Raw genomic sequence first — 142,104 nt, 5'->3', positions numbered from 1 at the left:
TAACCTCTTATAAATACTGAAAACAAAACTCTTTTGACAAATGAGGACTTGAATACAAGGCAGCCAAATATCTTCAAATCACCACAACAATCGGATGCTAGAAACATTTCTACGAGGTGTAATAATTTTTTAAAGTGTGACCACAGCCCATCTTGAATGAAAGGAGAGTTAGATTTTTTGACCTAAACTGCAGCCAGCCACCAGAGGGCGCAGTTTTCGTGGCAACCTCACTTCGAGCTGAGCAAGATGACGACCATCTTTTTTTTTTTTTACAGTCTATAGTCTACGCGGAAATGCAGAGAGACTAAAAACACTGTTGTAAGCATGTCAGGCCTGTAGTTCGCATTATAACTGTGTTGCTCGGAAGACACTTTAGGAATATCTCCACCCAAGTAGAGTTGAGCCGATCATCTGGTGTATTAGGGAATACTAAGTGCAGAGGTGGAGCAAGTCAGAAGATTCAGCAGATTGAGCAGCACAAGCACAACAAGGTAGTCTGCGACGATCGCAACAACGGTACTGGTGTACTGTTGTTCTGTTGTTCTGTTGTATGCACCGGCGAGAAGCAGAGTGTGACGTCAGCCTTTCCACTGAAAACGCCAGCTTACTGTTTAAACGGCAATGGTGTCGGCACCGTTTCAGAAAAATTCCACTCTGGCTAAAACGTTGTTTCCGTGTAAACCCGAGGCCAAAACACAACAAAACTTTTGTGTTTCACCCTAAAACCCAATCGTGTAAACGGTCCCTAAAAGTCTCACCTGAGGGCTTGAGAGAATATGTCCGGTTAATCTCACATAAAAATACCAGTTCTCAGGGTTTATATATGCAACCCACTGTGAGGATTAAGGAAGATTTTACAGAGGTTGATTTTATGAAAAGTTTCAAAATACAGAAATAGTCCCAACCTCTACGTCCACATCCTCTTTATTATGAAACAATGGTTTTTTTTGTTGATGAATATATTTCATAGACGAATCTGCGACAAAGTGTTGCTCAGCAGAAGTCACGATAACATCTAACTCAGCATTACAAATGTCATTGTTTCATCTGTTAGCGGTTTTTTTTTTCCATCAACGGTCTCTCATCTCATACAGCAGCTCAGCCCATCATCCCTCTGCCTGCAGACTAAGCTAGCACGCCTCTCGCCATAAACCAGCGACAAAATAGCAGCTCCTAATTGTTGAGTTTAACACCTGGTGATTACAGGGACTCATAAAACTCTCCTCTGACAGAGAAACCCACACGGCTCCCTCCCACTCCTCCTCCAAGGCCACACAGGGCGCCAATGCCAATCAGCAAGTCCCCTTTTCTAGCACCATTTCTTCCTTTTACAGCCCAAAGAGGGAGGAGAAGTCTACTCTCATTTAGCTAACGGAGACCAATAAACATTGAGAGATTTAGATTAATTGAGCATTTACAACCAGTGGAGAAGGCAGACTGGGTGAAGTGCTCACTGGATCAGCTGGGATGACTTTGAGACATTTGTTGTTGACCTCTAGAAATAACAGGATATACTAAAGGCCAAGAACTGACAAAGAATCGTTTAGGTATGTGAGCTTGATAAACTAAAGAAGTTTGAAGAGTCATAATCTTTGAAGAAAAGAAGAAGTCCTCTCAAAGCACTGCATCGTATGCTCTCCACAAACCTAAAGTCAGTCATGTTTATCTTGGAAATACATACACTTCACTCCAGCGCAGAGCTACAGGGAAAAAAAACAAAAACATTTTGGTTTCATCTTTTTTGTCTCACTTTGTTATTGAATGCTTTAAAAGCCCTTGAGGACTTTTTGAGATAGTCTCACTTTTATATATTAACCTTTTCTCAAGCTTTAAAACAAAAAAAGCACAAAAGAGCAGGAGAAAACTTAAACAGGAGAAAAATAGCACCCGGGCTAAGGGGCTGTTTACGCGACAATGGTTTTAGGGTGAAAAGCAAAAGTTTTGTTGCGTTTTCAGCCGTGCATTTACATGGAAACAGCGTTTCAGCTGACCTAAAACACAATCTTTTGAAAACGGCCTCCAGAGTGGGATTTTTCTGAAACGCTCCTGACACCATTGCTGTGTAAACAGAAAATCTGCGTTTTCAGTGGAAACGCTGACGTCACACTTTGCCTCGCGCGCGCTTACAACAGGATAACACTACAGTTGTTACGATCGTCGGGAACTACCGTTTTGTGCTTGTGCTGCTCAATCTACTGAATCTGCTGACTGTCTTTCAACAAAAAGTGCATCTTTTGCTCCACTTTTTAACTTAGTATTCCCCAATACACCCGATGACCGGCTCAACTCTACTTTGGTGGAGATCTCCCAAAGGCGGCTTCTGGACAAGACAGTTACAGCACCACCTACAGGCCTGGCATGCTTACTACAGCGTTTTCAGTCCATCTGCGTTTCCGTGTAAACGCAGATTTTTTTTCACTGCGTTTTCAGATGAAATGTTGTAAATGGGGCCTAAAACACAGGTTAAGCTGTTTGTGATAATGCTCATTCCAACCAACAGTCAGCAGTTATTCTACAGTGATCCGATCAAACTTGAGAGTCTATCAATAAAATGAAGAGTGAGGTTACGTTGGGCTGTGAATAAACGGCCTGTTTACTATAAACCAGGCCATAAACTGAGTTTACAAAGTTTGCTTTTTGTCACTTTTCAAATAATAGGGCTACATCACAATAAATAAATAAGTTACCTTGTCTCTATATGCATCCTGCAAAAAAGTTGTCTTTACCATAAAAAAGTAGTGTTAAAGGGATCTGCTCTCCATCCCAAAAAAGTACATCTTTAATAACAGTGGGTAACAGTGCGCTTATCTCAATATTTGCTTTGTCTCAACATTAATACCAGATTTTATTGAGCGGCATAGAAGGAGTTTTGCAGGAGTTCAAGAGAAGGCTGGCCACTCACTAGACAAACGTAGACTCAATACAAGGTCTGCTTTGATACCCTGACAATCTGGGGTGAGACCTGAGCACTCTAAAAACAAATAACAAGGAGAATGGGTCAAAAATAAGTGGGAAGAAATGTCGACAAGATGGAAACAAAAGTGAACTGTGTAGCTGAACTGAAACATTCAGAGGGTCCTCTCAAGTTAAAACCTAAAAACTTAAAATTACCCCTTCAGGTCCACCCAAAATACCCACACACCCAAATTTAAACTGAAACTGGCTCTCACGAGCCACACGCACACACATACACACACACATACACACACACACACACACACACACACACACACACACACACACACACACACACACACACACACACACACACACACACACACACACACACACACACACACACACACACACTGGTGTATAATGACAGAGCCATTGTTGTCTGCGTCCAGCAAACTGCTCTCTCAGACAGCGTCAGGGAAACACCAGGAATTTAAACATACAGTACATGTCTGTGTGTTTGTGAGTCTGACTACGTCTCCTGTGTAATTTTATTTAACATTTATACACATAAGGCCTCTCAGCCTCTCGGGGAGGTGACCTTAACAACAGGCTGCACACATGGGAAAGTTTTTTGGTAATTTGACTTCAGGCAAACAGAGAATCACAAGCTACTGTTCAAATGAGAGGATCGATAGTCGCCAGGTTTCCCTCTAATTTTGGCATTCAGTGAATGTCTTCATTTCCTCTTGATTCCATGTTAAGTCTAGTTTTATTTTCCAGTTTACATAGTCTCATTTTCTGGATATGAGAATCTCTACTTTTGATTGGTTCTTTTGCAGCAGTGGTGGCAGGTTTCTGTCTAATAAATCCGGAGGAAAACACTTGTGTTGTGGTTGTATAGCGTCTTTGTCAGTGGGGTCCACCAGCCCGGGCTGAAGATGCCTTCTCATTAATTCGGGGGTGCTGGGCCTTATTGTTGTGCTAATCAGGCACAGATGTGGACACCCCGACTCCAGAAAATCATCCGAGCAGTCTTGACAGCAGACGCCTCTCAGGAGGGAGGAGGGGGAGGCCGTCCTGGAGGGACCGTTATAATTATTTCTGACAGGGATCCAAACCAAATATGTATGTGCGTGAAAATGAATCAAGCTTGAGCTGTCAGACTCTGAACTGAGATATTTATGATGGTGGTGTGGAGAGAAGAGACGGGATTCCTTTGTCAGGGATGGGAAAGATGATTTTTAATTATAGTTTTCCAGGAAAAGCTGGAAGAAGAGATGAAACGATAGAAAAATTTGATCCTTCCTCATCCTTCTTTGGGCGAAACATTTACTTCACACTGAGCTGGTAAACCTTAACTGTTGATTCAGAAGTGTTAGAGTTACACAGGTCACAAATACTTGTTTCTCTCTGTCTGCAATTTGTCATTTAGCAACTTTAAAGTTGTTAGAAATAACGCTTCTGCCTTGTGCCTTACTGTGTTCTGACCAGTCACACTGGCCCTCCGAACCCCTTCACTGTTCCTCGCTGGCCAGTACGGCTTGCTGTCACATTACTCCAGTATGAACCAGACTTACATCATAATGCAACACTCGCATGACACACCTACATTATCATGAAGCTAATTACAAGAAGTGTGGTCTCATTAGAGTCAGCACAATGGAGAACACAGAAAACATTGCTACCACTTCAGTTACTCTTTGGCTTATGTTGAGTTTTTTTGGTCCCACACAACACTCCAACACCCCCCGCCACTGATTGTCAATAGGCATTATATGTCGCTGATTATACGTCATGTCCTCATTAAGAATGTGTGCTTACAATTGTGGATGGAGTGTACCATGCCAAGGCACAACTCTCCGAAGTGCGCCAAACCCAAGGCAAGGTAAACTTACAGTCACACTTCCCAAACAAACTGGACTTTGGAGTTAACGCTGCCTGGCTATGGTACAGATGGTCAGTGTGATTGAGCTCCCAGACACTCAAACTTTCATGGGGTGTTTAAGAAACACAATTCAAATCCTTTAAGCAAGTGAGTTAAATGGAAAGTCTATTAAAAAAAGTTATAACCTGCTTCTTTGAGAAATGAAGATGATGCGAAAGTTCTTGAAATTGCAGTTCCTTCACTGTCCACTTGAGGCTGACTCTGGAAGTATGGAAGTTAACCACACATCAAAAGGGGGGGGGGTATAAAGATCAAGGGTCTGACCAATCAGAGGCAAAGCTCGCCTGACTGACTGGTCTGGCATGCTGTAGTTATTATTGTGGAGGCTCATGGTGTTCCTCGGGAGTCAGAATTTTCGATATTCGAGTGGGAATTCCCAACTGGAGCGCTCCCCGAGGTATTTCCGACTTGGAAGTTGGAGTACCCACACCACCCCAAAGATCCCAGTTGGAAATTCCGAGTTCAGGAGTAAACAGTATTTAAACTTCTGTTATTTTCTGTTTATTTTAGAATTTCTGAATAGTGTTTGTCTCAATAAACCAGCTGTATACATAGTATCATTTGATGTTTATACAGAAAAATACTGCTGTTATAGCAAGTTTTTCTGACTTTGCAACTGGAACGCTGAACTCAGAGATGACTTCATTCCGACTCCTGATTTATCAGTTCTTGGTAAAAAAAAATGGAACGCACCACCAAAGCTTGCCTTTTTTTCCAATATGGCTCCAGCTAATATTGTGGTTCATAACTCTGTATCAGAAACAGACAGGTGACATCACAGATACTGAGTCCATTTACTACATGCTACATCAATACACCACTTGCTTTATTCATTCAATCAATTATATTGCTTAATTCTTCCTCAAACTCTGTAACACTTCCTATTTTTTTATGGGAAGAGGAACAAAAAGAAGCTTTCATGCAGGAAAATGATTGAGGAGGTTGGGTTCATTGGTAAGATGGTCAGATTTAATAAGGACAGCTTTCACAGATTTCAATCTCCTCTCAAATCATTTGAGGGTTTGCATGGAGAAAAAAAAATCACCTACACTCTCCGTCATGTTACAACAGCCTACGTCCATTTTCCAAGTGAAGCACACATTCCTACACATTTCCCTCAACGTCTAGCCAATCAGCTTCTGCGATAAACAAAAACCATCCTGTCTCATTGCAGCCTAAGCAGCTTTAATTAACCCTTTGTGTGTCTGATGATGGTGAAGAGGGCCTGGCTCATGTCAGGGGATGAATGAGCTGATGCCAGAGACACTGTGGGATTAAGAATATCCCCCCAGAGGATGATGGGACATGAAGGGAGGGGAGTCACTCTGTTGAGATTAACACCTCAGTTTGCTTTTCCCACATGGCCTCTCAATCCCTCTGGAATGCTGCATCGCTGTCCCTTCAAACTAACGTCTTTCTTTACATCCAGGGCTAATTAAAATATGAGTCCAGACCTGGATCACGAGTTCCTTCAGCCTCTATGTGAAATAAGATGGCGAATCTGATCAGTAAATGCCTGGTTAATGAACAGTTTTTTAACTGTGTCCAATGGTAAACTGTCAGGTTGTTCAATCTTTTGTTCCTAACATTGTTAAATGAATAAAGAGAATGGTTTCCAAAAAAGGCTGAGTTTATTTCCATTTAAAGATGAGGAGGATCTGTTGGACATTCTGCCTCGGAGTCTCACGCACACTGCCGTAAATGACTTTTAGTGAGGCGTGTGTTTATTTTTGAATTAAAAGGAGATCAGATCAAAACAAACTTTCTTTGTTCAAAGCAACTTTTTACTGGATACAATGTGCCGAGGTAAGGGACTTATCAGAACAGTTACATAGTGATAAGGTTTGAAACATGACATCAAGCAAACGTAGTAGTAGTCGACTATATGTAGTGCTATCTGCAGCCAAGTGCTCTGACGTATCTGATGGCTAACATGACAACAAGTTGTAGATGTCTGTATTTAGCTCAGCTGGCAGCCGAGCAAACAAAACCTCACTCTTTTTTAAATTAATAGACTCTCAAGTTTGAACAGACCACTGCAGAATAACTGCTGGGTTGAAATGGACATTATCACAGTTTAGCCCTTTTAGCCTTTAACTTGGCCTGTATCACTCTCCCATTTAGCTTTCTTCTGCTCTTCTATCCCTTTTCTATCTGACAGTTGGGCTTCAGTGTCCACCATCACTACAAAATTAATCACAGAAATTGTTTTCAGCAGAAAAAAACACAGATATCTCTCCTTACTTCTAAACTTTTTTAGCCTGAGTGGTGTTGTCATAGAGACTTTGATGTGCTGAAAATCACTCTGGTCCTGCTTGACCAGATCGAGAAGCTAAGCGGCCATTTACACAACGACGGTTTAAGTGTGAAATGCAAGAGTATTGTTGCGTTTAAGCCTCGCGTTTAGACGGAAACAGCATTTCAGCCAATCTAAAATGCAAACTTTTGAAAACGCCTCCAGAGTGGGATTTTTCTGAAACCTTGCCGACACTGTTGCCGTGTAAACAGAAAGCTGGCATCTTCAGTGGAAATGATGACCTCACACTCTTCTTCACGCTTCATGCATACAACAGGACAACAGTACCGTTGTTGCGATCGTCGTGAACTACTGTGTTGTGCTTGTGCTGCTCAATCTGCGATATCTGCTGACTGTCATTCAACAGAATGTGCATCTGTTGCTCCACTCTTGAATAAAGTATTCCCTAATTCACCTGATTACCAGCTCAACTCTACTTTGGTGGAGGTCTCCCAAAACGGCTTTTGGACAAGACAGTTATAGCACCACCTACAGGCCTGGCATGCTTACTACAGTGTTTTCAGTCCGCCAGCGTTTCCGTGTAACACAGTTTTTTTTCCACTGTGGTTTCACTGCGTTTTAGCGTTTTCAGATGAAACGTCATGTAAAAGGGACCTGAGAAGTAGCAATTTAAAACAACCTGTAACCTGTAATACTGGCGCTGATAATCTTATTGTAAAGTGTGGATTACAATCAGGCATATCTAGAAGGGAGACTTTTTCAAGATCACTTTCAAACTCCTCACAGCCCGTCAGTGTATGGCTGTCAATAACTTGAAACATTTTATTCAATTGCCATAATTTATTATGTTTGCCTATTTGCTGACATATAAAGATAAAGATATGGACTTTCCAATTCCAACAGAAAGACATGACCCCAACTCTCCTAAGCCTTTATGAACTTTCTTCTCAGGGAATTATTGTGGTTTCACATCTTTGTTTCAATTATAAAAAAAAGTTGATCTTTTGTTTTATGTATGTTTTTGACAAAACACATGAACTTAAAAAAACAAAAAAACAAAATCTAAAACCAAATTAAGCAAATATACTTTGAATTTTCCGAATTATGAGAATATTAACATCAAGTACAAACAACATGTCACAAAAGATCTCCAAGGTCCATCCTCTTGCCTGTGAAGTTGATGCCCCTGTCTAATTGAGCTGTTTTGATTTGATTGATTACCTTTATTGAGATGTTTCCTTCAGGCTGAGGCCACTCACTTTACACCTAAAGATGGACTCTGACATCACCAAACGGACGGCCACAGGGTCTAAAAGTATGAGCTTAAGGTATAAATCCCTCATCGTCTAACATCCCATTGTCCCCCAAATCCAGCCGACCTTTAAAAGAAGCCCTCAGTGAGCCCTGCAACAATGTGGCCCATAAGACCCCCCTGGACAAAAAGAAAGAAAGATCCCCTCTCTTTCTTACCCCCAGCTCCCTCTCCTTCACTCCGTGTAAAAGCCTGATCCTCCAGTGTGAGAAGCTCTTAATCAGGGGCCAAACAATGAGACCCCAGATCCCTGCTCTTTGACAGAGGGCCTGATCTAATAAGCAGAGGAGAGCTGAGATGAAGGGGGGCGGGTGGCCTGATCCAAGGGATTACTGGGAGAGATCTACCCTGGAGTGGGGGAAGCTGGAAGGGGAACATGAGGAGAGGTAAATAATGAGAAAGATAGGTAAACAAGAAGGAAATTAATTAGTGATGTTGGCCCCTAAATCTCTGGAAGTGTTCCAGCTTCGATACCAGAGCAAATGTTTACAGGTGCGTTTTGATTTTAGCATCGACCACTTCCTTTTTCTGCAGTTAAGGTTTAGAATTTAAGGACAATAAGTAAAGTAAGATTTTGCTGTCCTCTTAGAGTTGAACTTAAATACACCTCACTGTTTAGGGCCTCTGTGTTTACATATTTGGCACATCTGCATCATGTAAAGTCTTGCTGTTTTTGCCAGCTGCAGTTTGTTACAGAGCAGACAAACTCTGTGCAGGCCGGCCAGCTGCACTGTTTACACCCCCAATGTGACATACACAACGCTCCATAATCACCTAACACCAACCCTTCCAATTTGGCGGTTTATTCAAGTTGGATGAGATACAGTCTCTGTGTCTGTTCCATCAATAGTTGTACTGTAATTCACACAATGAAAAAATGGCTCTGTTCATGTAAAAACAACTCATACAATGTCCGTATGCCAGAAGCACGTTTGATCCACACAATCCAACATTGAATAGCCCAGTTAAGTGGAAAACCATCCTATCTGGCAACACTAATTCATCTCACTTTTATGCCTCAGTGATAGACACAACATTGTAGGAACATGAAAGTCCTGCCCGTGAACTGATCGTGTTAAAGAAGCGTCTGTTTAATGTCTCATCTGACTGGAGAGAGCTGTAAGGAACTAATGGATGGTGGCTGGTGTTGCTCATGGTGAAGGGGGCAGGAAAAAGCAGAAGAAGTCACAGCTCTCCGTCTCTCCCTACCCCTCTAGGACGGCCTCCAACTCTCCTCTTTTTTCTTCCTGTCAGCCTCTCCATCCCAAAGCCTTCCTTCATCTCCTGCTTAGCCTCCTCTTAACCCAACCATCACCCCGAGGCCCCCTTCTCTTTCTTCCACCCCCCTCTCTACTGGCCCCTCTTCCCCCTGCTGACTTGATCACATGATTACATCTGCTCATATGCAGACCAAACAGGTGGGGAAATGACGATAACAAGGCATCACATGTTCTTTTATTTCATCCTAACAACCTTCGTAAAGTTGCTGTAAACTGTGGATCAAATGGTCACTCTTTAGTCTGATTTGCTTTGCTACTTGAATCCTGTACTATGTTACCATGAGGCATCAGTTTAGGCTCAAAGTCAATGGAGGCTGACCACAGACTGCATGTTGTGTGGGGTTCATTCATTGGAGAGCTTGCAGTGTGTGGCTCTTAATGTAAAGGAGGGGGTGTCTCTCTTCCTGCTCCAATAGAGAGGGCGGATCCATTAGCAAAAGCTACTGTGACACAGGGTGCTCAAGACCTTTGAAGTCCTTGCAGCAGCACTCTGCGGAGGCAGAGGAGCTAAGACCTGAGGGGTTGTCGAAGAGGAGACCTGGAGTCTGCAGATCGCGTCTCCACACGTTTGGAGAGAGAGAAGTTTTTCTTCTTCTGCTCAATAATAGCTTAACAGAAGATCAAAAAGAGAAGAGATGGTAGACTTTTAGCTCCACAAGCAGATCATATAGGGATAGTACATGATTATGGGAAATGGAATCTCTTCAGGCGGACATAAAACCCCGAAAGAAAGGTGTTGTTTCATCCGAGGATAACCACCTGCTCACCATACATTATTCCACATGATGCCCAGCTACCAACTCAAAATATAAACGCATTTTTGACTTGAAATGATTTATGTCCACAACTTTTTAAAAAATTGTCCTATTGATTCCTCTGCAGTTAGCTTACAGGGGCGATGGATTCCTGTCTGCTTGATGCAGTCAGTTGCTGATTAAACTGAAAACCTCATTTCACAGTCAAGTCAGGTTTAAACAGAAGCTTGATTATTTCCTCAATTTGCAATCCTCCTTCTCAGTGCTTTTTGGTTTAGCAATACATGAGGTGCAGTTAGCTTAGCTGTTTCCGTGTGCTCCCCATATAAGGCTGTAGTCCTTGTCACAGCAGTTGCTAGTTCAATGCCTTACCTCAACCGTCATTTGCACATGTTTACCCACCCTACTCCCCACTTTTTCTCTCTCTTCAGCTGTCCTATCCAACACAGGCAAAAATGCCCCAAAATATAACCTATAGAAAAAAAATAAACAAGGTAAAAGTCACAACTTTTACAAAAGCAAAGGATCATTCAATCTCGACACAGACTTTGCATGCACAGCAACATGATGTTGCTCTACAGCTGTGGAAGTGTTTATCTGCTATCAGATATGAGATGACCTTCAGTGTGGAGAAAGATGAAGTGTGTTATAGATAATAGAAAAAAGGAGAGAAGCACAGAAGACAAGGGAAGACAGAGGAGGTTCAGGAGGAAGAGTCAGACCACAGATCCGTTTCCATCCTCTCTGTGTGTTTATTGAACTGTAATCATGAATAATACCCTCCATATGTAGCAGGTTGCCGGATTTCCTCCACAGTGCTTCAGCCGGGAGTCTGCATTCGCTCAAAGCCAAGTGTTGAGGTTAACCAAACATGTCTCTGCGTGTACATCCTGGCTACATCACACAGTGTTTGGACGGCAGCGATCCCTCCATCCCTGGCCAAACTATCTGTAACAAAACACACATGTGAATAAAGTGCCTGAAAATGGGTCTTTAAATAGATAATCCCACTGCAAGTAAACTAATGTCAGGCTTGTGATCTTTATTTAAAGATGCTGTGAGGAGGATCTGTTTTAATTGGATGGCCTTGCCACCTTCTGGCCTGGTGTCTCACGCACAAGACGTGACTTTTAACCAGGCGTGTGACGGTTACAACGCGACAAGGTAAAGTATTTATCAATACAGTTATGAAGCACTGTTGTTTGTACCTTACGTCAGTAGCCGGCTATATGTAGTGCTACTAGCAGCCCAGTGCTACGACATATCCGTTAGCTTACGTGACAACAAGCAAACTGTCAGTTCACACAGTAGTTTAGTAGCCGTCCATATGTAGCTACTGAAAGGATAGTGAATCCTGGTTGTGTCCTGCCAACGCTCATCTATGTCTCTCAATGTGGATGCAGGTGGGTTGGAATGAACATTATCACAAAAAGCTTAGCCTCTGTGTTAGCCTTTAGCTCAGGCTGTATCACTTTCCCGTTTAGCTTTCTTCTGCTCTTCTGTTCGTTTTCTGTCTGACACTTAGGCTCCTATGTTTCCCATCACTACAAAATTAACCACAGAAATCGTTTTCATAAGAGAAAAACACAGATCTATCTTGTCACTTTTGAATTGCGTCAGCCAGTTGTTATAGAGACTTTGATGTGCTATGAATCAATCCGGACCTGCTCATTTCAATTGGGAAGCTACCAAGTATGAGCAACGAAGCATTTCCAAATAACATGCATTGGCGCTGATGTTTTCTGGGATTATAATTGATCATTGGCTATAGTCTACTGCTGTAGCACAAGGAAGAGTCAAGTGCCGAAACTTTTAGTCGGAGGCTCGTCAGTGTAGAAATTAGCACATGACATCAACCCAATGTCTATTTTAAGGTCTTGTTTGGAGATGTGTTATGTTACAGGGACATGTTGAAGGCTATGAAAGTTGAAATCTCCTTTAAATCGAGCACATAAAATAGCCCTAATATTTATGGGTGCATCAGGAGCATCTCATGCCGAACATCTTCAGCTGTTCCAATGCATAAAACAACCACAGGGACCCAACCTAGAAAACATGAGGAAGTTTAAGAATTTGTGAAAATGAGAATGAACCAGCAGAGAAATAAAGCAAAAATGCCACAAAGTGCAGTTCCTAGAGTTTCCACTTGAGGCTGGCTCCAGAAGCATCAGAAAACATACACACCCGTTTAAAAAGGCCATTCTTCACAGCAAAAATAAACATGTTTACAGCCTGGTACATTAAAAAAGATGATTAACTTATTAGCATACAATGTACAGGGGATGATTTTTTTTATTTAACTCAGAGGATTAAAAGATATAACATCATGAGTTTTGTACACTCAGGCTCTTCTGAGCCTCCTGCTAGGTCGAGTTATATTTTCCCAAGTATAAGAGATATGCAAATATTTGTGGACATGTTTTTGATTTTTCTGAGTTTTTCTTTCAATATATTGAGATCAAACTTTTCTTTCATTTGGCCTTTTTTGTACCACAAACAACTAGAACACAAAAACAAAATGCAAAGAAGACCATTTATGAACAAACAGTCAAACATTTGTTGCCTTTCTGTCCATCACACAATGAGGAAATAAGCTATTTATTGTAAAATGCCCTCAGCAGCAAGGAGTAAACTGAACTAAAGCAAATGAATGCAAAACAGATGAGATCTCTCCAGAGTGAGCTCAGAGAAAAAGTGACGTAACAAAGAAGAGAAAAAAAAGAGGGAATCCTCCTTCACTGCCCGGGGTTATCAGTGCCGGGGTTATTTCAGCCGTGGCATACGTCCCAAATACTTCAAAGAGGGACGTGTTCACGCACACACAAACAGGCAGTCCGCCAGCCAAACAAATAATTAACAAAGTCAGTGAGATTAATTAAAGCAACAGGGTTCAGGCAGGGTTCAGCCTTCTGTGTGAGTGAGGGGGGAGAAAGGGACTCCCCTGCTGGATGTGATTAGAGAACCAAAGAAGAAAGGGAGGAGAGGCGAGGGAAAACAGTGGCTGTCATTGATATCCATCTTCATGTAAACAGCTGGCTGTGTGTAGGTGTGCCTGTTTGTGTGTGGGGGGGGAGAAAACTCTGTTTAGTTACTTCATGTCTAACTAAACCTCAGGCAAGTGTGAGATGAAAAACATGAGTGAAATCATCTCTTTGTGAATCATCGGAATAAGTTGGACCACACTGAAACAAGCTAGGATAAACTAAAGTGTAGTTTCTGAAAACCTTTTTTACCACAAAACCACAAGAAAAAGCTCTCTCTATATGTAACCTGGCATTATCATGGTTAACCATTACAAAGGAAAGTGTTAGATTTATCTGTGACAGAAGAAAAGGGTGATGGTAAAATGAGATTAACAATTTAAGATTTAAGTCTTAATGTACAAAGCTGAAGTTGCAGTATAATCTAAATATATGAGGTTATAGCTGTTTCAAGTTAAAGATGAGTGAAGTAGGCTACTTTGTCATTTACTTAAATTATATTTTCCTCATTAAATCAAACCTAGCTTCTTGTTACATTACAACTTAAGCTTTAACTTAAACTATAATCTTATATATTACAATTACATTTGATCTACAGTATGACTATTTTTTTCAAAATCTTAATTAATTTTTTTTTTTTAAACATGGCCTTAAAGAGGCTGTGAGGACTTTTTGATAATTCTTGAAAAATTCACCCTTCTAGATTTATCCCTGAGAGCAATCCACATGTAAAGAGAGATCAACAGCTCCAGTATAGGTTATTTCTTATGCTACTTCATAGCGTCCTGGTCTGTTCAAACTACCATGCAGAAAATACAGCAGCAGCCGGCAGAAATGCAGACATGCACACTGTCAAGTTCTCCAGCGAACTTTACGCACGACACCTACAAGTTTTTTATATTTCTTCTTATACTATTTTATCAATACAACATGCTCTAGTGGACAGGGAGAATGAAGTTTAGGCTATAAGAAATCTAAAATCTGGCTCCCCAGAGACTAGGTAGCTAAACAATACACTGTACTCAAAGCCATCAACGACAGAGCTGTCTACGATTCTGAAAGTTGATGCCGTAAATCAAGACATGCCAATCTACCAGTTATCAGCATCTGCAAGGGTTTGCATGAGCTCTGATCAATCAGTTCTTCTCTTATTGCTCACCGTGGAGCTTTAAGGAGATAAATTACAAGATGTTTACAGCGACACGCTAAAAAAGTAATGACCGCTGCATTTACATGAATGGCACACATTGGTGCTCTGCATTCTTTGTGGGTGCTCGGGCCCCAAAGCACCCACAGAATTGGCACCTATGCTGGCAGGACATAACCAGGTTTCACTAAGATTACACATTACAGACATGTCTTAGAGCACCAGGCTACCAGTAACTAGCTGGCTACTAAACTACGGTACAAATCGACATATTTATCGTACTGGTAAATACCTTACTTAAACGTGTTGTATCTGGTAAAAAGTTGCCTTTAACAAAGAAAATTTGTTTTGATCAGATATCGATTTAATTTCAGTACAAACACACGTCTTGTTAAAAATCAGGCCATCTAGCTGTGGTATAGGTTAAAAACTATGTCTCCCCAGTCATTCCAGATTAGGTGTGGTCAAACTTTAGAAAATAAATAAACCTCGTGGAAATGTTTCTCACATCTGTATGCTGTGGTGATGAAGATATTATTGGGCTGTGTTGCGTTCAAGTCCTTTTTTTCTGAAAATTTTTGTTTCCATTAGTTATTGGACATTAAAGGTAGGGTCGGCAGAATTTCCCTAAAAAATAAATTTCAACTTTTGCAGGAATATTTCTGCTCAATTGTCACCGATAGATCTCTATACATGTGTGTCAGTGTCTGTGTACCTCAACCCCCTCCTCTGCCTGTATGTTGAGGTTCTGTTTGTGGGACGTTACTGGGCAGAGAGGAGATGTGGCTACCTCAGCCAATCACAGCATGCCAAGTGAGCAAACGACTAAGCGTGGTGATGTTGGTGAGTTGACAAAACTATTCAGAGCAGAGTTGATAGTGGACATAGCCTAGAGGAAGAAAAACACAACTAAGGTGAAACAAAAGGCTAAATAGATAAAGCTTTTTCCCAAACAATGGTGAAGCTTGGCTCAATTTTCACTCACTTTCAGGCACTTGGAGAGCAGTACGGGAGAAAGAGCAACGCGAGTTGGCATTTTGCTAACCAGGCAGGTGTCAAATACCTGTGATTAGCTTGTGCTAACATGCCAAGTCAGAGGCACAGCTCTTGAGTCTCTCCCACGTAGAAACGCGATGCTACATGTAATTGCTGGGCAAGTAAGTGTGTTCACGCTGTAAATTATTTTTGCACAATTGCACTTTTATACAGTTTGTTCAAACACCCTGAGAGTTAACACTCAATAAGCGTGTTAATTTAAGAAATGATGTGATCTTGAAAGGTTATCTAATGGATCTGGGCCTGGTTTGGCTGCACAGCTTGCCTCTGTGTTGACAGGAGCACCGGTACATCAGATGACATGTTTTAATAGCAGCTCTCTTGCTGTGGGACCCTCCTCCCTGCTTCTTTCTCTTCTCCCTCCCCCTCCCCATCCCTCTTTCAGCTGTGTTTTGCATCAGCGCTCCTCCTGCATCACAAAGCCCGTACTTTCAGCTTGTCCCATTGTGTTGCGAACATCGCAGGTAATGATTAACACAAACACACAACAATGGAAGCTTCGGCAAACCAGCCAGTGTGGGAGTCAATAGTCTGAAAGTCTGGATGAAGAGACAGCAAACCAGCTGGGTAATTGTAGCGTTTCAGTTTCAAGAAAGATAGAGAAATCTATCATGTGAGCATGATACAGTGAATTTTGTTTCTGAAACCTCCAGCACAGGCTAAAGGCTTAAAAGCATCTCTGATTTGACATCTGGCATCTAACAGTGTTTAAGTCTGAAAGCAGAGAAATAACCAAAAGCAACCATCAAGCACCAAAATTTAAGAAAGTGATAAATGATAAAGATAAAATCAATGAAAACTGAGCTTTAAGTGACAAGTTTTTTTTTTCTGTTTTGTATGCTTTTTCATCCTTAATAACATGTTTCAATGTTGTGTTATCACAGTAATTAACAGTGAGAGTTAGCTTAGCGTAGCAGAAAGAATGGAACAGAGTGAGATAGCTAGTTAAACACAATTGACCAGCCTTGCTCTTCAGTACACACATTTTTTTAAATCCCATAATAGTAAATAAAATATAAATTGATGTTTTCATGTAATTTTATTGTTTTGAATCAAACTAACATGCTAGATAGATGGATAGCCAGGTCACAGTCTCTGTTAGGCTGATGTTCTTAGCGTTAGCTTGTTGCCCTTATTTTGGAATGACAATAAGACTTTATATTTAGCCTTTAGAAGCAACATAAAACCGTAAAATAATCATTTATGAGCCTTTTGACTGTAATATAAACAAGAAGATTGGTTAACTCTTCACCTGGTTAGCTTAGATGAATTATCGTGTTGACCTATAGAACGATAAGAACTGTATTTATGGGTAGATTATTTTAGCATTAGGTTCTTGCTTGAATCCCAATGCTACGAACAATTAACTGTGGTCTTTGGCGTGGCACTGATGTCAACAGATATGGTTTTAAATCAAGACGCTCTGTTGTCGATGTGGTCATTTTGGAGAGAAGGAGTCACCAAACAGTCAGAAATTTACATGTAAATGTGACCTGATGTTTCCATAATGTGCCCCTGCTGTGACGTAGACTAATGAGCGACCAGCCACACCTCACACATTCCTCCTGACCTCTGCCCTACCTTACTTTCCCTCCACACACACACAGAACCTCTCACCTCACCCCTTGATTTATCATTTACCCCAACATCACCCCTCCTCCTCAATCTGTTATCAGCTGTCAGGCACCAACCAGCCCTGGTATTCCCCATTAGCATTAACATCAGTATGCAGCAGGCTATCAATGCTATCTGGACCTGAGGGCGGCGGGAGGGTCGGGAGGGATCCCACATATCTCTGATGTCATCAGATAAAGATGTGGGATGGAGGGTCTGGTCCTGGTCAAGGGGAGGAGTCTCAAATAAAAGTATTTGATTCTATCAGTTTTTAAACTATAGAAGAGGTGAACCAGGTTTCTAACAATGAGCAGTGGTATTTTTTTCTGTTTTGTTTGAGTGAATTGTAAAGCTAAATGGTAAATGATTGGCCTTACATTACAAGTGGATGAACGAGAACTAGGTAGCCTTAAAATTGAAACCAGTCCTTTGCCCATGTAATGATTTAAATGCTCCAATTTCAAGCCTGGTTGGTTCTTCATCAGATACCGGGGGATCAGGGAAAGTCTGATTTTTTTTTTTTTTTTGCTTCATTTCTGCAGCATTCTTTTTCTTCTTCTTCTTCTGATTATTATTATTATTATTATTATTATTATTATTATTATTATTATTATTATTATCATCATTATTATTATTATTATTATTATTATTATTATTATTATTATTATTAGCTTGTTTGTTTATCTGATAAAAAAAATTAATCAGTTTTATAAATAGTTAAAAATTCTTTAAAGTCTCAAAAGTTTTTTATTTTTGTTGGTCTTGGTGACCCTGTGGACAAAAAGGAGATGTTCAGAAGGATAGTGCCCAGTTACTAATTTATTGGCCCTTCTGGCCAGAGTTAGCTAAAGACGAAGTATCTATCTGCAGTTCCTGGTCAGGTTTTTGAAATGGGTTACCAAAGATTCATGAAACAGGCTGAAAAAAATACAGCAGCTTGCTTTGAAACTTTACTTAAAAACTACACAGAAAAAATAACTTGGCGGGATTTTAGTGAACAGGTTAGTGGCCTTAAACACAGAATGCATGAAACACAAGCAGGAAGTCGCATGGAGCGAAAGCAAGCATGTACAGCAAAACAGATGCAGCATTAGGTTGGCCAGATGAGATGTTATGTGCCGGTCTAGTGTAAGTTTTTTTTTTTTTCCTGTAAGTCTTGATGGATTTTTGACACTGCTAAAATCATTAATAATATCCAAGCAGGTACACAAATGGACAGACTGTTATACCAAGAACCAGTGATTGGATAGGTTGTAGTGAAAACTTGCAGGAAGTTCCCAAACAGTTAGATGTACACATTTAACAATGCTTGTGTTGCATAACTGGAAGTCACTTCACTCTGATCTTTACGTTTTTGGAAGTCATGTATCTGATTTCATTAGTATGACATGAAATGATGCTCATCACGTCATTTATCCTTGTTAGCTCCGAGCAGCCGTCTTGTCTCTAATTTGGCACTTAAGTTGATGACAAACAGTTTACATTGGCACCTGAAACAAAGCTGTGTTAGCTTTAAATACTCACCTTAAAGGAGCCTCAATGGGCTTCATAGAAAAGGTGTCTGTGTGAAGCAATTGAGGCGGCTGCAATCCCACATGAGCTCCATTAGCACAACAACACAGTGCAATAACATTAACACTGCCGCCCCCTCCCAAAACACAGGTAATCTTTCAGCAACACACACACACACACACAAATAGAGATATCTGCCCCACATTCTGTGCAAACCTGGTGGTAGCATCATATGAATCATTTACAGAAGCTGGGCTCCTGTGACCTGCTGTCTTAGCAGCGACACTCTCAAACACATGCTCAGGAATTACGCAAAAATGACTGTCGCCCTTGCAGCGCCGGCTGGCATTAGCACAGGCCTTATCTTCTTTATGACTTCCACTCTGCCTGCTTTATTTGTGTACTTTGACTTTCGCTGTAAAGCTCTGTCTGACCCCGAGTTGTGCTGTGCGATGTCAAAGGTCAAATCTGGACTTGATTTCAGCACATAAATTTCAGCTAAATGCACTCGTACTGCAGCCACTCGAGGAGTTTGACCCACAGATAAAAGTAAATCGAGTGTGCAGCTTGTGTTGTGATTTATCTGAAGCCTATTTTACAGTCTAGCATCTCGGTGGCTCACTTGGCTACAGCAGATATTGTGTTTCTGGGTTTGAAAACAGATTCGGACAATTTTGATTAACCTCTTGATACTCAACACTTCCGATCTTTCTCCACAATAAAAAAAATGTCAAGCAGAGGCAGAATGGCAACCCTGAAGAGTCCCCCAGGCACAATAATAAGTTTCCTGTTGAGGTTTTGGCAGTGTTGGGATTTGTAAGGATGTGAGTTAGCTCAGTGCTGGCTTTAACCAAACTGTAAGTCAAACATTAGAGTACAGTGGTTGGCCTGATTTTGAAGTATCAGCCGATCCACAACAATTTAACAAGACATTGATACTTTCCAAATGCTCTTAATTTCTGAAGTTTTCATATGGCTAAAGGAATGCTACTCTTATGGTATGATGTACAGTTTTAAAATCTTCCTTATTTTTGTTTGGTGTGGTTAAAGCTCCCCACACACAGATGCTGAGGTTGTCAGGTGGACAAGTTCAGGACCAGCTGGCAGCCCCCTTTCCTGCTCAGTCCACTGCCTTATCTTCTTCAGCTCCAGCATGCCAGGCCCTCTAAAATAACTTAGTGTTAATACAATCTTCCTTTTTTTGAACAGACCTTTCTTAACCACATTTCTGATCCTGACAGAAAAAAAAAACAACAACATTGTTACAAGATTTGGGAACACATCCTGAGCGTTGGACTTCTCTTCACCACAGGTTCATGGGCAGAGGTGACCTGTTTTGCAGCACAAAAGTCAACGTGTTACTATCCCAAGTTGTCCCACACACATTACAAAAAAAACCCTGTCAATCAGAAGTCAGACAGATCGTTTGTATCTTGAGAAGCTGCTAGCTAAAAATATTTTATACCGGGTAGATATCACAAACTCTTTGGTCTGACATTTTCTATTGAAAAAACATTCAATGAGGGACATGCTGCTGAGATACCGTATCGAAGGAAGGCACAATGATATTTGTTGCAACTTACACACTGCAAAAAAATGGAATCTCACCAAGTGTTTTTGTCTTATTTTAGTAGATGTCTTTTTAGACTTGATAGGAGCCACTTTCAGTTGACCAGTCTAGAAAAGTGTCTTATTTCAAGTAATTTCAAGCAATTCAGACCTCATTTTTGTCTTTAAATAACTTGAAATCAGACACTTTTCTGGACTGGTCAAGTGAATGTGGCTCGTATTTAGTCTAAAAACACTTGTACTGAAAATAAGACAAAACACTTGTTAAGATTTTTTTTTTCAGTTAGAGGTAAGAATCCACAAAGAAAAAAGAGACACTTATTTACCAAATAAGATTTGATTGGTTTTAGCATGTATAATGTTGCTGCAGATGGGTTTATGTAAAAACAGAAATATAGATGCACATAGAGGAGGTCTTCATGTGTCAGTGTGTCAAACTGTGGCTTCAGCACAGATGAGTGTGAGCCTTTCTGAACACTTCTTTTCTTGTTTGAGTCAGAAATGGCAGCTAAAAAAAATTAAAGTTAGAATCTGTGAAAGTGGAAAAAACCATCTAGCATGTATCAATTCAAAGTTCAAAGGTGAATCTATAATTTTTTTATAACCTCCAGCAAACTGGGGAGTGATTCAAGAGATGTTCAAGCAAACTGAAGCAAAGAAGGAAGAAAGTAAATGAGTTTCAGAGTGTTTTTCGTTTCCTCCTGTGTTCACATTTTATCATTTTATCACCATCAGGTGTTTTCTTATCTCTCCTGTATGCTGAGCTCACACCACTGCAGAACACATGGATTCTTACCCTCCAACTAAAACAGTCTCATTCACCATGAAGTTTATTCCTACAGTGAATAAATCTTTTTTTCCTCTCTGAGCTGTAACATCCTTAAGAAATTAATCTTCTGTGAGTGGTAATCTGATGAAAACAGGACTGGTCTTGGTTCTCTTCTGCATGCAGCTAATGGGATTACGGGGTCTTGTTCTTTTACTGATGCAATTAAAACGTGGAGGCAATTCACAGCCTTCACTCACTGAAGCATCTTAATTGAATGCGTCTCCTAAAGAGGCCTTAACGCTCTGTTTGCATAGAGCACAATTATCCTGCAATAAATTATGAGGCGCGAAAATAAAACACAAAAACTGTTTTCATAACGTGATTTACGAGGATATTCTGGCACGCGTAAAGAGATTAGACGGAAAATACTTTAAAAAAGTTAGATTTGTGGTTTTTTTTGTTTTTTTTTTAATCCAAGCAGAGGAGGGGAAGCTGAGTGTCTTGAGTTTTATTTGCCAGCTCTTTGGAGGGATGGGGGTTAGTTTTTTGTGTGAGGGTAACAGAAGCGCACCCCTCCCCTCTCTTCCCTCCTCCTCCTGCTCCCCTGGCCACTCTCAGACCATTGTTGTTGTGATCGCCGGCCGGAGAGGAGCAGTACTGCTGCTAGAGGGCTGCTGAGAGGAGGACGCAGTCAGTCTTTCTCCGTACTGTTGAAGAGGAGCCATCTGAAGAAGCTGAGCTTCACAATTTCGCAGCAGTTTCCGCCGGGATAAACTCACAGAGGAGAGGAGAACTTTCAAAAGCGCTGCGTAAAGACGCACGGAAGAGTTACCCCAGAGTACAGTCAGTGCGAGACAGGACTCAAAACTCCGAGACACGTTTTTCTAACCTGCCTAAATCGCTTTCTCTCACCACTTTGGATCTTTTGCAACAATTTCTCTAACGAGAAGGGACTTACTCTGCTTAAGATAAACTAGTTTGCAAGTCTTTCTCTCTATGGATTTAGCTCTGTGAACGACAGGCTGCGGTGGACTTTGCCCAGCGGGATCACGCAGCCCCTTCCGCCGGTCACCAAGAGAGAGAGGGCCCGGCAGCTGTCGTTCATGCTCCGAGAGGCTGTTTTGATGGATTTATAAGCTTCATTTTCATCCGGATAGAGACGATTTAAGACTGCTTTGCTCCAAATGAGGGTTTCAAAATTTCAATATTGGCGCGTATCGGCTGGAATAAGGAGAGATTTCCCCCTCATCTCTGCGAGGACAGACCGGGAGGAAAGGTGGGTGAAAACAGACTGGGACAGCTGGGGGTTCTTGGAGAGTTGTTCTTTCATTCATTGGCAGCGGGTGTGTGGAGTTTGGGTTGGAGTGCTGCACAAATCCACACAATGCATGCGAAATTCTTAAAATCAGATTAATTTGATTTGACGACTGGCTTTATACCTTCAACATGTTTTACCTACTGCCATGAGAAAAAGGGAGCTCATATTTTGTAGAACAGTTACTTCACGTACCAGGGTCACTCATTGGTAATTTATATTTTAAGGCAAGCATCATCCACGACTTAGCAAAGAGAGGTGTTAATAAGGCACCAAACCATCCGCAAGAACTGTGTGTCAGGAGAGAAGTGTGTTTGTGTTGCTGAGATTGGAGTTTGAACCCTGAGACCAGAGATCACATGCAGTCCCATATTTGACTTCACAGATGTTTCGTTTCTCATTTTCCTGCTCATTATAAATAAACTCACAAAAACACAATAAGACGATTGGCTATGGAAAAAATAAAAGTGGAATTTCTTTAAGTCTGATTTTCAATACTAAGATTCGACAAAGTGTTGTAGTGGTGGGCAGTGCTTCATACGCGTGCAAAAACTGTCATAGTAACACTCGTTTCAGCAGCTCACTTTGACTCTTATTAACTGGCAGATATTGAGATATTGGCGTGGATATCGTGTGACAGAATTGTACAGCTCCTTATAAATTGAGAGTCTGCGCAGTAAATCCGGAGCTGATAGTGAAATTAAGTCAATACTTTCAAAGCACGAGCTGATGGCTGCAGCGTGAAGCAGCAGGAGACGTCCTTTCCAGACCTTAATTGAGAAAGAATACGTTTCATTCAGTGAGTCCTTTAAACCCTCTCTCAGTGTGTGTGTGTGTGTGTGTGTGTGTGTGTGTGTGTGTGTGTGTGTGTGTGTGTGTGTGTGTGTGTGTGTGGGCGCGGCATGCATGCATGGAGGGCACACACCGGGGTCTGGCGCCTGTGCGCAGTTGGCTCGACCCTCAGCAGAAAAATCACAGCGTTTCACTCGAAGTTTTCTTACGATCTGTCAGAGCTCATTGTTTGTCAGCAGGGCTGGTTTATGGAAGCAGGGCTGTATATTCTATTAAAATAAATCTTTATTTAATAACATGAACAGTACAGCTGCAGAGAAACATGAACTGATGGGATCCAGGTGAGGCTGAGGCGTTTGATGTGTCATTTAGGTTGCTTCACTTCCACAGGGGATGGAGTGTGTTTCTTCCCTAACTTTGCTTTTAATTATCATTTTAAAGGCCTGAAAATGTGTTGTAAAGATTGCTTCAATTATGAATTCATTAAAAAAAAATCAGACCTCAGTTTAAAGACATCAAGCTTAAGTTACGTAAAGTTAATTGACAGAAGGCGTTAAAAGTGATACTTTCACCAATTTATGTGTCCAAAAACAGCAAAGCAGCAACTCTAACTGCGGGTCAGATATTCAAATAGGCATCTGAATTTAATTTGAATAAAACTTATTTGATTAATCGTATTGAACTTATTTGAATAAAACTTATGCTGGACTTAAGAGAGATATGTCTTTCAACAATATTACTAATATTGCTCCAAGTTCAGACTATAAAGTTAAACTGTGTTATGCATACTCAAATGTAAGGTCTCATGTGGGTCAAAGTAAAAAGTTGTGACTCAGAGTTTGTAGAACTCCTTCTGTATTCCTCAAACTGAACCCCTTTTACTGCCCGTCGTGTTTTCCATCCCGTCCTGAAATCAACTCAGGCTTCAGCTCCTGCAGATTCTGTAGCTTCCTGGCAAGTTTCAAGTGTTTTTCTAGCAAGGGCCCATTATCCCGGGCCAGACCAAGCGCCATCCATTGACAAACAACAGGCGGTAACAGCCCTGCTCCTTATTCATGACGCAGGAGAGCCTGGACAATGTAAGGCAGACGAGTGGGACAGTTAGCGGGACATCTGCTGACGAATACAGCTGCTCACAGTCAAAACAGGATTTCTGACTGTGTGCCTAAGCTGGATTTGTGCTTTCTGACACCTGGTTGAATTATAACAGTAAACTTCAGCTGAGGGAAATCTGGAAGCATCGGGTTTCTGATCAGAAGATAACCTTTGTGTTTTCTTGTGTCCGCAGGATCCAGATTTAGAGACTTTGTGGGTTTCTGGAGTTTCCAATGCCAGGCCCCAGGGTGTGAGGCCAACCCCGGCTTCAGATATATTTTTATACCTTTTAACCACAACATCACTAAGAAGATGGCGAGGATCTGCACAGTCTGCGTCCTCCTGCTCTGTTTGATGGACAGAGTCTCTGCAAGGGCTCTCGAAGAAGGAAGAAGTAGAGGTAAGATCACCTGAAACCATCAAACAAACAAATCTGCTCTGAAATCACACCACTCTGAGACCGGTTTCCTCCTCAACCTTCAGGGGGATTGTGTTATGTAAAACTTCTGTGTCTGGCTGGAAACTTCACTGGTTCTAAACCACAGACATTCAGTGGAAATCTAATCTGTTAAGGTTACAATCAGTCCACTTTCCCTTGTTAGAAAGTGTCAGTTTCTTGGCAGCCGCAGCCTCAGAGGAAGTCAAGGTGACAGGAAAAATGACAGAGAGGCTGCAGTCAAGGTTTGGATGGAGGGAGGAAAAAGGTGGAAGAAAAAAGGCTCTCAGTGTTTTTGCTGCTGTAAACTGTGCTACCTGATCCGCCCGAGGCCCTGAGGCTCGGAAGTGTAAATCTGCCTGGCTGCGTGCCAGCTGTAGAGGAGGAAGAGGAGGGGAGTGAAGGGGCTTTTTCATTCATGCTTTACAGACAGATGCCGATACAAGAAGTCAGAGATTGTTGGTTTCAAGATGCTTGAAGACATTTCCATTGAGTGAGGAAGAAGTGGTGAACACAATTAGGAGTTCTATATGTTTTCTTTGCTGCTGAGTCAGTTTGTGAATTAAATGAAAGGACTTCAGGTGACATTCTTGTGTAGATTGATGAAAGACACAGTGGATTGTTTCCCCCTTAAAGGCAGAAAGCATGAAGCTGTCTCCTTTCCGTGCTGCAGGGCCTGGCGTGTTTGTGCAGGACGAGAAACCTTAAAGGTTCATGAACAAAGAATCAAACTGGAATTGATGACAGAAAGATTGTTAATTACAGTGTCCGCAGCTCTGAGGAAATAGATGAAAACTTCTTACTTTTGTCCCCGTTAAAATGTTTAAATATAAAACTGTATTTATGAGCCAGAGTCAAATAAAAATCAAGTTTCTCAAGACAAACTTCCTTGTAACCTCTCTGCAGTTCCCTGTGGGGAGCCTAATCACCAAGCTCAGTAAATAATGTTCTTCTGCTTTTACAAAATCTACTTCACTGCATAATTACAGCACTGCTTCAAACTATTTCAATTATTCTCAGTCCTCAGGCGTTTTCTGTCATGTTCCTAATCTGATAAAATCTCAAGGAGAAAATAAATCGCAGCGTTCTCCTGATTTAATTATACTTCTAATGTTACTAACCACATGCTGCTAAATGCAGCCATCTGACTAGTCCAATGTTTTTTTTCTCCTCCTACAGGAAAATTATTTCTGTCCAGTTTTCTGCCACATCATTACAGACTGTACACAAGCCTGAGGACAGCTTTTCTTAAAGACAGACTCGTGTCTAAAGAATGAGACAGGAAATATCACAGATGATGTGCGAGTTAAAAGGATGATTGAGCTGAACTCATTCAGTTAATTGTCACTTCACAGAGAGCTTTTTGTAACATAAAGAAGAACAGAGTGTGCCAGGGAATGCCGTCTTTTCCTTTGGTCTCCGTGCAGGATAAGTGGGTTGGCATATTTTTTGGAGTGCATCTGCTGGTCAGGCTGAACGTTCAGAACAGAGCCGCCTGTGGACAGAGTTTGACCTCTGAGCGGCAAACTTTCTGAGTGCTGTTTGAACAGATAATGAATGGATGCTGACAAAGTTAGCATTCATTCATTCATTAAATGCAATTATTTTCTACTGCAAACATGAGCAAAGTGTTCTACTTTACTTTTAATGCAAATCAGACAGCTGCAAAGCTGTGACGCTGTTCAGGAGCCTGATACAAAAGCATCATGTAACTTGAAGTGAAGGATGTTCTTCTTTTCCTTTTAAGTGCAGGTAAGTCTGTCAGCTTTAAAGAGAGTTGTAAGGAAATATGAAAAACTGAAATGAAATGAGGCGTAGTAGTTTGAAAGGTAAATGATGAATGACATGTACTGTGTTGCTGTACAGGATAAGGTATAGTTTAAAAAAACATGAAGATTAACAGAAGATACAGACTTCATCCTGTCTTGGTAGTACTGTACTTTTCTGGATGGTTGTGCTGCTCCCTCCCCGGGTCAGGGCATGTTACTGTCCAAGGCCTCTTCATTGTCCGTACCGCTATCCACCGAGGGCTCCTCTGCCAGCCCGACCAGCCGGCCGGCTGGCTGACTGGCTGTTTGGCTCGAGCAGCCGAGCGGTTTGTTTGTGTTGTGTTGTGTTTTGTTTGCCCCCTTGCCTCTGGGTGACAATTCACACTCTGCCGCGAGTTCAGCTCCCGGGCACCGTCCCTGTCTCTGCAAGTTCATTAGCATGGCTTTGGGTTAGTGTGTGTGTGTTTGTCTCTGTGATTAGTAGTTTTACTGTCATCAATTTTGCTCCTTTAGAGGAAAATGTGTTCTCTGTGTGGAGTTTTGTATAAAAAGACGAAACAATCTCACCTCACCATCAAGACGTTTTAATCCACTGCTGCATTGACCAATCACTACCTCTGATTTTCCACTTATGGAGCTGTTAGCACTGCCTCTAAAGCGTCACCCCTCTGTGTACTCTGCATGATCAGAAATAAAAGCAGCACTTCACTGGGACAAGAAAACAGATTGCCCTTTCACTAAGCGCCCACAGGAAGCAATCAGAAAATTGCTCAGGAAAATTGCTCGTTCTGAGCGACTGAGCAGAGAGCAAGTCCGGGGCACACATATGCTTCTACAAGTGAGTGGGCGAGGACATGAATGGGAGAGTAACCCACTGAAAGGACGGCACTGTGGCTGAGGGTGACACCATAGTGGCTGGGTTATCAGGGCACTCTATCAGCAGCCCCTGGTGGCATTAAATGACAGCGGTTGTTCAGGAACATTGTGTACTCCTGTAGCGAGACCTTTCAGGGGTAAACTGAGACCTCCCGGTGTTTTGACAATTTTTGTCTTGAGTTCAGACCAAGGTGGTTTGTAGCTGTTCATTTAGATCCCTAAGCCCAAATACTGAGGAGTGACAAGAACAGGAAAAGTAAAAACTGGTCTGGAAGTGAACTGAAAAATACTTAGAAAAACTTTCTACTGAAGGGTGAAGTCAAATGGAAATACTTAGTTCTGCAACATCTAAAATCTTTCTTCTTTTAATTTTTCTTCTTCTCTACCAGATATTCGTGTCTCCAGGCCTCTCATCGCTCCAGGTTACCCTGAAAACACAACAGCTGTGGTGGGTGGTCAAGCCAAACTGGTGTGTAAAATCCACCGACCGGCCTCCACAAAGGTTCAGTGGCTGAAGACCGAGGCCAGCACATCAGGGCAAAGCCAAGAAGGACAGCCTCGCCTCAAAGCTCTCACGGTGAGAACAGAAAGCCTCAAAGGGTTTCATCTCTTCCTCTTTTTTCCGAAAGGATTTTTTTTAACAATCTGTCCTCCATGCAGGCCTTGCAGAGCAACGCCTCAAAGCTGAACACCCTGCACCTGACCAACATCAGTCTGGAGGATGCAGGAGAGTACATCTGTATGGCTCAAGGCATGCACGCAGGCAAGATGGTACAGGCCATGCAGTCTGCGTGGTTGGAGGTCCTGCCAGGTAAGAACTTTGACCACATTTTGAAGCATAAACTGCCCTGAAAGAAAACCACAGCTATTCATTGTCCCACTTTTTTTCTAACTTTAACTTTTATCTCACAGGTACCATCATATCCAGAGCTATGGACATGACTGCTGCTGAAATCCCTCAAGGTACAACCACTTCATGTTTCTGTACCAATAAATGCCATCCCCTGTAGGTTCATGTAGCCTTTTCTCAACATATCAGCTTCATGGTTTCCCCACCAATGACTGTGGGCTGGAGTAAACTTCTCTCCTCCTAACGCTCACTTAGATCTCCAGCGAACCTTCACCGCCCCTCAGATTTACCCTCCGTCCACTGTCACGCTGCAACATGTTCATTAGCTCAACTCTCCTCCTCAGTGTTTCTTTTCTTCTCTCCTCTTTGGATTGAGCAAGTGTAAGGAGGAGCAGAGAGGGGAGGAGGGTGTGTATCAAGGGGGTCTGGGACTGTTGGGCCTTCTGGTCCCCATGGTGATTTCATTGTGTGTGCACATAGGAGGGGGGTGGGGGATGGAGGAGGTGAAAAGCTAAAGGTCAAAGTTTGAGGGATGGCGACTTGCTCCAAAACAGAGATGAAGCTTTAAGTTGCTGACTGAGTGGCATCAACATTGTTACAACAACAATATTATCATTATTGTTGTTAAAAGAAGCACAGAGAAACACCTAGCAACATGCTAACACTGTGTTTACCATTCTGTGCCTCTAACAGATGTTCTTGAGGACTTGAGTGAAGACACCACAGAGCATCTTCTCTTAGAACCAGGAAATGTCCTGAAGCTTCGCTGTGACATGAGCACCCGACCTGGCATGGCAGTGAACTGGTACAAAGAGAGAAGCCGGATTGTGCCAACGCCACGAATCCAGATCCGTGGTGCAATCATGGAGATCACAGATGTGGCGTATGAGGACTCGGGTGTTTATATTTGTGTTCTGCGAGGCTCCAAAGAGCCAGTGAGGAACTTCACCATCACTGTGGCTGGTAAGGACATTTTGCATGTTAACCTGAAGGTTAAGTCCTGCTAGCAACTGAAATAAGTTTCATATTTTACCTAACATATTAAAATTATTGGATGTTGGTATAAAAAGTGGATGAAGATTCTGTGTTGTAAATATGTGTCCGAGTTATCTCACACTGGGACTACTGGCTGCTTTCAGCAGCTTACTCAAAAAGTAACATGTAAATTTACTAAGACTGACAACAGACAACCTCAATTTGTGACATCACAAGTTGGTGAATCCCCTTATAAGGTCAAGAGAAAACTTTCTTTCAAGGCATTGACAAAAAAGCTCTAGAATGCTTGATTCCAAAGTGCTTTGTTGTCTCTTAAAGAGACAGTATCTGAAATTAAGCCTTTAAGAAAGAGGCTGCAATGAAGGAAAGCAAAGCAAAAGCAAAAAAAAACTACATTATGTTATGCTAACTGCAATTTTCCAATTCAGAAAGCTGATTTAAATAATTTTTAACCCTTGAGATTATACTTTGGACAAAAATGCTAAGTAGCTTTTGCTTCTTACATGCAAATACTTGCTATTGGTCCTGGTCTTTTCCCTCAAACTCTCTTTGTCTTATCTTTTGTTTCCAGACTCACTGGGGTCAGGAGATGATGATGAAGATAACGGTTTGGAGGACTCATCAGCTGAGCTTGAAAATGACCAAGTTTACATCACCAGAGGTGGGTTATTTCAAGCCAATTACCTGCATTCTTTAGCCTTCATTAGGACAGCCTGGCTGTAGGCTCATTGTCTTGTTGTTGTTCAAACAGGTCCTTACTGGACGCACACCCAGCGTATGGAAAAGAAGCTGTACGCTGTCCCTGCTGGTAACACAGTAAAGTTTCGCTGCCCCGCCATGGGGAGCCCACAGCCGAGTATTCTCTGGCTAAAAAATGGACGTGAATTCAAAGGGGAGCATCGCATCGGGGGAATCAAGGTGAGGATTTAAAGTTTGATGTAGAGTCAAACCATGCTCATTATGATGAAGGGTTTTCACTAAACTGTTTTTCCTTACTCCAGCTGAGGCACCAGCACTGGAGCCTTGTGATGGAGAGCGTCGTGCCTTCAGACAGAGGGAACTACACATGCGTGGTGAAGAACAAATATGGCTCCATTGACCACAGTTACGTCCTTGATGTCCTAGGTAAGAGTCAAAAGTTCTTAAAATGTTCAAGTCTTTTGGTCGTTAACATAGAAAACTCCAGGAAGAGCTGTGGGGATACCAGAAGGTGCTCGCCTGGTGTTGTTAGCAGGCTGTGGATGGTCAGGCGTCCACGCCACGTTTCTACCTGACCCGTGACAGCAGATTGATGAGGACTGCGGTCTGTTTGTTCATTTGTATGCTTTCTGTCCACCACGGGGTCAGTTTCTGTCCCCATTGTTGGAGGAGAAGACTAACGAGACAGTTAACGAGATCAGAGAGAGTGAGCCCAGATCAAAGAGACCCGGCGACCAGCTGACAAAGAGACATGCTAACAGAACAGTTTTTCATTAGCCAATGATATTTCCTGTCCGAGTTCAAACGCTTTATAACGGAAAGAAACAGGTTCTTTAGATGGTTGTTGATTTCTTGATGGCTTTAGCTGTAGCTTTCTGTGACCCCAGTCTTCATGTATGGACCCCTGATGTGAGAGGTGTTAGTAAGACTCCACACTTGGAAGATCAGTTCTTCATGTCCCTGAATAACCTTTGAACTCCTGAGGGAAAGATGAGGGGCTTATTGAGTTTTTCCCACTTTCCTCATACGTCCTCTGGTTTCTTCTCCTTACAGAGCGCTCCCCACACAGGCCCATCCTGCAGGCCGGTCTACCTGCTAACAAAACAGTCGTGGTGGGCAGTGATGTCCAGTTCCACTGTAAAGTCTACAGCGATGCCCAGCCTCACATCCAGTGGCTCAAACACATCGAGAGGAATGGCAGCCGCTACGGTCACGATGGAACGCCCTACGTTCAAGTCCTGAAGGTTAATATTATAGATGTGCATAAAACATATTCTTGTGGAAGAAAAGCATCTTGAGTTTCTTAAATAGCTAAGTTGCAGTCAGCATTTTCACTTTTCCTGCATCCCTTATTCCATAGACCGGCAGTCTGAACATGTCAGATGTAGAGGTGCTCTATCTGTCCAAAGTGACCATGGAGGACGCTGGAGAGTACACCTGTCTGGCTGGAAATTCGATTGGATTTGCTCACCAGTCTGCCTGGCTCACTGTCATTTCAGGTAACATGCTTTAAACTTTCACATTCCCAATCAACAATCCTTGCATTGTCTGCGTAAAAAATCAGTCGCACAACACATGACTCCAGAAACATTTGTTTCTTGGCATCTTGAAACTTACTGAAGTCTTTCTAACAACTGTTGTTTTCTCATAGAAGAAGAAGCAGCAGACGCCATGGACACTATGGAGACCAAGTATACTGACATCATCATCTACGCCTGTGGTTTCCTGGCTCTGATCATGGCCATCATCATCGTGGTGTTGTGTCGGATGCAGGTCCATCCCAGAAGGGAGCCGTTTGATGCTCTGCCTGTGCAGAAGCTCTCCAAGTTTCCTCTTCGAAGACAGGTAGAATATCGAAATCCCCATGTAATGTTCAATGACTGATGCCAAGAGTATGTGTGAAGTGGTTTAACAGAGGCTGATCTTCAAACTGTATCCGTGTTTGTCTTATTTCAGTACTCTGTGGAGTCTAACTCATCAGGGAAATCTAGTGCGTCCCTCATGAGGGTCGCTCGCCTCTCCTCCAGCTGCTCACCTATGTTGGCTGGAGTCATGGAGATCGAGCTTCCTTATGACCCAGATTGGGAGTTTCCCAGAGAAAAGTAAGTTTGAGTCACTTCTTTTGTGTCTTTTTAAAAAAAAGCTTTGTATAACAGATTATAAATGTCGACCATTTTTAAAAAGAGTGTTTCTTCACTAAGTTTAGTCTGACCTCTTGGATCCAGACCCATTAAAACATTGTAGCTCTCACATCATGCAGGGACCTAAAAAGCAACAATCCCACAGCCCATTTTTAGCCCTGCCCAACCTATGTTTTCAGAAACCAAAGCCCCAAATTATGGATTTCTTCACATTTCATTGACATACTTATTTTCCTCTGTTCCTCTCTCTAGTTTAACGTTAGGCAAACCTCTCGGAGAAGGCTGCTTCGGTCAGGTGGTCAGAGCTGAGGCTTACGGCATCAACAAGGAGTCGACCGAACAGCCAACCACTGTGGCGGTTAAGATGCTCAAAGGTAGAGAAGAAATGATACAGCTCTCTAAACACCTTCAGGGTTCAGTTTGAATATGTTGTATATATGAAAGGAAAGCTCGTCTAAATTGATGTATTTTTTTTTCAAAAGATGATGCCACAGACAAAGATCTGGCAGACCTCATCTCAGAAATGGAGCTGATGAAGGTGATGGACAAACACAAGAACATCATCAACCTGCTTGGAGTCTGCACACAAGATGGTGAGTCTCCACACTTCCATTTCTACTTTAGGCTTGGGTTAAAAAATCAGAAGTCTCAGGTCAAGTCAGGTGTCAGTCTGGTGGTCCTCTTGGTATTGGAGCCAGTGATTAGATCAGATTGTGATAAGATGACTTCTTCCTCCTTGTGTTATTTATGACCCACCCTTATTTTGAAAGGAAAACAATACCTTTCCTCAAACATCCCAACCCTCTTTTATCGTAAACCCAAACAAGCCATCCTAATTTAGAGAATGTTTCAACTTAGGTGGTCCCAAGCCTCGGAGCTATAACAACAACATAAACAACCCCATCATTCATCTTGCTTGTGTTTGCCCTCAGGCCCTCTGTATGTGCTGGTGGAGTACGCCTCTAAAGGCAGTCTGAGGGAGTACCTGCGGGCTCGGAGACCCCCTGGCATGGACTACACCTTTGATGTGACGAAAGTGCCTGAAGAGCAGCTCACCTTCAAAGACCTGCTGTCCTGTGCCTACCAGGTTGCCAGAGGGATGGAGTACCTGGCCTCTAAAAGAGTACGTTCACTTCCATTTAAAGAGGGGAAATTACTTTTGGTAGACAGAGTGGGGCATAAGAAGACCTCACTGATTTTAAGTGGTTGTAAATAGTTTCTAGGAGATGTTGATGTCAATTGGATGGCTTTAGGAGAATGTTAAGAAACTTTCAGACTTAGTTGATTGGATTGGCCCAGAATAGATCCTCTATAACGCTGCTTCTTTCACTGATACTAATTTGTATTCTTAAATAAATAAAACATAAATTTACTCACATACTTGCACAAAGCAGCACAGAAGTACTGGTCTGAATGCATCGCCCAGTCATAAGAGTTGTACTCACTAATGTTTGGTGTTAGCCAATCAGCGGGTTTATGGTTTTGGATGCTCTGAGTAAACTTCATAAAAGAGCCTCAGCCCTGTAGGGATGTTTCCGTGTCAGACCTCATATGTGTTCACATTCTTTGGCAGGAAGTACAGCCACAAAATAAAATCATGGTAGTAAAATGCCAAACGTTTGAGAGCTGCTTGGGCCCAGTGTTTTGTCTTAAAGGCATCAGGATTGGGTTCATGGGTTTGGGCACTTGGCTTTCAGATGGATGAGCTTGGACCATCATGGCAGCACTCTTTCTCTGTCCGTTTTACATCTTTTCTTCCCACCCCCACCCCCCATGTGTCTATTCCTTTCATTTTCCCAGCATGCTCTCTGTCTGTGTGCTTCTTATCAACACGTCTCTTTGTCTGCCAGCCGGTGTCTCACACAGGCATTCCTCAGCAGAGCGCTGCTGCAGCTTCACTCCTGTTTACTCTTCTCCATCCATCCATCTGTCCATCCCCTCCGTCGCAGGGCTTTGTCCTTTTTAACGCTGCCATAAATCTGTTAGCAAACAGGCAGTAGAACTGTCGTCTGGGTGTAGGCATCGGGTTTCTGGCTCTCCGGCCTCCTAAGAATGCAGGAGTCTGAAGCTAACCCTCCATTATGGGGAGACCCACAAACCGAGCCTGGTTCATTTTGCACGTCCCCACAAATCCCACGTCTATTTCGAATGAAAACCAAAATAAACTTAATGACATCCATTCAATGTGGGCAAACAGAGCCTTTCTTTTTTCCTCCCAAAGGGTTGTTTTTTCTTCAAACTCCCGGCTCTCTATATAAAGACATTTTAATTTTGTTGCGTTCACTAAAATGAGGCTCCCTGTGTTGACTCAAGACTCCTGACCCTTCTCATTTTTGGAGAAAATCTGCTATGAATCATTTCTGCCTCCCCTGTCTCTGTGTTATTACATGACCTCTCCAGCTTGGAACACACAAGACTGTGTTGTCTCATAAGTAAAAGAGCCTTTCATGAATGTAAAACCTTTGATTGTAGGGTTATATTGTGACTTTTTTATTTGTGGAGAGCTGTAGATTATAAACTGAACCCAAAGCCATGAAATCAGACCACTTTCAAGAGCACCTCAAATCTTTCTTATAGACAAAGCAGTTGGCGTTAAGCTCAGTCTTTAACCCTCTCTCCTTCATCTCTGCAGTGTATCCACAGAGATCTCGCAGCCAGGAACGTTCTGGTGACGGACGACAATGTGATGAAGATCGCTGACTTTGGCCTGGCCAGAGGAGTCCACCAGATCGACTACTACAAGAAAACCACCAATGTGAGTGACACTTGGCTGTGGCATGTTTTTCAGGAATCTAAGCCACACTGGAAAAAACGGAAATCTTATCAAGTGTTATTGTCTTATTTTAGGTTAAAAATGTCTTGTTATACTTTATATGAGCCACATTCAACTTATCAGCTCAGAAAAAATGTCTTATTTTAAGTAACTTAAAAACAAAAATGAGGTCTGAATTGTTTGTAACAAGTAAAAAGAAATCTGCCAATGGAACAAGAAAAATTTGCTAAAAAATGTGCTCAAAAACAGAGTAATGTCTTAATACAAGTCACTTTTCTCTTGCTCTATTGGCAGATTTTTTTTACTTACACTTACTTTACAAGCAATTCAGATCTCATTTTCATCTTTCAACAACTTGAACCAAGACATTTTTCTGGACTGGTCATGTAAATGTGGCTTATATTGAGTCTAAAAAGACATGTTCTACTGAAAATAAGATGAAATTACTTGATAAGATCTCATTTTTTTCCGGTGCACATTTTTTTCTATACCTTAAATAGAGGCACTTAAAAGTATGAAATGTAGAAGAAGTGGAAGTCCTCAACCTCTGGCCCTCCTTAAACATCAATAAAGCATCATTTTCTCACTATTCAATCAAAGTATTCAAATATCTCCATGTTCAGACGCTCCAGCACAGCTCCTTTCACAGCTTTAACACCACTTGAAACAGATGTCTGATGTTTTCCTCTGAGTGGCAGCAGGATTAATAGGACTTAATTAGGAAAGAGAGAAAAAAGGACAAGAAGGAGGGAGAAGTGTGAGAGCTAAGATCTGAAAAAAAAATCTTGAACTTTAATTTTTTGTGAGACATAGATGTGTTGAGAAGAAAAGTGAGCTGCTCTGGTTTTAATGTGTTCTTGTTGGCTGTGCAGGGACGGCTGCCGGTGAAATGGATGGCACCGGAGGCTTTGTTTGACAGAGTCTACACACACCAGAGCGACGTGTAAGTACAGCTTCACATACTGAACATTACACAAGGACAACATCTTGTTCCCTTCAATGAAGGCTGCTTTAAACTACTTAAATATCTTTCATGTTCTAATTTTTTCCCCTCCACAAAACTCTTAGGTGGTCATTTGGGGTCCTGATGTGGGAGATCTTCACACTGGGTGGCTCACCGTACCCTGGCATCCCTGTGGAGGAGCTCTTTAAGCTGCTAAAGGAAGGACATCGTATGGACAAACCCTCCAACTGCACACATGAACTGTATGTCATATCGACTGATTCGCTTTGAATCTGTGAGCCATTAACTTCAAATTCTCTGACTTTAAATTCTCTTCATCTTTTACCTAATTGTTGAATTTGTTGTGTGTCTTTCAGCTACATGATGATGCGTGAGTGCTGGCATGCTGTGCCCACCCAGAGACCGACCTTCAAACAGCTGGTGGAGGAGCTGGACCGAGTGCTGCTGTCCATCTCTGACGAGGTGAGTTTTGGAACACACACACACACACACACTCACAAACACACACACACACAAACACTCAGGCAACCGCATGCATTCATGAGGATTAACACACACACATGTACTTCCTTGTCTTTCACAATCTGCTGTCCAGATGTCTTCAGTGCACAGGAGTGAATGTGTAAAAAAAAAGTAGAATTCAGGGCGTAAAAGCCCACAACAAACAAAAACAAAGCTGGCTGTGGTGTGAAAATGTCTCACAGCATCTTTTTCAGATACATTTCTAAACATTTCCAATGTGTCGTGATTTTGAGTCTGAACTGACCTTTCAAACCATTGTTCTCTGTATTTGCGGTGGTCTCAAACTAAAGTGGCATGCTATTCCACATCTGGACCTCATTAAAGAGAAACATCCAAAGCAACAGTCTGAAGAGTCACCAAATACAACTTCAACAAGTTTTGTTTTGTAATCTTTCAAATTGCTCTTCTTCTCTGCATCACAGTACCTGGACCTTTCCACGCCCTTTGAACAGTACTCCCCATCCTGCGAGGACACGTCAAGCTCCTGCTCCTCCGACAACGACTCTGTTTTTACCCATGATGCCTTGTCCACCGACCCCTGCCTTCTGGGCTACCAGGACGTACGCTCAAGGCTAGACATGAAGACAGCGCTCCGATAGACTGACGACTGAAGGCACACCTCACATAAACACTCATCAACACAGTACGAACATGAAACGCTTCTTTGGGCTTATTGTGACACATCCAACGGCGGCCATATTGGTTACGTTCTTTGTCTTCATCCCGCCCTGTGGAGGAGGAGGAGGCCGAAGATTTTGGGACAGATGAACAGAGAAACATGCATGAGGAGCACTGAGGCTGTTGGCTTCACACGATGTACTTTGGACTGTCAGCTCTGGCACTGTGCCCATGAACAGCTGTGAACCTGCGGCACTAAACTCAGCAGAAGAAAGCCCGGTACTCAAACGCCTCACAAGCTTTTTCTGATCAACCGATGGACAATGATCTCAACTCAAAACCGGGGCGTGAAACCTCGCTGGTAAAGACATTTTCACAAGAAAAAAAGATTTATTTTGCTATGATAAAAAGAAGAAAGTGATTGTTAAATATAAATCTCTTTATATAAGATTATTTTACTTTTGTGATGCTTATTTAAGAAGAACAGTCTTAAATCTCAGGATCTCTTGTGCTAAGAAGTTGCTGTAAAGGCAACAAAGTGCCTGAATTTATGATTTCCTGTGAATATATTAGAATATCTAAGTATTGTATGTACATATCAACGACATAAAGACAATTTCCTTTTATAAATTATTCTGAATGACACAAAATGAAGGTAATTAGAGGTGGAAGTGGAGAGAAATTCAATCATATGTTTCAAGTGCCAAACCCGTCTTCTTGTTTTAGTGTAATCCACAACCCTTCAGTTCTTAAATATGTTTACATTAGTAACAATCCTGAAAAAGAAAATACAACCTCTTTAAGTTTTGGCTGAGCTGAAGAAGAAAACACAACTTTTGTTTTCCATTGACGAAACAAACCTCAAATTTGTGTGGTCAAATATGGACTGGGAGAAATCTTTTCACTTTAAAAGTTTGGATTCAGTCTCTGTTTGCAATTTTTTAGTCAATTACTCCACCTCTCGCCTGAGAAAACAACTTGTGGTCAAATTCCAGAAAGAGTCAACGAAGTTCTTGCTGCTGTCTTAAAACAAAAACCACAAAACATTTCAGATCCAACAACTGCATTCCTTAAGTTAAACATGAGGAGTGCAGGGTCCTGGAGGTCATCAGAAGGACTTATTTACATGAACTAACAACCAAATAAACTTTGAGATGGTGTTAGTGGCCTCAGCTCAGACAGAGACCGTGTGTCCAGACTGGGACTGGTCCTGAAATGGGGGACTGAGGATTCAGCAGCACAGGGACTCAAGCCCACTGTCACTGCTGACAAGGAGAGGAGCACAGGGAGGAGGAGGGAGGGCACTGAATGTGAAAGCCAGTGTGATTGATTTCAAATAGAGGAGAAGGGGGAGGGTCCCTCCTTTGTCTGGCTCTCACCCCTTCACCCAGCCCAATCTGTTGGCGAGGGGTCCTCAGGTCCGCAGCGCGGCCGGACAATGAGGGCTTTGCAAGCTTAATGGGTGTGACTGTGGACCAGAGGGAGTTTTTTTGGGGGGTGGGTGGTGGTGTGGGGATAGCTTGGGCTTGTGTGCAAATGAAGAGGCTCTTATTATGGTAATGTCTCCTCTTCTTTCCCAAACGCCCCTATCTTTATCCCTACAGACGCCATCTTTTAAATTACAAATCTTAATTCAGATTCGGCCACTGCCACCGGGGCCAGCTGCAGAAAACTCCCCTGTGGGCCGAAATGCCAACTGAGTCCTAGTCCACCCCCTGAATCTTACAAGTAACACAAACATCCACAAAACAAGCGTTTACAATGTGACTCTAATCAGCTATCCTCCTCTAAGAAAGTTTGTGACAGGTCAACAAAGAGAAACTGGGTGTTAAAAAGCTCAACAAACTTCACATGTGACAGGTTTAAGTCTTTGGAACTTGATTGGTGTTGTTATTGATTATAAACTTGCATCAGATGTTTTATTTCACCATTTATTTTGGTCAAGTTTTTGTTTCAAGTGTTCAAAAGTTTAACAAAAAATGTCTTTTTATTCCAGAATCCCTTAAAAGCATCACTCAGTCACCTTCCTGTGTAAAAACCAGCCATACATTTCATCCATGAGGGATTCATGTGTCTTCTCTCCTCTTTTCCTGGTACTTCATGCTGTCAGTCATTGTGCAGACAGCTGGTGTCACTGATGAATATCACATTTTGGAATGAAGCTCTTACATTTACATACAAGCTGTGTCTGGATTCACCCACATCTTTACATTCCAGCTTCTCTCCCAGGTACGAAACTGTAAACTGTCACCACGTTCTTAAACATTTCCTCAAAAGAATTATTTTAGAAATATCTAATTTATTTGTTTATTGTTTTTGTTTTTATATGAAATAAAGTATAATTTAAAAATAAAGCCGCTCCGTGTCCTTGTGTCTTTCTCTGCCCAGAGATTCAGTTTGTCAGGTTTGAGGATATCCAGACTCAAGCTGGAAGCCAGTAACATCCTGAATCTGAGCAGGTTGTTATTTTTATGATCCAGTTCTTTCTACAGATGTGTTTACATGTGAGACTTGGCAGAGATGCTGTCGGTTTTGTTTACAGTGGCTGTCCTTGTCATTTGGCTGACAGTGGAGGGTCATAAACCCTTTGAGATCACCTGAGCTTCAAGGCTGCAGAACCTGCACGATGCGTGAGCTACGTGCTCCTGGCTGTGTTAATCCAATCCGCTCTTGGCTTGAGACATCTCATTTGTCTGAAGTTCACACATGTTGCTGTTTTTCTGTTAATTTGGCCATTAAACATGTTTTGTACTTAGCTTTAGAAAACATTTGGTGCATGTCTGAAAGTATTTACATGATTGTTTCAGTCAAACTTCTTCCCAAAGCTTTATTCCCCTCAGATCAATCACTCAGCTGCTTCTGTGGTGTTTGGAGTTTTTCCCATTTCAACTTTATTTTCAAGATCTGTGACTTTAAAGATGTTTACAGACAGGATGGAAACAATAATCAATGAGAAAAACAAATGTGAGAAAGACGAAAGACAGAGACGAACTCAGAGAGGAGAGACGGCGAGATGGAAGAATGAAGAGATAGAGGTCAAAGGTCAAGAGGAAGGAGGAGAGGGCAGCAGTGATCTCAGCCAGCTCTGCCTTTTGAAGTGTGTGTATGTGTGTAACACTCTCCAGTGTGTCTGTGCACATGATCATGTGTTTGTGTGTGTGTTATCTGCTGCTGACATGGTGTGTGGTCTGAACATGTATGTGTGAGCTTGTATGTTTGTGTCTTATCTTCCATGCATAATAAATCTCACTCACCCACAGGCCTCTCTGTCTCTTTGAGCTCCCTCCTGCTACAGATGATAAACGTCTCAGTCTGGGATTTATGTCTGGAGGTGTGTGTCTGTGTGCTTGTGTGTGTGTTTGTGTAGCATTAGCTGTGATAACTAGTGAAGATTATCTGGGGTTGAAAAAGAATATAAAAAATCTGAAACTTCTCTTCATAAAAACTTAGCTCCAGCCATTCGTTTATTTATCTATTTATTCATCTATTTATTTATTTATTAATTTATGCAGAATATAAAAAAACCGGAGACTTCTTTTCATAAAAACTTAGCTCCAGCCATTAATTAATTAATTTATTTATTTATTTATGCATACATTAATTAATTAATTAATTTATTTATTTATTTACCATTATCATTTTATTATTTTGTACTTCTCTTCCTCTTTCTTTGTCACAGAAGGGGACTGGAGCCACTAATACGTGTCCAACTTGAAGATAGAATTCTGAACATGTATGAATGTATTTTGAGATTTAGGTTAAAAAAAAAAGGGGACAAAATTCTGAGATTAGATTCAGAAATTCAAGGCAAGAAAAGTCAGATTTCTGAGATGAAAGTTGGAACATGGAGAAAAGCTAAACTCTGACTCTATTCCTAAGGTTAATGTTGGAGCTCTGAGTGAAAAACTTCATAAATTTTTTATTTGTAATTATGAAACATTTGGTAAAAAAAATGATATCAAAGATGGAAAACCAATAAAAATTATTATTATTATAAAAATAATCCAACAGTTATCACAAAATTAGTCCGAGTTCTAGGACGTAAGTCAGTATCTAGAGGGTTTTCTTAGAGTTCCAAGCAGAAAAAAAGAAATCTGTATTCTGATGGTAAAAATTTCAAAATTTTGAGGAAATAAGTGAAGGACCAGAGACTATAATCAGATTGATGGGCTCAAAGTCAAAAGTCAGAAAGTGAAGAAATATTGAGGGTAGAAAAACAAATCAGAAATCTTACTGTAACCTCAGATTTAGATTAAAGTCAGAATTTGGAGATTAAAATCAGATTTCTGGAAAAGAAACACAAAATCTGCCTGAATCTCAAAACTCCAAGAAAAAAGTTTTGGCTCTGATATTAAAGATGAAATTCTGAGGGGAAAAACAACTGATAAAAATCTGAAAATCCCATTTGATAATCAGGGTTTGGGGGGGGGGGGGGGGGGTGTTGATCCTTTATCAACATATCATTTTCAGTGCCCCTAATCCTCCTTCATTCTTTGTAGTATTCTGAAAAGACTCTTTTTAGTGATGTGATGAAAGTGTTTGTCATGATTCTCACTCAAAGTTAACACACAAACACATTAAATGTATCGTGTAGATGGAGTTGCCATAATCCAGTTCCCCTGTAGTTTAATTTTTTCCCTTGTTGACTCTGGTTTTCCTGAAACGTCAGAGTTGGAAGCATGTCAGCGCCATTTTTGGTGACATGTGAGTTTTGCTGCTACAGTGTGTGGGCTTTGGTTCAGAGTTACATTTTATAGAGTTTAAGAGTTTAAACCAACATCCTCAACCACCAGAAAGCTTTTACTACTAAGGAAGAGAGCAGGATATGTTCCAGAAATCATTTCAGTTCATTCTTCCTTTTTCCTGTATTATTTGAATCAACACTGGCTATCATCGCTCAGTTAACTTCAACATCCAAAGGATTGTATTTGTTTTAAAATCCTAGAGAACAGGAGCTTTGATCCTTTAAAAGGCACGAAAAGTGTCTCTCTGAGGAAAAATAAACTGTCTCGTCTTTCAGAAGTCGTCATCCATTCAAGATCATAGAAATTCCAGCAGAGATAGAGTCTCCAGTCTAAATATTTAAGAGCTGCTGTGCCAAAAATGGCATCATACCGACTCCTCACAGAAGTCCAAAGAAAGACACAGAGAACAAGTTGCCACACTAACATGGCGATCCACTCAAGGTTTCAGCATTCCTCATAGGCTTTTGGAAGAGCAGGAGCTTCGTAAAACAAATATAAGCTTTTTCATGCCAATAATGGATCTGAGTGATCCTAAGCAGAAGACTTCTCTGCTTTGATGTACTGTTCACCCTTCTCTATAACCACCTGCCCACTGTGTAATATCACTTTCATGTAAATTTAGTCTCAGTGAGGGTTTTTAAACTTTGGATGTAGAAACAGAGTTTGACTTTCTGTCATGTTTTCTGATGGTCACACTTTGATTGTCATTTGTAGAAGTCTGTATCTCTGGCAGGTGGTTTGTGTCGTGACCAGAACTATCTATGATCCTCTCCCAGTGTCTCCTATAGATTCAGTTTTTGTGGCACAAAACTTGGTCTGCTCTCCTCGACATTTTGTGGTTTAAGAATCTAACCAGCTTGTTCACAGAGCAGGAAGATGGACTGCAGACATGGAGCAACTCCTGTTTATCGTTGTTTAAAGTTTAACCACTTCTGCCACAGCACACTGAACCCTGGACCACAGTATACAACTCTGTGTGTGTGTGTGTGTGTGTGTGTGTGTGTGTGTGTGTGTGTGTGTGTGTGTGTGTGTGTGTGTGTGTGTGTGTGTGTGTGTGTGTGTGTGTGGGTGGGTGCAGGCTCCAGTGCAATGTTTGTTCCTCTGCTTTATCTATTGACCTGCGGAAGTATTTGTGATTGTGTCTGCACACACTGAGTGTGATAAGGCAGGAAGAGAGTGTGGACACAGGATGTTGAGTTAACACTGGGACAACATGAGAGCAGCTTATCACACAGAGGTGCAGCCATAATACAACAGGCCGCCACGTGGATCTGTACTGTCTGCTGACACAGCCGCTGAAGAGAGGGAACAGTTACTTTATACAGCTTAAGATGGAAAATTGTTGGATTATTATGAGAATTCAGGGGGAGAGATGCAACATCAAAATGCCCATATCGCTCCACCTCCAAACATCACAAATGGACAGATGATGAAATGCAAATATGCTGCTAACATGTAACAGTCTGTAACAGAGCATTGTCACTCATAGAGAGGAGACGTGACATCCCTGAGAGGTTGTTCTGGATGTTTAACATTTCAGAAGCTCAAATATTGCAGAACTTTCTCCTGTTGTGAAACAAGCTTCATGGAGCCAGTTGTTTCACAAGTGTTCCTGCATGTTTGCATCACTATTTGTCTTTTTTTCTGCCAACTCAACCTAGGTTCCATAGCACCTTTTATACATTTAAGCATGCAGCCTCAAGGGCTTTACAAAATAGGGGAGAACGAGAAAACAACAAAAACCAGAAAAGCACACAGAGAGCGCAGACCTTCGCCAAGCAGATTGTAATCGTCACACAACATTTCAGTCCTACTCTAATGTTATACTCCCTTTCGGCAGACTGTGCTACAGTTTAGTGTTAGTTGCATGTTTGTACAATGATTTGTTACCCAACAGTGTTGAAAATGATGATGACCCAGTACATATTTCATATTCCAGGTCTTAGTATCCAGAATATTGGCAGGATGTAGCTGGTTCTTTTACATCTGTCAGAAATTATGGCGACCTTGTCTTGTATTGTTTTGCAAAGCAATCTGACCATTTATGGTGGAGTTATATTCACATATGGTGAAAATGGCCCTAACTCACAATGATAAAGAATCCTTTAAAGAAATCCTGGATCCAGACGATGATCCAGATCACCTCCAAAATGTAACCATTTCTTCCTGATCTCATTTTGAACTTTTCCTGAAAATTTCATCAAGATCTGTTTGTTACTTTTTGAGCTGTGTTGTTCACAGACAGACAGACAAGCTCTCCCAAAAACATAACCTCCTTGACAGAGGTAATAAGTTAAAGTTAAAGACATATAAAGTCTTAAAACCTTTGGCTGTTTGACATATTTTGGCATAATAAAGAATACTTAAACATCTAATACCTGACCATGTATTTCAAACTGATGTTCAGCTGCTATGTGAAGGAGTTGGTCATTGTTGTTATGTTGTGTGGAGCACATGTCAAAGAAGAGGATGTTGAATTAAAGTTCCTGTTAAATTTCTGTGAAGCTGGAAGTTTCTGTTTTACTTCCCTTGAGTTATTGCAGCTGATGACGTCCGTGGAGACGGTTAATTTCTGATTGATTTTCATGGTTTTAAGTTTAACATCTTGTCTTTTTGAAGTGTACAGATATGAAAACTATCTTATAAGTGAGATTCACTTAATGTCTGTTCTCTCTGAGATTATGACTTAATTTTTTAGCTTTACCAAGGACACGTAATAGTCTCTGATTCTGTTTTTCTAAAACACACTGAGTTTGCTAATTGAACCAGAGGAGTCACAATTAGGACAAAGTCTGAACAATTAGGTAAAGTCTTTGATTAGAAACTATTTGATTTATTTAATTTCTAAGTGATCTTCTTTCAGGCTACAGAAACATGATTTAAATATCTTTCTAGGTGTTTTAACAGTTTTAAAATTTCTAAATTGGTCCAACTTGTAACTGAATATGATTTATAACTGTGGCGACTGGATGGATTTTCTCCACCCGTCATCATGATCTTGTAAATGAACATGTCTATATCATATGTGTGCGTCTATATGGGAGACACAGAATATTTAGGGGAGGGCAGTCTGCAACAAGCCGGATCAGGTAACATCATATGACAGCCCAAGGTCAGCGACAACGTAGCACCCCGAAACTGTAGACACCCCCCGCCTGGCGTCTACGGTTACCCACGGGAACAAAACAGAGACAGATGGATGGTGTGTTTTATTACAGAATATATTTAAGAAACTCGTTTTTCTCTATGTTTCTCTACAGATGTACTGGAGTTAATTTGTGTTAATTTGTTTCAGTTTTAGACGGTAGAAGCTTTCCAAAAATAATCACCAGACCAAAAACACAAGACAAACGAAAAAAAAAATGGATAAATGAACTATTTTGTTCAGGAGTCCCTCGTTTTTCCCTCCTTGAACAAAATACTCCAAACACTTTTACCCATTCTGTAAACACCAGGCAGTGAGGCATATAAAAAGCTTATACAGGGATATTGTTAGAGGTCTGAGGCCCCGGCGTCCTGAGCTGCACATGCAGACAGGAGGGGCCCCATAACTCCGGTTTCCCCTCCACCCGTCTCTGCTGCTGCCGACTGGCCCTCGTTATTTATTGCTCTGTAATTTCTGCAGACTAATTGATTTGGCTCGGCTTTCAGGCTGCAGAGAGGCAGGAAGTCAAGCAGGAGAGAGGTGAGGAGGGAGGAGAAGGAGAAAGAGTGTGTGTGTGTGTGTGTGTGTGTGTGTGTGTGTGTGTGTGTGTGTGTGTGTGTGTATGTAGAGAGAGAAAGTGATCGTGAAAGGGGGAAAAATAAGTGTGTTTTTAAACTTATGTCACATGCATTCAAGAAGAGAAGGAGTCATTGAGAGCAGGCAGCAGCAGCAATGTAACATGACAGTGGGTGAAAAACATAAATGAGTTTTTGTGTCTATACCACCACCTGTATGTGTTTGGGGTTTTCTTTTGTGTTTTTCTGGATTTTCTTTTATGTTTTTCTGGATTTTCTTTTATGTCTTAAATTTCTTGGTTCTTTGTGATTTTCGTGTTAATCTTAGTGTTCTCTGTTTCCTGTTTTTGTCTTTAGTTCGTGTCCCGTCTAGTTTTGATTTGGTTCTTGTCATGTCTTTTTATGATTATTCTTAGTGTTTCTGTGTTTTAGATTTGTTTGGGCCATGCCCACAAATAGCCAGGTATTTGGGAGACTGTATATACTTTTATACACCTGTAATCCACACAAAACGGCAGTTTTACGTCACTGAAAATGATGTTTTCTGAAAACTCCGTCCAAAGTGAAGATTTTGGTTTTGTGTAGATGTTGGCAAATAGAGTTATCGGTTCTCAAACGTCACAGCAGAGCGACGGGGGCTTATTCTGATTCGATGTCACAGGTTTTACGTCGGGAAAACACTGCCCATTATGGGTTTGGCATGTGTCTAGCCACACTCACCTGCTGTAGTATTTTTAAAGTATTTTTAAAAACCTATGAGGGGGGCTCTGACGGTATTTGAAAACACCCAGCTACATTTGTCCAAGGCATTAGTCTCTGTCTGTTAACCTGAGTTTGGTTTTGTTCTCCTTGTTTTCCTCTCCAGCTTGATTGCCCCTCATGTGGTTCACCTGTGTCTTGTTTTTCACCTGTGTTTGATTGCCCACTGGTCTTTATAAGTCATGTCCACACCAGTGGTGGCTGCTGGTCAGTCAAGGAGGGAAAGCTCATTTTTTTCTGACCTAAATCATAACTTTGTTTATTTATTTAAACGTAAATTCTACCCTCTGTTCCTTTTCAAGAAAATGATCTGTGACCCTGTCGTACGAACCAGGTGTTTTTCCAGGGATTTTACCAGGGTTCTCTCAACACTCGTTTTTTTAAGAAAGGTAAACTCGCTAGGGATCAATAAAGCCTCCGGATTAGTCCAGAACAACTGAATGTATAACACAGAAGATGCTCCGGTGAAGGGTTATACTTCAAGATTGCTGATTGGCTCATTTCACTGTCAGTGAAAAAGGGATTCGGCCTCAGACAGATCATCCAATCATCATGCAGAAGCAGAGCGTCCAGGCCAGCCCACTGCCTCATAGACCCCCAGAGACACTGAGCCTCCAATGGGCGGGACAAAGCCCGGCGTTTATCCAATGACTGTCCAGTTTCCCGTTGAAGTCAGAAGACGCTCAGCGTCCGACTGTGTTAAATCGCTGAGACACTGCGGGGATGAATGAGAAGGAGGTCGAGCCAGTTACCTGTTGTAGGTAGCTGATTCTGAACAAAAGATGAAGGAATTCTTGTGCGTATTTTGTCAATAAAATGTACACACAGCAGAACATATCACCACTTTGTCGGGGAACATTTTAGGGGAAGCTGAGCTTCCCTTGCAGTCTTAGAGCAACAGCCTCTGGTCCACACGTAGCTGGGTATTTTCAAAAATGAACACCCCCCTCGTTCATTTTTGAAAATACGTTCGTCCACACGCAGCAGGCAAATCCGGTAAGTGCAGCTCGAGGCATGCCAAACCCATATCTGGCAGTGTTTTTCAGATGTAAAACGCGTGTCAGCCAATCAGAATGAGCCCTCATCATGAGATGGGAGAAGTGAAAAGTGTTTACTAGCATCCACATGAAACCACGAAACCAGTGTTTTCCAAAATCTTTTATCATTATTTTTTGTGAGTTCTGCAGTACTTTTGATTTTGTTACTTTTGTTAGAGTTTTTGATTGTAAGCTTTTGAATTTTTTTGAGTTTGGTTTGAATTAAAACCTTTCTGTGTTAATTGTTAATTCCTGTGTACATTGTAGTATCTGGTAACATGAAGGTAACGCACCAGATCTCAGTGAATTATACCAAGCAGGTGAGTGCTCCATCTGCAGTTTCCAGACTTCCCATTAAGAGCTTCCTTATAAAGCACTAGAGAACACACACACACACACTGATAATACAGAGACAATCTTTACAGTAAGATAGGAGTGTTTACAGCCTTATAACCACTAAAGGATCCTTTCAATACAAGTTTTGGTACTTTTACTTCTTTGTAAAAATAAAAAAAAGATCTCTCTTGGTAAACTGTAATTATCCTTGAAGAAAATGTTTAATGAACATGTCCGTTCCCTGGACCTCAGCATGGTTCAGTTTAACTGTACGCTGATTTAATCATGAAATAATCACAAGCTTCTTGTATTTAGAGAAGCACATTAGTTTGCTCTGCACAGTCTGCTTTCTCTAAATTGTGCACCCGGAATATCAGTGAGTGATTGAATAGATGTAATTAGTTGTAAATGAGGCGAAGTATACAAAAACACAAGTACGTTCCCTCTTTTGGCCAAACCAAGCTGCCCTGTGGCTGAGGCTTCAGTCAACATTAGAGTGGAAGGATTTATCGCTCCGTGCTAAGTGGTTTCAGGTCAGAAAATGAGGCTTCAATTAAATTATCCCCCAGACAACACTTAGTAAAGGTCAGCAGCTCTCTGAGATCAGCCTGCCTAATGTAAGGAGCGTCAATGAACCTTTGTCCTGCAAAAGGCTTTCAGAGGACACTGTCCCACCCTGCAGATCACACTGTCCCCTCAGGGTTCATTTCAGAGGCTCTGTGGACAGCAGGTGGAAGAGGACAGAGGGGCACAAAGTCAACCTCCTCATTTCCTGGACTTATATGTCCACAAAGGCTCATGCAGACAGGAATAAAAGCTCAACACACCAATCAGAAATAGTGTGTGTTGCTGGGCTTAAAAATGATAAGTGCTGGGAGTGTGAGGTATCAATGACACTTTAACTGCTTTCCAAAGAGTCCACGTTAAGACTTTTAATGCTGAACTATGAGTTCACTGGCTGTTTTTAAGGTTTTGTTTACCACAACAAACTGCTCAGGGAAACAGCCCTTCACTTTATGCGAAAGGCAGGCATCTAAACTGAACTTTTATTGTTTATGTTTGAGCTGCTTGGGAGCTTAAGCTGGATTTGTTGGGCAAAGAAAGGGACGTTTCTCAGCTTAATGTCTCCCAGGAGACCCACTACATTTCCTAATGAGAGCCTTTTCTGATGGTACACTGTCAGGTGTCAGCGCAGAGGTCACACAAACATTTGTAAAGCTGTCAGAGCCTCGGCATCTGTTGCGTGTGTGTCATGTTACAGATGCAGAGGAGACACATGAAGACAAAGTGAGTATATCTGTACGAAGGAGTGAGGAAGTCAGTAAAGACAGGAAAAAAAATCTGTGTCTGAGAATCAGAGAGCTCAAAGGAGGTCAAAAAATGTGTGAATAATCCAGTTTAACCCCAAACTAAGCGGCTGCCTCTCTTTAACGTGGACAGATTTCAGGATCCAGACCTGCTGTTACTGGCGAGACTCCCCCAGCAGTCGAGCCAAGACCTCTTAAGGTGGAAAAATAATGGCTTTAACAACATAAGAGCTGAAATGTGTTGGATTCCTCTGAATGTAAGTCTTAAAGCTGCGTCCATAACTGCTTGGACCCAAACCAGTTTTTAAAACTTGTTTCTGTTTCCTACTGTTAAGTCGATAAGGATAGCATGGGGCTCCATTGAGATTGTCCTGCCTTTTGAGTAAGCCCCAAGTGGCCATTCTAGGAACTGCAGTTTTTGGTACAGCTACACCGGCTTAATTTTCAGCTTTGAATTTGGCTGGAAACATGTTTAAATGGGTCTACATTAAAAAAATAAATAAAAATAAAATTCTGATTCAGTATTTGCAAAGTCTTAATCCTCTAAATGTTTAAAAAAATAAAAGAAAAACCAGGGTTGAAACTTTTTAGCTTTCATTTTTCTGAAAACAAGGATTGAAATCACAAACACTTCTGTTTTTTTCTCAGAAATACCTCAGCTGAGATGTGGTGATGAGACACTTTAATCTGGGATATTCATGAGATTTTCGTCATTCCAATGTTAAAATGCATCAGAGTTGTACTCCACCAAGAATATTCTAATGGCGTTCAGCACTGAAGAATCCAAGATTATGTTCAAAAGGTTTTCAGCTGACAGCCGTGTGTAATGTGACAGCAGAAGCAGATAAAAAAGAGGGGAAAAGGGCAGCGGATGCCATTTCTCAAAGGTGTGAAAGAAAAACAGACAGCAGATGTCATCCAGGCAGGGGGTCCGTCTCATCCCTCCCCATCCAGATGACTTATTACCTCTCACTGTGTCCGTCTGACTCTCTAAACGGATGACACAGATAACATGGAAGAAAGCTTGTGACTGAGCTGTTTGATTTCTTTTTGGACCAAAGAGACAAATATTCAGGGATCTTTTGGTTTCTGACATCCCACTGATTCCAAGCTGACTCCTACTTTAAGCTTTGCTTTTTGCAGAAAAGCAGGTTAATTTGCACACGGTTCTTTGGCGTGCCGCGGCATTGTGACGCCCTTACTCAGTGGTTTTGAGGAACTCAGGCTCATGTCTGTTAGTGCTTCAGAGACCACATCACAGACCCATCCACACATGGCAGAGAGGTTTCAGAGCTGCGGCCATGTGTGAGCTGCAGTAATTGGTAGTGGGTGGTAATAGTACAGGCGTCACTAAACAGGCGTGTTTGTATGTGTGTGAGTGTATGTGTGTGTGTACCGTGTCTCCACTGTGTCTCGAGGTCCCTGCTCTCTCTGAGCTGCTGACAGTTCCTCATTATACACTTCATTACTGTCAAAGAAGAAGAAACGAAACATCCAGCACTCGCCTTTCACCCTTCATCTCTTTCACTCTAAAACAGAAGGCTCTGAGATGAAATAATGGTTTGGAAAACTCATTTAGAGGAAGTGGGCACTCTGTGGATGTGAACCTGTGTTTAAAACACTGCGCAATAATTCTGTATTGGAAATTGAGCTCATTTTAATCTCTTACCATCTGACTTGAATCAAAAGATTTTGCTCCATATTGACATGATAGCATCACACAGTCGCTGCAGATTTATCGGCTGAGCATCCATGATGAGGATTCCCTGCTCCACCACATCCCAAAGGTGCTCTCTTGGGTTGGGAAATGATCTGGTGACGGTTGACCTTATTGTCATGCTAAAGAAACCAGTTTGAGATGATTTGGAGTGTTATCCTGCAGGAAGTAGATGATGGCTACACTGTGCTCATAAAGGGATGGACATGGTCAGCAACAATACTCAGGTAGTCCAAACTGGAAGAGGAACAGAAATCGTGATTAAAGGAGCAATGCTGCTGGAGAAATAAGCGTTTCAGTATCCAAAAAACCATGATGGATTACAGATACAATCAGCTTCCTCTTTCATTTAATAACTCAGCGTTTATATATCTTTATAAAACCTCAACTCGTGAAAGAATTCCAACAGAGTTTATAAATTATGAGTTATAGGATCTTTCATGAGCTGATCAGTTTTTGGTTCAGTTGTTACAATTTCTCAGTGTCAGCTGGTTACCATATTTCAAACCTTCACCCACAATGAAAACAAAGACAAGAACTTGCCAAAATTTAATGAAACCACTTAGAGTCATACGACCACATGAGGCTGTGTAGACATGGAAAGCTCAGCGGGTGAGGAGGTTGTGGTGAAGAGATATTTCAGCTTTCAGGAAATCCAAAACCTCTTTGGGATTGTTTCATGATTAAACCGGATCGCCTGTCAGTTGGATCGCAAGAGGTCAAAACCATTTATCCGATGATTCCCTGGCTATTTTACACCAACTTCCATTTTCACCAGTATTTTCTTTGAAACACAGGAACTGAATATCGATTTCTGGTATTTCCTTTCATTCGGATGATGATTAAATCAAACATTCGAACGAGAGCTGGAACGTGCCAAAGTATTTGCTGGACCCAAACGCAGGAAACAAGGGAGAATTTAGAAAATAAAAGGCTTCCAGTTAAAGAATTTAACAATGCTCTGAGGTTTCCTTCAGTGCAAACATCAGTACTTTTTGAACACTTTGTACATCTTACTCCATGAGCTTCACAGATCCTGCAAACACTTGAAGTATTCAACTTATAAAAGCCTCTAAGTAATATGAGGAGAAGTTAAAACATAGTATGACAGACCTCTTTTTGCTGTGCATCATGTTCAGGCATCACTCCATATTCAGAACAGACGGAATGTCATATATTTTTTTAAGTGTTTCTGGCTCACAATCCATAACATGCTGTTGGTTGGAATTTCAACTCAACTGAATCAACAGTTTCATAAACATCATCACTTCAACTACAAAGTAGGGTAAATAACTCCAGAAATTAGCTTTGCTACAGATCCTGTATTGATTGTAGCTTGTGAAGCTTTGTTGTTAATAACCGAAAAGAAGTGGAGTCTGCGTAAACTACTGTTTGGCTAATGATACCATCTTGACACAGGTTTCTCCATGCCATCTGATCGGGCAAAAACTACCTTGCCACTGATGTTGTTTATTAACTTCTTGCAAAATGTACAGACAGACTTGAGGACAGTTTTAGGTCATTCATAATAAGTATGCATGACTTAATTTTTGAAGAGGAGACCGAGACTGATCTCAAGTACAAGATGACTAACCTACACTCTTAAGATAATGGTGACTTTTTTTGGGAGAGTTTGTCTGTTTGTCTGTGAACAATAAAACTCAAAAACTACCAAACAGATCTCGATTAAATTTTCAGGAAACGTTCAAAACTGGATAAGGAAGAAGCGATTAAATTTTAGAGGTGATCCGGATCACCGTCTGGATGCAGGACTTTTTTCAAGGATTCTTTTTAATTGTGAGATATGGTTGTTTTCACCATACATGTATATAACTCCATGATAAATGGTCCGATTGCTTTGCAAAACAATACAAGACTAGGTCACGATAATTTCTGATAAATGTAAAAGTATAATCCAGATCCTGGCAATATTCTGGATACTAAGATCCGGAATATGAAAAATGTACTGGGTCATCATCATTTTCTACACCCTCAGGTAACAAATTATCGTACAAACCTGCAACTAACACCAAATTGTAGCAGACAGTCTGCTGAAAGGGAGTATAACATTTAAGTAGGACTGAGGTGTTGCGTGACAATCACAATATTCTTGGCGGAGGTCTGCGCTCTCTGAGAGCTCTAGTTGTGTTCAGCAAAAGTGTGACCACGGATTGAAGTCTCATCACTTTAATCAATCCTGGAGGAACTGGGCCTAGTGTTAGCTCAGGCCACTAAGTCAATTGATGTATGGCTGAGTCCTGCTCCCCAAAGCAATTAGCCAATCACAGTGGGTATGAACATCAGTCAATTAAAACAACAAAACAACACAATAAAATGATTAATTTGTCCTCTAATGCACAGTTTAGACACTTTTCATGACTTCTTCACGATATGTGATCCTTCTGTCTCCAAAAATCATCAATGGCCTCCTTCAAAATGTCTTCTACTGTGACACCTCCCAAAGCGCCTGTCGCTGAATGTTAACTGTTGTTCCCAGTCAGTGTAGAGGGGCGTGGCTTAGCTATACGTCGATTGTGCCCAACAGAACACCAGCTCTCAACACCTGATGACAGATTATTACTTCTACATCTTCACCTCAGCTTTTTCTGTTATGCTGTGTCTGATTTTACCTTCTGAACCCCTGGAGGTCTTTGCTATTGCTCTCCCTGCCATGGCTTTTCATGTATGCACGAGAAAAAAATGGGAGGTGCTCTTCCCGCCTCAGACTTTGGGATTCTGCTCAACTAGGATACAAGCAATTATTACTCTTTGATGACAGTTGTCTAGGCATTGCCAATTGACAAACAGTTGGTAAAAGCCTCTGTGTCTCCTAGTCCTCCAAGTTATCAGACTACTCACTAAAATGTTGGTAGAGTTTATGGGAACACAGATTCTCTCAGCAGCTCCTCATATCATCCAATATGGAAGTAATTCACAGCGATTCAGGGGAACTGGATGTTTTCCAGCTGGCGGTCGAGTCTGTTTACAAAATGAACAGCACCTCCACTTTGTTCGTAGATGAAGATAAAAACTTGGTCAGTGTGACACGAGCAGTGTCCTTTGCTCTCTTCCAGGTAAACTGAGTGGGACTGTTATCAGCCTAATTATCTGATCTGCGCTTCCTCTCCAGCGCTCTCCTCCTGCAGGAAAACAGGAAGGCAGGATTAGAGCGACGCGCTGCGCTGAGATCCGGAGAGGCCGGACGAGTCCTGGATGGAATGCACACACACACACACACACACACACACACACACACACACACACACACACACACACACACACACACACACACACACAAACACACACACAAACACACACACACACACTACTATACACTTGCACAGAATGTTTTGAGTCACTCTGACTGCACAGTTTTTTACACAAACACACTTTTTCTCTCGCTCGTATCCACCACATACACACACACACCTCCCCATTTAACCTATTAAGTTGATCATGAGCAAACAAATAGCACAAACAGCTTGAGGAAAACTCGTTGGATCGTGGCTCCAATAAAAAAAAAACTCACGGGGCGAGTACGACGAAGGTAAAGCCAAGAAACAATGAGCGCCTCAAACTGTGGCCAAGAACGCCGCAGTAACATTTACAAGCTGCATCAGGGTTCAGAGCCAGTCATTAAGAGGAAGAGGTGCTCATTATATCCTTTTATAGAGGGAAACAAATAGTCCCTGGTGACTAACAATTTAGTTAAAATGCAAAGATGCAAAACAACAAGTAAAAAGTATGAAAAAAAAAAGACTGTGGCTGCAGTTGGCCAAGAAAACACACAGAGTTATCTTGGACTGATATCTGTGACCTTGGGAGGCGGTAATTGAGCGGAAAGGGGATGTAAAACATCCGTTGCTGAGGTTTAGTGGTTCTGGGTACACACACATACACACACACGCGCGCGCTCACTCAAACATACAGCAGCAGCAGCAGTGGCAGTGGTGTTGGTCCCAGGCTGGCCTCTCTCTGGCATTATCTCATAGCCTGAGCACTCCCGCTGCCTCTGAGGCCGGCCAGCTCCACACACAGAAGCATTACTTGCATCTGCCTCGCATTAATCGGCAAATTATAGAAAAACTGCACGTCAAGAGACATTACTGAGGGGGGATGTGGTGGAACTTCATCCCACAATACATCCTCAGACAGCATTGCTAAATAAACTCCCCTTATTCACTTCAGTTCAGTCAAACTTTTGATGCTTTCAGAGAAGTTGCTTTGGAGCATTTAATTCACTAAAGGCACAAAAGGTTACAGATACTGTAAATTCTACATAAGCGCTCAAAATGAGGCAGAATCCAGAGTCTATGCTGGTGTTAAACAGAATAATTAGTGGATACAAGCGCTCAATTAAACAGTAAAATGATCAGTATTTAACAAAAAAAAAAAAAACTATCCTTTTTTTCTAATTTCAGTCAGGAATAAAATGTCTGAAAGAAAATAAAAGGCCAAGTAAGATTATTTGTTTAGACCAATCTTTTCATTTATATTTCAGTGTTAATCTTAGTTATCTTGATGTTTAGGTAATATGCTTTGATTTCCTTATAGAAATCTTGTTTTGAGTCCAATTTTTTTTTTGGTGGTTAAGGATATAAACAACAATGAAGAAACAGACAAACTTAATGAAGTTTTCTTTCATCCATTATCACTTTAAAGTCAGAATTTAACACAAAAATATACATTTTTTTTGCAAGATTATTAATTTTTCTGCCGAATTCAGACTGTAATCTAAGAATACAACTTTAAAGACACAGCTAAAGTCATTTTTTTGTAGTCTCTTATCTTAAAACACTTGTTCAGTGGCCTTCATGTCCTTGCACAGCCAGCTGAACACTGATACATTAAAGTAAAAATAGGTCAGAAGGGCCTCACTCTTACTCTCTTGTCTACTTATTGGGGGGGCTCTCATGACGCTTGTTGCCATGGATACCATTCAAAGTTACCACCACCAAATCTATGAGCTGCTAATAAGTTATTCACATGACCTCCTCCCAGTGCAGGTGGTTGTGGGCCTTTTTTTTTATAACACTTCAAGATCAACAAGGGACAAATAAGAGCTGCTAGCGCTGAAAAGATTGATTTACCACCCATTAGAGGATACCTGCTCAGATTAAAAAGTGACAGTGGTGGTTGGTAGAGCAGCTAAATCAGCCCCTGATGGGACAGTGTTGAGGATATGTCAGCTTGTTTCAACAGATTTGACATCTCAAACTTCTCAAAATCTTCAATAACATCAGGTTTTGGTTAATTTAGCCTCCGCATGGCGTCAAACAAACATTCAATAGAAATGGTGTGGGTTTATTTCCTAATGTGCGTCTTAGCGCACATTAAATTTGTCTCACCAAATTTAATGGAAAAATGCAAAAGCAATTCATTTATTTGGTGTTTCTCAGTCATCCACTAATTTAGTGTAAGTTGTGACATTTTTCTCACTGCTGATGATAAATGCTCCAGCAGCAGGACTCTCTCTCCCAGATCTACAGAGGTCTGCATCAGACTCGGCTGCTGCTCCCTCATCAGGACAAACACTCAGTGTCTCTGAGTAACCGCTGAATGTTCCCTGTGGTCACATCTCCCCTCCCCTCCCATCTCTCAGATATTTCTGTAATGAATAAACTTTATCGCCTCTCACAGTTTGTGTTTGTTAGCACTTATGGTTGACCCAGCATCCCTCAGGTCCTGACTCACTCTCTGACTCCCTCCCACAGGTTTGGAAACCTCACTTTGATGCAACATTTCTGAGATGACAGCGACTGACATGAGAGAGGCTCTGCATAGTTAGTTTGTGAGTGTCAGATTTCATTTCAGTAATTTCTGATTAGTTTGTAACCTTAGATCCTTAAGGTCAGAAACTACTAATCTACTGGGACTTAAACGCACAAGAGATGACACAAAAGCAGCAGTAACTCAAATAACCACTTGATGCAACAAAGATTGGAGGACAGAGAAAACATCTCAACAATCTCTAAGCATGTCCAACCTTGAAGCAGACGGGCTACACCAAGTGACACTCCTGTCAGCTAAGGACAAGAAACTGCGGCTACAATTCACAGGGGCTCACCAAAACTGGACCATAGAAGACTAAATAACGTTGCCTGGTCTGATGCCTCTGGATTTCTGCTGCCAAATTCAGATGGACACACTTTAGGCCCCTTTGTACCAGAGGAGCATTTTTGAAGGCTACAGCCCGAGTATTGTTGCCTATCCCTTCATAACCACTTCACTGACCTTGATCTTGACCAGATCTTGCTTACTAGGAATTTTGGTGTTGATCTGATATCATGTAAATACAGAGCCAGTATCGCCGATACTGATATCGATGCCGATACTGATACCGATACTGATGCCGATACTGGTACTTTTTGATATTGGGGTTGATGTATCACCAAACTGCTGACCTTTTAGGTGTTTTTGTTGTTCTTTTCATATGATTATGTTGTTAAAACCTAGTGCAGAATTTTGGCAAGGTTTAAAGCTGATTACAAAATACTTTAGTGTCATAATAAGAATTTATGTTCAGAAACAATAGAACAGTAACAAAACAAATTTTTCCCAAAAAATTGTTGTGTGGACTTCTTTCCTTAAGAAAATGAGGTGCTAAAATGATCACTTTAAGGTAAAACTAAAACAAAATCTTTTTTGAGATACAGAGTTGACTACCATGCAAAAAAAGAACATGTTTTCCCATATTGCACTCATTTCTTCTTCAAAATAATTAAATATAAAGAATTATCACACCAAAACAAATGTTATAATAAATTTCAAACGTCTTTTTTCGAGTAGATCTGTGTATTGAAACAATGCAAAAATTAAGGAACAAAGTGAAAAATTATCACTTGAGAAGAAATAAAAACAAAATCTTTTTTGAGGTAGAGAGCTAAGAAAGTAGAAAAAGCAGAGTGGGTGGGCCTGGTGGAGCCTGCTTGCTTGCTTACCGCTGAGTGACGTGACATTATCACGGTGCAAAATCAAAACACAGGGCCTTTATAAAAAGCCACTTTTAAAAAACCACAGCAGGCATTTCATGTAGAAGAAAAAAATTAAACTGGGCTATTGATCTTTTAACTCTGATATCATTCAATAGCATTTGGTATCGATATTATCAATATTTGGATCGATCCGCCCACCTCTACTCTTCATGTTTCCTCTTTCTATTCTATATGATCTTAACTAATTAAACCCTGATGACTTCGAGCTTTCTATGGGAAAAAAAAATACTTGGCCCCAACTCTTACAATCTCATTTACAACTCTTCCTGCCCGTTTCCTGCCCAATCAAAAACACGATTTAATTCCCCTCGTTAAGGCCAAATGTGGAATGTATATAATGTGTGTGTGAGGATGTTTACATGCCATCCCAGAACCACAATGAACTCCAGTGGTAACAATAACGTACAGGGCTGGTGAGCTGGCAGAGAGAAGGACAGATGTTGAGAAAGAGAGACAGAGTTGGAGGGCAGCCATACTTTACAGCCCAATGTTTAATTTCACACTCTCCACTCTTCCGGAGGGTGTTTTGCTGGCAGGAAAATACCTGATTAGTCAAGTTGTTTACTGTGACTTCCTCTCCAGTGACCTTCAATGTGTTCATGTTTCAGTGCTTACAGCTCATGGTAACTGAGGCAGTGATGCTTAGAGAGCTTTTTTTTGTTTTACATTCATAAAGTTTTTGGAATAATTTCTTTTGCACATAAAAAATGCAACTTATTGTAGCCGTGCTATGATCTTTGGGCTGTGGGGAGATCTTAAGATTTTAGGATGTTAGATCCAAACAGCAGCAGGAGTATATCCCAAGAAGTCTGGACACTTGGTGGTGGTGGAAGCAAGGGCTAATGACTCACTAAGATCAGTTGGATGATGAATGGAGGACTACCCCAGCCTTCTACCAGATCCATGTCTAGTTTGTCTCTTGTTTGCTGTGGTTCGGCTCTGTGCTCCTCTGTCTGTCAACAGACTCGGAGCAGGACTGCCAGGCAGCTGGAGTCAGGTGACTGAGGATTTCCTACAAGATCAGTGGTTTTCCTGCCCCAATGATGAGCCCTTCTTACAGACTGTATAAAAACCCATGTTGTTGTTACTGACCTGTCTGCTGCCTGACTCTGCATGTGAAGTACAGTCTGGCATCAGCACCGTGTTATGTTCTTAAACTCACCTGGATTATGTCTTTTCAGGGCTCAGACACTGCGCTGGCTTCTAGGCTTCAGATTGCCGGAGCAGAGAAACGAATCGGAGTGGAATCTGGCAGAAGACAAGAATGGAAACCCATCACCTGCTGTCATTTCAGAGCAGAGATGGGCTGAACACTGATGCGATGAAAGTTAGCTATGAGGGATGGCTCCTTTAGCTCCTTTCATGGCCATTCATAGAAATATTTTGGCATCTGTTAATTATTCCATGCGTTATAATATTTTGACAACCTAAAACTAGATCTAGTTAAATTGGTGCAGAAGAAATTGTTCTTAAAGATGCTATGAGCAGGACCTTTATTTAATTGGACCACCTCGGCACCTTCTGGCCTGGGATCTCACACACTATTCGCTCTTCTCACTACTAAACTTTGTCAGCTGGCATGGTGTCGTCATAGAGACCTAGACATGCCGTTAATCAATCTGGTTCTGTTCGACCTGATTGGGAAACTAAAAAGTAGCAATTTAAAATAATCTGTAACCTGTAATCTTGGTGCTAATATTTTCATTTTAAGGTGAGGATTATGGTCAGCTTATATCGGAAGCCTTTTTCTAAATCAAACGATTCACAGCCCCTTGAATGCAGAATAAGAAATATATGTTGTTTGCAAACAAGACTGACCCTGCCCTAAAGTCCTGGCATATTTTGCCCATATTCCTTCCCAGTGGAGAACATTTTCCTTGAGAAGAAGCAGAGTTTGCTAATGTTTATGCAGCAAATAACACTGCAGAGAGTTGAGGTCTGATCATCTGGTATCAAGTGACAATCGAGGGACAAGTGAGGTTTGATTTCAGAAGTCTGCAATGATGGCACAAGTATGTTTGACCTTAGTGACTGATTTTCTTCTTTTTTTTTTCTTTTTCAAAAATCAGTAAAAGAAATATTTTGCATTCATATGTTACATTCTGGTTTATGAGTATGTCAGTTAGCGGGGCTGGCCTGCAGGTTATTTCTAAAAATCAAATGTGGCCCTCTTTGAAAAAATGTTTTGGCACCTTGCTTTGATCCAGTGTGAATTAGATAAAACACATATGCAAATGCACATATCGATCTAAGTCAGCATTTTAGAGCTTCCATCTTTGATCTTCATCAGAGACAGAGAGCTGATCATTTGAGACGATGCTCATGTTTAGTGTGCATTACCCATGAAACTGACCCATGGAGCTACGATGGTAAAATGTACCATTGTACCAAATGTACCATATTTCAGTGTAACATGTACTTGTACAGTAAAACAAGGACTTCAGTTATAAAACTGAACCTCTCACACACACACTCATCATTCAGCAGAATCATTCAGAGGTTTCCAGTGATTCCCACACAGATAGAGTCAGTACAGTCAGCCTTTCAGACTCACAGGAGGAATCTGACAGGAGTGTGAAAGTCTCTGTGTGAGGTTCAACATCGGATGAAGAAGATTACTCAGGGAGAAGAAAATGAATAAGCACTCAGTGTGCACAACTGAACAAATATCAGTGTGTTTAGGTGATAAACATGCCTGGCTAATGCTTTCTGACACTAAATTTAACCCGTCAGCTCAAGCTGCAGTCATGTAGTTTGACAACCGCCATTCGAGAGAAAAATGGCTGAATTGATTCTGAGGTTCAACAGCATGAAATGGTTATGTGTGACAAATACAACATTCAAGTTGAGTTAATGCATGGAACTTAAACTTAAAACCTGCTGAACAAAGTGTTGTCTCCCTGAAGGAGATGCCTAAAAAAACTCCACAAAAAAGGAAGATTTTCTTTCATCACATTTTCTCAATGAGTGCACACATGAGTCTTTTCTAACTGAACCGCTGTGTCAGAACCAGAGTGAAATAAGCTTGACTCAACTTGTCTCACAAGCTTTAATTGTGCTTTGACTGCTTTATTAACTCCTGAGCTCCTGGTACTTGGCTCCCCTTAATTCTCTCGAGTGGTGTGTTGACAGTGAAAACAAGCCGCAGGAACAAACTCCGGGAGGGATCTGAGGATCTGATTGCAAAGCCTCAAGACCCCTACTCAGCTCAGGCTACAATGAAAGTTTTGAGGAAAGGATGGACAAAGAGTTTGGAGTTTTGCCAAGGAACAAGTGTGTCTGATGCTGGAATGGGAGTGTTTTCACTTTGATGAGGGAGGGATATGTAGGTGCAGATATGTGATGATTCACCTAAATTTGAATGAGAGCAAATGAAGAAATAACTTTGTATCATGATGAATCAAAATGATGGTATCACTAGTAAGAATCCTATCATATTGTGTTGTACTAAATCAAATCCATCAGACCAAAAGTTTCTTTATCCTATCAAGTTGTCTTGCTGTGTTGTGTCGTATCACATAGTCACATTGCAGGTTAATCTGGTGATAGTTTTGTGCGATAGCTGTTAAATGGATTGGAAGGAAGAAGGATCTCTGAGAAGTGGACGTACTGTGGGTGAGGCAGATTAAGGTTAAGGGTGGAGGTCGAGAGGATTCAGAGAAAGGATAAAGTGAGGTAGAAACGTTTGGGAGGAGATGGAGAAGCCCACAGCTCTTAGTGAACAAAGAAGCACTCATAGCAGCAGCAGCGACAGCTGAAAACATCTTTAAGCTGTGTGTGTGTGTGTGTGTGTGTGTGTGTGTGTGTGTGTGTGTGTGTTTGCCACCGTCCTAACTCCCTGAATAACCCCAAATCTCTAAAGTTACTGAGCATTTTTTTCAGTCATGTCAGTCACGTTTACCTTTTTTCGTATCTTCATAAAAAAGCAAACAAGATGATCTGGAGGTCATAGAGACTGCTGGCTCCCAATAAAGCCTTTTACATAAGCTTTATGGTGTGCAGATCTTTATGTTATTCAATACATTAAAAGTAGTAGCCACTCCAGAGTTCAAAGACTAAAAAGGAAAATATTATTGGAACAATTATGAAAGAATAAAATACATAAAATAAGATAAAAGTCTCAGAAAGATATAATGATGTGAAATTATACCTCATCTCTAAATAAAAAGACACCCAGATAACCAAATGATGATGACATTGATGTTTATCATGTAGAGACATCAAACAGTTATGAACTGTCCAATAAACTTTTTCAACAAGAATACACCTGGCTTTTTTTAACTTGACAAGAAAACTTCTTTGAACGAAACCTGACTCTGGAGGTCAACAAAATCTTCTGATATGGAAATCTCAACTACTATGTCCACTCCTCACTGTGTATCTCCATCCCTCCTCCTCCTCCTCCTCCTCCTCCTCCTCCTCTTCATCCTCGCTTCACCTCTTCACACTCCCTTCCTCTCCTCCTATCCGACCCTGCCTTATCTCCCACCCTCCCTCTGTGCCAGCTGTTGTTTTGAGGGTTGTAGGTCAGGACCCGGGCAGGACCTCAACAGTCCTTGGTGTGTGTATAAAAGCAGCCGTTGTGAGGGGAGAGGATAGCATACATGAGTCAGTTTTGATTTATTAGCATCACAAGGCCATTATTTTGATGTTGACCACAAGCGTTGCTATTGGTCGGCTGAGTGGCCTCAGACTTCATGTTGGTGGGAAAGTGAAAAACGGGATAAAGAAATGAATGAGCCGCAGATCTGTGTCCTGACAGAAAAAATGTCAGAGTTTTCTTCTACTGGACCCCATAAAGTTTCTCTTAGAGCTTACAGAGCCTTTAAACAATGTGGGCTTTGTTCCAAAGTCCGGGAGGGGAAGGTGAGTCTGTGCTGTCTGAACCTTGACCTTTGGACCTCAAGGTCACATGTCCCTGGAAGCCATATATGAGGCCCACAGCTACAACTGGGGGGTCTCCATCTCAAACAACAGTGAGTACAGAACTGCCTGACTTACCACTGATTCTTTGGATTTGCACTGGCAAAGCATTGGCTCCAGGTGCTTCAGTCCTTCAATCTTGCTTAGCAAGCACCAACTCTTTGCTGGGCCAGAGCAAAGCACCAGCTACATCAGGGACTGTGACCAACGGTGAGCGGTGAAAAACAGCAAATCTTTGAAAAGGAAAGCGAGTTGTCTGCTGTTTTGTTGGCATTTCCTTATTCAAAACTTGAAATGGAGGCGAGAATAAAGCAGCAGTGCATTGCCTCTCTTACAGAACAGATTATTACCCTGTCATTTTATATATCAGACTCAATAGCCTTGTGTTTTTCATCCTCTTCACGGGACTTCATTTCTGCCTCATGGTTTTGCGTTCACAGTTCTCCTCTGCTTTCATGCATGCGGCAGAGCTCCGCCCAGATGCGCAGACACACTAACACAATCTTACACAAATAGACAAACGCACTCTGTGTAGCAGACAGTCAGGAAAATTAATGTCACAACCACCACAAGAACAAGCACTCATGGAATAGGGTAACAGAAGTCTAAACTTGAATGGCACAATGTTGTGCTCATCACATCAGGCATGGTTTTATCTTGACAGGCCGCTTCACACTCCATCAGCTTGACACAGTAAAAAGCTAAAACTCATAAACACAATCAGAAAAATATTACACAGTTGAACATCTGGGCTGTGGTACTCACTTTTCATATTTATACCTCTACATAATTACATACTTGACAAGTTCATTGTACTTACTGTTTTCTTATATTCTAGTATCAAAAAATTTCTGTTTAACCTACCAGACAGAGAGATTATTACACACACACAAAAAGAGTTATCTTTTCATTTTAAAAAGCCTGATTTTTTCTTGCTGTCAAAACCTCTGCGAGCAGAGGAAGGTGAGTTTGGTGAGTCTGACCTTTGACACACAGATGTCACATGTCCCCAGAGGCCCTGAGCTGAGCAGGGCGAGTGGAGGGCTTTCACTCTGGATAAAACACAAGAAATTTTTTTTACATGAGGATTTGCTAAGTATGTGAAGTAACAAATTATCCCCTGATTCCCTCTGCTGTATGAAAATGTCTGCATCATGTGTCACAGGAGCTGTGCATCAAAAATATGTCTGTCTTACTCTTAAAAGCAGTGAAATTTTCCTGACACACGATAAATGAACTTCATTCAACAATAAAATGTTTCTTTTTTTCTTCACAACTGTGGCATTCCAACTTTTCTTTTTTTAAAACATAAAGTCAATTCTCATTGTGTTGCACCCGTTCAATGAATCTCTGTGTCAGTTAATCAGGCCTTCATTGTTATTTATGACTGGGCTTTTCTTCAGTGCATTATAATCTAGTTTGGACCTCATCATTCCCTGTGTGACATTATTTGCATGGAAGTTTGAGCTGCATAGATGACAGGGTCAGTGGCCTTAGTCAGGCAAAAGAGCCTAAACGCTGACCTTTGACCCCTATCTGAGACAGAAGTCACATGTCTCTTTGAGCTACGGTCAGGCCAAAAAGATTTACTCTGACCGCTGATGTCTGAATTTAGAAATTTGTGAGTGAATGATAAAGGATTCAACCTCTTCGCTCAGATTATTACGAGACTGCAACATCAACATGAACACATTATCTTTGTTTTTTGAATGCATTTTCAAACAGATTCTCACACTCAATGGACTTTTATATGTGTATTTCATTAACTGCAAAACTTTTTTCACAAACAGAGGGTTTGTTATGTGCAATTTTAAGTTCTCCTTGTTTGGTTTCTAGGATGTAATTTTCTTTCATTTTGTAGGCTCATGTGTATTTTTAAAATTGTTTTTTATTCTTTAGTGTTTCCTGTTTAACTTTGTTGTTTTGTTCCCTGTGTTTCTGATTTAGAGTTACTTCCTGTCCTTGTGTTCACCTCTTCTTTAATTGCACCCCATGAGTATCACCAGTCTCTTGTGTATTTTATTTTATTATTTTTTATTAGTGCTGGGCAAGTTAACGCGTTATGTTCGCGTTAACCCTTCAATCTATTAACGCCGTTGAATATTTTATCGCACCTTAGTGCATGTTGCTCACATGCTTTTATTTTGTAAATGTCTGTTGCTGACCGTGGTGGAACCAGAAGTGAAATCAGCGGAAAAACACGATGAGTAACCAAAACAAGCATGGAGAAGAGGGGCAACGCCACAGAACTTAAAGGCGCTCGCCGCTTAGTGTATCAGTCCGCGGGCGCGGCATGCCAGATATAAACAAATGTAGGTAGTCTGCCAGGACGAAGAGACACGATGAGAACTAGAGCCTTATTTAGCTGTGTTTTTGTGTGAAAGTAACGCACTGAAAATTCTCTAAATAAAGCGTGAATGCAGACCGATATCAGAGTTTTTTGGTGGGAGTCTGTTTATTTGTGTTTTGGTCAAGTAAAAATTGGCCCCGCCTGAGTGCAGAGGAAACCGGCAGAGGAGCAGGGAGGGGGTGTTTGGTGTGAGTGCCCTGGGCTTCTGCTGCAAAAAAACACTGCTGTGGGGGTAATTTCTGCCCTAAACCTTGTGATAGGACCCAACTTGTTCCATCCCGGAGTATCACTTTAATGCCCTGACAGTGGCAATAAGCTTTAATTTTGTATTTACATTTTGTAAATTTGATTTGCACTAAATATGTGATTTAACTATTACTGTATAACAAGTACTGATTTAGTGTTTGCATGACAGATGTTATGGCACTTTCACAATGCGATTAATTATGATTAATCAGGGGAATCATGCGATTAATTACAATTAAAAGTTTTAATCGTTGCCCAACCCTATTTTTTATTATTATTATTTTTTGTGAGGCTTTTAATGGATTTTATGCTGGGTTGTGGTAAAATTGTTTTGCTTTCCATGTAGATGTGCACATGGTTGGCAACCTCTTTGGTAGTTTGTTGAGGAGACGTTCTTGGAATTAAAAGTTCCTGGGGAAAAGCACATTTTTTTATGAATAATCTTAAAAGAGAATAAGTATACAAGTATAAAAGGGTGTTGGAAGTGGAAGTGCTTATTCTGTCTCAACTCATTATTCAGCTCTCAAAACCAAATCATATCCAAACCGAGCAGTTTTAATTGGCACAACTGTGTTGGATCAGGAAGAAGTTCCTCTTGACGTTCTCTGGTCTGAGTCCTCGTTCTAATACCTTAGAGTTTCTCTTGTCATACTCCTGCTAAGTTAAAAAAAATGACACCACAGAGCATATGCAGCATAACTGATCTAACCCCTGGGTGGTCCTGGCATCATTTATAGGAAGTAACCCACAGCTAATGACCAACTCAAGCAGCTAAGACTGACCACGGGGTCCAAAGAGAACAATGAACAAAACCAAATCCCTCAAAGATCCTCATAATGTTTCAACTCTCTGATGCAGCTTTCCTTCCCTTCTCACTCTTTCAGTCAGGATATGGCCAAGTCAAGCAGCAAAGCCACACCACTGTGCCCACTGAGTTAAGTCTAAGCCTCATTCAAAACTCTGCTGCGAGTCGCCAAAATGAAATCTTCATAGCTCCCTGAAAGACACTTCCTGTCTCTTTGCATGTGTGGACTGGTACTTAGAGTACTTTTAGATAGTGGGACGTCATTACTTCCTCTGTTCCCTGTTCTTATATCATCAACATGTTACAACCAGGAGGAAGTTAGAGATCGGCGGCTGCCAAAATGTGGGACACAGCCGCCTGTTGAGCCTTGAAGGTACTGCAGGTTGGCTGCAGAGCTAAATTACAGTAAATGAATAAGGTGAATCTTTTTCTATCTTATCTTTTACTATTTTTTTCACGTTTTTACGCTTTTATTTTTTGTTCATTTTGCTAAAGAAGTGTCAATGAATAGATGTTTTTTCTGGGATGCCTGGTGTTTGGTCCACCTTTGTTTCTGATTTATTAAAGGCACCGTGAGAAACTGTTGTGTTGATTCTAGTCACCCCTTTGGAAAGAGAAAGTAGTGTCCCTGGCATTACTTATAGAAGCGACTTTTGGTAGATCTCCATGGGAGTAGAGTTGGGTTGATCATCTGGTGTAATGGCTACTACTAAGTGCAGAAGTGGAATAACAGATGCATGTTTTGTTAAAAGACAGTCTGCAGATTGAGAACCACAAGCACAACACGGTAGTTCGCTATGATTAAAACAATGGCACTGTTGTCCTGTTGTATGCGCTTGCGCAAAGCAGAGCGTGACCACAGCGTTTCCACCAAAAACACCAGCTTACTGTTTACACGGCAAAGGTGTCAGCAACATTTCAGAAAAATTGCACTCTGGAGTCCGTTTTCAAAAGTTTGTGTTTTAGGTCGGCTGAAACGCCATTTCTGTGTAAACGCGAGGCCAATATGCAACAATACTTTTGCATTTTACCCTAAAACTGTTGTTGTGTAAACGGCTCCTAAGGTCATAGCTCAGTTGTAAAGTCACAGCAGGGAACCTAGTGTTGTCTGTATATATGCAGAAAAGAGACTCAGACTTCTGAAAGTCTCACGCAATGCTGTGCCATTTTTGTTAAGGGAAGTCTGTTTAGGAGCTTTGTTAGGGTCACAAAACGAGACAAAACAAAATAAACTAACAAACAAAAATAAGAGCAAGAAGAGAGGAGTTATATTCAAGTGTATGTTGGAAAAAAGTCAGAATGCAGCAAAATCTAAGAAGTATGCATTGCTTTTATATCATACACGCAGTTTATGAACCTAAGAAAACTTTTTTCTTAAACTTTTTTTTAAACTTGACAGAGACAGTGGAGCACTAAAGGTAACCAAAAGAATGCTTAAAATACAAAACCTATGATAGATAAGTTGTTTATTCAGTATTTGATGCAAATTATGACTATTATCTATGAGTATCATACATTTTAAGATTATTAAGCTTGGTTGCTTGGTCTTTCCTCCTTTACTATTTGATCTGCTGGTATCTTTTTTTTTCGTAGATTTAAGCATTTTTCTTTTAATCATCTGTTTTTGTCAGTACCCCCTTTTTACTCCTTACAACCCTCCACTTACTTAATCCAGCAGGAAAAAACATCTCAGAGGCCCGATGTGAGGAGGCCCTTAGCTTCTTCCTGATGACCGTGAAACAGTATAGACGTCGTGCCTCATGCTGACACACACGGCTGACATCCTGCTGTGGATAATGTGCTAATTAGATTTGGCCTGTGGTTGTAGCCCTAATCAAATCTATCCGGTGCTGCAGGGCCAAGAGGCTGAAACCTGATCGCAAATCCAAAATATGCACTCTGACAATTTCTCCAATCTGTTTCCCCTCAAGTCCTGGCACGCTGTGCTAACTGTCCACCCCAAGTGTGTGTGTGTGTGTGTGTGTGTGTGTGTGTGTGTGTGTGTGTGTGTGTGTGTGTGTGTGTGTGTGTGTGTGTGTGTGTGTGTGTGTGTGTGTGTGTGTGTGCATGTGAGTTTATGAGCACATATATGTGAGCATATGGATCCGTGCATCCTTGCTGTGCTATTAGGACTCCTTGTTCTTTCCCGCTGTTCGACATTTTACTCTGTTTGGTTCAGTTAAGCCCAGTTTGCTTTGTCCGTTTCCACTTTGTTGTCCTCTATTATTCAAATCACATCTCTGCTATGTCCACTAACGTGCGAGCAGGAATATTGTTATTTCAAAGTTTTTCCACTCTGTTCAGACAGAATCTACACTTTTCTAGCTTTTCCATTCCTTGTTATTTCATCCTATAAATCTGTTTTGTAAACTATTCTAGAAATGTAACAATGTGGAAACAAGATTTATAAGCCGTCTCCAGTTGAAGACCGAATGTGTTACAGTGTTTTGCTGACACCTGTCTTGAGTGAGAAACACTTTGTTATAGTTTAGTTCAAGAGGATGAAGGCGATTGAGAAAACAGAACCAAGTAAAGGATAATGTATACTCTTCATTTTATTTCTCCTGCAGTCGTGCAGGGACCTTCCCATGCCCTCAGAGCCTCCAGCTGACTGTCCCTGGGTTCCACCTGTTGTCCGAGCTCAGAGCTGCTTCCTGAGCCGGATGTGGGAACGTGAGAATATGGATGACTCTGCAAGCAAAACATTTTTTTGTTTTAATCGGAAGAGTCAGTCTTATTTTCCCCGGATGGGTTTTGTGGTGGAATGTGGCAGAGCTGAAATTTTGAAAAGCCTCAGTGTGCCTCAAACATCCCAGAAACAAAGGATGTGCTCCCTTCTCGGGTTTGTGTTGGCTTTGTTTTTTTGAGTTTTGCAGTTAAATGTGGTTTTGGGCTTCGTGCTTGGTGGGCTCGCAAACATGGAGGAATTATTCCACAAACAACCTCTTTCCTCTGCTGTAGCTGCACATAAGTACTGCAGTCTGTAAATAGAGCAGAGACAAACCTCACTTTCCTGTTAATCACCTCACTAAGTGGAAACTACAATCCGCTGCCGAGTACATAGCACGTTTGAAGCTGAATGTGTTTCGAACCACAGGGAGCCTTTCTTGTTGTGATTTTGGAGACAAAACGTTTGGACCATGAGGGGTTCAAATGTTTGTCAAAGAAGGCCACCTTTGATTTTGTGAAAATGACCGAGGGCCAGCTGTCCCTGAATGGGAATGCAATAACGTTATAAATGCTCGGATGTGTCTCTCTGTTAGGGGGCAATATGGAGAAAATACGTTGGGAACTTTTTATGGCAGGATCAGGATCTGGATCCCATAGAAATGATTTTTCATTATGATTTCATAACTTCATTTTTATTATTCTGTATTCTGAACTGTTTTATGAATCATCTTTTGCTTCTTTTTCATGAATTTAATCTAATCTAACATCCTTTTATGTGTCTTTTGAATTCTTAGTTAATGAATCACATTTTACTGTTTATTTGAGAAGCCTAAACATTTATTTCGGTACTCATCTTTACCATTCTTGTCTTTAAAATGATCCTCCTCCTCTTTCTTTTTTCATCCTGTCGCTCCATGCTCTGGTCACATAATATAAATGAAGAGCAGGGTGAAAAGAAATAAAAGGCAGATAGAGTGTGTTCTCGCCACTGAAGGCACTATGTTACGCTTGTTTTGAGGTCACTGAACCTTTTGTTTTTCAGTTTACCATGTTTTAACCTGCCAAGAGGTGTTTTACAACAACTGCTGATCGCCAATTTATCCCAACTTCATACACAAATTTTACTCTGAGCCTGGTGCAAAAGCAGTTGAATACTGAGTTGTTTATTTCACACACAGCCCACCATGAAAATTTGTGGCATTTTGTGCATGTGTGAATGTAGCTTTGAGACCAGCTGTTTCTGAGTTTAGTAGTGCAAACCAAAAGCATACATTCACAAACTGTTTGTCTGTTGTCTGCTTTGGTTGCATGAATATAAGAATTATCTGATCATCAAGTCAACAGATGTGACAAGCTTTGAGATTTTAGTGAAACACTTCAGGAACAATCACATCTGAGTGTTGCAGGACCTTCAGTCAAAAGGACGAGCAGGGACAGAAAGAAAAAGAGGAAAACTAGCTGACAGAGGGACGGGAAGGGGTGATGGTGCAGTTTTCTACTCTAAGGCCAGATGCTGCTGGTAGTGGTGCTGGTGGTGCTGGTGGTGATAGTGGGAGGAGGAACAGATTATGCAGAAAACCACTTCCAGAGGAAGTGTGTTTTAATGCTGACCGTGTTCCTGCGGAGGCTGTTATGTTAATCTGCCCCCCCTTGTCAAACACTGCAAAACGTCTGCGGTAGAAGAGGGGAAATGCACCATGAAAACCTAAAGCTCCGGCCAGCAGAGAGGGAGACAGAGGGGGGGAGACAGAGAGGGGTGGGGTTACAGTGCAGAGGAAGCCCACAGGAAGCAAACACGGCATGTTTTTTATCCCTCCAATGCCAACGCTGCTGCACTCTTACCCCACTCTGACCCATCTGAGGGGGTGACATCTTGTTTTCAGAGTGGACTTCATCCGCCCCCGTACACACACACACACACACACACACACGCACACACACACACACACACGCACACACACGCACACACACACATTATAGCACCACACCAGATTTTACAGCTGGATGAAGAGCATCAATGGGAGCAGTGAGCAAGCAGCCAGACAATGGACACGCACGCCAACCCTGGATTTCCTGGCTTACATCACAAAAAATTGTCAGATCCTTCCGGCTGTACAATAGAGACAAACACTTTTGTGTTTACAGAGAGAAGAGAGCACATCGGGTTATCGCATAATCCAGGCAGGTCACTTTCATGTCAGTTTTTTGTGATTCCAACACATAAATATGAGGCGGTTTATTTCTGACCGGGATACTGGAAGGGTCTACCACCCCAGTGCCGGGCAGCTTGGGCTGTCTAACACAACAAGGCTTAAAAAAGCAAACAGGCAGAGAATGAGCGGTGTCTTCAAACCCCGAGCACCACCCGGACATCAAACGCTCTGAATCTGACCCGATCCTCCCTTTTACTGCGGCATGAGCCGGCATTGAAGCTGTCAGGCCTCGTTAACGGAGAGACGCCCACCGCCAGCCTGTCTGCCGTCCCAACCGTCTGACCGTCTGACTGTTCTGTGTCTACATCTCTACCCCTCCGTTTGATCGTCTGACGCTGGATTTCTGTTTGTCTGCTCCTAGATACACAAGTTGTCCCAAAGGTTTGACGAGGAACAGGGCAGAGAAAGCAAAAAGTAGGGATTACAGAGACAGGAAGAGGAGGATTAAGGGGACACTTGGAGGAAAAGGAAAAGGTTAACAAAGAGCTTTATGACAACCATTTAGTTTTAATAGATCTGAATTTTTTAGTTCGATCAGGTATGCTGTTTGTGCAAACTGTATTCCTGGGGTTTAAAAATTTGTTGTTGATTTTTCCACTTCTACTAGCATGTTAATCAACCAAAAAGTTATATATGGACGCTCTTTTTTTTTTTTCTTTTTGCTATTTTTCACCTTTAAGATCATTATAGACTTATGAAATCAAGCATGTGTTCTACAATCATCTCTTAATACCAGATGATGAGTGGTCAATTTTTTGCAGTGTTACAAGCTGCTGAAACATCAGCAAACTCTGCTTATTCTCAATGAAAATGTTTTCCGTTAGGGGGCGATATGGGGTAAACATGACAGGATCTTTTTATGGCAGGATCAGGATCTGGATCCTATAGAAATTATTTTTCATGATGTTTTTAAGCCTCAATTTTTCTTATTCTACTTTCTGTTCTATTTCATGCAACTTTTTTTTGCCAGGATCTGGATCTGGATTTGGATTTGGATTTTTCAGGATTGTTTTTCCATGATTTTTTTTAAGACTATTTGACCTGAAGCAAAATTTTTAAAAACCAAATGCTTATTATCTTACATTATGAACAATTTCAAGGGCCTTTTTTTTTAAAAAAAAAAAAAACTTAAGTCTTGTGTCCTCTAATGTGCTTTATGGACACTCACATTTTCACATTATGATAAAAACAATCATTCAAAAATTTCAACTGTTCTTGAGTTTCTGCAGAATGCACAGAGCTTTAGTTTTATACAAGCAGCTTATGCATGGTCTAAATGAAGCTTAGTGAGATGTTACTAGATACACTTTAGTTTTGTTTGGGTATTTGACAGAAAGTTAAAAGATGATTAATTTCAGGGCCATCATAAATACTTTGTAAGATAAAAGCTGGGGGGGGGGGGGGGGGGGGGGGGGGGGGGTGAACATGGACCCTAGGCCATACTCATACAGAATAGTGTAACTGATAAATGTCTGTAGTGTAACCAGTGTTACTCATAAAAAATCCGATATTATCCCAAAAAGTAACTATGAATATAATATCAGCTGTTTACTTTGCTGTAAAAATAAAATTTAAAATGATTTTCAACCCACTAACCCCAAAATAGAGAGAAAACACTGATGTCTGTGGCATACTGACTTACCCCAAACAACAAAACCCATGTTATTAAGTTTAGAAATGAAATATTTAGATATACTTTGAGATGATATACCATTACAATTAACATCTAGGATGGTGAATTATTTTATACTTGGGATGCTTTTGCAGTTACGCCGTTTGACTATTTAATAAGACTGATTCATTAATTGGTTTAAAATGGAAGAAAATTCATAAAATACTATGGCACCAACAGAAATGCAAACTACACATTTAAACAAACAAGTTGAAAGAATGTTTTTTTGATACCAGTTGTCTTGTCCAGAAAAAGTCTCCTCAGTGACACTCATTGCTCTGCTCACCTTTGATTTCCAGAAAACCCTCTCTGAGTCCTCTGATCTCCCAACATGCAGGGCTTCAGGGATCCCCTCATCCTTCCTGCCCCCCTCCTCTCTCCATCCCATCATCCTTTACTTCCTTCTCCTCTTTGCAGGGGGACATAAGCCTCTTATCGACAGGCTTCAGGGGAGCTGAGTGGCACCAAACTGTTTAAAATGTATTGCTTTTGCACATATGGCAGCCATTTGTTAGAAAGTGATGCTTTCAGGTTCTCAACAATAAAACATTTCTCTACATTTATAAAGTACTTTAAGTCTTAAAGCACTGGTAGCCGCAAGACAGCTGACCAACATTGGTAACAGGAGGTATAAAAGAAAGAAGGACATGGAGCAGAGTCTTCCCCTTGAATATCAATCCAGCCTACAGGTGGCTCAGCCTCACCCCAGGGAGGTGAAAACTCTCCCTCAGAGAGAAACGGAGGCAGACAGAGGAGGGTTTTGTGCTAAAGGGAAACGAGAGAAGCCGCCGATTATCAGCACCAAAGGCAAAAAGATCCCCTCATTCTTAAAACCCCCCGAGCAAGGCTCTGAAGCCTTCCATGCTCTTTTATCCCTCCTGATTTGAAACACAAAAGCTCCTCATGAGCGTGACTCTGAGGGAGAGCTGGAGTGAGCGGCAAAAAGAAAAAAAAATCCTAATCCTGCTCTTAATTGCTTAAACAAAACAACTCCTCCATTTCATCTCAGTGAAGTCAGGAAGTTTCATAGAGGCAGTGCCAGCAATTCATGACGTCAGTGTTTCTGAGAAGTCTGTTCTGTCCTGACAGACTGACGGGGTGAAGGAAATTAATTATGAAAGACAAATAAATTGTTTTCCAGCAATATGGAGTATTTTGTATTGACATCCCATGTACACACATGCAAATTCTGCAGGAACTGACAGAAGTAGTCTATGTTGTATTGACCTCTGGCATTTCAGGAAACACCAGATCAATCCTGGATCCAGTGTGATGACAATTTAAAGTTTTTCAGTCTCTGAAAACAAATCTATGCATGCAGTTGCAGCTCTTACAGTTTGGATTTCTGCAACAGGTACCACATGCTTTTGCTCACTCGTACCTCAGCAAACCCTCCACACATCACCAATACTCACACCACATCTTTCATTTGTATGAACTGTAGTTCTCCTTTAATTAAGCACATTCCCTCCCTGTCACATTCCTCAGAAGTTGAATTCTTGTCCTACATCAAACCTTCCTGCTTCCTGAGGGTTTTCTGCTGGTATTTCGTCAAACTGTGTAATCCTGCCGGTTGGAACCTGGTTCCCTCCACCCCCCAGGTGAGGGCGAGATGCCGAGCACAGCGAGCGGACATCCGCACACTGTCACCCTGGAAGGGGAGGGGGCAATGACCCGTGGCTCCTTAAATGTCCAGAGGTCAGCCAAAACAGAGGTGTTGGATTCAGACAGGGCTTCAATGAGCTCTGACCTGCAGTCCAATCAAAGGAAGTCATTGTTCCCTGTGACGCGTGAATCCTCTCTGTTTCACTCTGTTTTCACTTTCATTTGATGCTTTTGCTCACTCGTAGCAAAAAGAATACGTTTAATTCATCAGAGCACCTCTGAGCATATATGATATGTGCTTGGAAGTCACTTCTTTTTTGAGTATAACTGGATTTTAAATTACAGAACATCTCAAATTCTTTATAAATTTAGAGAAATTAGGAATAGATTTAGTGTGTTAAAGAAAAAGAATAGAAGACACTTGTCAGGCATCTTATATGACCAGAAAGCATTGCAGGTTGGATTTGCGCTGTTTTATAGTGGGTCTTGCTGTAAACTCTTCAAAATTCTTTCCAGAGTACACTTGTGAGTAGACAGGAAAGGGAAAAATTATGCAATTAAACATCACCTGTGTTTTAGAAGGTTCAACGCCCATGTAAAAATCTCAGTTAGAGCTCTGCTGTAACAAAAATACTTCTGTGAAACTTCAAACTACTCAAATCATAAAAAATCTCTAACATCTCAACACTTTTACACAAATTTCCGTATACCGTGTAGCTCTGTTTTAGGTCTCCACCAACAACTCTTGAGGTAAATTTTTAAGTACTCCACCACAACAAGTAGCTTGTTGCTGGCTCTCTCTGCATGCAGATTAATGGTTAATATGCAATATGTCGTGAGTTTATAGACTTTTTTCAGCAGCCTGATTACACTCAAAACAGCTCTGTGAGAGAAGGGACACCAAAATAAAACTCAAATTACCTGGGGGCCGCTGAGCATCCAATCTTGTAACAGGGGGCAGAGGCAGATCTACAGGGGAGCAACTAAAGAGCCTTGCCCCCTCCCTCCATCCCCCCATACTGCCCCCGTGATTTTAATGTTTTTAAAAACATACTTCAAACAAATCATTGCTATATGTTAAAGTCCCTCAAAGCATTTAAATAAGGGCTGAAATTTATCTTTTTGAAACGATGCTCTGCCCTTGCATATGTGGCGTGTCTGTGTGAAGAGCCTCTTGCTCAGTGCTGCTGTGTGGATTTCAACAGGGACGGCAAGCGGCAGAGCAGAGAGACTGAGCTGCTGGAAATCAGTTAGAAATAAGTTTCCACAGGTGACATTTTCACCTTTTTTGAAGTTCAATTCAAGTCAAATTTAAAATCAATCTGGAACCAAGCATTAGAAGCGATCATTGAAGGGTTGTTTACACAAAAACACTTCTAGGGTGAAACGCAAAAGTATTGTTGCATTTTGGCCTCGCGGTTACACGGAAACTGTGTTTTAGCCGACCTAATGCCAATGCCACACCAAACACGAACTCGCAAATTTATTTGTGCGAATGGCCTGTCACGCGCTGCATTATTCCGGTCTCTGTAGAGTACACATGACACACCGCACAGATTGTTTTCTCCTCCATCCTCCGGCGGAGTTGGAGCCGGAGCCGGTTACCCCCCAACGTCATCAAATCAATTACGTCATCGCTGATTGGCGGCCACGGCAAGCCTTCACGCAAATTCGCGTCAAAATGTCAATATTTTGAACTCGAGCAAATTTGCACCTACCGCCCAAACACGTGAACGCTCCAAACGCGCGAACGCTCCAAACGCTCCAAATGCACAAACGCGCCACGCCAAATGCCCCAAACGCGCCGCCTGAGGCGAATCGGTGTCTAAACGCGTCTTTGCATTGACTTAGTATGTAATCACGCCGCAAATTCGCGTTTGATGTGGCCGTACCATAACAGTACAGTTGTTATTATTGTCCCAGACTACTATGTTGTGCTTGTGTTGTTCCACTTCTGCACTTCGTATTCCCCAATACACCAGATGATTGGCTCAACTCTGCTTCAGTGGAGATCTCCCAAAAGCAGTCTCTGGATAAGACAGTTATAGCACCAACTACAGGTCTGGTCTACAGTGTTTCAGTCCCTCTGTGTATCCGTGGAAACAGGGTTTTTTCTTCACTGCATTTTAGCATTTTCGTATGAAATGTTGTCATGTATACAGGTCCTAAATGCATCTGTTAATTGCCAGCCAAAAAAGGTGATTAGTAAACACAAGAGCATTAAAAGAAGCATTCATATTTTAAGATGTATCTTTTGGTCATGTATATTGTCTATCATCTACAACATCTAAAGTTGGCGTGTATGAATCCTGAAGGTGGCGGTTTAAGGAGTGTACAGTGGTGTAGAAATGGTGAAATAAAAACATCAGCTGAGTGCAATAAGCAGATCATCTGTCATCCTGGAGCCTTTTTAACCAAAATATCTCCACTGCACTGTGGGACCAATAAAACTTTGTCTTCTCTTATAAAGCTGTATGTTAACATTACAAACCATCATTCCTGTCAAACTGGGTAACTAAGTACAATGAAAACAGATCATAACACAAGTGCTTGTCAGCATGTGATTGTGTTTTCTGGTTTCATATGTTGATGCAACTTGAATATTTATACAAGAAGTTTAACCCTGTGATTTCATTGTCTTGTCACTTTTAGGCCAAAATAAAAAAAAAAACATTAAAATTAGAAAAATTCAGAAAAAGGGACAGATACTGAGGAGGCAGGCCATGAGTATAAGGAGGGAAAAGGTGGCAGGGAGTCAGAGGATCAACCCTCAGTTTAAGCTGAACCACATGGTCTTTTTTTTTGCATATCCATTTACAATTCCAGTGACATAAGATGATACTTAATAAAATAACCTGGTTTCAAAAATGCTCTGTTTTATTCTGAGATGTGTAAAGCTTTACAGTTTATCTGATTTTATCACTAATTGTAATTTATTACATCCTGTGGTAGATGAACAGTGTGAAGCCGTGTTTGTTGATTTTATGTAAGTGTAACAGTTTTTATGGATCTTTTGTTGACTCCGTTTACATATACACTGAAATTTTCTTACTGACATGGTGCCATGTCCACCCTGCCTAGACACCCTGCCATTCCTTTGTCCCCCCCATGTAAAATGTTCTAGATCCACCACTGCAGGGGGGGCACTTCAGGTGTCAAAAAAAAAAAGGAAAAAAAAAGCTTTCACCTGTTTGAACAGCAGCTCAATATCACTTATTTTACCATCATTAAATTTGGCTTTTCTTGCTAAATCCTTGCAGCCATACACCTGAGAGTGCGTCTTCTCAGATGCTCTAGTCTGGTTGTAAGAAAACCTTGGTCCAGCATGGTCTGAGATCTGCTTCACATTGAGAGGATCAAAGCCTGGAGGGGGGCAGTAAGGCAGTAATGTGTTTTCACAGGGGAGTCCTCTGCCTGGGAAAGTGCAATAGGTTAGAATATCAATGAGACGTGCCTGAGAGCGTAACCGCTCACCTGTTGTCTGACTGCGGCTTTGGCACTACTTCTCTGCGGTCGGGGGCCTCTGCTCCCCTTAAATCTCCGTCTGTGCCGTGTTTCCCAGCAAACATTTTGACACAGAATAAATCATAAAGCTGGCTCACGACACCGCTAAACATCTGAGTACAGGGAGAGGAGCAAGAGGAGGTGAGGGAAGACAGCTTATTTAGTACCCTCTTAAAATTTGCAGGCAAAGTTTTAAGAGAGAAGCTGAAGCCAGGTGGTTCTGATCAGAGGCTGATCTGAAGTGAATACAATAAAAATCTAATATTTTATTTAAACTGTCAAAAGTGCAGCTAAAGTATATATGCCATTACTAAATTAATGCTTTTTCAGCAAAGAGACTTGATGTGGCACCCAAGGCCATGGCTGCCTTTCTGCAGGACATGAGAGTGCCCTGATGCTCTCAATGAACCTGTTTGCAATGACTCATTTTTAAATGCCTTAGCATTTTTTTTGTGATTAATAGTCAGAGTGGGCTCAAACATGTTGCTTTGAACACACTCTAACAGTTTGGCACCAAGTTACGTTGTGACATTTGTCAATTAAAACATCAGCTGTCAAACCCAGACAGTTCAGAAAAACGGTCTGAACTGAATAATAAAGTGTTTTGAAGAAGCATTTTGTATAGTTTTTGTTCATTTTGCTCACATCTTTTGTATTGATAGTAAATGAGGCTTAGAATTTCGATTTTCACTTCATATTAATATTTATATACTGTTCCAAGAGCTTTGTGTTTGGGTCATTGCTGGCTGATCTGATCTGTTGCTTAAGAATAGCATAGAAGCTAACGGTAGCCCAAAATTACAGCATTTTTCTCATGTTCAATTATTATAATTTTGTTCTCACAACATTATGACTGAAATATTGTAAAATCCCATCATTAATATGAAAATAATTCAACTTTATTTTGGTCACATTAAGAGCTTCAGAGCCTTAATATTGCTACATTACAACTTTGAAATTGCAACATGACAACTTTCTTGTTGTCACAGTACAACTGTATTCTTGTAGCATTGTGTCGTAATTCATAAATAAATAGATTTATTTATTTGCTCTTTGTTTTCTGCTTCTGAATAGCATACAAGCTAACCATGGCTTTAAATGACAACATTTCCTTCATGAAAGTTTTGAGGTTATAAATTAATACACATTAATTCTAGCACCATTAAAAATTTGTTCCTGCAATATTAAAACTTTTTCTTAAAACATTCTGACTCAATTCTTGTAGCCTTATATTTTAATTGCTTAAATCCATTTTTTTTTCTGATTTTACTCTGGCCCTAACTCACTGTCAGATATTTCATCATTTACCTGCTGTTAGATAAAGCTGGATTTGACAAACTCAGATTCTGAATATTTTAGATTTTTGTGGTCTTATTACATACCATGACTAGATAAAACAAACAGTAAAACTATGATGTCATAAATCAACAAGACATTATCCTTACTGTACTTTTCTAGGACAGTTTTTATGACTGCAGCACCAAGAAGTTTGTCCTCATGTCAAGAGTGACTTCAGACGGATGGACGCCTTACTTTTGTTCATATTTGTATGTTCAGTGAATTCAAAAGCTTAGGGTAAAGAAACTCATCCCAGCATGTTAATGTTAATCATCAACCATTGTGTTAGTCAGAGGTTAAAATGTTACAGACTGTCCCTTTAAGAGTCCAGGCTCTGACAAATCTGAGACAGGAAACAGAAACGGAAACATTCAGTTGATCCAGCTGTTTCTCCTTCTCTCCCCTTCCTCCTCTATGGTTCTGTCTCACCCCCAACACATCACTCCCACAGCCTCCCTCCCCACTTCCCCACATATCAAGTGTCGGGAGGGAGGAGAAGGAGGAGGAGGGGGAGGAGGAGGAGGGAGAGGGGGGGAGGAGGGAGAGGAGGGGGGCCAAACAGGTGTCTGACAATACCAGCAGCCTGTTGGTTGGTCTGCTGCAGGTTTTTCTGCATGCTCCCAGCTGCTCCATCATGAACACACACACACACACACACACACACACACACACACACACACACACACACACACACACACACACACACACACACACACACACACACACACACACACAAACTCCAGCATGACATCTGAAAATTCCTATGGATTACTTCTAATTCTAGAGACAGATGTGTGTATGTTTTAGCAAACGTGTGTGTGTGTGTGTGTGTGTGTGTGTGTGTGTGTGTGTGTGTGTGTGTGTGTGTGTGTGTGTGTGTGTGTGTGTGTGTGTAAGAGAGAGAGTACTTTCACTGGGTTGTAACCTGACCACTGACCACCTGCAGCAGACGGCTGGGAAACAAAAAATAGTTTCCTCTCTTTCTCTCCTTCACTCTCTCTTTTCTCTTATTTTGTCTTTCCAAAGGGCTCCTTATTCAATCCTTCCCTCCTATCCCATCTCCTACCCTTCTTTCTTTCTTCTTTCTTTCACAGCCTAACTTTCATTCATTTCAGTCTTTATTTTTCTTTTCCTTTTTTACAATAATCTTTGTCCCTTTCTTTTCTCATTTTCTCCTACACGTCTCTTATTTGTTTACTTCCTCCATCCACATTCATCTCTTTTTCTCTCACTTCTCTTGTTTTTTCTTCCTCTTTATTTCCTTGCCCACCCTTCTTTCTCTGTCCCTTGTCTTCATTTTCTCCATCTCAACTTATTCCCTTTTTTATCTCCCTTTGTCCCCTGATTATTCTTCCTTTCTCTCCCCTCTTCTTCCTTCATCCCAACTCTCCTCTTTTCTTTCTTTTTCACCTCTTTTTTGTACTTGACTTTATTTCCTTTCCTTTTGTTATCTCCTTGCTTCATGTCTACTTTCTCTCTTCCCCCCTATTCTCTCACTCTCCCCGTGTTAAACATCTCACACCAACACACACATCATAACACTGACACACACACCTGCGGCTGTCAGGTAACACAGGAGGCAGGTGGTGCTGAATCCTACCTGGCCTCCTGTCAGTAACAGAGTGGCTCGCTGACTGATGGGAAATGGGCCTGTTGCATGCTGGGTAATGAGCTGATGACAGCCTTATCTGCCCACCTGCTTTGATTTTTGCTGTTTCTTTCTCACAGTCTCAGGTGTTCAGACCACACAAAGACAATGAACCCAATATTTTAAAAAAGACAATCCACAAACATTTTACACAATAGTTTTAAATCAGGGTTTCACAATTTGAATGAATGCTTTAATTTGGATTTAACTGGATAGATAAATGCGTACCGTAAACACCTGCCCCAACATGAAAAACAGCACGGCACATAAGAGTACAAACTGACACCTCAACATGTCCTAAGCAGTCATCAATTAATGATTCAGTCAGACACACACCTCATATATAGACCAATCACAAACAATACAAAAACAGAAAAGTGTCCTTTTCACATTTTGTTTGATCTGCACAGTTAGGAACATAACTGTGCTCGCTTGCTCTAATAGGAAATGCAGATTGGTTCATGTAGATGAATGATGCAAAGATCAGACATCATAAAACCTTCAGCACCTCCACAGACTGATATGTCTTTGATCTTTCAAACGCTCAGGCTACACAGAGCAGGATACGGATCAAGACGCTGAAGTAAAGCAAAGCCATGTACAGTGCTGAGTTTCCACTCAGTGACCTGCTGCAATAGATACTACTGTAGTTTGGTAACTGTGTCTGACTGTACTGAAAGATGAAACCATTTCTGATTAAAGCAGCAACTATATAACACTGAGGCTGTGCGACTCATTAGTTGAATCCTGCAGGAAAGTGCTCAGAGGTTTCTGTTTGGGCAGTTTTAAAACTTTGAAAGTACTTAAGAGAAAATTAAGTGCTCCTTTTAAACATGGCACTGAGAGGGCTCAATACGGTGGCCCTGAAGGTCAATACAAAAAAAACATTTCAAAATAGACAAAAACATTTATGAATGCGCAAAAAACATTTCACAATTTGAAAAAACATTTATGAATGCGCAAAAACATTTCACAATCTGAAAAAACATGAAAATGCCAGATAATCAAGTTTTCGGATTGTGAAATGTTTTTGCGCATTCATAAATGTTTTTTTGCGTATTTTGAAATGTTTTTTTCGCATTGACTTACAGGGCCACTGTAGCTCAATGCTGGTTACTCAGCTGGTCACAGGGTGACATGGGCACATTTTGCAAATATGCAAACTCCTCTGTGAGAGATGGTTTGCAGTACCAGAACAACAGTATGTCAGCACGTTATGTCAGATTTTGCTGGAAGGGCGTTCTTGTTAAGGCCCAAGAAGCCGTTCTTCATTCGTTGGAGACTCTTACAGAAATAACGTTAAAACTAATCTTAACTTGTATTAGAAGTAGGACTGCTTGAGAGTAGTTGTAGGTTCAAAATTAACATTAGACAAGTTTTGGGCCAAAGGAATAATACAAATTCAACTCGACAAGAATGACAAAAAACAGAGCGTGAGCTCATATATGACGCCTTCACAGGCTGAACCCTTGATCCAGTGCGTCCTTTCTCCTCATCAGCATAAGTAAGGCAGAAAAGAACACCTGGATGCATCCTCTACATCTTTAATGCACAGTTTTGCAAATCAGCATAAAGTTTACATACAGACAATGAGAGATAAAGAGATCCATGACAGCCTGAATGTCTCACAAACACACAGTGGCAGCTGAAGGGTTTCTGCAGACACAACTCTGCAAATGTAACTGACAATGAAAGACAATTTATTCTGTTTTGTGTGTTGGGGAATACTGTAAACTGATACATTTTCTGTATAAAGAGCAGAGTGAGTGCATTTTCAAACTGACATGCCCCTTTTAATTGAAGGACAATAACAGTGTGGGCCATTCAGTCTGCAGGGGACCAGGACAAATTGTCTTGTAAAGCTGCTCTTAGAGACTGTCCTGATGTCACCCCGTGTGACACACACAGCTGCACTGCTCAACTTTAACATCAGAAATGATAATAAAAGGAACTGTACTCAAGTACATTTCTGTTCCATTTCAGATGTTTAGTGACCAACATTTGGAGCACTTCAAGACTGAGAGCCAAACAGCAAGACAGAAAGACTCGGTAAGCAGATACCGGCTAGAGGAAAGTCTCAAGTAAAGCCTCTTGTGAGGTCACCTCTTTAAAAGTGCTGGATTATTCATAAAATCCCTGAGTCTGTGGCCTCTTTAAAGAGGTGTGAGGAGTCTGAAAGTGATCTTGAAAAAGGATCACTTCTAGATATATGCCTGATTGTAATCCACACTTTAAAATGAGATTATCATAACCAATATTGCTGGTTACATTTTATTTAAAATTGCTACTTCTTAGCTTCCAGGACAGATCAACCAGGACCAGACTGATCTACGGCACGTCTAGGTCTCTATGGCAACACCACCCCGGCTGACGGAAGTTTAGTAGTGAGAGGAGATAAAACACAGATACCTGTGTTCTCTGCTAAAAATGATTTCTATTATTATTATTTTTTTTAGTCATGGTGGACACATTAGCCTAACTGTAGGACAGAAAAGGGACAGAAGAGCAGACAAAAGTTAATTAGCCTTTAGCTCGGTCTGTATCACTCAATAACACAGGAGCCAAGCTGTCTGTGATAATGTCCATTCCATCCCACAGTCAGCAGTTATTCTGCAGTGGTCTGTTCAAAGGTGAGAGTCTATCAATAAAATGAACAGTGGAGTTACGTTAGCTCTGCTTGGTAGTTGACTGGAAGGACATAACTAACCAGGAGTACCGGGCTGTCAGCTGCGCTAAATACAGACAGCTACTAAACTACCTACCACGCTGACGATGTCGCTAACATATAGCCGGCTACTATGTTTGCTTGATGTCATGTTTCAAACCGTAGCACTGCGTTACTGTACTGATGAGTCCCTTACCTTGGCGCGTTGTATCCAGTAAAAAGTTTCCCTTGAAACAAAGAAAATTTGTTTCCATCCGATCTCCATTTAATTCCAAAACAAAGACACGTCCCACTAAAAGTAATTTACCAGTGTGCGAAGACTCCAGGCCACAAGGTGGCGGGGGAGTGCAAATTAAACATATCCTCCTCCTAGCATCTTTAAGGCTATTTACAGCCTACAGCCCTCAAGGCATCACCCATCAGTGTTGCCAGATTGGGTGGTTTTCCGCCCAATTGGGCAACTTTTGATTACATCTGGCGGGGAAAAAATGCATTGGGCGGGTATATAATATTTGGACTGGCGTTTTTTTATATTGTGGAAACAGCACAAAAAACTGTTATTTTATGGTGTGAAAACAGTACAAATACAAAATTCAGAAAGCTTCATTCACTCGTATTATATTCAATTTAAAACACATTTATTTGCAGTGAGTTATTCAGCCGCTATCAATGTCGCCATAACAACGTGACGTCACATCAACAAACTAGCATAGTGCGCCGACGCAGAAGCCCGCACGCTCAACTTGGACCTGGCACTGGGATACAGGAGGTGCATTTTTCCCACATTTTCTGTGACATGCACTGCACTGACATACAACTTGCCATTTGGGCTTAAATGTTTAATACTGTAAATGCATTTAAATCTACGTTTATTAAAATATTAAAGGTTTTCGTGTGTAAAACACTATTGGGCGTTTTTTGCGTAAGTGGGCGGGTTTTGGAACGTGATTGGGCGGAAAAAGCTCAACCAAATCTGGCAACACTGTCACCCACACCACAAGTTTCTGGTCAGATGATGCGAATCCTGAGGTCTGTCTGCTTTTGAGGTTGAAAAAAAGAAAGAAAGAAAGAAAGAAAGAAAGAAAGAAAGAAAGAAAGAAAGAAAGAAGCTTATAAGAAGACAGGTTAGAGATGAAATATCAAAATATATACAAAAATTAGACAAGTAGTATACTGACATAAACTCCTCTCTTCACCTGAAAAGTGATGCTTTTTAAAACCCTGGCGACTTCAAGAGAAAGCAAAATGTGAAGTTCAAAGGCTGACAGTGGTAGGTGGGTTAATATTAGATATTCATTAACAGTTTGGAAGCAGTGATAAGGAGGAGCAACGTAAGTCATTGTTTGAGACAAGCTAAGGTGAGTTGGCTGTGCAAACCTCCTCACTGGACCCCTACAGAGGTTTTGGTATCTTGTACACAGATACAAAAAAATAAAAATAAAAAGTCACACTAAAGACAGAAAATGCAGTTGTAGCTTTCTGTGTGCTAAGCATTCTGTCACCAGGGTCATATGAGGAGAACACCACTTAAGTTTGAACCCTGAGCTTCTATCGTGAGCTGTGACCAGAAACCCCTCTTCCATTTGAACACTGGCACAGAGTAAGAGCGCCACCATGTGGAATAGGAAGTATCAGCCTGCAGGAAGGGCACAGTTTGGTTTGACTGTTTGGACACATTGATCCAGAAGTTGGACTTTTTCCTCAATTCTTACTTTGTATACTGACTTTTTTTTCTGAAATCTTACATTTAAGTGTTTTTTTAAGCAAAAATTATGATTATAAAATGGAAATATTTACCACAGACTTGCACCTCAAAAAAAAAAAAAAAACTCAGAATTTGACCTCAAAAGATGATGAAGCAAAGTCGTTGTCAACAGATGACTGGGGTTTTGAGAAAAAAGTTTGTTCTGTTTATGAGGTCAGCAGAAACTACACCTGCTTGCATATTTTAATTTGAACACATTTGAATTAAGCCAAGCTGTATGGTGGACACTTCGTAGCATCATCAATACTTAGAAAACAGCTTAACTTTGTTCCTAAACATTATTAAAAAGCTGGTACTGTAAATCATTTCATTCATCTCCCACTGTCAAAACAAACATCCACACTGGCTCTCTTAAAACATTTCTTTACTTAATGCAGCATCTTTTTCTCAGTTATACACAAATCATACTGAAATAAAATCTTAACCACAGAACAGCTAACACACAGACGATGACAGTGAAAACAGAAAGGCCATTTGTCTTTTACACACCATGTTCTGTACAATATGCATGAGCCCTCTTTGTATAAATAACATCCAAAAAAAAGTTTTTAACTGGAAGGCTAAAGACATTCAGTACTAAAATATTCAACCACTCATCCTGTATGAGGACATGTGGACTAAAAAAGTCTTTTATCCTAATATTGACATCACTTCCTAATCTGACATCACCATTAAATATTCTCTGCTATTGACAGTAATTACAGAGCTTGAGAAGCAGCTATGCCTCTTTTAGAGTTTTTAAAGCCCCGTTTAACACCTCAAGAGGGGAAATATTTAAGAGTCCTTATCTCTTCCACAAACCGAATGACTCAGAAGTACAAAAAAAGCTTTTTTTTCCTTTAACCCCTTTCTGAACCAACTGCTGAATCTTCAATGACAGGACATTATCCCTATGGTTCGTTTAAATCCTTTTAGGATCTTCACATTAACTCTTTCTACTAAAGTTCTCGTTATATAAAATGACATCAACTTCTACAAAATGCTTATTTTTTGACATATCCTTGAACTTACTGAAGCTTTAGAGGATCTAATTTTGACTCTAAACTCAAAACGATCCTTTTACCAGCCTTTTAACTGTCACACTGAATAAACCTCCATCTCCAGATGCGCTTTTTTAAGCTTTGATATTTTTCTCCTTTTGATGCAACCCTTCAAACAACATGGAGAAAATAGATTTCTTAGTTGGCAGAAATAAATGGAATAAAACAAGCTTATTCTACAACAGTAAAAAAAAAAACCCTTAAGGTAGAAATGAGAGTAAGATGTCAGTTTTCTTTTGAAATTATTAAAGAAAATGTAAAAAATGTTGCCATTTCTCAGAAGTAACAAAGGCTAAGCAAACATTAATGAAGACCAACACAAAAGCATCAAGTTTTCTTTAGTTTGAAATTAAATATGGATACAGTAAATAAATAAGAGCTTTAACAAGGTTGAAGTTCTTTAGACACTTTCCTGTACTGAAAAGCCTCAGCTCTGTGTGGACAGTGATGACATCACAACCAGCTACAGTGACATTTCTGAGTGTGCAAAATGTGTGCTCCTTCAACCCCCGAGTTAGAAATGCTCACAGAAAGGAAAGAAGGTTGTGTTCATGAAAACATTCACTGTAGATTAAAACAAACTGTTTACAAGAAACGAAACAAAAGAAATTCAATTTTGAAGTACCTCTACTGAGAGGTCCACAGTTCCTGTTAGTTTAAAGCTACAGTGTTTAATCAATATTTCCAGTTTCCAGCGTTTCTTTAAGCGCTCTCTGCTTTTCTGATCAAATATATCCTCATAAAATGACAATATCTGACCACGTGAGAGTGCTGATTTTAAATGTAGCAATACAGTATGCTTCAATGCTTTGTAATTACACTAAATCAGTACATAAGGGATAATTAAGTCACCTTACACATCATTCAAACTGTGACTCTGTGTCAAGCCGTAGGAAGGATTCAAAGCTTTCTTGCTTTACTTTGCTCCTGTCATATACTCTACCAACACTAGAGGGCATATTAGAGCTATGATCCAAGAAGTTTCAGCCCTGTAATGGGGATTTGGAACATTTCAGCCTCTATTTGTTACAGTACAGTTTAATAGTATTGTTTGATTATCTGGATACCACTCTCATTAGCACAGAGAAAATCTTATCAGCTGTTATTCTAGTGTTTATCCTATGAATAACTTGATAATACGCCTAAATGAAACTTCTGGTAGGCATCAAAGATCTTCCGTGTGGAAAGAGCCTCCACTCCACAACACCATGGAAAACTAAACACATTTTATACTGTATTTATATATTTCTCCATAAAACTACTATCTGCTTTTGTTACATGAGAAGAGAATACTTGAGGAAACTGAAATAAAGTATCACTGTATCTCAAAGGTAATAGACACCTTAAGTCCAGGCAAGCTTTAAAAGGTGCGTGTTCAATCTTTAAAGATGCTTTTGTAGTGATTTTAGGTGAAAGTAAAACTCTGAAGTAACACTGAGAGGATAAAGGAAAAAACAAAGAAGAAGAAAACTTCTTAGCAAGACTATATGGAAAGTCAGAATAAATAATAAAAAGTAACCCGCTGAGGTGTTCAGGGTCCAAACCGAAAAAGGGGCTTCCTGCAGGAGCTGAAGTCCATGGAGGTGGATGTTAATGAGTTAGTGGCTGGCTGTTGTGTATCATTCCAAGTCCAGATTCAGGTGTACAGACTCTCCTCTGAGTACTCTGAGTCCTCTGGAGCATACTGCTCACCTCCAGCTGCAAAGGCTTCACCCTCCCCTGCAGCATACTGGTCCTCTGCAGGCGTGCTGCTGCTGAACTGGTTTTCTCCACTGGCATCAGCCCCAAACGATTGTTCTGCTGCCTCCTGGTTCCCTGCAGGGTTCAGACCCAATTTCTTCACTCTATTGGAAAAATGAATACATATTTTAAGAATTTTAGACAAAGATACAGCAGCAGCAAGGTTCCAACATTATTATGGAACAAGATTAAAGTAAAATCAGCAAAAGTAATAAAATAACATCATCTGTGATCGATTGACTATTGCAGAGTCTCATTTACTTTCTCATCTTTACCTTTCATGAACAGGACCTTCATACATGCCAGTCAAGGAATCGAAAACTTTTAAAGAAATTGCGCTCTGTGGCTGAGCTATAAGCACACTGGGATGTTTGAGGCCCGCCCCTTCCAACGTGTCATGAACCAGTTAGGAGATCCTTATGTGATGACTTCATCATTTCAGCAAGTCTCATGAGGATCTTGTGATATTTAAGAAGTGATTGTTTTTAACAGTTTACAGATAGATTCAATATGTGATTATGAAGCAGTTGGAAATTCACAGGTTAAATTTACAGCAATGGAACTTTATATTCATGCTCAAAATACAGGAAGATATATCACCCCCCTCTTAAAAGATGAGCTGCCTTGAAAAAGCAAACAAGTATTAACTGTTACTTGTAATGCTTCCACTGTCAATATTACTAAATGTACTTTAGGGGTGCATCTTTTTAAAGATTTTTGTTGTGGGAGTCACTTATAATATGAATGTAAAATAGTCCTCTAAAATAAAATGAGAGTCTGATCCATGTCTGTGTGTGCTGGCCCTCCTTGTAACAAACAGGTCCAGTCTGAATCAAACAGGAACAAGATGTATGTACTCACTGGTTCTTATGTTTGGCTCCACTGATGTGAGACTGGTACTGCTCCACAGAATTCAGTTCGATGCCACATGTGGTGCATGGGTAGCCCTTTAGTGTGGATGCTGTGGACATGAAGGGAAGAAAAGGAGATGTTTTCAAAGAGAATGTTATTGTATGTTTACAGCTCCTTGATGTGGGTTTGTGTAGTTCTGACCTGGTGCTGTGGAGGGCCCATACGTCTCCATCAGCTTTAACTTGGTCATCTGTTTTCGATGCTTCTTGCCCACGTAGTGCTGCTGGGCCATGAGTGGGTTGTTAAAGGAAGCCTGGCAGATGGAGCAGAACTTGTCTGGGTTGTGGTTGTTGTTGTTGTTGTTGCCTCCTGTCACCTGCACACTGCTCACTTCGTCTGCGACCTTCTTCTTGGGCTGAGCCGTTGTTGGTGTTTGGGAGGTGACTGCTAAAGAAAAGTGGATGTTTGTTGTTAACTGAAGAGAAAGCGTGAGTCAAAGAACCAGGGGTAATGGAGAAAAGTCTCTGGAAGGATAAATACCTGGATTCATCCTAAGGTTCTTAGCGTGAACTTTGCCCTGGTAGTGAGACTCAGCCACCACGGGAGAGGAGAAGATCATGTCACATATATGACACTTCTTAAACCGCTCTGTGTCCCCATTATTACAGTCCTGTCCACAAAGAGCACTGAAAATTATTTATAGCAACAACAGGTATCGTTTGTCCCATCAATTAATCATCACTTCACCTGTATTCAGTTTGTTTCCTAAACAGAAGAGCCCCAAACTTTCTCTTTTTTGTTGCATTTCAGATGTTTTCAGCACAGTTACTTTTTGCTCATACAATACCACGGGTCCCACTTAGTTTTGAAGCTGAGGGCGTGAATCCAAACACAAAAGAAAGAGCTACAGGAAACAGATACACTAATTTGCCTTCCCAGTCATGAATAAGGGTTCTGAGCCTTTTTTTCCATGACCAAAACAAAATGATGACAAACTGAATGATCATCATCAATAATAAAACCTTAGGCAAACATATGTTGTTTTCTCCTTTTAACCAATAAGACAGAATGAAAATGTAAGTAGTGTATTGTTTGATACTCAAAACCTTCAATATCATCCCTCACTGGTTAGTTGCAGAGTGTGCTGTATGCCCAATTTCACATTTTTTTCCACCTTTTGGTTTGGTTACATCAACTCTGTACTCACACTGTCAAATGAAGTTTTGACTTTTTTGACGGCTGTCTCCTTTTCGTTCTGGAGGGTAAAATAACGACGCACTTTGTTGGCATGTTTCTTGCTCTGTAAATACAAAAAGTCAATATCACTATACCAGACAATGATATCAATTTAATCTCAAACAACAAGGAAGAAAAGTCATAGAGCCATAGCGCATAAAGCAGTCTGACAGCTGGTGTGCTAATTTTTAGCAGCCTAAACTTCACAGTTTCATGAGAAAATCTTTAAAAAATGTTGCTGGTTGAGCTTAGCATTGAGAACATGCAAGCCCTGTGAAAAAGACGCACTGCTCAGAGTGAAGCTGCTCAATGGCAGGAAAAGATAAAAATAATCTGAAGGAGAAAGATATTTTGAAAATGATGGAGGGATCATTCTGACCAGTCAAGTCCAGTCTTACGTCCACTTCTTTAATTTTGCTTAAATATTTTTTTGGTTACAACTTCTGAAGCACACGGATGAGCTGCTTCTCTCTCTTTCATTACTTCATACTTTGAGGCATGATGCTGAGCTCTTACAGAATAACAGAATAATAGGGGGAAAATGGTGCTTTGATTTATTTTTCAATTATAGAGGCAAAACCTGACCAGCAGTTTGGTTGCCCTGCTAAGTCTTACTTTTTCTCTCCTGCTCTCTGTGATTTAGTGAAAGAAAAAAAATCACAAGCATGTTTGTGTTAGGTATTTTCTAGCTCCTGTTGTCCTATGACTTGATATGACCCACTGACTTCTACATAACAAATAAATATATCCTCCCAACTGCACTGTGAACACGGACCTCTCTTACTGTAGAAATAACACCTTTTATCTGACTTGCATTGCACCAAGAAGCCAACTCGTCCAGCTATCATTTATTCAGCTTTCTGACTAGTATCCCTGAGCAGAGCAGCACTGAGAGAAAATGCGAAAAGTCCCTTGACATTGAAACAGCAGCAGACTGTGGGCTCACTGACCTGATAATGAGTCAACTTCTGAGACTCTGAAATGAGGACAGCACTGCAGATTTTACACTGAGAGTCAGAAAACAGGTCGCCATGCTCTTTTATCATCTTATTTACTGCAGAGAGAGAGAAAGACAAAAACAGGGGATTTTTATCAGGTTACATCAGATCTCCTGGAGAAATGTCACCATAATACAAAATGAAACAAACGCCAGACAACAGTTCTGCTCAAAATATGCCACTTTGTTGAGGGGAGCTCAAAAGTGTCTTTCTTCAAATGATACAAATCATGCAACTAACTAAACTAAAGTAAATAAAGAGTTTTTGCAAAATCATCAAGTGGACACCAAACTCTCATATAAATAAAGCAAGAAAAAAAAGGAAATTTGCATTTTGTACTTAGTTTGGAAAAAAACATTCCCACTTAACTGTGGGTCTGTAACTAGCGCAATGGAAAAATGACTTAGCTTGATGCTTTACTGTCGAGTTCAGCTTTTGGTTGATGGGGTTCAATATTTTTTCGTTTTGTTTTTAAATTGATGATTAAAAAATATAATGTTTTCTCTTCTAGATTTTTAAAAATGACTGAAATTTATGTCAGTAGTTTTATTTAACTATAACATCAACTGTATGTATCATAACAGAATTTAGGCAATCAGTGTTCTAAATCTGATAAGCTATCATTTAGGAGGTGTGATCATTTAGGAGGATTATAAGTCACGATTATGAGGCTATCAGTTTATTGTTTAAGTTGCCCTTGCGAGCATTGGTATCAGTCATTACTAAATATTTCAAATGGCCTGACTGGTCTCAATGTTGGATCTGGTTTGGATGACAACTGGCCTAACATATCCATCAAATCTGTCAATTTTCACCCGGTTAAGAGGCTTTTAATCAGTGATGCACAAATCATTCACTTTTCCATCATGAAACAATGCCGCTGGTATCAATAACATCGTGATTTCTCCAGAACACACATAACCAATAATCAGTTCACAGACACTTATGAAGAAAGGCACACAGCAGCTCTTCAGCATCAAGGCAAGTTGATGTCTTGATGCTGCCTTGCACAATAGTGCAAGGAAGTGACGTTTTACCGGGTACCGACTGCACTTTGACCGATGCAATGAGTCATTTTTGATGCCAGTGTGTTTAGCATTACTTCTTCCAGTCGTGTGGTCTCTCTTTAAGAAATATCACTACATGTCTTACAAACAGCATGTTGTTTATCTTTCTTAGAGATCAACAGGTGCATGATAAAAAATAAATAAATAAACATCTCTAACTCATAATCATTTTCGGAGATGACTATAACCAATCTAGAGAAAACCTTGAGATAAGCTATTATGCATTTGGACGGTATTGTTTGATCATAAATTACACTTAACCAGTAATAGCATGCATCAGTGAGCTGCACTGCATGCTTTTGATCAGGGGAAAAAAAAATCTGAATGAACGTTTTAAGTCAAAACAGTATGCACTCATTGTATCCGCAGCTGCAGACACTGTAATTATAAAGCAGTGCGCCTTATTCTAGCAGCCCATCATAAAGTGAATAAAGTGGACTGCGAAAGACATTTAAGGAGACATTAGAGGATAGCATACATAAAACACAGACTGCAGACACATTTAGTGATATATGACGCTAAGATAATTACTGAAAGTGTCAATTCAAAAAAGTTAATATAAAACATGTGTCTCTGTCTTGCATGTGTCAGTGACCCTCGTCTATAAGATGCTGATTGGATCAAATAAAGCCGCAGATGACATAAAGCATGTATGTCTGCTGAAACCAACTCAGTGATGTCCACCTCACCCCTCCTGCTCCACAGCCACCCAGATCGATACTCAATTACCATGAATCAACATCGGATGCCGACGTGCTCTCATCGACCTTGGAGCAGACACGGCTACTGTTAGCTTAGCTTAGCATATTTTTGCAGATCCGCTCACCCAGCAACGCCAGCTAACGTTAGCTCACAAGAAGCAACACAGGCATGTAGCCCCTGATCACTCACGACGGGACCAAGTTCACTAAAAAAATGTTATTTTTAAACATAAACTTTAAATTAGTGATGTGTGGGACATACCCTCCGCCAGCCCCGAAGGTAGGTATGGAAAATCCTCCGTCTGCATCGCCACAGCCATAGTTTCTGCTGTTTCAACCTGCGGCGTCCTGCACGCATGCGCAAATGGTATGCACGAAAGGGGGGCACAACATAGGGCTCCTCAGACAGTCGTTTAATATAAGTTTTTAATCTTTCCTACTAATTTGCAGCTCATTTGTGTATGTTTCTTTATTCTACTTTTACGGGTTGTGTGCAACGGTGCACTCTCTCAGAACCACAGCTTTTGAGCAAGTTTTGTAAAGCAATTTGGAGCTGCATGATTAATAAAAACATGCTAAGGCTGAAGAGAAGGCCTTAACCCTGGGTAACATCCCTCAGAGGAGAAACTGGTCTAATCTGTATATGGCAGATGCTCATTTGATATATTGGCAAAGCAGTAAGAGCAGTAAAGCAGTAAAACTTGCACTTCCTTAAGGTTCCACTTGAAATTGGCTCCAAAGTACCTGAAGGAACTTTTTTTATAACTCATTATTATCAACCTTTTTTACTGATCTCCCAGGTGTGAATAATGATCAATATCCCTTGATTATAGTTATGAACATTCACAAACATAAGCAACACCACAGGCAGACTGATCACTTCATATCAAATTATTTGCAGATAAATGTTCAGCCAGTCTTGCTGATGATCCAGTTAAAAAAAGGGTGGAGCTCAATTAGTTGAAACACTGGGTAGAGTTCTGGGTTTTCTGGGTTTCGTGATTAATTTTTGAAAGCTTCTTCAACAGAATTTGTTATGCATCACCCCATGATAAAGGAGCAATATGGACAAAGAGAGTGAAGACACTAAGCTAGACATCAACTGAAAGCATTTACCCAGATCCGAGTGGCAAAATTTGCACTGAACCTGCAAGAGATGTCTACACAAGACAGAAATGAACTACCAACCCTGAAGGACTTAAGTGATATGAAGGAGACTGGACAGCGGCAGAAATCGTTTGCACCAATACTTATATACATGTCAATCTTCCTTTAAATACTCAACCATTCATCCAGAAGATATCCTGTTACATTATGACAAACTGTTTAAGGTCACTAGGGGGAGACATTTAGCCGTTTATAGATATTACGGTACGCTCATAGACTGTGCACTTCAGCAGACAGTCTTCATCTCTATCGGGTACAGTTTGGTGTCACAGTGTTATAGAATTTAATCCGTAGGTCGTATTAACAGGGTTAGCTTGGAAAAAGAAAATCTGAGTAGTTCATCATTAGCTCCTTCGTGGTTTCAAGGTGATCTTACACGACCTGTGTATCATTTGCCAAACCTTTGCCCAGTCTGACTTTGCTATGGTGTCTGACCGTTATGGGAATATTATGACAACAGTATCATGTGTATTGAGTAATCCAAATTTACACTTAGGGTATGTTATTACATTTACTGCCTTTAATGATGATTTCTATATAATTTTTTTTACGGACTAACCCTTTAACATTACCATTGGTTTCCGTAGTGTAGTGGTTATCACGTTCGCCTAACACGCGAAAGGTCCCCGGTTCGAAACCGGGCGGAAACATTCTTTATTTAGTTTTCTTGTATCATACATACAAAAAGATCTTCCCTTATCCGCCATAATTCCGAAAACACACTGAAGTAAGTGAAATGTCCTAGGCCTACATGAACATTACTGATCTGTATAGTATTAGCTCGCTTAGCAAACAGTCCTTGAGTCTGTAGTTTCAAAACATCAGTGGCTGTAACAAACAGCATTAAAACAAAGCCTCACTTACTTTTAATGAGTAGGAAGGTAGGGTTTTGCAGGATTATCCTAAAAAGTAGAGTGTCAACTTTTACAGGAATAATCTTGCTTACTAAGCAAGACAACTAGCAGTTGCCTCTTGTCTTGTGATTCAGTTTCAGTATTTTGAGAGGCAACTGTCCTGTGGTATCTTCTTGTGTTTGTGTTTTTCATCTCCGCCACGTCTAGAGCCTCCTTCTGGGCAGTCTGAAGCGCCCATCCTATCATTCAATTCAAATGTTACAAAACTGCCCCCAGCAATAGAAAATATGGATAAAGAATGAGCTGGAGCAACTTGGGCTATGGCTAGGCTTGTGTCCAGTGCATCATGCAATGCGCATGCTGTTCTTGTGGCCTTACCTTTCTCAGCTTAAGCTCATAGATTCAATCAATAAGCTTTCTTTACCCAAGTATTTTCACTTCCATCCATTTTTTATCTGGAAGCCAGAGCAAAAATCATGGAGAGGCCTAGGAACAACTGTCAGTCGCCCTGTCTCCATGGTTTTTCAGCTACAGGTTGCTTCCTCCAGTGTTGGTGGCCAAAAGTGATCATTAGCGTCAGTGGCCAGTACTACATTCTAGCTTCACGGCTGACATGCAAGACTTGCAAAAAGAACTGGTATGCTGACAAGTGTCAATGGTTGGAGAAGCTACCAAAGCGCATCAGCAGCTCTCTTCACCTTCAAAAAAGGTCACCTGGTGAAGCAGACAGAGGTGCTCCACCTTAAGTTTGAGAGAGCTCTGCAGGTAGCTGTGGCCTGAACCTGAAGAATGTCTATAATTTCAGGTTCACGTGACTCAGTGGTAACCAAAACACTACATAGTCACTCATGGAGGAAACATGCAGGAGTCTCCCATCTCAGCAGATGATTTAATAGTGAGACGTCCCTCACTTGGAAATGGTGTGGAGCGAGAGTTGCGTCTTCACAGAGAAGGCACTGGGAAATGTTTCTTGTGGTGGTTTTCCCAACTCTCTGCCAGCTATACGGAATGAGCTTGTCTGTGTGTGTAAATGCACGCATGTGTTTGTGTGTCTACGAATGCATTGGAGTGGAACTTCACTGTTTTAATTATGCTGTCTGGGTTGACACAGAGTTAATTGTTATAAAGACATTAAATTGAATTTACCATCAGTCACTGGCAGTACTATTGCCTGATCATTACTCTGATTCTATGAAAGTCCATATTTTTAATTTAAAGATCATACATACAGCTGTGGAAAAAAATTATCAGCCCGCCCTTGTTTCCTTCCATTTCTTGTTCATTTTAATGCCTGGTACAACTTAAGGTACATTTGTTTTTCAGATTTGTTTGGACAAGTATAATAACTACAAAAATTGCTACCAAAAGTGTAATTTAAGAGCTGCTACCTTAATGTTTCCAATGGTTTTCTTGATAAAAACCAAAATCACTTGGGTTCTTACATTAGTAGCTATGGCATTGTGCTGCCAAAAACTGTGCTTTCAGACATACAATGTTTTTTTCTATCTGTTTTTTGTCACATAGAACACGGAGGAGGTAGTGTACTTGATTGCATAAACATTATTTTTGATAACCACAGCTATGCATCTTGGCATGCTCTCCACCAGCTTCTGACACTGTTCTGCTGTCACAGCAGTCCATTCCTGCATAAAGAAATATTTATTCACTTATCAAAGGTAATTTAAAAGTAACTGCCTCTGTTTCATTTGTTTTACCAGATTCTTTGTTAATTCATGGTAGAACAATGCACCAGAGTCCACGGAGTCAGCTCCTCTGCTCTCTTCTGCCAGCTGTGTGATCTTAACCAGTGCCAACACTTCTGTCATATGACCCCATCAACTCCTCATGGTCTGGTATGAGAATCACATGCTCCTCCTTCTGGTGACTTGTCTGTTTATTATTTATTTCATTCATTCATTTTCTGAACCGCTTGTCCTGTGCAGGTTCGCAGGTGGCTGGAGTCTATCCCAGCTGTCATTGGGCGAGAGGTGGGGTACACCCTGGACTGGTCGCCAGTCAATCACAGGGCTGACACAGACAGACAGCCATACACACTCACACTCACACCTACTGACAATTTAGAGTGTTTAGTTAACCTGATGAGCATGTTTTTGGACTGTGGGAGGAAGTTGGAGAACCCAGAGAGAACCCAGAGAGAACCCACGCATGCACGGAGAGAACATGCAAACTCTGCACAGAAAAGCCCACCGGCCAAGCTGGGAAATCGAACTGATGACTTTCTTGCTGGGAGGCTACAGTGCTAACCGTTATGCCACCATGCAGCTTATTATTTATTTACTTATTCATTCAATTGATTCTGTTTTACTCACATCAGACCTGGATTGTACCAAGGGATGGGCTGCTGTAGCCCACCTGTTCTTACCTGCAGGTACACAGATCAAAGTCACTGAAAGAATTTTAAAAGTAGTATTGAAATTCTCAGTTTTGTATATTTGCCACACTTAGCAGTAAAAAATGAAATTTAAGACCTGTCTTTTGTTTAAAAAAAGATTTTTTGTTTTTATTTTGTGGTAATGTTGGTCACATAATAATCTCTTTTTACCACTACTATTATTGTTGTTGTTGTTGTTAATGTTGTTATTTTCAATAAAGAAACTCAGTAAAGAGAACTGATTTCACTCTGAAGATGACAGTGACAGAAATTGGCCACTAAGGGGAGCTTGTGTTTTATGTTTTGAGAATGCAGCAGCATTGAACATACCACCACAATACTGTTGTTTTTTTCCAAGATAATGCTTGTATTTATTGCCTTTCTTAAAACTATTTTCTAAGTGTTTTGTATTAATTCCATTGTACTATTTGTAGCCTGAGAGAAACTCGTTTGTTTGCACAGCAAGGGAAAGCTTCAATCTTTTAATTCACCGTGTTAAATAAAATCTGAGTTTAGAGTAGGTATTTGGTATAATTTTGCATGCACTGTGGGGCTGCTGTCAGGGAAAATCTTAAATGACTTCACAGACTCTTAGACATCTTAGTCTTTTTAAGACATGATAAAAACAGTTTTCTCTCTTTCAGAAAACTTTTGAGATGTGTCACAGTTCAGGTTTAAGTGAAAAGTATCAGAACATTTTTCATTTTGCTCTTAAGTTCAGGCATTTTTGCACACACACACACAGAGACGCTATCCTGCCCTCCCTGTTAGACTAGTTGTTACATCACACATACACACAGAGTCCAGGCGTCCCGCCAAGCATAGGGCCAGCAGCGGGAGCAGGAAATCCCTTATTTGGGCGCCAGGACGTCCGCTGCAGCGACAGGAAAGTCCATATTTGGGCTGCAGTGGAGTTGTTTTTCCTGCCAGGAGCCACTGGTGACAAAGTCTGATCCTATTGGCTGTTACACACACACACACACACACACACACACACACACACACACACACACACACACACACACACACACACACACACACACACACACTGGATTACAGCTGACATAAATACCAGAGTGTGTGACTCTACCTTCAAATTTGGTTCAGCACTTGATTTTTATTTTTATAGCTGCCTCTTTTTTTGGTGTTCTTTTGTTTGCAAACTGTTAATGTCTGGTTTGGTATTTAAAATCATTGTTCGTTTCTAAAAACTTGTTTTTCTTCTTTCCAGCTTAAATAAAAAAGAACCTATGAACCATTTGCTCACCAATACATATGCTTTTTCTGATTGTATATTTAAGTTACTGCTGTACTTTTTTTAACCCATGCTCTGTTTTTGCAAATTAAGTGCATCAAGTATTATGTTGCAGACCTGAAATGTGAGGGCCTTGAAGGTCAACTGAAAAAATACTATTTTGTTTCATCAACAGAAAAATTCTTCATAAGGCTCAGAAATAGTTTATGAGGTACTTTTATGTTTGAAATGATAATTCTTTATTTTGTTCAGTTTGTCAGTAAAATATTTACGAGATTCTCTAAATAACTTTGTTTTTTTATAAAATATCCTTGCATTTTCCTTGATATTTTAGCATAATTTCAAAGGTTTTTGATGGCTTTTTCGTTTTATCATTGTCACGTTATGAAGTATAGATGTATAAAAAAATTTTAGATATCATTTTCAAGCTTTTTTTTTTTTTTTTCAACCACATTTTCTTATTTTATTTTATTCTGTTTTTGTAAAAAAAAAAAATTAAACAATCTGGATATTTTTGACTCTTGACCTTGTGCACCATTAATCATCTTTTCTTGCTTTGGAGATATGTTTTTTTTTAATGAATTATTTTGTATGTAATAAATAAGTTATGTTTGTTGAAATATGTTATGATCAGTGAAATATTTTACAAAATTGTGTTTTAGGGTGTATTTGTGCCCCCCAAAAACAATTTTCTGTGAAATTCTTTGTTGCAAATGTTTCTTCGGTTTTATGAAATTATCTTCTAAATGTGCAGCTGACTTCCTGGGCCTCCATATATTTATATGCTGCAGAATGAACTCACCTGAAAATATTCAGAAACGTTCTGAACCTTTCTGAAAGCTGGACACCCAGTGACTGTTTTTTCTGATCAGAGCACTGAATAAAGGAAGGAGTGATCGCAGTTTTTTTTTCATAAAAAGGTGTGAGAAATAAAAGCAGCAGCATGACGTTGACTCTTTATTCTTTCAACTCTTTAAAGAGTAACATGGTGAGAAAGAATCAACACTGAGCTGTAAACATACAAACGTCTCTGAACCTACATAGTAGGCAAAAATACTCTGGCCACTTTGCCACACGTCCACAGTCTGAACACATTCAGGCAAGTCCTCTTCATCCAAACACGACTTTGTGTTTCCCTCTGAGCTTTGGTCCTGACTGGTTTCAGTCTCTGCTGTAAGACCAGCTCAACTACGGAGGCTGAAGAGGCTCAGAACAAAAAGAAAGTGCTGCCCCTTTTCTCTGCTGAACTTTGACCTCATGGCCCAACACATGCAGTCCATGCACAGAGTTTCAGTCTAAGGTCAAAGGTCACGGTGCCACAGGTGAGCCTCCTAGAGGAAGGGGGGCTATGAGGGAGGGCTGTTGATGGGAGAGGAGCAGGCAGAGGAGTAGAGGTGTGGGGAGGGAGAGGAGGAGTAGACCTGAGCCAGAGAGGAGGAGGAGGAGGAGAAGAGCGGGGCAGCTGGGGAAGAGGAGCCATGGGAAGGGGATGAGTATGAGGAGCAGGGGGAGGAGGTGTTGGCAGAGGGGGAGCAGGTTTTGCGGTCTCGTTGTCTCTGGTGGATCTTGGCATGTCTCTTCCGCTCGTCACTGCGGGCAAACTTGCGCCCGCACTCAGTGCAGGCGAATGGCTTCTCGCCAGTGTGCGTGCGAATGTGCGTAGTCAGGTGGTCGCTGCGGCTAAAGCTGCGCATGCAGATGCGACACTGGAACGGTTTCTGACCCGTGTGAACACGCACATGTCGGGTCAACTCATCTGAGCGGGAGAAGCGGCGGTCACAGCCATCAGCTGGGCAGCCATAAGGGCGCTCATGGGGTGGTGTCTTACACTGGCGGGCTGCTGGGGACTTCCTGCTCCGGCTGCACTTGTTGATCAGGTCCTGGTGGGCAGAGCTTTGAGGCTGGATCTGGGAAGAGAAGGCCTTGATGGTGGAGAGAGGGGTGAGTGGAGGCTGGGTCTGCGTCAGGACGGGTTTCTGGTCCACATTGAGCTCACCATCCTGCGGTGCCTGAGGAAGCAGGTAATCGGGCAGCATTGGCACCACTAGGGGGGGCGCAGGGGTACCGAGTCTGGATGAGGGGCAGGGGTAGGCAGGAGGGGGACCCTGAGGCTGGAAGTTTTGGGGGGCAGCTGGAGGGTGAAGCAGGTCAGAGCCAGCAGCGGTGGTGTATGTCGGCGTTGAAGAGAAGACAGAAGCAGCATCACCACCGCCACAGCTGAGGCCCTGCTGGGACAGCGATGGTGATGATGATGAGGATGTTACTGATGATGAAGAGGAGAGGCTGCAGGCTGCAGGGGGAGGAGTCGCCATGTTAACTAGTCCCGTAAACAAACTTAGGAAAGGCTCTGCCCACAGACCACCGCCACCACTGCCAGAAGCGGATGGCTCAAAGGAGAAGCGCCCACTGTAGGCCAGAGAGGGAAGGCGAGGGGTGAGAGGCGGAAGGGACTGCAGGTCAGGCAGGTCATTCAGGGAGTCTGAGGGAGGAAGAGAGAAAGCACAGGTGAGACAGGAAACAGATTCAGCCTCACCTGGGAGACATCCGTTGTTCAGAGTCACATATAATGCTGAGGTTTTTTGTAGATCAAGAAACGTTTTAAGCTAAACATAGAAAATAATAAAGACCACTAATTATTTTGTATGAACCATTGAACTAAATAATCTGTTGAAACTGTTGTGAATAATCCCTCTGGAACATGAACTGAAGATTTTAAACCTTTAGACTATCTTATACAACTTCTAGTTTTACTGCTGAAAACCTAATTTTCTCTACAGATCAAACTACTTTCAGGGTTGAAACAAACATGTGATAAAATTTGTTCACCCTCCTTACCTCCGTACTCCCCGGGTTCTCCGCTCAGCAGCCCGGCTCCCTCTGCTGCAGAGGCGGCCAGCAGCGAGCCTCCCGCCGCGGCGTTCTGCAGCAGCATGTGCAGCTCCTCCAGCTTCGAGAAGCCGTCCAGTGGGGAGAGGGGCTGCGGAAGGCCAGCAAGAGGGTCCGAGATCTGTAGTGCAGACAGGAACAGCTCCGCTTTAGTCGCTGCCATCTCTCTGCAGGATGAGTTGGTGGAGCCTTGCCGCTCCTGGAGCTCCTGAGCACCTGGCAACCTCTGCACCGGGACCGGGCAGGGCTCCGCTGCTGATCCCCGCGGAGACGCGCTCCGGCCGGGCTGACGCTGCTGCTGGGGCCGGTGATGCTCTGGGGAAGCCAAGGCTGGAGGGTCTGCAGCTCCGGGTCCACGTCCCGGGTTTTGAGAAGGAGGAGGATTATTTTAGAAAGTTTGTGATGAAGTCATCAGAGTTAGTAAACACGAGGGTCCGTTTCCGGTCTGTGTTTTCATGAGCGCGTGCTAACACCTTGAACCTGAGTCCTGTCAGGATTCTTCAATGAGGATTCCCGGCTTTATAAAGACTCCTGCGTGACGTACATTCCCAAATATGGCAAGGAGGAAGCCCATATTTGGTCCGGGGGATGAGCGTGCAGCCCGGGCTGACTCGGGCGCTCCGGTGCTCCCCGCGCGCTCTGTGCTGCGGTTTCTGGAGCGTGAAGATTCCGGTGGAGTTCAAACCTCAATGCGGGTCGGTGGGTCCCACTCTCTGTCGGACCAGAGCCGTTACAAGCGCCTAGGGAGCTCAGCCAACCGCTATGGCCGGAAACTTTCGTGACACGTCACGGCGCAGAGCAGTTTTTTAGCCTCTACGTCACATGGAGAGCTTCCAGCCACGTCATCACTTCCTCGAGCCTTATTTGGGTGGTTTCCTGTCGGCCTGATCTGAGAGCGAGTTCAGGCCCGTCCTGCAGCTGCAGCTCCATACTGACAGACAGGAGGCGGCTCTGTCAGCAGCTCGGTTTATGATGATCGGTCTATGGGGAGTCTGCAGCCCTGCAGCACAGATACCTTTAAAAAAATCCTGTCACATGCAGAAGTTCAAAGTGCTACAGACTTCCCTCAGGTGTTTCTCTCATTTAAGTTAACCTATTTGTGCTAGAATAGTTTTCTTGATCAGATGGATTCTTGTGGATTTTACTTCGTAAAACATCAACACTCCGTCAGCACGATACTCTTTGTAGCTGCTGACTATTTTCAAAATTATCAATTTCGTAAATCAATGAATAAATTTTTCACAAACTTACAAAATGTGACTTCTAGTGACAATTCATGTTGGAATCTGAGGTCAATCAGGATCAGTGAGCCAGCTAGAAACTTTGACAACACAGAAAATAGCAAAAAGGTTAGAGAAGAAAATTGGTTCAGAATGCAGCATATTTAACCAGAAATGGACAAATGATAGTTCAATGTAGGCTAAAGAAAACTCTGTCTCATCTGCTGGGAAGCTGTGTCTGTGTGTAACTAGTACGATCAGTTAGTCTTAGTGTTTGTGGCATTATAAATTCTGCCATAAGGACAAGTATGAAAGCTTGCAAGGTCAAATGTGATCAGACAAACTGCCAAAGCTGAAAAATGGGCTGTTAGCTCAGCAAAGTATATTTGTATGCTAAGTTCAGCTGAACCAGTCATCTGTTTGGGCTAGCTATCATGTTGCTAAACTGGTAGCAAGTTGCTGCACACCCTTCAGTAGGCTAATTAATAATTTGTTAAGAAATGTATGAGTGCAGAAGACATTAGAGGAGTTGTGCTGCGATAAAAAAAATTATCTTCAGTGCAGGGAGGCTGTTAGCAAGTATAATCACAAAACAAATTGAAGAAATGCGGGGTATAGGGGGTTAATGTATATTCTGAGCTGCAGGGGTAAAAAAAAACAAACACTTTTTTTTAAAAGCTTTTGGTGAGAGCAATCACATGCAGGAAACAGCACAGCTGCTAATTTTATTTGTGGACTCCACCACTGCAGTGCCACTGCCTTATTCACCAACAAGCGCTGGGCTGCAAAGTGCTAAAGTGGGATGCTGTCATGAAGGGTGTGGTGCCATGCATGAACTTCATCAGAGCTTTGGGATTCACAAGTCTTTGAGATTGGCTGTGACTGGAATGTAACCTAATATTGAGCTTCTCACCAGCCAGATGCAGGCATACAGGTCACACTGATGAACATGTATAATGGGTGAGCCCACTATTCAGACTTAAATTGCAAAATTAGTATGAACAATGTAATTATGGAACTGATAATACTCTTAAATAGTCTACATCGCTCTTGTGAAGTAATGCTCGTGTGTAAGTCAACTAGAGTGCATCACAAAATGATAGACATAGCAAACATATAAAGATGAAGATATTTATTTACCTTAAAGTATTGGGCACACCAACAGTAGGTTGGAAGGTTGAAGGGTAAGGTATGACCTCTGAACCATGTAAACAAAGACCCTTGCTTTTTTACTTCCTCTGCCAGTCATCTTGCGACTCTGTCAGCAGCATTTTTTAAGATGGGTTGCTGACATCTTGAAATTGTTTTGGATCCTTCAGTTGAACATCTATGTTTGAGTGTTTGTATTAGCTGCAATATCACTGCCATAGTTTCACAAACTCTTGAATGGGCCAGCAGCACAAATGGCTGAATGAATCTCAGATTGAGTTTTTTGGTTGAATTTCCTTTATATGAATCGTTTTAATTTGGTTAAACTTAAGTTTATCAGCTTTGGTAAAGTTTGTCTAGTTTAGTTAAGTCTGTTTAGACTTCTTGAGTTGGTTTGGTTTAATATTGCTTGGTTTGGTTCAGTGTCTAAGCTAAGTTTAGTTTTATTAATTTTTGAGATGATAATCTATGACGAATAATTTATTTCATCAGTACAGTTGCATAACTTCCAGGCAGGTGAGTCATGCTTTTTGTGGTCACACAATTCAACAATTTAATGAGGCTTATTCTTTAATGGAAGAAATGTCCTAAAAACGACTATGACACCAACAGAAATGCAAACTACACGTATAAAACAAGCATCTAAAATTTTGTTTTGACAATTTTAAAGCATATTTTTGATTTGGACACAAAAACCAACCCTGTCATGGCTCCAAGTACAGCAAACTCAATTTTTTTTTTTTTAATCTAGATTACTTTTACAACACAGCACAATTTATCAAGTCACACTTATCTGATATTTCAAAGATAGATTTATCAAAGACTGATCCACTTTATCTGATTTCGCCCTAATCTGGAATGTTTTCATGGATAAACAAATCCCCAAATTCTGATGCGTCCATGAACATCGTAAACTTAACACTCCGTTTGCTTTAAACCTGCCTCGCATTAAGCCACAAACAGAATTATTTCGCGGATTTCTGTTTCGTTTTTTGTTCTAGGAATATCGTGAAGTAGAATAAAAGACAAAGCAGATATATTCACCTTAATGTTCTCGTCCAAAATGAGAAATTTACGAAGGATTTCTACGCTGTTACCGCGCTGCTTGGACGTCTAATGGCTTCTCATGATAGAAATCGGCAGTTTAGCTCCGGATCAAGGACGATGATGGGTCGGAAAAGGGTGTGATTTGGAGGATGCGGGCATCGATCCCGCTACCTCTCGCATGCTAAGCGAGCGCTCTACCATTTGAGCTAATCCCCCGATGTCTCATGGAGGGATCACGTGCAGAGCTTATGGTTTACACATGTCGGTTAGTAAAAGGAGTAGTGACCGGCTCCGTGTTTAACTGCCAGGTAACGGATGATTGGGTAAAATATGATCTGAAGGAACATGATTGGTGGCTGTGTGAAGCGCGGGAGGAGCGAGAGGTGAAAATAGCAATGGAGACGATGAGTTTATTTGCTATAACAGCTCACTAAGGTTAGACCAAATACTTAACTAGAGGCTTGTATCTCACCGTGACTCAGCAATGAGCAGCTGTATTAAGTGGATCAATCATACTTATCTAAACATAGATAGGAAAATAGTGTTTTATGTAGTTATTTTGCGTCTTTTCTTTCATGGTACTTTTCAGAGAGGGATTCGAGACCAGCTCGGTGCACAACAGAAACAGTTTTATGTGTCATGTTTTATGAAAAATCAAAAATACAAAAGGCTACAGGTGGTTAATAAAAAGTAGTGCATAAAGATGCTGATCATGAGAGGCAGCAATAGCTCAAATCTACATTAGATGAACACCTGTCACATTTTTATATGGAAAAGTCACTGCATATAGGAATAAATACGATTCACAACTCACTGCTAAGTATGACTCATTTTTGGGGGGCTGTTCCTTTTTATGTACAATGACTGTAGCCTCAGATACACACTTCAAAAAGCTTTGGCACTCATCATCTTGTTTTGGATATCAAAAGTATCCATATTTGGCAATGATTCTGATATGTCTTTCTGTGTGTGTATACGTAGCTTTGGGACTGATAACATATTAAAACATTAAAATTGTAAAATATTTCACATTATAAAGGTGTATTGAAAAGTCACTGCTGCCTCCTGCTGGACATCAGAGAGAATGCAGGTCTATTAAACTATCATGACTGTACTGACGGGAAGGATAGCAGCTAGTGGGTGAACATACGGACACTCAAAAGATCCAAGTAGTACATCATCATCATCCATATTGTCATCCACATCATCATCATCACTTAAAAAACATTTAATGAGAAATCTCAGTCTAGAGACAAAGATAAAGAAAAACATCAACAAGGGTTTTTTGTAATAAGAAATGAATGTGTGTGTGTGTGTGTGTGTGTGTGTGTGTGTGTGTGTGTGTGTGTGTGTGTGTGTGTGTGTGTGTGTGTGTGTGTGTGTGTGTGTGTGAGTTCAACTGCTTTATAAAGATTATGACAGAGTCCCAAAGCAGAAATAGAACAAAGCTGAGACATGTCGGCATGTGGCAGCCGGCTGCAGGAATACCAGGAGGGCTGCATTTAGACTGTGAGCACACACACACACACACACACACACACACACACACACACACACACACACACACACACACACACTCACACACACACACACACAGGAACGCTGCTGGAAGTTTCCAATGGGTCTGTGTGAGTATATAAGCAGCTGAGAGGAGCTCCTCTGACAGACAAATAGACTCCGGACTGAAGCTCCTGATCTGAAACCAGAACCTCCTCTGCCTCTTCTGCATCCTTATTCTCCAAGATGTTGTGCCCCAGCGTCTTCCAGCCATCCCCCGTCAGCATGACCCCTTTCCTGGACTTTCACTGGCCAGTCCGCAGCCTGTGGCCTGAGACCCGGCCGCTGTTCTTCCATCTGGAGCAGGAGATGATTCGTCACATGCAGGAGATGAGACAGAACATTGAGTTCATGGAGAGGCTACACCAAAAGATCTTCGAGGAAATAGACTCCCCCGCCTCATCTGCCGGGTTCTTTAAGCCCATCACCTTCCAGGAGCTGGGGAAAGACGGGACCAGCTTTGCCCTCAGTCTGGACACTCAGGAGTTCTCCCCACAGGAGCTGTCGGTCAAACAGGTGGGCAGGAAGCTGAGGGTGAGTGGCCGCACAGAGAAGAAGAAAGAGGACGAGAAGGGCTCCTACTCTTACAAGTGTCAGGAGTTCAGGCAGGAGTTTGACCTGCCAGACGGCGTAGACCCTGAGGCCGTCACCTGCTCCCTTTCAGGAGGCAGACTGCAGATCCAGGCACCACGGGAGAAACCAGCGCATGATGGGAAGGAGAGGGTCATCCCCATTAATATCACACCAGCTCCTGCCCTCACTTCTTCAGGTGAAGGAGCAGAGGGGAGCACCACGTCCTCTTCAGAGAGCAGCACTGCTAAAAACTGAACCCACACCTAGTCAACCATCTCCTCTATTTACCTATCTTTGTTGTTTCAGTGTTACTGTATCTGAAGGGAACATGACGCTGATAGTCTGTCCTCGCACTTTATTTTTAGCTCTTTGTAATAAATTTTTCTTTGATGTTTAAAGTTTCAGAATCAAGTTTGAGTTATTTCAGTTCTTTGGTTTGTCACATGGGAGAAGATGTGACCATATCTCTTTTTCTGTGCAAACTTCAACAAGAAGAAAGAATCTTCTTCTCATTAATATATCTAAGCAATTATAAAGTTTCCAAAAAGTTTCCTCTCAGTGAAACATTTAATCTTGCAATATAATATTATCTAAAAATCTAAGTTTGTCTGCCATTTTGGTTTTACATAAAATATCTCTTACAGCTGTACCCCAAAAAACCAAAACACATAAATCATGCTGCTTTTAAAAAATGTTTGCAATAATTGTCACATTTTCATTTTTTTTTTTGAAAACTTTAAAGAATTGACTAACCAAGATGACTTATGCTTTGAATCTTTCATTTCACAGCTTCATGCTATTTTTTTTAAATTTACATTTCTTTGACTTTAGTTCCTATTTAAATTAATTTAATGTTTAAGCTATTTCACATTTTTTAAGGTAAAAATCTTGTTTTTCCAATTAACTGTGTCACAACTGTATACCTCATAATGAATCAAAACTTTGCTTTTTTCCCCCAAAAATTTGCTACTTTTATCATGACGCAAAATTTGTCAAATTTCAATTTTTTGTTATATAAAATAGTCACTCCTCATGTCTTGAGGAACATTTTCTTAACAAAAGTAACTCAATATTTAATCATATATGTATTTTGATTACTTCTTTTTTCTTATTCCTTGGCTTTTTGTCAGTATTGTTTTAACCTTTTCTCACAAAAAGTGAAAAGATGAAGCCTTTGGTCACTTTAATGAAAAAAAAAAAAACTTAATGATCATCTTTTTTTGTAGATAAACAAACTGAAAAAGTTATGTCCTCCTCGACTATTTTAGTGTGTAGGGTGTGATGGTAATAAACACAGGACACAACTTTTTTCTCTTTCTTTGTAAAATAATTCTCAATAAACTTAATTTATTCACAAACTGCTTTTCAAATTTCCATGTTGGCATTGTTCTTTTTTTAAATCACATACAATAAAAAACATTTCTAAAAGACAAGAGATGTCCGAGTCTCTGCGCTAACTTTGTACAACAACTGCTTGTCCGTCATCCTCAAGCTTCTTTTATTTTTTTCAAACACAATGTGTTCATGGCTGACACTTCGGCACGCTCAGACATCAGTTTAGAAATATTAAGAAAAAACAGCAGAAAATAATCAACCGAGGGACTAAAAATTTAACAGCTACAGTACACATTTCCTTTTCTTCTCCATTAGTTTTGTCTTTTCCTTTTTTTTCTTTTAACGTCTTGATTTACAGAATAATAGAATATGTTCAGTTAAGGCTTATGTTGGGTGTTATGAAGCAAACAAACCAACCAGGAGGGAGGACAGAGGGGCGTGTGTGTGTGAGAGAGTGAGCGTGTGAGAGGGGATCACAGATCACAGACAAGGTTCGTCTAACAGAGGCGCTGTCTTTGCCTATGTATGATACAGGGACACTTTATGTGTGTGTGTGTATTTTTGGAGGAACTTATTGTTATTGATATCTTAGACTTGTTTTGTATGTTTAACAAGGACACTATCCCAAACATAACATTTATTAACGGGACAGTGTTTGTTTCTCACTGGTATGCAAAACAGGAGCTGTGTGTAAGTGGTTTTGTTTATGTGCATTACAGGGACACTTTCTGTGAGAATATGTGAGTGATATGAGGAAAGTGTGTTTGTAGCTAAGCATCAGTGAAAGTTTGCTTTAGCTTCTGAGTGTCTCATGCTTGTGTGTGAAGTGCTGAACTAGGACCAGGATCCTTTTAGCCTAGCCTAGCCTAGCCTAGCATAGCATAAAGACTTGTAGAAGCTGTTTCCAACATTTCTTCCTGCTTCTTTCTGTCTTTGGCCTGGACAACTATGATTTGGGCTACATGCTAAAGTCACACTGCTGATACCCAAGTTAAAGTTTCCATATTAACTATATCATGTATTTGTTAGCATGCTAGCATTAGCTTCTGGTCAAATCTCAAACCTCTCATTGAAACTTTAGAGAAGTTGAAAAAACTAACACGGCTTTGGCTCATATCTATCTACGACGACTAATTATGGATTATGTTTGATAACCCATAACAATCAAATGCTGTTGGCATGAAGCACCCAGACTGCAGTAGCGATACTCAGGATGGAATTAAGACAATATATCCAAACATGGTTAGCTTTAGAGCTAGCCCTTGTGTACTATCAGATACTTGCACATAATTCATTTGTAGTTTTAACTGGTAAGATTTTAAATGTTACTACAAAGAAACAGCTATGTATTGACATTTTCCTGGTGTGTTGGCAGCCGTTTTGCCTGGAGTTTATTCATTTTTGGGTGGTGATGTTGATGCTTCTCAGGGTAGCTAAAATCACAGTTTGAAGATAAAGTTTGGGTCAACACTGCCTTTAGGCTAAGCTAGGCAAAAGATATCCTGACCCCAGTTACTCTGAAAGCTAAACTGTTGTGTTAGGAGAGCTACATCCAAACCAACAGCAGGTTGATGCCAGCTGAAATCAAACAGGTGTTTTTCTCACACACGTCCAGACATACACGCTAGCTCTGATTTTCAGTGAGTTAATAGTTTCTGTGTTCAATTAAAAAAGCGCAGAAAATTCGACACATATAGTGACACTAATCCATCACAGCTAACACTGAGTAGCTTGAGATTTACTGGAGTGGTGCAATCAGGGACAATTGGAGTTCAGAGATCTGACAGTGGTCTGCTGTGCTGTAATTCCACCATATTTTTTTTAACTGTTGATTGTCTAATTGTGTTGTTTTCTTTATAATTGGCATCTGACCGCTGACTCCTGGATAACAGTCCGTCCTTGAACGCATTGCTCAAGAACTGTCTGATACTATGTGTTTTACATCGCCACGACAATAACTTCTTATCATTAACAATTCAAATCTTCCAATAGTTTACTGTGATGGATCATTGCACTACAGGCTTGACAGAAATGATGTAAAATGAGGAGATGAGAATTAACCAGAGCCTGATTTGAGACAACCAGCAGGAATGTGAAGAGAGTAAAGATTTGAGAATATGTACAGTAGATTAAGCCGTATAGTACGTAATGCTGCAGTGACACACAGAATTTGTTCTTTTAATGTGAAAATCTGTAACCTGTGAGCCTTTTTAGTCAACTGTCCAAACAACACTCTTCTGGTGGCTCAGTGCGACTTGAGGATCAGGACTGAATCCAGACTGTAACTCTTTGTAGCACTGAGTGTCAAGAAATGTCACATTGAGCTAGACAGCAGTTATCTTAATATCGTCAAAACAAATGAGTTATAGAGAAAGGAACGCCTTTAAAGCTAGACTGTTTGTAAACGTGTTTTTTCTGTGAAGTTTTAACATGTGGCTCTATGGGGATTAACTTGCTGCTGGAGACAGACTGCAGTGGACACTCAGTAAAATGCAGGTTTAAAGAGCTCCCGCTTTTAACTTTTCAATCTTTAGAGGTTTCTTGTCTTTTTTTGTTTTGTTTTAGAAGTAAATAAAAAAGAGACATCATTAATTTCCCCTTTTAACACTTCAGACTGTTTGGACTCAGTCTGGGCTCAGTCTGGATACAGGTCACATGAATCACATGGTGATAAAGGTACAGCCACGCACACATGCACACACACACACACGCACACACACACACAGGATTGAATGAGCAGGGGTGTGATAGGAATGTTTGAACACTTGGGTGAGGGACAGCATCAGTGACTACCTGCCTTCAGTGAAGTCTGAAAGGATGACGCCACACAACAGCAGAGAACCTGAATGCATTGTAACACCAAGGTCACATGACTGAGACACACTGTGTTCATGTGCACACGTTTGTGCACCAGACTTTGTGAGTTCATGATGGATATAAATAAAGTTGAGAGTTTCTATCTTTGTTTTAGTGTCTATGATAGAGGATCAGAGCCTTGCAAAGGAAAAAAAAAGAGCCATCTCATAAAGAAAGTTGAACTGTACAAGATTAAATTACAGCTTTGTTCCCTCCTAACTTTATCATATGAGATTATGGAAACATCAGCCAGACTTTCGAACTTTTACTGTGTCACATTTCAACTCTGTCGACCTAAAATTTGTTACATTTTGACTTGAATCTTGAGACAATACGACTCAAATCGCATAAAACTTTGACCTAGTTCAACTTTAATCTTGGCACATTTCTTAATTATGTTTTTATTCTCTGTACATGAAGACTTTATGTCTGTTTAAATATCAAAGTAATTTAATCTCCTCGCATAACCTAATTTTTGTTGTAGGACAGCTTGATTTCAAATTGAATCTCATCCCGTTTAAACATTACAATTTTTTTTCCAATTTAATCTCTTCACATTAAGACTTGATTTCAACTTCAATTCTATGACATTAAAACTTTGTCAATTTGAATCTCATAAGATTAGGACTCTAAAAATCTTGTCAAATTTAAACTTTTTTTTAGCTCTTTAAATTTTATGATTTAAGTAATTTATTTCAACCTCGTTGCATCACACTACAACTTGATTTCAACTTTATCTCTGACTTTTATCTTGCCACATTACAAGTTAAAGTCAACTTAAATCTTGCAAGATCCCAAATTTAACAGTCACATAACAACCTTGATAATGTATGAAAACAAAAATTAGACTTGAATCTCATCTTATTGCCACTTAAATCTTGCCACATTACTATTTAAATATTGTCACATTACGACTTGATTTCCACTTAAATCTCGCTTTACACAACGTTATTTTTACTTTATTTCTCACAAGAGTCTGACTTTGATTTCATTACATTAGAACTTCATTTTGGCTTTAATCTCATTACATTACAACCTCATGTATTCCTACATCTTGTAAATACACGATTATCGCTTCAAGTGACTTTAGTCTTTTCACTATGTCTTCATTCTCAAAGTCTGAGTTTTCAACTGTGTTTTGAATATCTTGATGCTCTGTCATAAACATCAACTGGCTTGCCCTCTTTAAAAATAAATGGAGAAAAAAAAAATTGATAAAGACAGTGTGTATTTTCTGCCCACCTTCTTTTTATTTCACTTTGGGAGTTTTGGTTGAAGTGTCCCATTAAACGGGGACACAGATTATTTATCATGCTCTTTTAAGTCAGAGATCTGAACAGAGAGTGTATGTATGTGTGTGTGTGTGTGTGTGTGTGTGTGTGTGTATGTGTGTTTTAGCTCAGTGCTGTTGTGCAGTGTCAGCCTCAGACTCAGCAGCTGTGTACGGAAACACCAGGGGCATTAAAAGCACCCGCACAGCCCAAGTCCTGGTCCCAGAGTGTCCTCGGGTACCTGAACAGCTGCTTTTTGAAGCGTTAGCTAGAAGCTAACAGGTTCAGACTTGGACCTGGACTCTGAGCATGCAGGTTCCTCTGATCCTCAAAGTGGGGGGAGTCACCGTGCCTCATGGTGCTGGCAGTCACATCATCACTGTCGTCGTCAATCAGCTTCGTTCAGCTCATCCAATGAGAGAAGGTGTTGTTCCTGAGAGCCTTGCTGATTGGGGGCAAGGAGGTGGAGAGTGTTGAGACGATGGTCTAGGAAGAGGGGGATCCTTTCAAAATAAAACTAACTGATAAACTGAACAGAGAACAGCCTTCCATTTACAAACGTGTCAGTTTTCTTCAATTAAGTTCAGGTCCAGTTCTGTACAATCCCTCTCAAACACAGCCTGCTGCGCAGCTTCGCGCTCCTCTGCCTCTTCTTCCCCATCATCGTCCTCATCATCGTCTTCTCGGCACTCCTCGTCGCTCTCACTCAGCGGCCCGATGCTGGACCTGCCCAGACACTCAGCTGGGGAGCACGAGCGCCGGAAGTCTCCCATGAAAGACTCCATGCCCATACAGATGTCTCCCCCGCAGGCCAGCCTGCCACCACCGCGCTCCAGACACTGAGGGTCGATGCTGCGCGTCTGCAAGAAGAAACACAGAGACATCTGCTAAATACGCTCTGTAGAAACACACAATAAAGACTCACAAAAACTGGTCCAGCTTTACAGTTTCTTAGCGATTTCTCTCTTTAAACCACAAGAATGCGTTAAAGATGTAAAAGACTGAGCCAGTTGTCCAGATACCTGGGTCATCTTAGTAAAGTCGAGGACAGGCCTGGCACAGGGTCTGTCAGGGTCTCGGCGTCTCTTCAGACCCGGTTTGAGCAGCAACAAGTCACAGGGCTGCGAGTGGCAGCGTGGCAGCTGAGGGGGCAGACTGCGGCGCAGGGACGACGGCGTGCTGCAGGCTGAAGAGGGTGAGGCTGGCACTGGGCCCCCCCTGGCTGCTCCCACCATGGTGGCACAGCCTTGAGGGGGCGGAGCTACAGCCTGGTTCGGAACATGAGGTGGGGGGAGGAAGGTGGAGGCCGTTGAGTCTCTTATGAGCACAGGGGAGAGGGAAAAACGCCTCTGTGGAGGGGGAGGTGGGTGGAGGGGAGAAGGTGAGGAGGAGCATGAGGAAGGGGAGGGGAAGAAGCAGCAGCAGGCTCCTCCCCCTGCCGCTGCCTCGCTGGGGTCCCAGGGAAAGGTCCAGGGCAGCGGGGAGTCCGGGGACAGTGCCAGGCTGAAGAAGGTGGGGCTGGATGATGAGTGAAGCGAGGAGTTCAGAGATGAGCTTGGCGCCCTGAGGGGACAGGCTCCTCCCCCTGACACACCTGCCCCTATACCTCCTCCTCCCACCCCCACCCCTGCAGCCGTGACACCTCCTCCTGCACCACCATGGCACTGCTGACGGCTGACAGGGGTCCAGACCCGGGATGCACTGGGCCTCCAGGTGTAGCGGCAGCGTGACAGGTCCTCCGGCACTGACAGTGAGCGGCAGTGACGTTTTGGGGGTGGCGGCGGAGGAGGAGGTGGCCCAGGGCCAGCAGGGGCCACTGGGGCCCCTGGGAGGGACAGCTCAGAGGCGGAGGTGCTGGGGGCCAGGGGCCGATGCTGCTGAGGCTGAGAGGGGCCATCCAGGGGGTCACCCCCTTCCTGCAGGTGAGCATCTGGAGGCACCAGAGGGAGGGGGCCAGGGGGGAAACTAGAGCTCAGTAACCCCCCCTGCAGGCCAGACTTAGAGGGAGGGCAGAGCTGCCAGTAGCTGCTCTCTGAGGGCACAGACAAAAACACACAGATTTAAAGTTCGGCTCTTTTTTCAACAGACAGACTTATGATTCTGTAGCTATCCAGTCAGCTGAGTTTTCTAAACCCAGCCAGTTCAAAGCTACAACGGTGGCTTTACAACAACACCCTACAGTAACGCTGCAGGGACAATTGGTTCAAGAGAAGAAGAAACTCCAAAATCAGGAATCTGCAACCTATTTCTTAACCTTTTTAGTATAACTGCTTAAAGCACATTAAAGATGTGTTCACACACTCACCAGGCATCAAGCCATCTGGCGGCCAGCACTCTGGGAGGGTTTTTGGGTCCAGCAGGGACTGAGACAAAGAACAGTGAGTAAACAGTGATGTTTATTTCAGAGATGATGCCGTGAATCCATCAATCGACACATGATGTGAAGAGAAAAGAGAGCTTAAGATGAGACTCACCAGATAACAGTCCCCTGGCTGAGCAGGGTCGCCTTCCAGAGTCTGCGTCCTCAAGCTCTCCACCAGCAGCGTGACCACAGCATGGTGGCAGGGGAGGAGGGGGGAGACAGGTGGGGGAGGAGGGGGGAAGGAGACAGGGAGAGAAGGAGGAAGAGGGGAAGGGGAGGAGAGGGGAGGAGAGAGAGAAGGAAGAGGAGGATGGAGGGGAGGGCCACGCCGGTTTGTGTGTCCGTCCGTCCGTCCAATCAGTCTCAGGAGGGAGAGAAGGAGGGGCCAAGGGCTGAGACTCCTCCTCCTCACCGCCTCAGGGCCAGGTAGCCCTGCCCACTCTCACAAGGACATCATCTGTCAGCTGTTGCCTCTGGCAACACACCTGCGGAAGGAGAGTCAAGTGAGCACTTTAGTTTTATTCATTAAGGGATATCAACCGATGAGAACACACCAGAGATCTCAGGTGAGTTACGTTGCCTGGAAAAACTGTCGTAAGTGTTTTATCAGGTTTTATGTTGCACCAAAACTAAAAACTGACAAATATTTTATTCCAGGACATATTCTCTCAAATATTGATCTCAAATCTTGTAATGACCTATAGGACAAGGACCAAAACCAATACTGGATGGATGAGGTCTTCAGGCCCTTCAACAGCACCGGTTTATCGCCACATCCACAAATGAAGGTTTAAACTGTGGCTTGCAAAGAAAAAAACAGGTATGAAAACAATCTAGATTACGATTGAAGTGGTAACTTGTCCCGTGGTCTGATGAATGCAAATCTGACTCTGAAATTATGGATGCTGTGTCTGGAGAGGAGACAAAGCATCAGGCTTGGTCTCAGCTCATAGTTCAAAGACAGTATCCCTGATGGCCTGGGGATCAGAAGAGTCCATGCCATGGGGAGCTTACACATCTGTAAAGGCTCTGTTTATGCTGAAAAATATCTACAGGTTTAGAAGCAACACAGTCTGCCATCCAGATAATGACTTTTTCTGGAAGACCTTACAGATTTCAGAGAGAGAAAAACAAACCTGTGCAGACTATCGGAAATAAATAATATTTAAAATGAGCAGATATTTTCATCAAGCAAAATGTTATATAGTTCGAACCTTTGCAAAACTATATTCACTCCATTTTCACCTAAATGTCACTTTGAATGATTTACAAAAAATAAATAAATTGTTCTGACCTGTCACATGTACCCTCTATGATTTATGTTTTTGGATATGTGACAGTTACAGTTACATTACACCTGTTTAACCTGCACCTGGTGCAGAGCACATGAGGTCAGAGGCCGCACACAGCAGAACCCCCCCCCCCCCCCCCCCCCCCCCTCATTTATCTAACATGTGTTGGACAACTTTAATAAAGGCTCCCAGTGTTTGCGGATGACAGGCTGTCCCTGGCAGTGGAGGCCATTGTGCAGCCTGAGCAGAGCTGGTGTTCTGACGAGCTAAGCTGCTTTGGGAAAGACACTACCGACAGAAGGTGCAATCAGTATACTATTTATCAATATTTTTGCTATCAAAAAAGGTTAGTGCATTGTACACATGATGTACGCAGATTTGATTCTATTATAAAAATATGACTCAAGGATTTAGAAAAAATATGCCTCAATAGACTGCCATCCTCTGTTAAGCTCCCAACGGTGACAGGCGGCATGATTCTGGCTTTGGGCATGCGCAGCATCGCTTTTCAATGAGTAGCACTTTTCGACATAACATCAGGCTCACTAAGGCTGCGGCTAGCATGTGGCTAACGTATCCCATTGTTTTCAATGGGGAATGCTAACACAGATATAAAAAGGTTTATCGTTTGAGTTCTGGGTTAAAGTGTGAATGGCATTGTGATTTTTTTCTACACTATCTTCATATAGAAGAATAAAATGATTACATGTTTTAAATATTAATGCACAATGTTACATCAGCGGGCGGCTCAGCATCACCTGCACAGTTAGCCTGCTATAAATAATATGTCATCTCGTTATTACTTTCAAGGTCGGCACAATAAATTCAGCCATTTTGCTCTCAGACACACAGCGGAGGACCTAACACTGTGCCCCCAGCACGGCATCACACACTCTGGGGGCTCATGTCGCTCTGCTTCGCGGGGCTGCGGGGCTAACAGGCGGCTCAACCGGCCGTGTGTCTGCATCCAGGGGCAGCAGCTAGCTCTGTGTGGCTAACTGACCTGCCCAGGGTTAGCCGGCTAGCAGCGCACGCTGCGGACCAAACGAAAGCGAACTAACGCTCGAGATACTTCGCTTGCGTTCATTGTGTATTTCAAGAGGCAGGTTCGCTGCGTGCTGGGATACCTAGCGACGCAAACCAGGCGTTACTAGGTATCCCTTCATGCAGCGAGCATTCTCCTTCACCATGTCATAATCTTTCCTTTTTAGATAAAGATGGCATAATGATGGTAAAAACCACCACGGCTTGTTGTTTTCATTAAAATTACTCCAAAACGGAAGACAAAAAAATGCCCAATGAAGCTGGGCGTGCGCGACCAGAGGGCGAATTGTTCGTGAGCATTGGGTCTGTACCGTTAGCCAGCTAGCAACGTTAGCCGGCTAGCAGCGTTAGCCGCGATGATCCAACAAACAAACCCTGTGAATATCAGAGCAGGCATTCCTACTGTTGTCTCTTCCCCAGCCTTCAGCTCACAGAGGTTATTTCTGTATAACCATGAACAATCAACATGCTTGAATACATCCTTAAAGGGGGGACGGAAAGCGATAATAATGACGGGGATGATGATACCGTCTGTCCGGCCTGTGAACGCTGTGAGCGACGCGTGAGGAGGAAAACACGGCGGGATGCTGCAGGATGGATCAGCCTGGACCGGTTAACCTCCACAGACGGAGTACCACCTTATCAACGCTTATTCTGCTCACTGTCAGCTGGTTGAGGCGCTTACCTTGACAGACAGCTCCTTCGGGTGCGGCGGTGAGGCGGCTCCTGTGATGCGGCGGGCCGGTAGACAGCGGCGGAGCGCGGTGTATTGACCCAGTGTTATTAAAGAGCAGATCGCACCGCTCCTCTTGCCGCTGCCGCTGTCAGCACCGAACCTCAACAATGAATTAAATCTAGATCGAAACGCTGACAGTGGGCTCTGCAGGGTCCGGCACGGGACCAAACCTCGTCTAGAATCAGGATCCACAATGCTGCGATGATTAAATCATAATAATAAAGAGTGAGCGCGCACACGCCCGTGAGCGGCAGGCATTCATAAATAACATTTACGGTGGCAGGAGGAGGAGGAGGAGGGGCGGCGCTACTCTTCATTACCACAGCTCGTGCACCTGTTTTTATTCCTGCTTTATTTTATTCCATCTCATACATGGCCTTTTTAAGAATCTGCGGATCTTATCAGAGGTTAAGGAGGTATAAATAAAATTCAGCAGCCTGAGAAAAAGCTGTGAACGCTGAAGGATGATGGGAGTTGTAGTCTGACGCCCGGACTCATCTTGTTTACAGCAGCAGCTCTGCGGTCTGATGCTCTTGTTCGTCAGTTCTGTAGATTGTATACAATAACGTAAACATTTAGGAGGCAAAACGGTAAGAGATACTGTGTTCTTAAGACACACACATTCACATAACTCGTGGTCAGTCACTCTGACTGCAGCAGCACACCATGTGGACGGAGGAGTCTACTCCTGTCTCATCCTATAATTTATCCAAGCTTAGATTTTTAAATATAAAAGTATCAATACTGGTTGATTATTTTACATTACACAGGGGCATTTAACACTCACTGAAGTACGATTTATTTTAAATTTAATGAAAGTTAGTAGGAAGCTAGTGTAGAAAAAAAATTAGATGAATTACAAACAAAAACCAGCTTCAAAACTGCTAGATAATTTTAATCAAGGCAAACCTCTGGCAAGTATTTGTACACTATCAGCACACACTTTTCACACATCTTTTATTGTAGATGATATCAAGATGATGAGTTTCATATTTTTCAAAAGAATAAATATTTGAGATAAAGGCCAGAAAAAATAACCACTTTTAAGGTTACTTACACTTAAACTATTTTTATCATGTCCATTGTGTGGTTGAAGTAACTCGTTTGGTAACATTTTATGGTTTCAGAAAATTTATCTCCAGATTTTTCTTCAAGTTTCTCAATTTATTTTATACATAATTGGAGAGTAAGGGATCAGAGTCTGAGACGACACCTTCAAGATTTCGCAAATAAACCACACAAAAGTAAGGAACAGAGAATCAATATCTGGCGTTGTAGTAGTAAAAAAAAAAAAAAAAAAAAAAAGCCTATGGCTATCCCTAGAAGTAAGTCCATCTTTAGATTCACCACATGTTCCTGAGAATACCAGAAGAAGACAGGAGATCAGTGTGAATTTTAACACTTTTATTTACATCTTTATTAGTTACATATTTCAGCTCTGCTCTTCAAACAAGCAGCACAAAATACAAATCGAGGAAGACAAAAAGTAAAAGAAAAACACAAAGTGACAGCTGTTTATCCGCCATCATCCGGGTTTTGTTTTTGAGAAAAAACATGGCGGCTCAGAGGAGGAGTCTGACAGCCAGGTGGACAGCAGAGCGTGAAGGTGGACAGAGGACAGCAGAGGCCAAAATGTGACAATAATTTAAATTTATACTAAATGTGAGTTAAACAAAAAGCAGCTTTTCTTCCAGTGCAGGTTCATAAAAATAAAAGGGGTGGGTAGTGCATTTTCATATGCCAGTTAACAGTTAAGTGCAAACTAAAGTGCCACGCTCAGCTGCCACACCTGAAGTGTTCAAGAGCAGCTGGGAAATTTCATCACCTCCAGGGCAGAGTTAAAGTTCCTGTCAGCCCTCCTCCGAGCAGAGATCATGGAGGGTCAATGTTGTCGATCAAAGACCGATCACACTGTGCTGTCTTAAGATAATCTTTCAACTCTCTTAAAAAGACAAACAAACAGGAGACACACAGACTACGACATGTCAAGGAGTTACAGAAGTTCACGGTCTGATCCACCTCTGTGACAGATTGTGAGGTCAGTATGGGTTCCACAGGAGCTGGTCAGAAAACACAGGAACCTGCTGGTCATCAGAGCCGAAATCTACGAGAGGAAAATAAACTGTCACTCAAAAAATTAATGAGACAATCTAAAAGACAGAACAACTCAGGCGCTAAAATAATAAAAAAAAAATATACAAGAGAAAACCATGACTGAGTCAGACAAAATCTAATGGAGTGAATCATTAGAGACAGCACAAACTCTTTAAAGACAAAGAAAACCTATGAGATAAACAAGACAGAACATGATGGATTTAGACTTGAAAGCTACCAGAGCAAAATAACAAGATATAAAAGATATGCAAGAAAAGTGTCAAATACAAAAGCTACGAGAGCTACTGGGGGAAAAAAAGAGTGTGTCATGATCTACAAACAACGAAACATGACAAAAACATACAAATTTACAGAAAGCTAAATCAAGAGTAACAAGACAGATTCTGACAAGAACGCTTCCAGAAATCCGGACACATTAGCTCGACAAGAGAAACAAGAGACTCAGATTTAAACAGAACAAAAAAAAAAAAAAAAGACACGTAGACCAAAGCCATTACAGTGAAATCTTTCAGTGCACCTTAGCAGAGTATTTAAATCTTTAAAGATTTTGCATGTCCTTGTGTCAGAATGTTTTGCTCAGGGATGGGACACAACATTTACCATATTTTCTGGACTATAAGTCACTATTTTTCATAGTTAGGCTGGTCCTGTGACATATAGTTGAGTGCAACTTATAAATCAAAACATACATAGTTTAACATGTTTTAAATGTTAATTTAAACTGACTGACATAAACTGAGGAGCAAACATTACAGTCTACTGCTGCTAGAGGGCACTCTAGGTTTGTGAAAACTATATGCTGCTCCTATAACACAGAAAACAGTAACTGAAATGCTAATGCGGAATGAGATGGGGAGCTTAGTTAATTTTCTTGTTGTGTCACCTTAGCCTCTTCAGCCTCCCAGATATGGTTTATATGCTATTGTGTAGCTCAACTACTGTTAATGTGTTATGTTAACATTTGAGACATCTATTCCATCTTCTGTTCTGTGTGTTACTGTAAAGTTGAATAACTTGCCTTTCCAGGTTAAACTGCTGTTCTTTGTCTTTGATTTTGTGGAATAAATTTCTAAATAAATACGAATTATAGTCCAGTGCAACGTATACGTTTTTCCTCTTGATGACATATTTTTGACTGATGCAAATTTTATGCCGAAACTACTTCTAGTCTGGAAGATACGGTAGTTGAATAGAGCTTTTTTAACATATCTTAAATATGCTGGAATTATTTGTACAAATAAGAAGCATGCCCAATCTCATGCTAACATTACAACCAAAAACCACCAAATCTGGTAACACTAGAGGTGCCTTTGAGAATTTACTGTAATAGCTTTTATTAAACATCTTAGTTTAAATATTTACTCTGATAAGTCCTTGTCCTTTGTCAGTGGCCTGTTATTCCTCAGTAGTACAGTTATGGTCACAGCCCTTAACATGGACAGTAAGAGGCTAAAATTCTGTCTGTACAGACTTCTCACCTGTAGCTTCATCAGGCTCCAGCAGGAGGCGGAGCCAGTCATTCATGTTGTTGTTGTTGGTGGTCATGTGACCCCTGAAGGGGAAGCTCAGTCCAGGAGGAGAGCGCAGAGGTCTGAGGCCGCTGTCCACCTCCTGTAGGGACAGAATAGAAGTATGAACATCTACCTGATTGTTGTATCGTCGTCATTCTTCGTTATGATCAGGTGAGTGTCAGTACTGGCGACAGTGGGCTAATCCAGGGCCCAGATGGCTCCACAGATGTCCCTGCTGACAGAGGAGACACAGAGGAGGCTTTGGAGGCTGCATAAGTCTCCTTCTCTCTCTGCTTGACTCCTTCATCCTCGCACAGTTCAGAGGTCATCTTTGCCAGCTGACTCTGCCTAAACACACAAAGCAGCTATGTTCACAGACTGTCTTAGTCGCTTGGATAATAAAACCAGAAGAGGAATTGAATTCTGGACCTACAGTTGCTCCACCGGGTCCTGCGTCTCTGCAGTGTCCAGCTGGGCCTCGGTCGGAGGGTCCCACAGGTGCAGCGCCCGCCTCCACAGGCGCACCTGCATGTCCCAGGAGCGCCTGCTGTACTTCCTGTACTTGTTGGGGGTTGATGGGTGGAGCTTAGGGTCCCTCATGTGCCTAAAGAGGTAGAGGAGAGATCAGAGCGTACTGGATCATCTCTAGATTCAAATGTAATCGCAATACAATTAGATGTTATAGAAATCCACAAATCTCTGTAAACTAATCACAACACTGAAGGCTGACCAATCAGAGGAAAGGGGTTTGTGGAGCAGGGGGCCTTAAAGAGACAGCAGCTAAAACCTGGAGACTCTCAGTCAGGTCCTGATGTCTTTCAGGACTTTCAGTTCAGCGGGACATCAGAGATTATAACACTTTGTTTTAAGTAGGTCTCAGATCTCTGATAACCTGACTTGAGTGCAATCTTTTTGCAGAATCCCTGTCTGTGTTTTTTGTCACCTGGGGACTTGCTGCAGGTAGTTCTGGTAGCCACTGGTGTTCTTGCCATACTGGATCTGTTTCTGCCGCCGCTTCAGAACTGCTGCGTTGGTCTCTGTGTTGGCTGGGTCAGGGAGGCGGGGGTAGCAGCGACCTAGGGGGGGCCTGTAGGAAAACAGAGTTTAATGGTGAGCACTAACCGGCTTTAATGCCATGTAACCAAATAGAGGACATCCTTGAATGTCAAATTTTGTGGTAATTGTGGACAAAAACACCTTTTCAGTCTTCACTTAGGTCTCATCTATGTGAAATGCAATTCTAATATATTTTAGTTTTCATATAAATTAAAACTCAGATGCATTATTGGCAGAAGTAGTTGGTTGTTTCACATTTTTATATTTCACCAACCTCTTATCCAGATCATCTGTCCCCACAGCCACGCTACTCGTGGACACTTTGAGGATACAACGCTCCAGGATGGAGGGCCTAAAGAGAAGAGAACAAGGCTTTAAAACAACCTGGTTGAGTGAATTTGTTAATCTAAAAAAATTTAAAACACTTAAGTTTGACTTGAACCTTCGAGGCTTGTTGCTGGCAGATCGCTCTCGTCCTCGCAAACTGCTGGCAGCAGGAGGAGATGGGATAGGAGAGACGTTACTGGGAAAGAAAAGAAAAGAAAGCAGAGGATACTGATAAATAAAAAAAAAGGCACAGTTAGATCATAGGCTCATTTAGAAAATGTTTTCTGAGGGAATCCCCTGAGAAGGGGGAACATTTTCTCAAACTGATCTTTGCTGCCCTCTAATGGTCACTGCAGATTAAGGTGTAAGGTACCTCAGCGTTGGCTTTACATTGCCTACTACTTGTAGATTTTCTTTTTTCTAATAAAGTAATGACTTCATGAAAATGTGCTGCTGAATTGTAGAACCACAGACTTGTGTCTTTGGTAATACTCTATTCAGGTTGTCGTCTTCAGCAGCTTAATGAAAGTTTCTTTATCAGGTGTTAAATGAAGAGGTGCATCTCACCTGACTAGGCTGTCGTAAACCGAGCTGCATCCTGGGAGCAGCCATGGCTCGGGGGCAGAGCATCCTGAAGCTGCTGCAGCCAGTAGTGGGTCACTGAGGCCATTCCACACAGCTGCTGACCATCCCTTCACGCACACACAAGACCACGGGCTGAAACAGAAACTTAGAAGGACATGGACATTAATTATTAAATATGTCTAGTTTCATAAAAGACATAAACTGATTACAAATATTTTTAATTGGAAAGGTGTTTGGGATTACAAAACAAAAGGAAAGCTAAAAAAAATAAAAATAAAAATAAAAAATAAAATCCAGCCGAGTGCCCACTGAGGGCTTCAATAGATCCAGGCTCTGATTCACATGTTTGGTTTTGGATTATGTTGCACACTTAAACCTGTAGTTTTAATTATTTAAAAAACTGTTCGCTTAGTTTATCAGATAAATTTTAATATAACCATTCATATAAAGTTATTTTCGTGACATTTAAGAGCAATACTTTTAAAGTACAGCAGACACGCGTGGGTAATGCTGCAGTGATTGCGCCCTGACTACCGCCTGCAGGTTCTACCTGCAACAATCAGCCTATCAGAGAGCAGAACAGGATGATCTGCGTTTAATAATTACTCGAAGTAAATAAATGGAGGCGCCTGAACACCGGCAGAAAGCGGTTAAAAGAATAACTTCTGGGTTTGAAGGTAAAGATTTAATTTTAAGAGTTTGTGAAGCCCAGCTGTAACCTTGAAATACTCAAGTCGGACATGGTTCAAACCTGGAGGACAGCAGCGGGCTCTGGGCTGTTTCCACTCCGCTCGTTGACATTTTATCGCGGTGTGAGTTTGGCGCCTTCTCTTCGGACAGACAGACGCCATTGTTCCGCTTTCACAGCTTTTTAATGAGACGCACCTGAGGGGGGCGGGGCCTACAGCTGACCACCTGTTTTTTTTTTTTTTTTTTCCCTCCAGTTATTGCTGCGAGATATTATGCAGAGGCTTCTTTATCTGTGTTTTAGTTATTAACTTTTTCAAAATGAATATATCAAAGTAGTATTTTTCAAATACTCCTCAACATCTGGAAATACACGTTTGGAATTCTGTCAAATAGACTATATGGTTATTAAAATTATTTCTTACACATGTCTAAAAAAAATTACGTTCTACTAGAATTACTTAAAAGTAACGACACTTTTAGCCCATACAACACTGGATTTCATATTTATTTTTACAATTATTATTATTATTATTTATTATTATTATTATTATTATTATTATTATTATTATTATTATTATTATTATTATTGTTGTTGTTGTTGTTGTTGTTTTTATTATTATTGTGACAATAATAAAACAATTTTAAATATTTAAAAGTAGTTACATGTGTAAAAAATGAGGCAAACGGAACAAAAGACAGACATTTATGACTCCAATATTTTGGCAATACAAAAATTGTAATAATATATATTTTAGTAATATGTGCAGCTTCCTTTTATTTACGCGTTAATCTTTTTTCATAAATATGCAAAGACGATTTAAAAGCAAAACCATGTCCTCCGTCATGCATGGGATTGGTGTCCCTCCTTTTGCTTCCTCTCCGCTCCTGCAGGGGGCGCTGTGAACAGTTTTGATCAATTCTGCTCCGTACTCTGTCACTGAGGTTCAAAGATGGCGTCCGGCAGTGGGGTGAGTCGTTATTGTCTGATTTTATTTATTAAAATTGATAAATAAGAAGTGTTGGTTTAGATACTCGATGTCTGGAAGTGTTTCTTTTTTGCTCAGACTCGCTAACAGCCCAGAGAAACCCGGGTCCCCTCTAAACCAGCCAACGTCTGTTGGCTGCTAACAACAGCTAGCCTGCTAACAAACAATATAAACCAGTGACAGTCAACATTAGCAACCATACGATCGAAATACAAACGTTAGATCCTTGATTTTATTTTAATTTACAGCCTGTGGAAATGGAATAATGCTTTAAAACATCAGCCAATGTTCCACATAGGAAGCAATGAAACTGTTAAATAAAAGTCTATAAACAGCAGAGAGACAATCCTTGAATTACCCCCCTTCTCTCGTTATCTGTCTTTCTCCAGCTTGCTCTCAGCACCTGTACCCCCACCCCAGCCCCCCCACACACGCACACTGCTCTGATTATGAAGTAATGTTTTGTATAAACTGATCCTTCTTCTTCTTTGTTTGTAGTCCAGTAAAAATGACTTTCGTAGGAAGTGGGACAAAGAGGAGTATGAAAACCTTGCCCAGAAACGCCTGGCTGAGGAGAGAGACAGAGAGAGGAGAGATGGTGAGAAGAAGAAAAGAAAGGGATGGAGACAAAAGCCGGGGAGATGAGAAATCAACTCTTTTAACTTTAGATGAATCTCTCCCAGGTAAAACAGCGCCCCCCGTTAAGCGTGACCTCCTGCGTCACAGAGACTACAAGGTGGATCTGGAGTCCAAACTGGGAAAGACCATTGTCATCACAAAGACCACACCTCAGGCAGAGATGGGCGGGTAGGAAAGGACACACTGACGCAGACACCTAAACACAGACTCACACACACACACAAGCACACACAAAGAGTTTAATTCATAAATACAGAATAACAAACAAGATGCTTTCTCCTCGCTCTGATTTACTGCCTTCTTCTTCTTCTCTGGCAGTTATTACTGTAATGTCTGCGACTGTGTAGTGAAAGACTCCATCAATTTCCTGGATCACATCAACGGAAAGAAACGTGAGTGAAAGACAATAAGGATGAGATGACAGGGGTGGTAAGTGACTGTGTGTAACTGTGTGTGTCTGTTTGTGTGTGAGCAGACCAGAGGAACCTGGGCATGTCAATGCGAGTCGAGCGCTCGTCTCTGGATCAGGTGAAGAAGCGCTTCGAGGTGAACAAGAAGAAGATGGAGGAGAAACAGAAGGAGTATGATTTTGAGGAGAGGATGAAGGAGCTGAGGGAGGAGGTGAGAAGGAGGACACACTGCACATAACAATTAATACACACACACACACACACACTCAATCACATTGGTCTGCCACCAATATGAAGAGTCAGTTTTGGTGTTGTTTTTTTCACAACAGGAATCGGGGTCTAAATTGAGTTCCTGGGTACTTAATAGCTGTGATTAGACCATGGGGTACCGGAACTTTTAGTACCTGTAAAAACACTTCCCAGATCTGATTGTTCTCGTGATCGATTGTTTGTCTGCATTTTGACTGTAGGGCTGAAGACCCTGGTAGATTATGCAAAACAGGACAATGAGGTATGGAGGAAAAAGTTCATGTAGTTTCTAAACAGCACCAGACCAGTAGAGGGCAATAGTAACCCCAAACAGCTTCAACCGGGGTAACAGCGTACCACACCCCTGTCTAAAGCATGAAGATGGTAGAGGCAGAGCCATGTTCAGCTTAAAATGAGCTAATTGATTGAGGACTATCAGCAGGATGCATCCTTCTCAGAAAGTTCCCGCCTGGCGGGGGAGAGCTTCCCAGGTGTCCAGGAACTTAAGGGGTATGGCCTCCATCTCAACCATCTCTGGTTGGATGACACCCAGCTGCGATTGACTTGGTTTAATAACTCCTAAACAATCACCTTCGTTTAGCATGATAGTGTGAATGTGCCTCTGTCAGTTCCTGGTGTTCCAGTTTAACGTCTGAAATACACCAGATGTGTCTCCAGTCTATGTCTAATCTGTCACGACACCACATCAGATAGGTTCCTATTCAAGTAAGTCTGTCAACTTACACTGGATCTCCTCCGTTGTGGTCCTGCTGCAAGGTTGGCCTGGCAGGTTGCAGTCACAGTCCTATTTTGCTGTGACGCATAAATTCAGTGTAGGGAACATTGAGCAGAGCAGGAAAGTCATAACTGGACACTACCCGAAAACACCATATCACTTTCAAAATAAAACAAACCCATGCGAAAATCGTTTTGTTTTAAGTTTGGCCCCAACAACAAAGGTCATAATGAGCGGAGCCAGACCAGGAGTCAACAGGTTTGAGGTTTTACAGCCCAACATGAACGAAAAGAGACTTATCAATAGAGTGGGAAGTGCGGGAACTTTTCAGTCTCACAACTCCAGCTGTCTGCCAGGCATGTGGCTTTCCAGATTGAACATGGAGCCGCTGTGACTTGACAAATGCAGGGCAGACTGCAGAGTGCAGACGTATCTGGTGTATTTGAGGCATAAAAAGTGATCCTATAAACTGGAAAACTTCAGCTGAACTTGTCAGTGGATATCCAGTTTGAAACAGCTGTTCAAACACAGAAGTCGTCCTTGGGAATGCATTCTAGTTTAGTTTTATATACATGTCATAATAAGCCTGCTTAAGCATGGTACAGTTTGCCAGTGTGACAGGGTCCTTGAGCTTCCTGTATAGCCTGGTATAGGAGTCCTCAAGGGGGTGGAATACTTTTTGAACATGTTTGTTTGTTTGTGTATCAGGAGGAGAAGGCAAAGGCCTATAAGAAGGAGAAGCAGAAGGAGAGGAAGCGGCGTGCAGAGGATGACGTGGACTTTGAGGAAGATGATGAGATGGCGGCCGTGATGGGCTTTTCCGGTTTTGGTTCGTCTAAGAAAAGTCACTGACGTGCTGCTGCTCTACACCACCTGGAGGACCACCACCAATCAGGACAAGAGAGTGGTTTAAGCTCTGCCCCTTTGGTTAGAGGGACTCACAGACTAGAACGGAGAAGGAGTCAGTTATTCCACAGTCCTGGTTCAAACTTTTAATCCCAAATCTTTCTTTTCTACAACCAGGCTTTTATTTCGGTGGTTTGATCCACTGCACTGTCTTTTCTGGTTTTTGTTTCATGAACCTAGCAGGTCAAAGGTCAGACTGAAGAAACAGGAAAAGAGCAGAGGGGCAGGAGGGTGAAAATAAGACCAAACAGAGATCCAACAATCAGAAAATTACCTTAAACTGGTTTGAGATCAGGAGAAAGTCTGGAACATTCAGTGTTTAGTTTCATCGATGTTTGGGGAGGATGAAGTATGTTGTGGGGATCTGATTGTAATAAACTTGTTTTGTTTGTTTATAACCTGTTTTCTCTGGTCTGTCACCTGCTGTTTGTGTCATTGAGTGGGAGCTGATGGGAGCTGGGACATCATGTAGTAGGGATGGGTACCGAATTAGGTACTTTTGTAGGTACCGACCGAATCCTGTCAAAAGTACTGGGAACCTATTCACGAAAAATGAAAAGGTACCATGTTTAGGTACCTGAATGCATCCCTGTGACTGTGAGGGAATGGAAGAGTAGGTGATTTTCCATGTTGTACATGAACACAGCATTATAGGGTTATGCATCGAAAAACAAATACGTTACATTGAAAAAAAATTACATTTTACCACATAAACACAAAAAAGTACAGAAAATTGGTACGGTTGAGTACCAGTACAGATTGCCAAGTACCAGGCATTGGTGGCGTATTGTTTCAAATGTGAAAGGTACCCATGTCTATCATGTAGTGTGTCTAGTGTCAAGCAGAGATTAATAGTGACATGTTTTCCAGTTTAAGTTACCTCCCTCTACCTGAAATGTGTTTCTCTCAGCTATGAGTCTGCTTCATGTGGTGACAAAACAGGAAAGACATATACACTGCATCAGTTCAGAGGAACTTTTTTGACACAAGTGAGCGCCACTGAAACCGCAGATGAGAGAATTTCTGAATAGCCACAGGCTCTGCTGCATGTGGAGTTTTGACTCTTAAAGAAGATGAACTGGAAACTTTATACCCTGGATATTTTGTCTGTTGTAAGTTTTGTGTCTGGTGTTTGTAGATGGTTGTGGGTGTTGTTGGTGAAGCCTGAAACAAGTTTGATCGACAGGAAGAAGAAGAGGAAGTTTGATTGCTCTTATGTTCACATTTCAGAGGTTAATGGCCAGACGGAGACGCTTCACAGACTGCAGATCACACACAGAGTGAAAAATAAATGATTATTCAAACACGCAGGTGTCATCATCCATGCGTGAGTTTTGCACAAGAGGAGGGATGCTATCAAGACTTGTACATTCGGCTTGTAATGCAAATGGACCGAACCTGCTGCGACGCGTGTCCTGAATAACAATAAAAACCAACATCCAATAAGTTGCCTTTGAGTGCGATAACCCATTATTTGATTCACTTATTTCTGTTCTTGAACAGGAATTACTATGAGTCCATGTATCTTCAAAATCATACATTTAATCAAAAAAAAAAAAAAAAAGAAAAACCAACCACAAGCTGCCACACTGACACGGTTGAAAACTGTTTGCCCTCCCCTTCACACAACTGCTCATTACCTGAGGCTTACCTAAACACTTTTTCAGGCGCTAAGCACCACCCACTGGTCAAACACAAAAAACAACAGTAATATATGTTCTTCCATATAATCAAGGAACAAAAATTAGAAACAAACAAAAAACAATATTTTGGCTTTAACACTGCTGAAAGTCCTCAAATTTTAGTTTAAACCATAGATTGTATGATTAATGGACGTAGTCCACCTAACATCACCTGTCTGTTTCTAAAGCAGAAAATGAAGCAACTAGGCTATCACAGCCATATTGGAAGTGGTAAGGGCCGTGTATACAGCTATAGGGCATCCTTCAGCCACGTAACCTGAGTTGTGCCTCTGATCAGGTGTGCTCACGATCTTAATATCCTCTGAACTGCAGAGTAAGAAAAAAATTTACTCCCTGTGCGTATCGTAGAATTAGTGATTAAGACAGGTGACATTTTTTGAACCAGGCTGTAAATATCTTTATTTCTGATTTGAAAATGTCTCTTTTTTTTGGCTTGGTGTGTATACGGCTTCCCGTACTTCCGACCCCAGCCTCAAGCGGACACTCGAGAAACAGCAGATCTTAGCACTTCTGCATTGTTTCATATTCTTAGACCAGAGGTTGCCGTTTGGTTGAAACACAGGTCCTTCTCTGCTGTCTTCACTCTTTAGATGGGGCAGTGGTCAGCTGTTTCACCTTTCAAAACTGTTTGGGACTTTCAGAAACATCTTTGAACAGTGAGGGCTAGTGCTTCAGTGAAATTAAGCACAATCAAAACCAGCACAGGCTGAATGTCTTTCATGCTAACAGGCTAACTGAGGTGATACACGGCTTGTCTATTCTATGGTGTCACTTTTGCTGAATGACCCTTGTTTTTGTCTCACTGCCCTCCACTGGTCTTGTGATGTTTTGCAGTTACTTTTACCATTTTCTCCACACGTCATTGTCCTGTTTTATGTAATCTACCTGGGTTTTTGGCCTCTCGCAGACAAACAATGGGCCCCAGATAGTATTTAGTTTTCAGGAATATTTCAACAGAAACTAAAAGTTCCCTGGACCCTCTGGTAGAAATGCAGCTTTAGAGCCAGAATTTAGGGGCAGAGTTTCTTTTGCTTGAGAAGCGGTTTGTTTGTTTCACTGTTGAGTTCGAGTTTCAACCTTCTACAGACTGGCCCACTACACCTGTATGACATCATTCTGTGTACTGCTGTTTCTGTCTTTTCACAGTAGAAGAACATAAAGTATCCAAAAACAAGGTTTCACTTTCAATCACCCTAACTCCAACGTGTCAGAGTTTTGTGAATCTGTTCTGTGGTCAGCGTTCAGACTCTCAAACTGACCTGGACTCAGTCTCTTCCTCCTTATGTTCACTTGTTGCAGTGTTCGTCATTAATCTGCAGCGAGTGGGTGCAACTGCAACTCTGTCTGTTCCGCTCTGTGGTTAGACAGGGGGGAGGAGGATGCTGCCTCCATCACCCCCCCTCTGCACAGTCACTTCCTCTCAGTGAGCAAGGGAGCGAGAGAGGGGGGAGGAGGAAAAGTGGCAGATATACTGACTTTAAATAGAAGAGAGACATAAAGAGTGAGAGAAGGAAGCCATTTTGGTTCTTTGATGGCATGTTGACTTGAACTGTCATGCTGTTTTCTTATTAAGTTTCTCAGACAGCGGTGAGTTCTTTTAAGGAAGTTAAAATTTCTGAAGACAGTCAGCAGTTATCTTATTTTTAGTGAGACTCTTAAGAGAAGTCTTATTCAGACTGGCAGGAAGAAGTGCTGAGGATCGAGGCCTATCCCCCGTCGCAGAACAGAAGCCTGACCGAAGACAAGCAGAGGGAAATAAACCTCGGGACCAGAGTGACAACGTAAAACTCCTCATAGGTGTTTGGTGATGGTGGTCCAGTCTTGTTAGAACAGAAGTCTTTGGTTTGACAGCAGCAGATTGGACATCCAGAATCTTTGGAGGATCCAGGATGAGCGCTGATCGGCCAACCCGGACAGAGGTGATGGGGTGGAGTCCCCAGCAGCTGGCAGACTACCTGAGGAGGGTGAGATGTCTTCTTATCTTCTTGTTTTGGCTTCACACAGAGATCAGTGGAAAGACTGTCAAAGATGGAGGGAGCCAATGTAGTATGCTACAAGGTGATGGGAACTTTCCAGACATGCCATTAGCCAAAAACAAGACTTCCTTTTCAATGTGCCTCGTTGTCTACAGTCTAGAAAGCAAAATAACATAAACCCTATCATTTCTTGGTCTATCAGTGAAATGTCCGTTCATCTGTTTGTGATGTTTCTGAGTTTCACTTTACAAGTTCCACAGAGCCTTCAGTTTATCTTTCTTCTGTGGTATGAAGCTGAAACAGCCAACAGTCTCTTAGGTTTACTGAAATAAAATCATTATGCAGCTCAGTAAAAAGTTAGAGGTCAACCTTTGTGAGGCCAATAATTGTGTCTCTGCTACTGACTCCACTACATCTGTGCCCCAGCTCCAGTAGGTCAGAGCCCTGTGCAATGGGTACATAAGCCTCCTATTTTTACTGGATGCTGGAGCAGTGACGCATCAACTTACAAAAAGCAGATCAAGCCGGACATGAAGTCGTGTATAGAAAACATATAAAAACACACTTTTTTTTTCAAAATAAAGCAAACTGTTTTATAACCAGATTGTATTTAATTTGGCTTCACTAACAAACCAACACAATGAGCAAAGCCAGGCCCGGAGTCAACAGGTTTGAGGTTTTACAGTCCTACATGGACAAGGGGAGGATCATAAGGCCTAGTTTATGCTTGACGCAGTTGCATGGTCGCATGGTTCACGCGCCACGCAACTGTGCACCACGCCTCCAAAATTTTTAAACGTGTCGCAAGAGCCGCGAGTGGCGCTTCTAGATTTTCAAAATGGATGAAATAGAGGGAAGACTTGTTGACCCCAACTTAAAACTGGCAGCCACACTTTTCTGGCTACTACCAGAAGCGTTTCTTAAAGTAACAGCCAGTCTTTCCTGTAAACTGACTGGACAACAATGGGTCCTTTCGTGCTGCAGGAACGGCTTGATCCGATGCAGCAGGCCATCGAAGCGGTGTGCAGACATGCAAAAGTAGCTGAAGTGCATTTCCTCATCTACAGCCCACACGGGTTTCACGAGCTGGGTGTGTCCCCCCTCCAGATGCCTCGCTGCATGCAACGGGCATACAGACCACCTTCTTCTACGGTGCCGCTTTTGTCTGCTCAACAACAGTAAACATAATAATTCCTCCTCCTCCATTTGTAACTTTCGTGCCGCCATTGTTTTGGTCCCTATGGCTGTTTTCAAATTCGCCTACTACATACTACTTATGAAAGTAGTATGTAGTAGGCACTGCCAACTACATACTACTTTCATAAGTAGTATGTAGTATGACTGTTCAGTTGGGTTAATTTTTGTAGTATGCTACACTGGTCTTCAGTTCGAAGAAAACGGAAGTTGGCTACGGCTGACTTTTTTTCCCAAAAAAACTTTATTGAAAATGTACAAAATAAACAAACCACGAGTAACTTATCTTGAAATATATTGCCAGAGAGAGCATTTTATATTAACTTTCAGTGGTGGAGATGGTGAGGATTTAAAGATAAAAAAAGAAATGGCTCTTATATTTATATTCCTCTGCTACTCTGGTTGTTGTTGCTCCGCTCTCTGCCATTTTCCCTTCTGACATGGGACCAGGCACGTTGCATTGTGGGTAACAGTAAGCGAAGCAGACTGGTCCGATGCATACTGTGGATTTTTCCCGATTCAGTACGTCATCTGGGTGTTTTTCTCATACTACAACTCTGACATTTGTTTGCATACTGCGTACTGCATACTACATTTTGGTCGAATCAGTAGGCACTGCTAGTATAGTATGCGAATTCGAAAACGGCATATGTTTGGTCCACGTAACTTCACTTTTTCGTCTTTTGGTTGCTTTTACTGCTTTCTGTAACATTTTTTCTCTACCGCCCCCTGTCTTTGCAGCGAATATTACAATGGAGAATGCGCCAAGCATAAATGCCACTGCGCTCTATTGAGGTGCGCGCACCACCTGCGAACGGAGCCATGCGACAGTATAACTAGCCCATAATTGGGTGGGAGTCAAGAGAGAGCACACAATACCAAACAGGGCAAAAGCGGACACAGATCTGGTGTGTTTCCAGCTTTAGACCCACATGATTCTGTGATTCAAGGATAGAACTCTTTCCTTGAATTCAGAATTCTAGAACTCCTGCTGTTGCTCTCCATATAGACCGTTTTTTCAAGCTAACTTCTGATTGGTCAATACTATTCAGACCACAAACAGAAATAGGAATATTTCTCAATTGATTGATTGATTGGTGCTCCCTTCAAATACAATGCCCAAAGTTGTGATGGAATACATGAAAGCTAAAGTGTTATCATAGTGTCAACTTAAACTTCAGTTGTTGTACTTCTTGTTTTCTAAGTGGAAATGATAAGTTCATATTTTATTATCTGACCTAAAATGCTGCACAGCGGAACAAAAGACAGCTTACAATTCACATTATCACTTGCAGGAAAAAAACTTCTTATGCCAAACATGGAATGTAGAATAAATGTAGGATCTAAAATAAGAAGGTCATAAGATTTAAGAGAGGATGAACACCCTGATGATCGACCTTTGACTTCTATAACCCCAGTGTTCAATGTGTTTTAGATGAATCTGTTCGGCTGTGACAAAGTGGTGATGAAGAACTCCATCACTGGATCCAGATTTGTGGTGAGTTGTTGGTTCTCCTGCTAAGAAGAGGACGTGAAAGAAAGAAAAAGAGGCGATAAAGACATGAGGGGGTTGTGTAGAGAGGAATGTGTTGTGCCATTTGTTTTCACAGCAGTTGATGGGTTTCCCCGTCCTTCTTATCAACACATGAAATGAGTGTCCGTGGTTAATCTCGTGGCTCAGGGGCTGTGGTCCTCGTACTTACCATTGCATGTTGTCCTCCTCTGTAGCTGCTTTCATGAGCTCCTCTGGTTGTCCCAGTTTCTAAGTTTGAGCAGGTGTTTGGTGTTTTTTGACAACATTTACGAGGTGTGATGCTGATAATTACAGAAATATTGCTCTGGCTAATGACCTTTTAATGGTTTAAGACTGTGCTGGTGTTGAGAACTGTTCTAATAAACCTTGGTCACAATGTAATTGTGCATGGCATGAGTCACTAAAAGCTTCTTGACCTAATAGAAGGGCTTCTTGTTCTAAAAATTGCACAAGATCTTCATGAGATCTTCTACACAAGAACTTTATTATGTCATCTTCACCAAAACAAGAAAAATAGGTCATCGCATGAGGATCTCCAAATTGGTTCATGACGCATAAGAAGGGTGGGCCTCAAACACCAAGGTCTCCAGTAGGCTGGTCAATCAGAGGAGAGGGGGGTAGTGGACACTTAAAGAGACAGCAGCTAAGACAAAGACAGGTTATAGAGTTTAGAAGGGATTTTTTTTTTTTGCTGTGAATTATATAACACTACTATAATTATATAATGGTACCAGTGACACAATAAAGTCTAAAAAAGCACAATGAGCCCTCTTTAATACACATTGTCTGCCATGTTGGTGCCAATAAGTCAGTAAGTCACCATATTCTTACCCAAGTTTTGAGTTGTTCGAAGGATCTGAGGGGATATAAAAGGAAATAAAGACATGTTAGACTCTCTGACTCTTCGCCTCTTGTTTTTTAGAATATGAGTGATACCGACTTGCAGAGGTTCCCTAAACTTCATGCTCCGTAAGTTTCTGATGATCTGCTGATTCATATCAAACTGGTCTTATTTAAAATTACTGCGCAATCTACAAGTTTCAATAACCTTTATTTGTATCTTTGTTTCATGGCAGGTTGATCTCAAAGATCAGCACAGAAATCAGCAAGAAAGAGGAGAAACGAGGACTGTTTGGAAAAAGGTATTAGAGGACATTTTTAACTTTAAGAGTTTTAGAAAACTCTTTAAGAAACAGATCAAAAGTGACATATTCTTTCCTTTTTACAGGACTCCTAAATATCAAGAACAAGGTTAGAAGTCTGATTTTTTTCAATTTGATATTGTAGAGTTTAACTTTTTTATTCAGTTGACTCCAGATTATTTTGAACTTTGATGTTTTCCTCCCCTTGCAGTGGTTAATCCCTGCCCAGAAGTTGACGGTTGGGGTGAAGACGAGTTTGTATGTTCATCGGATGTTATTTTTGACTATCTGTTTCCTACTGAGACCGAAACCTTTATCACTTTGGGGTTTTTTCTTTTCATGCAACTTTTTTGTTCTTCCACACACTGCACCCAAGGAGTTCTGAATACAACTTTGCTCGGGTCTGCTAGAACATGAATGCTGAGTCAAATGAAAGAAAGGATGTTTACTTGGTGGTAACCAGGATGTTACATATTCTCCTTCTCTCTGTGCGTCTCTCTGGAGGAGTCTGAAGATGACTATGAGAGTCCGTACAGTGGTGATGAAGAGGGCAGTGGGGGGGACTATGAGTCTCCAACTGAGGACCTGGATGCAGCCAACGACTATGAGCCCCCTCCAACAGAACCTCCAGAGGACCTGCCTCACAAGCGTTGTACCAACCTCTCTATGGGAAACAGTGATTACATTGGTAACCACCAGGGGGCGCTCACAATGTTTGAACAGCCTTGATGGTTGTTTTAATTCTCAACTCTTAGAAACCTAGCACACTGAAACTTTTATCTAACCCAGTAATGTGTGTGTGTGTGTGTGTGTGTGTGTGTGTGTGTGTGTGTGTGTGTGTGTGTGTGTGTGTCATAGATAAGAGGGATACCCTGCCCCCAGTTGTGTGTCCCCGCCCCACAGTCTCATCCCTTTCTGCACCCCCCCGTGAGCCCTCCAGGAGAGACCCCTCTCCTCACTGCAGTGGACGACCTTCAGGAAGTCGTAAGTGACTCTTATCGCTCCTCCTCCCAATGTACAAAACTGAGCAAATCCTTCCCAACACAGCTAAACCATGGCTGTAATGTGAAAGAGGGTTTGAGATTTTCTTTTCAAGTTAGGCTAAAAAATCAAAGCCAGAATTTCAAAAATCAAAGAAAAAAAGCAACAAAGATCAAAAGCAAAATTCTGACTTAAATCTCAGAATTCAAAGAGAATGAAAAATAACTGATTTAAAGTAAACTCTATGATAAGAACTCACTTAAATCACAAAAAGTCTGGTAGTCAAAAATGTATTTCACTTGGATTTAATTTTAGAGTTTGAACAACATCCTATCTGTTAGCATTGAGAAGGTGGGGTTTTATTCTGCAGACCGTCAGCAGGGGGAGCCCTGAAAGTTTTGGGTTCACTTTGAAAGAACTGTTAGGTCGTCCATCTTTTCATAAAGGCCTTGTTAATGATACATCGCTGGTCTTTCTGTCATGTGTTCAGTTCCTCCAGAGCCTCCTCAGATCTTTCGAGAGAACAAACCGGGCAAAGACCCAGGATCCGCTCCCATCAGAGGTAAACCTGAACCTAAACCTTTTTTACGGAACATGTATCACTGCTGTTGTTTGTTTCAGGGTTCATTCCATTCTTTCATTTCAACACCCATATGTTCACAGGCTCAGAGGCTCAACTTTTACTTTCAGTGTGTTCATGTACTCAGTGATTTCTGAGTTTCAAAAGGATTTTCACACTTTTCCAAGCAGTTGGTGTTCATGGAGACCAAAAACACCAGACTTTATTTACTCACTTAATTTATGAGTACCCAAAAACCTGAATATTGCAAGGGAGAGGTGATTGCCTTCAAACTTCATTCCAGTCTGTTAGCTGGAGTGGAGTTTGAACAAGTCTGATTTGACTACATTGCAACATAAAGCCAGTTATGCTATTTATGGTAGGAATAATTTCCTAGTACAACTGATCTGGAGTCAAGTGACAGACAAAGGTTCTTACAAATTAGAGGATAAGCCTCACTCACTTTTAAGTGGGCACATTGCTGCCACATCGTCCAAAAAAAGCTTGGGTCTTGATCTCAAAGGTTATTCACTCATTATCATGATTTTATTGGAACGCATTAGTCTGATGGGGTGGAGGCTGCCCCAAAATAACATCTGTTTTTCCTCCTGTTTACAGGCCCTCATCGCAACACACTGAGCACGGTGAGATTCAAATAATTATTTACTGTACAACATCTCAAGCTCTCTGATTGTTCAGTGAGACAGAAAACAACTGGGGACCGAGGAAAGAACCCTGAGGAATTCCTGAACCATTATCCGACACTAAGAGCTTGATCTGCTTAATTTTAATGGATGCTTTTAAGTTTTAGACTTCATTATTGAATTTCTTTTTCTTGTTTTCACAGCCTGGCACACAATCTCGAAGGCATGTATACACATACTAACACACACCAACGTTTTTATGGTATCATTTTGAGAGATGGATAAATAAATCAGCCAAAGAGTTGAATTTCACACACTATGTTAAAGCTGAGGTTCAAAAATTGTCCGTCAACGATCTGTATTTATAAATACTTATGTCTATCCTTTAGGCTTCCCCTCAAAAACAGTAAATGTTCCAGCAGTAAATCATCCTACTTGGAAGCAACTTAAGATTCTGTTTCGAGAATTAAGTCAAGCAGTTTTATCCTCGTGTTTCTTGCCCGATTTACATATGGCTGCGGTGTATTCATGTAGGAAGGCTGAAACCAGGGCACAAGTGCTCGCCTTTCAGATATGCAAAATAAAACATAAAAATCTTTGGGGCACCTGGATTTTTAAGCAGACCTCTTAGATCTGAACCTGTACCTTAAGCATCAGTGTGTGTTCAGACCTCACCAGGACACCCCTGACCCTCCGTCCTGGTCCAAACCTCCCATCCTCCCTCCTGTCTCCTCATCCATCGGCAGAAGTAACTCCTCAGCCAGGGTTCCTCCTGCCAGGTCAGGATGATTCACCTTCAAACACACAACACTTTTCACTTCTTTGCACAATTAACCACAAGTGTTTTAATTCAAACCTCAATCTTTAAAATGATTTTGAAGCTTTTTTTGTGTCTGATGATGAATTGACTTTTGTTTTTCAGGTTTGATGGAAGAAGAGATGTAAGTTTCGCCGCTAGCACACTTTTAATTTGACACTCACTTTGTTCAGAATGATGATCTGACTCTTCTATTTTCTCTCCTCTGCAGATGAATGATGATGGTGAGCTCTTAAAACCTGTCCTGTATTATTTATTAACACTATGAAGTTGAAGTAGTCCTTAAACTCTTTCCTTCTTCTCTTTCAGCTCATAAACACAACACCTTCCCCCTCCAACATAAAAGCATGCCCCCCCGCCCTGGGCTCCCTGGGCCTCCTACACGTCATGGAGACAGGTACGACATAATGAGTCAATCAATTTTTTTTATGTAATTTTCATTTTTATTTAGAAAACTGGTGGATGTTTTTTTTTTTTACAAGTAAATCAGGCATCATTTTTTGTTTTTTATTTTCTTGAAATTAGACATTTTCTGGACTTGTCAGGTAAATGAAGCTTATATTAAGTCTAATAAAACACTTTTTCATAAAAAAAAGACATATAAACTTGCCAGATTTCAGTTTTTGTAGTGTTATGTAGTATCCCTGCCAACTACAACAATTCAATGCTGTCAATACCGCAGGATTTTTTCTGTTTTTTGTTTGTTTGTTTGTTTTTTCATTTGTTGAACTTTGAAGATAGATTTATTCTAGCATAAACCTATAATGTGTATTCTTTTCTATGTGTGTTTTTGAGCAGTTTGCCACCAAATGTTCCAAAACTACACTCAGGTAAGAGACAAACTTTACATCTAATATTTGTAAGATTTATTCTGGTCATGAAATGAACATGAGAAGGTGAATACAGATAAAAGCTTCATTAAATTTGTCTATATTTTAACCAAAAACCCAAGAAAAACACAAGATCTGGCCTTAATAAAGAGAAACAGTAAAATTAGCAGGTATTGGCGCAAAAATATGAAAAAGAGCTTTTTGTGTACTTTGTATTTCCCTCTTTAGTTTAATATTTTTAATTGCCAGCAACTGTTTCATTGTTTTAAAAACTAACTCATAGACAGAACTGCTGTTGAAGACATGATGAACTCTGCTTTCATGTGCTGCTCATCATCAACACTGGAGGGCAGTCTTGCAACAGAGTAGGATTCAGCATTCTGTGTGTGTGTGTGTGTGTGTTGTGTGTGTGAACAGGGATGGGGGATCCCAGAGGGAGCTTCTTAGGACAGTCAGTCGACAGACAGTCGATTCGTCCTCCTCCGCCCTCGTCATCCCGCTCACAGGTAAAACTCTCGATGGACCCTCTTTGGAAAAGTACAATCTAGACTGACTCTGACCTGAAACATGAAGCTGACACTAAACTTCAGATGTCCTGTGAGAGACTGCAAACCTGGAGATTTACCCTCAAAATTTGTTTTATTTTATAAGAAATAAATATAGTCTCAAAAAGTCTCTGGAAAACGGAAATTTCTGAGAACCAACCACAGAACAACCAAAAGTGTTTGTCTGCTGCCTACAGTTTGAATTCAGGGTTTAAAGAACACAAAATGGTCTAAATCAATGGAGCGAAACACTGCTCTTTTGCTAAAATGCGTGTACATCTTTGCGATGGTGGTAAAGTAGCTTATAACTTATACAATAATTTGTGTGTGTCTCCGTGTTTGTGTGTAGGAGATGGATCCTCATTGGTATGTGGGTAAAGTAACCAGAGGTCAGGCAGAGGGATGTCTGAAGAGGGTCAACAAGGTAACACATTTAAATAGTTCAAGCCCCATTTGTAGTTTCCTTTAAATGTTACTTAAGACATGACTTCATTTAATCTTAATTTTGCTTGAAGGTGAAATTATATTTTACTTTTTAGGAAGACAATGTGTAAATACTTTGATGAATGCCAAATGAGTGTGTTCTGTGTGTGTTGAGGACGGGGCGTACCTGGTGAGGGACTCCACACGGCAGCTGGACAACCAGCCGTTCACTCTGATGGTCTTCTATCAGGACAAAGTGTTCAACATCCAGATCAGACAGCAGAACAACCAGTTCCTGCTGGGAACTGGACTCAAAGTGCAGGAGGTAAACATGAAACACACCTTACACATGACATCAGAAGACACAGGTATCTGTTGAGTTACTCACTGCTCTGTGTGTGTGTGTGTGTGTGTGTGTGTGTGTGTGTGTGTGTGTGTGTGTGTGTGTGTGTGTGTGTGTGTGTAGTCTTTTCCCTCTGTGAGTGACATCATTGGCCATTACTCTCAGTCTCCTCTGCTCCTCATTGATGCCAAAAACCGACGCTCCAGCCAGCAGAACCAGTGCCTGCTGTCTGCCCCAGCTGGGTTTTACATGACCGGACAGAACTGGTCCTGACCAGATACATCAGAGTGGAGAGTCAAACTGAACCTGGGGAAACCCAACAGGCAGGATCAAGATGAATGTGCACCTTAGATGCTGTTGGCAGGTGTGATGATGTGATTGTGGCTCTTTTGCACAGTTAGCTTCCCTTGCTTTTTTTTCAGTTTCTACCCTGATGCCTGTTTCCTCTGAAACGTTCCCCACTTTACAAAGTATTTGATTTTCCTTCAGCTTTAGATTTTTTCAGATTCAAAACAATCCTTCAGAGGTGATCATTTTTATCTTGTGCTCACAACTGTCATTTTGGAGGGGCATGACACTCAATTCTGACCAACAGAGGGGGCTTATGTTTCACTCAAGCACCAGTCCAAGTAGTGGTACCAGTACCAGGTTCCTAGGTCCCTTGATGTTTCTTAAAGAGACAGTTTGAAGACAGCAGTCAGAGATCAGTAAAGAGTCTTTAAGCTGTAAATCATGTTAAGCTGCTACAGAGCGATCAGAGGGACAACATGACAACTGATCGTCAACACAGTACACAGACTTTAAATGTTAAATAACCTGTGCGCATAAGTTAAAAGTGATCACCCTGGGGGACTTCAGAGACTCTGCTGCACAATGTTGAATGAATGCAGTGTTTTTCAAATGTATATCTATAATAAATCCAAAATTCAAACTGTTACCACCACACCTCTGGTTCTGAAAAAATGACACATTCATGTAGAGCAGTTTGTTAACCACAGTGTGAGCCTCCAGTATTCATACTTCACGTTTTTTATTTCTTTCTTTCTTCCTTTTTTTTTTTTTACTGTTAATATGTCATCTGTCTTCATTAAACATCCTGGAAACATCTGCAGTATTCCACTTTTTGTACAGAGGAGGACTGGAGTATTGGTGTCGTGAAATGATAATTTTTCAAATCTGAGGCAGCTTCAGAGTGATGTGGTTCCCGCTGACGCCAGTCTGGTTAGCTGCGCCTGTATGTTAAGCTTTAACTGTTTTTAGTCTGTTTGCCAAAGGACAGATTATGTTAGCCTGTCAGCTGAGACACCAATACAAGCAGACTGAATTTTTGCTGCCCTCTGCTGGACATTGCAGAGAAAGCATGTCTGAGATGCCAACATTTGTCACTGAAATACTGAAACAAACACAGTAATACTGATTTTTGTACACGTACTTTTCAGTAATTCAGATTGTCTGCACGTTAAAGTCAGTTGACTCTTTCTGTTTTTTTTTTTTTTTTTTTTTTTTTTTTTAAGATAGTTTCTCTCACCGCCTACAATTCAAATACACACACACAAACACTGAATATAATCCCAGCCATCGTCTGTCAGTTATAGCTCAGACTGTGTGTATT

The 142,104-nt window shown here is 41.4% G+C and overlaps 8 protein-coding genes and 2 non-coding genes across 12 annotated transcripts; 5 read left to right on the top strand and 5 right to left on the bottom strand.

Moving 5' to 3' along the window:
• The first annotated feature begins 21,739 nt into the window (after nt 1-21,739).
• On the top strand, nt 21,740-39,295 carry fgfr4 (fibroblast growth factor receptor 4). Of its 2 annotated transcripts, none has more exons than XM_074671933.1 (21): nt 21,740-22,371; nt 24,491-24,697; nt 27,768-27,955; nt 28,039-28,189; nt 28,291-28,341; nt 28,922-29,191; nt 29,796-29,885; nt 29,976-30,142; nt 30,226-30,349; nt 30,977-31,167; nt 31,284-31,422; nt 31,578-31,768; nt 31,880-32,025; nt 32,317-32,438; nt 32,547-32,657; nt 32,997-33,187; nt 34,697-34,819; nt 35,710-35,780; nt 35,906-36,043; nt 36,158-36,263; nt 36,746-39,295. In XM_074671933.1, the coding sequence occupies exons 2-21, from the start codon at nt 24,610-24,612 to the stop codon at nt 36,920-36,922; spliced, it is 2,835 nt and encodes a 944-aa protein (XP_074528034.1). In that variant the 5' UTR covers nt 21,740-22,371; nt 24,491-24,609; the 3' UTR covers nt 36,923-39,295. The 2 variants fall into 2 exon arrangements, with proteins under 2 accessions (XP_074528034.1, XP_074528033.1); XM_074671932.1 differs by having other exon boundaries at nt 31,575-31,768.
• Nucleotides 39,296-85,308: 46,013 nt separating this feature from the next.
• znf346 (zinc finger protein 346) lies at nt 85,309-92,965 on the bottom strand. 2 transcript variants are annotated; one of them, XM_074672921.1, is made up of 7 exons: nt 92,858-92,965; nt 90,780-90,883; nt 89,801-89,893; nt 89,134-89,263; nt 88,795-89,040; nt 88,603-88,702; nt 85,309-87,845 (listed from the first exon to the last, which is right to left on the bottom strand). In XM_074672921.1, the coding sequence occupies exons 1-7, from the start codon at nt 92,913-92,915 to the stop codon at nt 87,638-87,640; spliced, it is 939 nt and encodes a 312-aa protein (XP_074529022.1). In that variant the 5' UTR covers nt 92,916-92,965; the 3' UTR covers nt 85,309-87,637. The 2 variants fall into 2 exon arrangements, with proteins under 2 accessions (XP_074529022.1, XP_074529023.1); XM_074672922.1 differs by having other exon boundaries at nt 88,795-89,037.
• A 1,374-nt stretch (nt 92,966-94,339) lies between these two features.
• trnav-aac (transfer RNA valine (anticodon AAC)) lies at nt 94,340-94,412 on the top strand. The gene has a single exon. It is a non-coding gene; the product is annotated as a tRNA-Val (tRNA).
• Nucleotides 94,413-99,225: 4,813 nt separating this feature from the next.
• LOC141791222 (early growth response protein 1-A-like) lies at nt 99,226-101,873 on the bottom strand. Its single transcript, XM_074671493.1, has 2 exons — nt 101,099-101,873; nt 99,226-100,742 (listed from the first exon to the last, which is right to left on the bottom strand). The coding sequence occupies exons 1-2, from the start codon at nt 101,310-101,312 to the stop codon at nt 99,610-99,612; spliced, it is 1,347 nt and encodes a 448-aa protein (XP_074527594.1). The 5' UTR covers nt 101,313-101,873; the 3' UTR covers nt 99,226-99,609.
• Nucleotides 101,874-104,708: 2,835 nt separating this feature from the next.
• On the bottom strand, nt 104,709-104,781 carry trnaa-agc (transfer RNA alanine (anticodon AGC)). Its single transcript has one exon. It is a non-coding gene; the product is annotated as a tRNA-Ala (tRNA).
• A 1,472-nt stretch (nt 104,782-106,253) lies between these two features.
• Nucleotides 106,254-106,962, top strand: hspb9l (heat shock protein, alpha-crystallin-related, b9-like). Its single transcript, XM_074672773.1, has one exon. It carries the CDS (start codon nt 106,309-106,311, stop codon nt 106,948-106,950), a length of 642 nt encoding a protein of 213 aa, XP_074528874.1. The 5' UTR covers nt 106,254-106,308; the 3' UTR covers nt 106,951-106,962.
• Nucleotides 106,963-108,009: 1,047 nt separating this feature from the next.
• On the bottom strand, nt 108,010-114,705 carry fam53c (family with sequence similarity 53 member C). Its single transcript, XM_074671630.1, has 4 exons — nt 114,632-114,705; nt 114,463-114,520; nt 113,180-114,189; nt 108,010-113,017 (listed from the first exon to the last, which is right to left on the bottom strand). The coding sequence occupies exons 2-4, from the start codon at nt 114,467-114,469 to the stop codon at nt 112,721-112,723; spliced, it is 1,314 nt and encodes a 437-aa protein (XP_074527731.1). The 5' UTR covers nt 114,470-114,520; nt 114,632-114,705; the 3' UTR covers nt 108,010-112,720.
• Nucleotides 114,706-119,065: 4,360 nt separating this feature from the next.
• Nucleotides 119,066-124,041, bottom strand: slbp2 (stem-loop binding protein 2). Its single transcript, XM_074671631.1, has 9 exons — nt 123,937-124,041; nt 123,168-123,329; nt 122,716-122,796; nt 122,548-122,625; nt 122,161-122,304; nt 121,651-121,821; nt 121,403-121,565; nt 121,185-121,317; nt 119,066-119,695 (listed from the first exon to the last, which is right to left on the bottom strand). The coding sequence occupies exons 1-9, from the start codon at nt 123,984-123,986 to the stop codon at nt 119,631-119,633; spliced, it is 1,047 nt and encodes a 348-aa protein (XP_074527732.1). The 5' UTR covers nt 123,987-124,041; the 3' UTR covers nt 119,066-119,630.
• Nucleotides 124,042-124,732: 691 nt separating this feature from the next.
• zmat2 (zinc finger, matrin-type 2) lies at nt 124,733-128,199 on the top strand. Its single transcript, XM_074671632.1, has 6 exons — nt 124,733-124,843; nt 125,360-125,459; nt 125,545-125,668; nt 125,819-125,892; nt 125,976-126,121; nt 127,604-128,199. Exons 1-6 carry the CDS (start codon nt 124,826-124,828, stop codon nt 127,745-127,747), a joined length of 606 nt encoding a protein of 201 aa, XP_074527733.1. The 5' UTR covers nt 124,733-124,825; the 3' UTR covers nt 127,748-128,199.
• Nucleotides 128,200-130,981: 2,782 nt separating this feature from the next.
• Nucleotides 130,982-141,575, top strand: lcp2a (lymphocyte cytosolic protein 2a). Its single transcript, XM_074672566.1, has 19 exons — nt 130,982-131,468; nt 134,110-134,172; nt 135,131-135,177; nt 135,285-135,350; nt 135,437-135,459; nt 135,562-135,608; nt 135,855-136,038; nt 136,209-136,334; nt 136,822-136,893; nt 137,509-137,534; nt 137,738-137,757; nt 138,203-138,313; nt 138,457-138,479; nt 138,661-138,748; nt 139,150-139,181; nt 139,599-139,687; nt 140,076-140,150; nt 140,325-140,474; nt 140,616-141,575. The coding sequence occupies exons 1-19, from the start codon at nt 131,394-131,396 to the stop codon at nt 140,763-140,765; spliced, it is 1,467 nt and encodes a 488-aa protein (XP_074528667.1). The 5' UTR covers nt 130,982-131,393; the 3' UTR covers nt 140,766-141,575.
• The last annotated feature ends 529 nt before the right edge of the window (nt 141,576-142,104 follow it).

Source organism: Halichoeres trimaculatus, unplaced genomic scaffold, assembly GCF_033239565.1.
Source record: "Halichoeres trimaculatus isolate MK-OKI-2021-1 unplaced genomic scaffold, fHalTri1.1 fHalTri1_scaffold_6, whole genome shotgun sequence".
Taxonomy (NCBI): Eukaryota; Metazoa; Chordata; class Actinopteri; order Labriformes; family Labridae; genus Halichoeres; species Halichoeres trimaculatus.
This window is presented reverse-complemented; position numbering and strand designations above follow the sequence as displayed.

Coding starts and splice junctions, on each gene's coding strand:
- fgfr4 (XM_074671932.1), top strand. CDS start 24,610: ATGGCGAGGATCTGCACAGTCTGCGTCCTCCTGCTCTGTTTGATGGAC. Junction 31,769..31,879: donor AGTTTCCTCTTCGAAGACAG/GTAGAATATCGA, acceptor GTCTTATTTCAG/TACTCTGTGGAGTCTAACTC. Junction 34,820..35,709: donor ACTACAAGAAAACCACCAAT/GTGAGTGACACT, acceptor TTGGCTGTGCAG/GGACGGCTGCCGGTGAAATG.
- znf346 (XM_074672921.1), bottom strand. CDS start 92,915: ATGGCTGTGGCGATGCAGACGGAGGATTTTCCATACCTACCTTCGGGG. Junction 89,264..89,800: donor TCAAAACTTCATTTGACAGT/GTGAGTACAGAG, acceptor CTTTGTGGACAG/GACTGTAATAATGGGGACAC. Junction 89,041..89,133: donor GAACCTTAGGATGAATCCAG/GTATTTATCCTT, acceptor ACTTTTCTTTAG/CAGTCACCTCCCAAACACCA.
- LOC141791222 (XM_074671493.1), bottom strand. CDS start 101,312: ATGGCAGCGACTAAAGCGGAGCTGTTCCTGTCTGCACTACAGATCTCG. Junction 100,743..101,098: donor AGAACCCGGGGAGTACGGAG/GTAAGGAGGGTG, acceptor TTCCTCCCTCAG/ACTCCCTGAATGACCTGCCT.
- hspb9l (XM_074672773.1), top strand. CDS start 106,309: ATGTTGTGCCCCAGCGTCTTCCAGCCATCCCCCGTCAGCATGACCCCT.
- fam53c (XM_074671630.1), bottom strand. Junction 113,018..113,179: donor ACTTTACTAAGATGACCCAG/GTATCTGGACAA, acceptor TTCTTCTTGCAG/ACGCGCAGCATCGACCCTCA.
- slbp2 (XM_074671631.1), bottom strand. CDS start 123,986: ATGTCAACGAGCGGAGTGGAAACAGCCCAGAGCCCGCTGCTGTCCTCC. Junction 122,797..123,167: donor GTTTACGACAGCCTAGTCAG/GTGAGATGCACC, acceptor TTTCTTTCCCAG/TAACGTCTCTCCTATCCCAT. Junction 122,626..122,715: donor GCCAGCAACAAGCCTCGAAG/GTTCAAGTCAAA, acceptor TCTTCTCTTTAG/GCCCTCCATCCTGGAGCGTT.
- zmat2 (XM_074671632.1), top strand. Junction 125,669..125,818: donor CCTCAGGCAGAGATGGGCGG/GTAGGAAAGGAC, acceptor CTTCTCTGGCAG/TTATTACTGTAATGTCTGCG. Junction 126,122..127,603: donor TGAAGGAGCTGAGGGAGGAG/GTGAGAAGGAGG, acceptor TTTGTGTATCAG/GAGGAGAAGGCAAAGGCCTA.
- lcp2a (XM_074672566.1), top strand. CDS start 131,394: ATGAGCGCTGATCGGCCAACCCGGACAGAGGTGATGGGGTGGAGTCCC. Junction 136,039..136,208: donor GGGAAACAGTGATTACATTG/GTAACCACCAGG, acceptor TGTGTGTCATAG/ATAAGAGGGATACCCTGCCC. Junction 137,535..137,737: donor ATCGCAACACACTGAGCACG/GTGAGATTCAAA, acceptor TTGTTTTCACAG/CCTGGCACACAATCTCGAAG.